Source organism: Scatophagus argus, chromosome 16 (assembly GCF_020382885.2).
Source record: "Scatophagus argus isolate fScaArg1 chromosome 16, fScaArg1.pri, whole genome shotgun sequence".
Lineage (NCBI taxonomy): Eukaryota > Metazoa > Chordata > Actinopteri > Scatophagidae > Scatophagus > Scatophagus argus.
This window is the reverse complement of record NC_058508.1, coordinates 16,894,617-17,038,491: the sequence shown is the minus strand read 5'-3', so window position 1 is coordinate 17,038,491 and position 143,875 is coordinate 16,894,617. Positions and strand designations below refer to the sequence as shown.

Below are 143,875 nucleotides of genomic sequence, written 5' to 3'. Positions count from 1 at the left end.
ATATACAGAGGTGTCAAATACGCAAATCAGCAACTCTAAAGGGCAGCAGCTGGTATTGCTACAATGATCCAATGAATAACCTGCTGTTGGAAAAGCTTGGTACATGAGAGTGAAATAATAACATATTTCCCCCACAAACTTCTTTTGAAAGTGACAGGTTTTTAATCATTGTTTCATGAGATAATTAAGACACATTAATTCATACTAAAATCATTGTTTAGTTGCAGAAAGTAGCCTGAGTAAATGAGGGAGTTTATATGAAACAGAGGAAGGGTTTTAATGCTTAATGAGTTTGGTCTCACACATGCAAACCCAAGAGCCCCAGAGACAGAAGCAGCATGTAGGAAGGACCGCTGAGAACAGCTCCTGCCTTGTTTTCGGCCAGTAGCTCTCATGTGTGAAGCATGCAGCATGTGGAGGCACTCAGCCGAAAAGCCCACCGGCTCCTTCAGCAAATGTGACATAAAGCCTTGATTTTCTCTGCATGTATGTAACGAAAGGTTACAATATCGTAACCCTGGGTTCTGTAAGTACAGGCAGAGTCCCCTAATGGACTCTATGGGTACTGCTCTCTCTCCTCATCCCGATCACGTATTAGTCCATTAGAATTTGCTTAAATGTAGCGGGCCAATCAGGGCAGCCTACCAGAATACTTGGGGACTATATAGGCTGTGAAACCATTGTCAGTAATTCTTCTTCCTCTTAAGTGAGTAGTGCAATAGTGGCAGGGCCTGGGGTGAAGAGCTTGACAGTGCAGCACTGTGTGTGGACCATGCGCACATCACAGAGGAAGGGTCCCTTCCCGCCCACCCACAGGCTTGAGCAATGCACTTGCACAGCCTGCCAAGCATGGACAGTGTCTGGACAGGCTGCTCTTTGTGTTAGATTGGGGCTGTGAGTTCAACATAGGGAAAGAAGATGCAACTTTTCCTCTCTGTCTCAGAGGGCAGAGGACAAGAAACACATCCCGCTGAATAACTCTGGAACCCCTGAACCCGTGGAATAACCCTGACCCCATGCAAGTACCACATCACTGGGTACTTGTATCAAACTTCTCACCTAAGTTACAGTGAGAAAGCAAATATGGGCATTTCAAAAAAATGATGAACCATTCCTTTAAGTTTCATCTAAGCAGTATGGACCTTTTTTTCCACAACTGGCATTCTGAACTTCTAGAAAACCCAATTTATGATGTTTTAGATCATTTTTACCCACATCATCTTTGACCTAAAAATGATGAAGTGAGATATTATCACAAAACTATCAAGATGAAACTACTTTTCAACTTATCATAAATTATAATTTATATTATAAATACATTATCAGGGGGAGACAAAAAGAAAACAATCTGAAATTACTTTATGAATGAAAGAGACTTTTCTGTCTCTCTGCAGACTACAGTTTTGTTTTGTGGGTTTGTTAAAATCTACAGGTGCTTCTTCAATCACGGACTTACGTGACCCTGCGATGCTACCACCCAGACGGATATCACTGGAGCAGGACAGATGCAATCACAGTAATCCTTCCCCATATATCTGACGCTCTGTACGATGAAACCATTGAAATGATTCAGGTGTCTCAGCTGCCCGCAGCAGGTCAAAGCAGAACAATGACCACTTTGGTGGTGACTCTGACCACTGAAGATGAAGATGTCTGCATTTTGCCCAGAGATAACACCTGTGTGTCTCCAGCTCAGTGTGTGTGTGTGTGTCTTTGTGTGTATCTGTAGGTATTGCTTTGGTTACTTTCAGTGACAGAGTCAAGACCAGTTAATTGGGAACAGCTGGTGCAACTGGGGACAAAAGTCATGTCTCCAATTGGAAAACAGACGATTTTTGGGTTAAGGTTAGGGTGATGTTTTTGCAAGAGGAGGCTAGAGTTAGGATAAGTCTCCAGGATTTTCACTTAAGCAGAGATGACAGATATTTTTCTGTCATTTCTGTGACCTATGTGTATGTGTGTGTGTGTGTGTGTGTGTGTGATTCTCTACTGAATATTTCATTCAGGTCAAGGGCAAAAAACTCTTGTTCGCCAACACAGTGAATAACAGACATGCTAATGGAAGGCATATGGGCCGACAAAGCGTGTTTTTAATTGATAAATTAGATGAACGCTTTTTATTCAGCTATTCAATATTTAGGTACATTTTTTTATTGTTTCCGCTGTGAGGATATCATTTCAGTTGTCCCCTGAGCAGAGAAAAACAAGTGAGTACACAAATAAGCCCATCTCATTTCTAAATAAATGGTGGCTGATGGGTAATGTTAGCCATTTGTGCTCTTTCCCATTAACGATTGTTGCTCCCACATATTTCACAGCTGCATCACTTAATGACACTCCAGGGGAACAGATGTGTTCAAATGAATTTACAGAGATCTCTGGATGAGAGAAATGGGTTTTTTTCCCCCATTATTTTCCTGTCATTTTGTTCAGTGAAAGTCATCAGCTGTACAGTGAGCGGTTCAAAGCCCAGGAACAAGCCATTTCAAAGTCTTAACATAGTTAAACAGCAAGCACTGGACTGCACAATAACTGCAGAGTATTCCTTATTATGCAAATTAGCTTGGTCTCTTTAGGGGCTCCATGATTTCATTTTCAATTATACAGTTTTCTCTGTCACCATACAGGTTTTCTTTCCTCTTTCATTGTTTTTTTTGAACATCAAATCCAAAACAGCCTGGGTATTAAATTAAAGTCCAAATGGAAGTTTCGGAAAATGCCTTCGAGTATTTGGTTATGCAGTGTCACACCAAATGAGAAAAAAAAAAAAACTCATTAAAGGATTTATAAAACCTGAGTGCAAATGAGCATCCTGTCAGTTGCTTCACATGGGTGTCCATCCTTTGGATTTTATTTGCAATGTAAAATATTCCTTCACTTACAGGCGTGATTTGAGCCTGCTCAGTTTGCTTAATGACAAACTTTTTGCACTAATACCCTTTGTTTTGCAATGATAAAAAAAAAAATTGTAATTTTGTTCGTCACAAAATTTGGGTAAAATTCTGAGGAAAAGCATCCAATAAAGAAACAAACTTAATTATTTCCTTTGCAGCAATTTATTGGTCCCATGTCTTCAATAAGGGAGCAATTTGCTGTCATGAAAACCAAGCCTGACTGTCACTAACATTGACATCTGTGAATACGGCCTGATGCAAGGCAAACACCACTCTTTAGTTAGCTGACTGTACAAAAAGTGCCAGTGCAATTATTCCAAACAGATTGTTGGCTAAGACTCTTGGCAAATGTGTTTGCAGCTTGCATTGTTATTTATTGCATAACTGTGCATCGAACTACTGAGGCATGTGGGATGGCTTAACTTTAACAAAAGAAAGGAAAAACAAAAGTTAGTATTTTTGCTGTTGCTTGTAGAATTCGCCCATAGACTTGCAATGTTGAGACAAACTGTATCAAAAGTAACAGAAACATCTGAAAACTTAATGCCGAATTAATTAAACATGATGATTTTTTCACAATAAATATTGTCACCATATGGAAAAAAGGTCATAATAATAATAATAATTAAGTAATAAATGTCCAATTCAGCATTTGATACAGCCATCATTCAATTATTTGTGTTTAAAAGAATCAATTATGACTGCTCTCCTTCTCTACGGTTCAGTGTAGTGATTTTGGAGTTCTACAGCACAGTTCAGAAAGCTTTGGATGACCCAGCTAGGAGACACAGTGCAGGTCTTCACAAGGTTGCCTACATAACACAGCATGTGTTATTTCGCATCAACCAGTCATCAAGTGGATTTTGAAATTAAGTTCATGGTCTGTATCTCATAGGTTTTAAATGGCGGGTCAGGAGTAAGAACTGTAGTGACAGCTTGCTCATTTGTGTAATGGACTGATCTCTTCAGTCTTGAGGATGTGTGAAATCATCTTCAATCAATTTGGCACTTTGACAAATAAGTTTGAGAAAATTGTGGATAGTGCATTGCAAATGTTATGCAATTATGAAGGAATAATGAATTATCTCAGCAGTGAAAGACCAATGTTAATGAATGAATCACAGTTAATGAATGAATCACAGTCTTGTCCTACTGAAAATAACAGAAAAAAAACTCTTTTGTTTCATTGAGGGCTAACCTACACAGAAGGAAAGTCTTGTTCCAAGAGAATCTTCAAGGCAACATGCATGTGAGTGAGATCGTGCAATGAGGGAGTAACAGTACTGTACTGACAGTAATGCTGTAAGGATACTGTTGCTCATAAATAACAGAAGGAAGAGCTGTTTGTGACTTTAGCCTACTTTATCATATTAAAAGTTTAAAGTCCACAACACTTTCTGAGATTGTCAGGAAGCCCTATAGCTACAACATTGTTTATAATATACTCCTACATATAATCAGTAGTAGTACGTAAGGAGCAATAATTACATGTGCCAGTCGGACAAACAATTATGATTAATTAAGCAAGTGTTGTGCACAAGCATGTCCATCACATAATCAGCTCCATTAACCTATTGAGTTACTGACAATCAACAAACAGTAGTTGGAAAATAGAGTTTAATTGTACAAGAGACAGTGATTTGACATTCACAGGACAAATAAAAATGTCTGTGATTCTCATGTTAACATGCACAGTGCATGACTCTCTTTAGAAACTAAAGGGAGGCAAAAGAGGGCAAAAGATGGATCAACATGTGTTGTGACAATTAATCATATTCCAGGCTGTGAACCTTCTGTGTTGGGTCTCTCAGCATACATCATCAAATGCAAACTGTGCAGTCACTGTGCATTTTTTCTCGTGCTATGGAAGATAATTACCCATGAGTGCTCGTAATGGAGTCTGGAAATTTCACATGAAACCTCAGTAGGAGTGACAGTAAGGTTTACATGCCAGCGCTCTACCCCACTAGCATCTGAAGTGTTTTACATATGTTTTTCATATGTGTGAGTGTGTCTTTGCTAGTGTTGTGTGTGTATTGTTCACTTTATAAATTCAGACCAGAATTTATGCCAAACCCACTACATTCCCATCAGTCTCAGCTCTTCTTTGTGTTTAATGCCACTTAGCAATTGTTAACATGCTAACATCAGTATGTTAGCATATTGACTTTAGCATTTAGCTCAAACCACCCAATGTGTCTATTTACAGTCACACGAGTCGCTAGTATGGCTGCACTCTCCTGTTGTTGGTTGTTTCTCTTATAGATGGAATAATTTTCCTTTTGAAGATGCATGTGTTTGTGGAGTTCTTGACATTTCTTAAGTAAAATTCTAAACTATATAACTAATTCTAATCTTACCTCCTGTGAACACTAATCAGATATTGATCTGCATCTCTTTTCAGTGTTTATGCATTAAAATCAAGCACAGGTGCAATTAGAACCTGAATATCTTTACTTTTAAATACAGTGTGAGTTGATGCAATCTCATTAAATCAGCCATCAGCAATTCATTAATGCTATTGAGTGGCTATCATTCAATCTCAAAAGTATAATTCCAGAAGGGTCCTTTATTTAATACCCAGCAGGAACTGCAATTTGATCACTTGCGTCTGCCTTCCTTTAGACCGAGACAATAAAATACCTATTAACCTTTTATATTGCTCAGTGCATATGTAAGAGTTGAAGTCCCAGAAATCATTAATAAGTCGTACTCAGGTGGCAGATCTAAGACCCTGCGGTTATGCATGTGCACAAAAACTGAGTTGATCAGGCTTCCTCATCTGCATACAATCAGACTGTGCAGTGAGCCATTAAGGAGGATGGAGACAAGGTAGAAGACTTATGAAGGGGGTCTATATTGCCTTGACAAACAAAGGCAGGAAATTAATCAGTCAGTCTTGAGCAGTCAGTGAGATGCCTGTTGGTGGGAAAGCTTCCCCCTCTCTCTTTTCTTGCTGCTGGCAACATTAGGCAGGTTCAGACTGGATCTCTATCTGGAAACCTCAGGCTGTAGTGAGGACACACTGCTTCAACAGAAAGACAGGAAAACTGAAGCTGAGCTTTCAGCGTCTAAAGAAGATAGATAATATTCTCATAAAGGAAAAACACTCATTATTTTGATGAGAAACAGCTGGTGTTCTGCCAATTAGGTGCTGAATTTACATTATTAGTGAAATTTGCTGCTGGCAGTAATTTTTTCTTTTATTTTTTTTTTCTGTCCATGAATTCAGAAAGAAAGCTGGCTTTCAACAACAACTTCCTTGTCCACTCTGCATCAAAGAAAGCTATTACTTTGGCTAAAGTTCAGAACTGCAGAACAACAAGCATGCAGAAAAACAAAACAAGTCAGCGTACATTATAAAAACTGGCAAATCAATATGACAGATGGAGTCAGAAATGTGAGATGCGACTGCGCTCTTCAAAGGCTCAGGTCTGCATTTTATCCAGTTTTTCAAATCAATAAATCATGAAAGTTATGTTGGACAGATGGTATTTCATTCCATTCAAATTAGATCATAGATTTCAGTGAACACACCCCACGGTTTAAAGTCATCAAATGCATGTCAAGGTTTCTGGACCGAACTCCTACTAAACCTTAAAAGTTAGTTTGCTAATAATAACATGGTGGTCGGTGACAGTCTCAAAGGCTAAATGAAAAATGAGACCTTGTGACCTTTCCGCAGTAAGGATCTTCATATTGCTGATTTAAAATTCAGAGGACATTTTCACTCTTTGGGGGAGGTCATGAAGGTGAGAATGGGACTGAACAGAAAGGCATTTGAAATGATAATTTTATCTGCCAAAAAACATTGTTGTCATTTAAATTCATCATTGTGATAAACTTTGCTAAATTTACATTCACCCTGTGCGACTGAGCGATAAGCATATTTTTCAACAAGTTTCTCTGGGTCAAAATGAGCTTTTCATTGTATATATTTCTAATCAGATGATCAGTTTGAAACAAACATGCGGTGGAATCCTTTTATCAGTCCTCCACCTCAATGGGAACTGTGACCATTTTGAAGCTGAGTTTAGATACAGAGGACAAAAAGTTAAAGATAAAATGTATCAGCTCTACTTTTGTGAACACCAATTTTATGTATTTATGACAGTAAAAAAGAAAACCACCTCTGGTATTGTGTGTGTGTTGTAATTTATTTTTTGATTCATATGTTATTGTGTATCCAGTTTTCAGTGTGTTTTAGTTATGGTCACAGTGGCAGCTGCTTCAACCTGGTGTCCAGAAGATGCATTTCGTGATTTCGTGAAATCTTTACATGGGAGAAACTGAGAGCCATAACACTTCAGTGTGTTCACACCAAGTTTGGCTCATTTGTTGGGGAACAAGGGAAAGAACTGACATAATGGTGCATTTCATTTCTGATCCGATTCCTTGTCACACTGACTTTTTCCAAACGAACCAAGAGCAGTAAAAATGAAGTTACACTGACAGGTAACTCGTCAGTTGGACATGTTCTGCCGACTGTCATCCTGTGTCATTAGAGCATCGTTAGGATATGGGGAAATCAAACTCCTGTGACTGACAAGTTTATGCAGTAAGTTGATGTGTATATTTATGTTGCTTGGTGTCACTAAGAGCTCAGGAAGAAATAACTGATATAAGCTTCACTAGTGTTATTAGCCCGCAAACTGACCGCATGTTATGAATAATGATTAACAGGCAGAGGACGGAAGTAAACAATTATAGTACTAATTTGGTGCTTATTACTGTGCAATCCTGTCACACACTTTTTAATGGACTTAATGAACTGACAAAGCACACAGAGAGGATACAAGCACAGCAGTATTAACAGCTTTTGACCTATTCACCTGCACAGAAAATACCTGTGCTGATGTGCACGCATGTTTCGATGATTACTAAATTAACTGCATAAATCTACACATGACTTACACAAATGAAGATCATTTCCTGAACAGATTTTACAAACAGTGGATGGATTTATTAGTACTGTAGTTTCTGAAATCATGGTAATATCTGCTATCACAAAATCCTGTGGTTGGTTTGTTTGCTTTCACACCATAAATGAACCACTCCAGACTCCATCTGGCTTGACTGCCAGCTAAGATGCTTCTGCTCTATCCAGAATTGTGTTCCCCCCCTCAATTCTATTGGCTTTTAAACTTTATTTAAAAAAGATTACTCTATTGCTCCCATTGCTGTCCAAATATTTGTTTGTCTAAAATATTGCACAATAGCGACGGAAAGATACCACAAGCTTTGTAACTGTTGAACGACGGGGGAAAAAAAGCCTAGATACCGAATTAATTGATGTGAAACTGAAATACTTCTGCATTTAAAGGTAATGGTCTCTAATGGCCAGCTGTTATATGTGACTCACCTCTGCGCTGCCCTTACTAATGTTTCCTCCAGTAAAAGTAAGGGAAGATGATGATGTAGTGCAGTGAGGAACCACAACCTAATTTGTATTCTGCATAAAAAACCAAATCTGGATATGAGGTGAGACTTTTGGCATTTGTTAGATGTGCCAGAATTCCTCTTTTTTGCTTCACACATTCGAATCTCACACTTAAAAGAACACCACCCTCCTTATCTCTTTACAAAATATGTCCATAAATACAGTGAACCTTTAGATTTTTTGTGAATTATGGGCACATGATCCTGTGCCTTCTCTTGCTCAGACCCAATGCATGATTTTATAACATCCAGGCTTCTAATACATAAATACCACTATGCTGTTCTTTTCTCAGGTTCACATCTTTAATACTCTGACCCAGTGAACACCTTGCCCACACTGTACAGCACTGACACTGGCTCTGAATACAATATGGCACATAGAACATGATTTTCCAGGTCATCTTTAAATCCCACCCATGGTCTTGGACTTCCCTGATTCACCGACCTCATTCAGCTGAACACACATCATTCCTCCCACACTCTCCTTCATCCTGTCCTCCCTGATAAACTCTTCTCTGGCTTGGTCGCAGGGCTTTTAAGGCTACAGACTCCAGACTGTTTTTGAATCCTGCTCTCCAACCTGCAGAGACACAACCTTACTTACCTTACTTCAAACTTCCTATTCAACCTATTTGTTGATGCTTTTAAACTTGTTTTGGTGTTCACTTGATGTTCTTTGTTTGCTGATTTGAGCATAAGGAGAAGGGGCATGCATTGTTCTGTCCACCGGGGCTGTGTTACATATTTGAGTGTTTCGTTATGGCTACTAATACAGTTTTTGAGAGAGGGCATGTTCTCTCAAGTCTCAAGACTTGTTTTACAGGAAAACTTCATCCCAAACTGAAAATTATCATTACCTTTAGAGGACATTGTCTTCTCATCCCCATGTGGATGAAAAGCCAGCTGGACTTTTCCAGTCCATAAAACATTTCTGGAGCTTCAGAGGTAAAACAGCAGGTCAAATTCCCACAGTCTCTAGTAAGTGTCTTAGATGACAAATGTAGTGACAAATGTAAGTCAAGTCTCAAATTTTGCATCTCAGTTTTGCCTCCAGTATTATTTATGTGTACGGATGGGCCTTAAGTTTGTAGTACTTGGGGTAAAGTGGACACTTTATTGGGATTTCTCCCACATCTATGTTTGTATTGCAACTAAGAAATTATGCTGAAAGGTTTCTGTTACACAAAATGTTGAATGTTGCATAAAGTCCTCTGCATAGTCTTCGCCAAATTAAATAAACTAAATTCCAAATTAGGGGTTTGCTAAACTAAATATTTAACTCTTCTTAAATGTGGAAATTACCACATTTTATACTACATGACAGGTTTCAGGTAACTCTGCTGTAGACACATGACTTTTTGCTGTCGGAGAAAAGTACATCAGGTTGTAATAAAAAGGTGAATATTGATGAAATGAAGCAGGCCTGAATAAAGGAATCAGACAGCAGTTACTGTGACATAAAAAGCTCCACCAGTTCCTCCTCTCAACCCTACAGACATCAGACAACTCAACACGACACTTCTCCTTACATCTGAGAGAAAAACCAAGGTCTTTGATTCTGATAGGAACCTTTGCAGAGCATTTAATTTTGACCTGAAAATAATATATCCCTATCCTCAGCAACATGCTGCTTTGAGATTATAGGCTGCCTCTGGGGTTTCTAAGCAAGAGACCTTAATTAAAAAACACTTATGTGCAGTTTTTCACCAGATGATTATATTCTGTGGCAGTTAAAAGGACTAAGCTGCCTTTGTAAGCACACTAGACCACATTAGAAATTTTACAAATAAAAACAGCACATGCAGAAATATCTCTTGCATGCTCAAACACAGAGGGGCAAAGATGTTTAAGGTGAAGGTGTACAGGAACACATATTAGATAATGTTTATTTTGTCAAAATTTTGGTTTTATATTGATTCAGTTTTTGGAGTGTTCATCTGTGATTAGTGATAATTTGAAAAATGACAGTATATGCTAGTCTATACACAAGAGTGACCCTTAAATTTCTGCTCTAACTCTCTGCATTATGTAAATTGCCCTTTTAAAATTTCTAGTGTTTGACGGAGCGTGTCATTGTGTCGTCGAGGCTGAAAATACAATAGTATAATTATACCACAAGTAGGTGTGGCATAAAAGCTTTTGTTTTGTGAAATGGTAATGCTGTTTCTAAAGTAGCAGCACAGATGGTGCCACAGAGCTTGAATATTTATGCTCAGTCAGTGTCCATCAACTCAGGCCAGAATTTCATAGAGCAGACCGGGTCAGGCTGGTCTTTCGCGACAAAGAACGAAGACAATACTAATGTGGCACTTCAGTGTATTGCTTATCACTTTGAACTGAATCCAAAAAATGAGTCTATATGTAACAGTGGACCTGAAGGAAAGAGAGAAAGAGTGAAGACCAGCTCAGTGAATCTGACGGTATCACCTTCTGTAACAATAACAGAATTTTCAACACAGCACGGCGGTCAGGTAAAGTGACTCTTGTATCAAAATGAGTGAAGGCCACCTTTTTTTCTGTTATCTGGATTTCTGTATGCTGTAGCTGTCACCTGGCAGGAAATGAGAAACCTTTTATAGAGGAAGACAGCAACCCAAACTTTCTCCAACAGACCTTCAAGAGAATATATTACAGATTTTCTTAATATTTCTTTTGGAATTTTTGATGTAAAGGTATAAATTTAATTAGACATGAAGCACAGTTGTTTATAAAAATACAGAAATGGACAGAATCAGAATATTTTTACACTTATAAGAGATCTAGAAATTACAGTAATTACCCTTCCGTGTAAAAATATTGTGTCTACATTACTGACAAAGCAATATAACAGTACTTCCCAATACCTGCAACTGCACTTTCTTTTTAAATGTATTCTGGGATGATTAATACGTATAAAATGTAATACTTCATTTGTATATTCTTTGGAATTTGGATGCAAAGGTTTCACAACTGCAGAGATTCTACACAGCAAATTTTATAGTGTTAAATAAACTCTGAGAGCGTCAGTTCTAACACTGTGCCAGTGTTTATGTTGTCCTAATATTTGCAGAATTAATTTAACACTTCCTAAAGTGTTAATAATACAACTCAGATTCAGTGTTAAAAGTGAACTCTGCGTAATATTAGAGATAGAAATCTTCGAGGATGCATTAGGAGAGGTGTGGTTTCATAACTCTGTCAGAGTTGAGTCACAAACATCGCCCAAAGATTTAAGATTCAAAGATTCAAAGCGTTTATTGTCATATGCACAGTAAGGAAACAGGTTTCCCTGTACAATGAAATTCTTACTTTGCTGTCCACCCTGAATACCATTAAAAGTGAAGGAATACTAAAAGAATAGAATAATTTAACAAAATAGACAATTTGAGAGGAAAAGTAAACATAAAATTTATGTAAACATAAAAATATAAACTATTAATAAGTAAGGACACCGACAGTGTCATGACAGTGTCATTTCAACTCTATATTCACACTCATAACGCTTTTGCTCAGCAATGGAAAATTAACTCGGACAATTTTACTGTGTAGCAGTACAGTTATGCCAGTCTTCTCTGAGCTCTTTTAATGATCCACAGCAACCAGAGGGTCATGGGTCCTCTGGAAGGGTCTGATCCAACTGTAGCTTTAAATAAGTAACTGTACACCAGCTGCCAAAAACTCCATAAAACTGATATCAGACGTGTCTCTTCACGTGATTTGTGCCTTCTCTGCCAGCAACTGTAACCTAACTTAGAAGAAGAGAACACATTTCATGAAAAATATGGACATATATGGTATTGGATGCTTTAATACTTATAGCTATGGCTGTAATTTTGGCAGTGCCAACTAATCCATTTGTATTTGAAACTCAAGCAAGTCTGTTTCAGATTTTGAAGTAATCTTACATGGACAGAGAAGAAATACCCTGAAGATGTTGCTTACCATCGAGGTTCATTGAATTGTACATCTCTAATATGTGAGGTCAAGTCATTTACAGTACAGTGAAAGACTGCACTTCTGAAAAAACCTAAGTGAAATATGATATTTAGTATATTTGTTTTCCGCTTCTTTTTCCAATGATGGATTGCCCCTTCTTGTGTGCTGTGTTTTTATTAGTTTTTGTTGCACAGTGGGAGAGACTGGGGACTGCAAACACAGACAGAGACTCTGTTTACATGAAAGTCATTGGTTTGTTTTCTGCTACTGTGAATCACTTCTGACATCAAGTCTAAAATAAAATTTTACAGTTTCTGTCCTGACCCTACTTTAAAAGTGATTTTGATGTCAACTCTCTCAAAGTAGCATTACTGAATAGAATCAATAGAATAGACAAAAGAGCATACAGCATGAAATCAGCCAGCAAACCACAAACAATTTAAATGATTTTATTTCTTACATTTACTGACATTATACTGACTGCATGTTGTTATGACCAACATGTACATTCCAAAAAATATTTATGGATGTAGATTATTCCAAGATTCTATTCCAAGACAGGTCATCAAGATGTAGTTTTGCTCTAGAAAGTAATTATGAATGAAAGACATTTAATTGCATGAAGTGAATTATTTATTTAAGGATTTCTGCCAAAGTAAACATCACTTAATAAACAATTGGAGCATAAAATGCACCCATATGTCAAAAGATCTTCACATGCGCTCATACTTATGTTTCAGTCATGTTTATTTTTTTATTCTATGTGATATTATAAAGATGATGGCAGTGATGCTTAGGAGTCACACTAATGTGGATGTAAGTGTAGTAACTCAAATGAATAACACATTCCTCTCTAAACAAATAATTTTTTGTACTTTGAGTACAAATGTACTCAAATCAAATGACAAGGCTGGCGTTATTTCCTGATGAATTTCAGTACATCAGCCCACACGGTGCAGAGTTCACTGTTCAGAAACACACAGTATGTGTCCTACCTTAGAAGAATGTTTCAACAGTGACAGCAATTTTGTTGCCCTGTTTTAACTGAAGAGGGTTAATTTTGGATATGCATACAGGAAATTAACAAAACTCACATGTGTGGGATGCATTTCTCTCTAGCAGGACAATGTTTCTTTAGGCTTTCGTTGATCGAATGGATATCTTGACAACTTAATGTGCCTCCAGTAATTCTCTTAAATTGTCTTTTTGGAATAAAGCCCAAAACTGAAGCCCAGTAATGTCTGATCTACATTAAAACTGGGCTTTAACCCTTTGGCGCTGTTTCAGGTTATGCAATAGCTAATCATTCTGAGTGCTTAAGAGTTTATTCGGATGCTTCCATACTGAAAATAACATGACAGAGCCACACTGATTTGCACGGCTGAAATACCAGCAATTTTCCTCCTATTAATCTTTGGTGCCTCTGTGCATGTACGCTCTTAACATGAAGTTTGTTAAATAACACATTCATCATGTCAGAACATGTACATACAGCAGCTAAATAGCTCTTCTTCTGAATTAAATTCTTCTTACATCTTGGTGATACGAAGGCAATAATAAAATAAAGCTATCTCACATTCATCGAAGGCTACATTAAGTCAGACGATGTCGAGCGATTTGAGCACTGACATTTCATACTGAAAAGGTGTATGAGTAAAGGAATGACTTCAGCAGACTTAAAAGTCAAGTACTAGAGTTTATAGAGAGGTGAAAATCACTTTTAATTAAGACCAAGTCAAGATCCCATCAGACTTTTAGCGACATCAGCAGCATGTATGGAGAGCGACTGTATGAGGAACAAGTGAGATAACTTCTGTAGGCAACAGCAAATGAACTAAAGAGAGATAATCTGCATTGTTGTGGCACACTGTACCTATTATGCAATGCACTCTTGCAATTTCACACATTTCTTTGCATACACTCACAGGTTGGATTTCACATTTGCCATGTGAGCAGCAGTGAAGTAATTGGCTTTCTTTCCTCTGCTCCAGACCAGTATGACAGCTGTACCCATAAGTACAGAATTCTTACTCTATACAATATGATAATATACTATGTACATACATGAGAATCTAATAGGCACGGTACAATGAATGACATTTAATAATTAGTGTGAGATAAGATAAAATATTCTAATTTATTTAGTCAAATAGAAAATCATTAAAATATTTACATCACTTTACAGTAAATCACTTTTCAGTTTTCATACATTCATTTTACAACTCACATATCGCATCTGCATCAAGCAAACTGTTGATCCAATTCGTTCGGAAGAGTTCCCACCAGATATCTGCTGGGCACATTGTCAGGTATTGGCTGTTAAAGATATTTTTCTGCAAGCACACAGAGTTTGAAGGCAGAGAGGGCGAACACCGTGAACTGAGTTGGTTCACATTTTGCTTTGATGGAACTTTTTTGTACACATGGTGTATATCAACCAGTATATTCAACCCAATCGGGTCGCCTTTCTGAAGAAAACAAGTGAAGCTGAGCTGTGTGCGAATATTTGTGCTGTTGGTAAACTATGTTGGTTGTGCTTTACTCACTTCAGATGTCTTACAAAGTAATATAACAACATATTTATTCCTTAGAAGATTTTATTTTTTGGTAGATGAATTGGCAGCTCTTAGTTTACTCACAATAAACAAAATTGGAACTGACTGACCTGCTGTCTTTCTGTTCTACAATAAAACTGATTTAAAATTTAATGAAAGGAACTTATTGTTTATATGAAGGATTGTTTGAAAAGGAGTTGTAACAGTATGTAAAAGAAACAATTTAAACTCAAACACAAATTTGAAATTCATACAGAATACTGAGCAGTGAGCAAATATGTGCACTTTCACTGCAGTTTGAGCTCAGTTTGTGTGTTCATCAGCTTCAAATGGGTGAATATGAAATCATTAAGGTTAAACTGGATGACATAGTTATTATATGTTGTTGTACGAACATTTAATGAGTGCCAATACATCTTTGTGAAGCAGGTTAAAGGGTCATATTGATGTTACCTTGTGGCTCATTCTGCACAACCAATTTCCTTTTTGTGTTTTTCTGTTAGTAAAGCCCTCAGAGCTCCTCTCTTTGCATCGTTTCCATTGTTACTAAAAATATATAAAAAATAAATAATTTGTTACCTTACCTTTTTCTATAGAAAAGAAACACTGATTTAGATCCATTTTCACATTTCCCTACTGCACCCACTGCTCTGATTTCTCCTGAGACATTATATTTGAGATCAAATACTGCACAGAGAAATGCGACTTGAGCTTGGAGGTCGGATGGATGACAACTGCAGCAACTTTGCCCACGCAAGTCTGATATCTTGAAACATAAAGAGCACTTTCAAGTCCAACACCATAGCAACACGTCTGCTTGTGCTTGTGCTTACCTGTTCTACCCACACTTGACTCAGTCCCTCTAATCCAATCCCATCCACAACAGTAATCCCATCTGTGATGTTAATATGAAAACATTCGATGATGTTATGAAATTTTCAAAGAGCTTCTAATGTGAAAAACAAAATGAATAAAAACAAGAAATGTGCAATTCCTAGTCGTGGTTGTTCGAGGCCAATTAATGTTTCACTTATATGACAATGATTTAGCATGCTAGAATCCTGGACTCAAGTCCTTTTGTGTTAATGAATGAACCTTTGGATCAGGAAATACGTGAAAACAGAAAAAATGGATTTGGCTAAATTCACATGAAATATATCTTTTAATGTGAACACAGGATAATCATTCACCAATTAAGACGATCAAGAGACAAATACTGGAAATGGATTAAAAAAAAAGAAGAAATGTCATCTTGTCTCATTAACACAAGAAACTGTTGGTTAAACTGTTTATGCACAGCTTGAACCTTAAAATCAGCCCAGCGCAAACAAATTTTATCACAAGATAGATAGCAAAGGTTAATAGGTGCTGGTTGCAAAGTAAATAAATGAAAAAGAATGATAATAATTACAATAAGCCTGCTTGTTGATCTCCCTCAAGGCTATGCTAACTCCTGTGGTTTGAGACATGGATTATTCATGTTTTCCATCATTAGAAATCTCTAATTAATTACTGAAGAGCTGTGGGGCCTGAACTCACTTTCAGCTGTAGCAAAGTTAACATTTTTCCACAGTTTCCCTAGGATGAAAAAAATGTAAAAAATGAAATTGTTGCCATTTGTGATTCTTAAGTCATTTTGTTTGAGGTATTCAGGAGAGGCTAAGGATAGGTAATGTTACCAGCAGAGTGTAGTGTACTTATGGTACTGTGATGCTGATGCTGGCTTTATTGTGATAGGAGTTGTCAGTTATAGTTGTTGTCAGTTGTCAATTATATATTTAATGGCAACACACGCACACACACACACACACATATACACATATGTATATATATATATATATATATATATATATATATATATATATATTTGAAGGTAACTTAAAAATTATATGGGGCAGCATACCAACTACTGCTAACTTTATCCTTTGCTGTAGTTATTTCTGGCTGTAGCTAGCATTAGCTTAACTAGCAGTGGAACTGCAGCTGACTGAAGTTTGCCTGGACAGTGACCTGGAAAAACACTCATTGTGGGCAGTGAGGGGCTCACTAATAATAAGAACAATCTTTTTTTATTTATAAACCTTTTTCTTAGCAAGGTTACTAAGTGCTTTTCAGACAAACATTAAGGTTCAAACCAAAATAATGAAATGAAAACAACAATACAACAACAATGCAAAACAATGTTAAAACTGTAGTGTCAGGCAACCCAAATATTTTTGTTGAACAAAACATAATGCAAGATAAATCTGGGGGAACAAAAAGCTAACGTTATATGTCCTTTACACTGTCACTATATTGAGAATTCTGTTGTGTTAGTACAAATACTGACCTCATGCAGGTTTTAAAGATTGTTTTCCAAAGTTCAGCCTGAATTTCAGTCAGTTATACAATGCAGCCATGATAACTTTCTTGTCTGACCAGTACCTTAGAAAAAGCACCACCAACAAAGTCATTTAGGTTTGAATGTCTGTTTCCTTTATTTATTTACTTTTGAGTTGCTGGCTGATTTGTATTTGTGGGATGGTCTCTGGGTTCAAAGTTTTAATTCATCAGTTGTGAAATGTATTTCAGGTTTCCTTCATGGTTTGAAGGCTGCTGGGTCAGATTACTGCCTAAAGTGGAATCTCAACCCGTTCTCTTTAAGTTTATTTCATATACTGTGGCAGTCTTCATTTGAATAATTTAATAACAAAAATGCCTTTCAGTGGAAAGTAAATTAGACTGTGAGAAGGATACTACCAAGAGGCAGATAAGAACATCCGCAGTCAAACACAATGTTCCTGTTCAGTGAGCACATTAAACTGGCAGATTTTTGCTCCTTGTGCCTCACTAGCCCTGGACACTGGCTACACTCGAAGAAACACAGCCATGAACATTTGAGGCTTTGCTGGGAGTCTTTTTCAAATAGATTGTAAACCAAAGCAAACACCACAGAGACCCGCAGAGGAACACACCTCCCTAACCTCATCAGCCGCTACCCTCTCACTCTTCACACCTCCAACCGCTCACACATACAGCGCACATGCACACACACACACAGACACAGTCTGGTGGATGTGTGTGGCAACCATTGATGCTCTGGTGCCTTTGTGAATGATGACAGGCAGGGTACTCCCACTTTGAATTGCTCCTGCCATGTTGTTAATTTAGTGGAGCGCAAAAGGAGAATTAAAAAATCTGGCTGGTGGGGAAGCTTGATTTGCTGAGTAACACAAAATTACGGTATCCTAAAGGAAATCCTGAATGCAGGATGGTGCTTATTCAAAAAGTTCATAAATAGAAATAATGGAAACCTTTGAAATGCTCTTCTCAGATGGAGAACAGAAAATGACTTACTTATTGCACCTATTAACAATTTATTTATATTTATAATAACCCCGTCTAGAGGGTCAGAAATGTCAAGGACGTCAGAATTGATCCAGACTTATTTTGAACGATTCTGATTAGGCTGGATGATATGCACGAAACATCATAAAATTATAACCGAGACGGGCATTTTTTTTTTTTAAAGAGGCGGCATATCACTTAGACTGTATGCTGATGCACGGAGCAGGCTGCGATAGGATATCCTCATATGGAACAACAAAACAATCTGATGTCTGCTCACTTGCTCGTTTGCATCACTTGCAGTTAGAAAGCAGTACGAATGAGTCTATTACAGACACGTCGGTGTTGGCGGCTGACATGTCTGTAATAACAACAGGACGTCAAAGGCTGAATGTTGTGGACGTGTTTGGACAGCAGAGATTACAGCTGGAAAAAATGACTTTAGAAGAGAGAGAGTATAAGTGAAAATAACTGATAATGACAAAACCAAGTAAGAGTAACTTACAGTGAAGTCGTTTTGTTGTCATGTATGCAACAATTACAGTGAAGCACTGCAACTGTGCTCATGTGACACCAGGAACAGTAAAATTAACTGTGGTGGAAATTTTGCATGCTTTGTAGTAACAATGACATAATGTTATACTTTTACTTTATACTTGATGTAATTAGTCTGTAGCCTTAGTTGTGTACTGCTATAGTGACCATACAATGACCTGGTGATCCTACTGCTATAGAACCATCATAAATAACCTCCTGGGTAAAGCAGAGGGCAGGATGACACCTTGATCCTACAGGAGATTATACCCAGTCCAAATGCCTGAAATGTGTCATTGCCTTTTTATTGTACCCGACTGTTTCCGTCAGCCTGTAGAGGAATGTTTGGGAAGCTCCAAACAAAGGACCGGAGACACATCAGAAAGTATAAAAATGGGATGAAGTCTTCAGTCATTGGGGCACACCTCTGAACTGCTTACTGTGGTTCTGTGTGTTGCCTCTTCTCTATATAGAGATTAAACATTTTTGGTGCCTGCTACCCTTCCAGTCGGTGTTTTCTTCCTTTTTTTTAGCACACTACAGGCAGACAAGAAATTGCCGTAACATAACTAATACAAACATGCAATAGGTTCTGATTCTTTGCTTAAGTCTGAAAAATATAAATGTCAGAATATTTGATCAATAAAATAATTTGTGACACTGTAGCCTTCAGCGAACCTTATGTCTGTTACAGTCAGTGTGCCATGAAGAAATGCAGTCTTCATTCACAGGCCTCAGGAATACAGGAGGCGAGATATTCATCTTTGCAACTGGATGTGAATCATTTATAACACTTTTTTCCCCATTATGGGATTATTATTATAACTTATTATTACCTTGCAAAAAAATCAATTCCAGACACAATTACTTATCTGTAGAGCACAAAACAGCTTTAAGGTTTCTTTACATGCATTCAAAAATGTCACTTTGATCTATATAAAGTGACAATAAAGTTGAACCTTGAAGTGTCAACAACACCAAAACTTGTAATAAATCATTTCATCACCCTTCTATTATTCAAAGAATGTGTTGACAACAGGAAAACACCCAGAGCAGATGAATGTAACTCCATCAAAGTTCTCGTCCTCAGTCAGGGTCCATTTTCCATGTTGGCCCTCCAGTGTGTCAGACTGGGTAACATATTATGGTAACCAAGACCAGTAATGGGATGGAGAAGCAATTTGCTGCTGTTCTCCATTTTTCTCTGTGACCTTTTCTCAGGTGTGTGCAATGCATTTGCGTGCCTCCTGCTGTTCTAAATAATGCCAAGGCAGAATCTCAGACCTGCCACCGCACCTGCACTCGGTCTTTACAAAATGCCACCCAGTCATCTAACACAGGACTCAGATTGATGAATGAATTGAGAGTGGTCTGCTTACAAAGACATTGCCGTGTCATTGTAAAATATTGTGCCCATTATGTCTCATGAAAAACAATACCCAAATGGGCTCATGTATTCATCAACAAACTGAACACCAGCCAAATGTGTGATACTGTTACTGAAATGTACAATGATGGGCAAAATGCAAAAGGCTTAATGAAGGCTGGTGTTTCAAAATGAGGATCTTCATTTCCAATTAGCATAACTGTCATATATTGAAGATGTAAGCCTGTTTCACTTCGTTTTTCCTCTGCATTTTTTCACTCAAGTTCTGACACCATTCTCAGTGCGTGTGAGCAGTCATCATGCTGGTGATAAATCATGCAAAATGACACACAACAGCAGTGCTGAAACACCAACCACAACCACAAAAATGGAAAGCAGCTCACAAAATAATGAAGAATTCTTATGGAGACTGCTTGTAGATTACAGATTTAATTTCCCTTGCTCAGCCCAAAATCTATTCACAATATTTTTAAGAATATTAGATGAGGACCTGGAGCAACCCGGACATTACGAACCTGCTGCTATATGGTTCTCTTTTGAGACCACATCTGTGATTAAAAGGTTTCTTTGTCTGCTTTGAAAATCTTCCTCAGTTGCTCTCCCATAGTACACAAAGAGAGGCAACAGACGAGCTCCCTGTGACAAGCCTCGTCCCAGGCAGCATCACTGACAGACAACTGAAAAACTGAGTGCTGTGCAGAGGCTGATCTAGGCAGGAAAATTAAAGTCACCCATTCTCACAGAAGCCACATGTGTTGTTTTATTCATTCATTGTTTTGAGGTTCAGCTCATGCTGGCTGAAGCTTCAGGGCCAAATGTACAGCGGACTCACAAATGGGATCACTTCATCGCATAAAGTATTCAGATGTGAATCGCATCTCAACAGTTATGCATGGGTGAGAACTCGCAAATCTCTAAAATATGCATATCATGTATGTTTTGATCCAACATGAAATACCACCTCCTCCCCCGCCTGGATGTGTGAGATCTTACGAGCTGCATTACAATGTACTTCACTAACCTGCAAAATTTGGATTTTTGTTTGTTTGCGGGGTGTTAAGTGAGTTAATCACAGCAAATTAACCTTTCTGGTGTCAGAGCAGAAAGCAGAGAGCCTCACCCTGTTTCACATTTTAAAGCTCCTCATTTCTCTCTTTTGGGGTTTGTGTCAGCATTTAACATGAAGTCACCTTCGCACTGCTCCATACTGAGCTGCTTTGGATTCGCCTGGTGTTTCAGTATTCAAATCAAAGCCTTGAGATTTTATTTATTTATTTATATGGCCAAAACAAGTATATTCACCTTAGTGTATGTGAGCCTGTGCTTAGAACATGCAGACCACTTGGACATAACTGTCACAGCCAAATTAACAACTAAAGTAAAATAAAATGTCGTTGTTAATGTGGATTAAAGTGATGTAAAGATGGATTTCAGTCTTTATTTCTGCAGCCATTCAAACATGGTAATTCAATTCAATTCAGTTTATTTATATAGCGCCAATTCACAACACAAAGTTATCTCATGACACTTTCCAATGAGAGCAGGTCTAGACCAAACTCTTTAATTAAATTGTTATACAGAGAGCCCAACATTCCCCCTTGAGCAAGCACTTGGCAACAGTGGCGAGGAAAAACTGCCTTTTAGAAGGCAGAAACCTCGCAGCAGACCCCGGCTCAAGATGGGCGGCCGTCTGCCTTGACCAGTTGGGTTGGTTGGTAGCAGAAAAAGGTCCAACACATCCTGAAATGTGCAAATCACATCCATCAGAGGAGACAAAATCCAACATGTGGCTGTTGAGTTGCAACATCGATAATGATGTTGGAACATATAGAGCACACTGTAATATTAAAGGACCTTATTGGGTGGTTTTTTTATTACATTGAAAAATTACTTTACAAAAGTTTACTATTTTTACTGTAAATATTGTGGAGATAAAATCACCCTAAAAAGTTTTAGAAACAAATGACTTTCATGTCCAAACACATATTAGTGTAAAGTCATCAGTGTGAGTGTGAGTTTATGTGTTTATGTTGACTGCTTGTGGTGTGGTTTGTTTATATCTTCTATGTATTATATATGTAATATGTGCATTATTTATACTATCGCCTTTGTGTGTATTTTTGGTTTGCTTTTATTGTCCTATAAACACAAAGTGCACATAAAATAGAGTGAACTGCTCCCAGTGGGACACCCTGTATAAATAAGGATGAATGAAAACATATTTACTGGCATGACTCTTGAAACGTCAGCGGTATTCATCACATTTTGATGATTCTTGGCACCAGGGAGGATAGTTGTGGAAATTTGTAAAGGAAAGTTGTAGGAAAATCCATTAAAGAAGAATCTGAATTTTTTTTAAACTAGAAGAAGCTTTAGCTTGTACCCACACAAAATTATATTTTAACCAACTGTCATTTGCATTTGACTTGCTTCAGTCTTTGCAAACTAGTGTACTGACCAGCTGTATTTACATGAACATACACCCACTTAAAGCAATCACTTTTTTTTTCTCGTGCTGGAAATCATCCTGGAAGAATGAGGAAACCGTGGCCACTGTAGTTAGAAGAGGGAATTTGAGTGGATAATCAGAATATAACCTTTGGAATCCATAACCACGACAGACTGAAAATACCAAAGTGTGAAAAAGTATTAGTGGGTTTGATTTCCTGTCACATATGCAATTCATTTGTCATTCCACTTAGAATACTAATGGAGTGAACACCTAATGAGTGAAACAACCTTGTTACATAATTATTGCTCATGTTATACACTTAGAGCTGCCGCCTCCCAACAATCCTATGAATAAATAATTAAAATCAAACATCTAACTGTTATGTCCTCAAAACAAAATTTCTAGTGGATGTTCAAGTTGTGGGTAGTTTGCAGCATTTTGACACATTCTCACAAGCACCATTTGGGTTTTTTTTTAAATTGCAGACGTGATGTGAAAAATGTACTCCGTTGTGTGCCTTTGCTTGCAGCAGACCACGAGTGTCCTGGTATCAATGGAGTTTGAAGGTGTAGAGTGAATTCTCCATGGGACTACTCAGTGACAGTGTAGAAAACTAATGGATGCCATTTGAGTCCAGTTCCTGAGGCGTCAAGAAAAAAAAAATATTATTCCCCATCACCATCTGTGAAAATACATGGGATGTACTTTATATAGTTTCTCCTTTGCAGTTTTTCTGTTGTCCTCCAGAATAAGTAAAGTGTACTTCATTATGATGTGATATGATTGGAGTAAGACTACACCGTGAATTTTTCCTTCATGGTTCACCATTTTCATTCAAGACAGGAGCCAAAGTTTCAAACATGTTTCAATGTACATTTAACAATGTAATGAGGAATTACATTGAGGCACATCACACTGCTGAATATCAATATTAATTGTTCAGAATAATTAATTCCTCAGCTAGACTGCTATGAATGCCTTCTGGCCGTCCTGATCTAATGAGGTGCTGCATCACAGACCGGGCAGATAATCAGTGGCACAAATTAACAAAGTTATTTGAATTAATCAGGTGATACATTTGTGTGAAAATTTAAACAACACTAAAGGGCACTCTGCTTATGTTTCAATTCGGTCATGCCCGTGTCAAGAAGCAGTTGAAACTTATTACCGTTAATGGCTCCATCAACCAAATGTGCTCCACTACTTAGACTGTGTCGGGGAAACCATCAATATCTCCTGACTTTGATGACATTAATTCCATCTTGTGTTAACTATAACATTCTACACAGCAAACATGCATGGACTTAGATAAACCAAGTTAAGACATAATGAAGGTCGTTAGGAATGATTGATGATCGCAAATACAAGACTGAGCACCAAATGCTTAATGTGTTAGAACAAAGAAAATGTGAAGCACTGACTGTCTTAAGTACCCCTAAGATGAGAGCAATTTGTTTAAAGCAAGTCTTCTTCAAGTCTGCTAATTATTCAAATATTCCTGCTCAAAAGGTAAAGGTCTTTCCACTCCACAAATATATGAAAGCACTAGAGAAACATTGCAGTATAGACTAACAAGGATGTCTCTATGTGTATTTTAAAAACAAGGACAAGCAAAGTACACATTCCCTGCTGACCTGAATACTGAGGAATCTGAAGGTGCTGAAGGGTTACGAGTTATATAACACCTTGCAACTTGCAAAAGGACGTGGTTTCACTTTCAACATGATGGAATATTAATAGTGCCGAGCTCCCACCTCCGCTCAGGTCTACGGTTATGTTCTACCCTTCCTTTTGCTTTAGACATTTCATAAATTGATTCACACACTAACAGGCACGTGTTAACTGCAGTGACATGGAGAGCTTTAGTTAAATAAAGAATGTTTACTCTGTTATGATGTGGCCACAATTATAAGTCAGTATTTTTGCCCAACAGGGTCCTTTTTTACTGTATATATAAAAGACACATTTTACCAAAAACTAAATGACTTTGAATTTCATCTTTTTCCAGCCCATCTTACGCTGTATACAGCGTAAGATGTATACAGAGTAAGATAAACATAGCAGCAGCTTCATCTCAACTTCACAAAGTACTTTAGACAGCTAACATTGTCGTATGATATTGTGTAAATGACATTAATATTACGCAGGGCACATTCTCAGTACAAAGGTACAATATTTAAGAGATATAGTCACCCGTGTGTTGTGTGACATTTCATTTTACATTTCAAAAGCTGTTAGGTAACTGTTCGTTCATATGATGGAAGGATGATGTACTAGTGGAATAAAAGCAGATAAACGCACAAAAAAGTTAAATACATTTCTGGACCTCTTTTTTCCCCATTAAAATATAAGCATTTTTTTAACCTTTAAAACCATACACAACGATATATTATAATTTTCTGGTTATCTGTTTTTCATATCAATCAGTTTATACTTATCATGTGTATATATGGAGTCTGCTGCAGAAATGGAGGCCATAATGGGCCTAGAAAGACATCTGTTCATATGAAATGTGTAAATTACTGATCATTATCTATCAATAAATCATCGAAATATATGATCTGATAAAATTCAAACACACTCACAATCTTTCTCACGTGTTTGGAAGCCAATATCACTTCTGACTTAGAAACTTTCAGCTGACAGTCATGTTATTTGACAGATAGCCTAATCGGATCATAGTTGGATTAAAAGATTACCTCAACATGCTACGTTTGTTTCTTCCAAAGTATTAACTTCATTACACCTTGTAGTATTAATGGCTGCCTCTGCATCAGCTTTGGGGGAAGCTTTAACAAGCTGACTGCTGGTTCTTATACATGTAAGTGTAGGTCCACTCATTAAAAAGCAGAGCAAAAGATCTTCATGTACAATATAGACACGGAACAAAAGAAAGAAGTAGCATTTGACTTTAACGTTGTTAACTCCAAACTTGTGTGCTTGATCAACACTGCAAAGAAACTGAAATCAGACGTAATAAATGTTTCTTATGTCATGTCTGCTTTTGCGTTTTATGATTGAAGGAGCATTCAATCATTATGCCAAAAACTGACTAGAAGATGTTCCAGTCACGATGTAATGTGTGCATTTCTGGAACACTGTGAAGAGCTGAGATGAGACAGGGTGGGAGGTGTCTTTTCTGCCTCTCTGATTTCTGTTTCCCTCTCCAAATACTTGGATCTGTCCGTGACTGGATCTGTCAGTCACAGCTCATTCAAGCCAACAGAAAAACTATAGAAACATGGTGCCTTTCACTGTGTGTTTTTGAAATTGGGAATTTCTTCTTTGGCGCAATATAATGGAATAAAATAGCTTTGTCATTGTTGAGAAATTGGAAATAACCTGTTTCCATATACAAAGCATACAATTGTCTCTTTGATTAATCTTATACAAACTGATTTGTATTTTTTTTTTTTGTAAAAAATAAACCCTGACTTCATATAACAAACAGGAAGAAACCATAAAATCTTACTAAAACCAAAATCATAGTAATTGCGTGGTCTGCAGGCAGAGCAGGTAAATCACAGTCTGTCCGGGCTTTCTAACAAATGCCCTAAACATGTTCGTTTTCCCCGTTGGTTTGTCTTTGCCTGTATTTTAAAAACACTTAATGGAAACTAGCACCAGTGGCTAATCCCTCATGGCGTGAGTGCAACTTTCAAATGTCATGGTAAAGTCGCCTTTGAGCTCTATCTGTAATACAGCACAGCACTCTAGTGGCCACAAGGGTAATAATTGTCTATGTGTGCGTGTGTGTGTGTGTGTGTGTGTGTGTGTGTGTGTGTGTGTGTGACTGTGAGAATTTGTGACTATGGAACATACTGAGGCATGAAGGTGCCTTTGTTTGTGCCATCCACCTCCTTGAGCTTCTCAGACTTTACAAAGCAGGTTTGACAGAAATGTTTCCACTTTGGCTGATATATTGAGATCGTGGTGATGACCTCACACTGAGGTAGTTATTATTCAAAAAGTGTAAAGACAGAAAAATGAGCCCTCATGATATGCATCCAGTCTGGACCAAAGAGAATTGATGAAACACAAGCACAGCAATGCAGCAGCTTTGAATGTTAAGATGAAATGCACGCTAGTGATGGGCCTGCTTCATCCAGCAAATAAGATATTTTCATCTGGGATGACATTTTGACACAGAGAGTGTGTGTGCGATACAGACAAACACAGCCAGAGAAAAATGCTTCACTAGTCATATTGTCAGAGATGAGATGTGTTTGTAAAATTGAGAACCCTTAAGCGGCATCAACTCTTTTGGAAATGTGTGACAGTCAAACTTTCTTCTTCTCTGTGTGACGCCAACGCCTCAGCTTTTGGGATACAGCTGGCGTTTGTAACATTTTTTATCACCCAAAGTAAGATCATGAAACAACCCATTTCAAGGAAGTCTTCCAAGACAGTTCAAAGTGAATCTGGTTCTTAAATTTGACAAGTCAAAGTATCATCAAAAGTGCATGTTAATGAGTACATATCCATTTACACAACCAAAGAATATGCTTGCAAAGCATCTGGTTTGAGAAAGAATCATAAAACAATTGTAAACCAGTATTTTCACATGCATCACATTATAATGAATTAAACTTCCCCCCATTTTTCCTGGAAACAGCTCAAGGACCACTGAACCTCTGAAACAGTGACTATAACCATTAATGTTAAGTCTACTGTAATTCATTATGCAAAGCAAGGCCTTAGTAATTCACCAGGAAATATGACATGGAATAAGTAATAGGAAGGCAGAGTGTCCCAGTGGTATTTTTTATTATAAAATCCTATTCATGGCCCACTGGATAAACCTGGTATGTGCTATTTTTCTTCTCCTGAACTAAGGCAGACATTTGTGGATCTGACGTTATTCAACTAAAAGCAGTCGTAAGGAAATTGAAGGCAGGAACACAGTATACAACATGTTACAAACAGCTTCACAGCACACGTCTGTGTTTTAATTCCAAAGCTGATGATAACTAAAATTAAAAGGGCTATGACAACATTTGATTAAACCGATATGAACTAAATCTTCATATTCTGCTATGAAAAAAAAAGCCCAAAAGGACATGTTGTTATTGGTTAATTTGTATGCGCAAATTTCTACTCTTACGCTAATGTTCTTGGTATAAGAGTGATCCACATTCACTGTAAGGCATTTTATAATGTCGTAATTAACTAAACATTTTCTTTACCTTGCTGTTTCCTTATTTAAATAAAGAAAAATGTTCATTACTACATGACATTAACATGTTTTCTGCCTTAGTCTTGTCATTTTCAGATATCCAAAACGCCACCTTTGAAACACAAGCATATGAAGTGTGACCTTTAATGAAAGAGTAGAGCATGGGAGAATTTCTCAGAGCGTTCCAGGAGACGCGCTGACTTACTGCGTAAAGGATGACAGGCCTAAACAAAAACACTTTGGAAATGGGAAAATAAAACCCCTGTTGGCCATGAACTTAATCAGAGAAATTCTCAAGACATCACAAAAATGGAACACGGTGATGGATTAATCTGAGGCCGCTTTGTATAATCGGCCTGAAGTTGTACACCCTCAATGTTGATTTTTATGTTAATTTGGGAATGTTAGTTCTGAATATTTTTATTTTTTACTTTTGAAGATTTCTCACCTGTCCTCTTTTGCTCTGGCTGCACTGTTACCACACACTCTGTGATGGCATGTGCATTTCACTGCATTATGAGCAATGTGGAAACATCGTATATTGATATTTGCATTACGGCTTTGTTTAGATCAGAATGATCAGTCAAGGACACAGATGGTCAGCCAGGGAGTATGGGGAGCGGTCCAACCAATTTCATACCTACAGCTGCCTACTCAGAGCGCATAACAATTCCGCTGAGCAGGCTCTATTTGACATTGTGGATGTGTCATGTTCATAGGGAGGGCTCCTTTTGGATCAGCTTGATGCAGCACTCGCAGACTTCAGTGGAGCCTCACATCCACATGAAAAAAAAAATGTCTTGCTAGCACTTCTGCTAACAGCTAAAAATCCTCATCTGCTCACCTCTCTTATACTGGCAAAAGGAGATGGGACATCTGTAGCTGGCCAATGTGAGAACAAAAAATTGTTAAATTGTTCTTGCATAGCCTATATTTGAATGCAGTTCCAACATCAGATGGGCCTTGAAAATAGTAGGTTTTTAGTACACATGCAAAATATTAAACAATTTGCAGGCATTTGAATAAATCATAAAGGTTTTCACATTGCCACATATAAAAAGTCAAGAAAAATGTGTCCTGCCCCTCCACCTATTGTTTTTTCCTTCATGTCATAGTGCCACACATCTCCCTGTACGCGAAAGAGTTTATGCACCTACCTGGGGTGTAAAGTGACTCTTTCAAAAAAAAAATATCAACTAAAAGTAAAAAAGAAGAAGAACTGAAATAAGTCATTATCTTCCAGTGAAATTAAAGCTCCACTTACAGTTAATTAAAAAACTTCTTGCCTCTGTGCTTTCTTGCTTTGGAAGAGTTGTTTCTGTTACTTAATATTGATTGAAATGTACCAGGGCAGAGGATCGGCTTATTTTCAAACTTTATGAAGTCATTCTTGGTAACACTTCAAAGTTCTGTTTAATCATTCTCACTTCGTTTCAGTCATTTTCACAGGAATGACAATGCAGATCACCATAACTATGCACTGTGAACAAAGCTCAAATCATGAATATTATTTATGAGAAAAGCAAAGAGAGACGCAAAGATTTCAATCTGTTTATATTCAAGTCTCTGGAAAACTTCAGACAAAAAAGGTTTTATTTATTTTATTTTTTTAACAAGTTTAGTTTAATACTGTATGGAGAGCCAGTAAGGAAGTATTATTATGAAAAAATATTTTAAAAAATTATATTCAAGGACTATTTTCCCACTCTGCTGCAAAGATTTGAAAGATGAAAGATTTTACTCTTGTTCAGGTAAATACATTAGCATTAAAACATTAATGGTAACAGTTGTTCCTATAGCTATCAAGAGAGCAAAATCCTCTAATTCAGCATTTTCAAACTGTCATTCCACAAACTCCATTTTCCATTCAGTTTAATCAACTAAGACATTACATAAAATGTTACAAAAAGAGCCCCTATTCAAACAAGTCAGATTTAGTTCGAAGTGATTTTATTAAACAACATGTAGTTTTAATTAACCACCTTAAATGTTCATAGGAGCTATGGTTAAATAGCAGTGATGAAAGCTAACGCGGAAGCCAGCCTACGTCATCGCGCACACAAAACCCGACGCTGACGCGCAACGGAACGAGGCACGTTTGTTTTTGGGGAAGCGTGGATGACGGAGCGTTACTGAAGTTCGTGAAAGTGAAGCGTCTCACTGCAGAAGAGACTTTACATTGTACCCGCATAAAGGAACAGGGTGAGGATTTTTTATTTTACACAGACGCTGAAAATCTGTTCGTTGTAACATCAGCTGTAAACATTACAGTGAACTGCAGCTAACGCTAGCTGGTTAGCTAACTTCAGCTGCTACAGGTCAGTACTTCCCGTTAGCCGATCATCACCTCTCTGGGGCTTTTCTTTTGTTACCCAGCTGCAAAATAACAAAACAAGCGATCTTAAAATCACTCCGGGGTTTTAGTAAGGACACAACCTAAATACGTCTTGCGTTTGCTTTTGTCACTTAGCCGCTAACAGTATGCTGTTTCAGTACAACGTAAAATAACTTGTCCTATTTCACCTGTAAAGATGATCCCCACGTTTGTCGTTTTACAGTCAAAAAATACAAGCATCTGTTTTTCATTTCCTCATACTGCACGATAGTAATGTGATATGATCGTATGTTTTGGGGTTTTGTTTGTTGAAATTATATATTTTTTTCACTTTTCAGTAAGAAATGAAAATGTTTGACAGCTGCAGCCCCACAGGTAATCTTTATGTGCCATTTAATGTTTTCTTTTTTCCCCCCCAGGATCAACAAAATGTCTTCTGCTGAGCCCATCATCAGATCGAGGCAAACAGAGAAAGAAGTCAATGGAATTCCAACACAGGTCGTCTGCACAGAGTTTAGCAATTACATATTCATAGTTGTCACGCAATACGGAAAAATGGGAACACTTATAACTGTCACGCCCGAGTCCAGATCAGATGATATCAGCACCCCAACGTTCTCCACCAAAGTACTGCTGGGCAAAGACGAGGTATGCTGGATTAAATTGTTCAGAGAAATATTGTATCTGTGTTATATAGACTTGTTGACAGGACATCAGACTGACTTGTTTTAACGCAGGGCAGCTCGCTTCACCGATTCAGACTGCTGTGGCAGTAGCATAATATTTTCATACTGGCATTTGCATATAGTGCTTGACGTGGCTGATCAATAGAGAAATGGATTATATTTATGTTTGTTTGTGGAATCGCTGAGAATTACAGCTTTTTCAGCTTGTTTGTTTTTTGTTTTAAAATGGCAGTATTTCTTGAACATCCTTTCTTCCACAATATGTGGTTTGAGAGTCAAGGACTGACTGTATTCACTGACCGCAACTGAATACTGTTACATAATGTAATTAGACATTATGTCAACAGCTGAGTCTTCATCTCTGTTATTGCCAAGTTTACTGGATTACACTGCAGCCACACATGTGCTGCAACCACATTAGGGGTTTCATCAAAATAGAATCAAGTCATATTGTAAGATGTGCAAGCGCTGCTTACTTTGGGCGAACTTCACAAAAATGAATTACTTTTCTCGTGATCTGTGTGGAATATGGCCCAGTCAATAATGCTGCATGGCAGTAAAGGCCATTTATAACATTTTACCACATCTTGGATGGCAACAGCACAGTGTGTGATTGGAAAAGCATTTTCTTCTTGCTGGCTTTTTTACAGCGTGAAATAACTTGGAAAGTGAGCTAACAGTGTGTGGAACAATGGAAAAAATGATTTGGTATACACTTAAGAAAAATGGTTATAAACAGTACAAGTAATTTGTATGTGAAATAGATTGCATGTACAGGCATTTCAGAGGGGTTTTGGAAGTCATTCGTTTTTATTCATTAATTTTGTCCTGACATAAACATGTTACAATGCAGTATTTCTGTATGAAATAACCTGACACCTGATTTGTGTTCCTGTTTTCAGCCATTTACACATGTCTGTGCCAAAAACCTGGCAACTTTTGTGTCTCAAGAAGCCAGCAGCAGGCCTGTCCTACTGGGACTCGCACTCAAGGATTCCTCCATAGAAGCAGTAAAACAAATGAAAGAAATCATCAAAAGTTGTCAAGTTTGGTAGGAAGACAACAAAATGGACATGAAGTGTGGAAAATTGAGGAAATCAAGACTGTTTGGATGCCCCCAATGTCACCGTTTTCTTCTCAGTCTTCTGTGTTTACTACACGGCAAACTGTAATTTAAACAAACCCTGATGCTCATGCTTCAAGACAGAAATGGATAAATCCAATTTCATTTACTCTGATCCTTTTGATTTGTCGAGACTGTAAGAAATGTCTGCTGGAAAACTTTAATTAGACTTTATCTGGTTGTCACAAATAATTTTCTGCAAGCCAGAGTGCTCTGGAAAGCTGAAGAATGTGCTTTGGATCAGTTAGAGCTTGTGAAATGATTTCCAGTAGATCCAATTTCATCCCTGTACAAAATCCATATTGACCTACTGTTTTTGTTTAGCAATTTGTAAACCTTTATACCGCCTGTTTTTGTATTTTAGAATATTAAACATTATAAACTGTTTTATTTAGCAATAAAACAGATTCGGTCTAAGACTTGTCTTTTTCTTCTGTTTTATTTATTTATTTATTTATTTATTTATTTTGGCTCTTTGAAAAAAATAGAACTGCATCATCTGAGCTCCAGTGAAAAGTATATTGGCTTAGCACTGGCTAAATGTTTTAAGCTTCACAAATATTCCAATCAAACTGGAAAATTGTGCTCGACCTTCTCTAATCTTTCTAATCTGCCTTTTGTAAAATCAGATATGGCTGTGTTACACTAGCAAGCAGTTAAGCATCTATTAGAGTCATTTTCAACAGAAGCAATGCATTCTGTTATGCAAATCACAACAAAAAGCAGCAGTACAGAATGTCATCAGCAGTCGATAATTTTGTAGGAGCTGCACAGTTGTGAATAATGCTTAATGTTTTAGCACCCTCAAAGTTTTTAAATTTTGTAAAAAGTAATGCTCAAAAAACACCTGTGTGTAAAGCCGCATTCTTTGATTCATCTTCATGCAGAAGTAGAAACATTCAGATATTTCAAAGGAAGCAAGTCTTTTACAAATAAAAGTCTTGAATTCAGAAGTTGTCTGGAGTAAGAGTACTTATGTATTATCATCAAAATATACTTGAAGAACCTAAAATAAAAGTATTTATTGTGCACATACATATTGTATTATTGGATTAAAATGACTGATACATTCGTGTGCGGTAAATGCAGCCCACCTGAAGTAAATGTAACTGTCGTAAATGTACTTATGTTCTGGAAATGTTCCTTTCCAGCTTTTTATCCTGTTTTTCTTCTCTAAGTTTGTGGGTGGTTGTACTGTAATGCAGTAGCTCAGCTCATAGCCTAAATGTAAATAAATGAGAACATTAACGACTGTTCAAATACTTGAAGTGCGATATTGTAGCGTTCCTCGCTCTGTCCCTTTGGCTCTAACTTTATGGCAACGTGATGACGATTTACGTGCAGTGCGCACGTGACCGTTCACCTGAGCCCAACCTGTTTATCTCCGCTGCTGCTCTGACGCGTTGCTCAAGGATAAATTCAAATCCCCACAGTTTACACTGAAAGCTCGACTTTTCGCTGGTGTCGCAGAGTAAACGCTTCAGGCTACCAAAGTATTTGTATGTTTTCTATTATTATTACAGATTTTGTTTGGGGTTTTTTCGCCGACTGTGTGGACTTCGGCCTCTATCAGGCACCTGTCTCAAACAAGGAAGTCCAGTCTGTTGAACTCTTCGTTGATAAAGTCGACAGACCGTTCGTAAATGGCAGTAAATGAGCTCGGTTGGATGTTCTGACAGGCGGTTTTGTTTCACATGTTGATCCCATAGCGTTGGCTTGTGGACAGGGACGTCTCAACGGGACAAAGCTGCTTCCACCTTCCCGGCATTAAGGTGAGTTGTTTGTTAACGGAAGGTGCATATCAAGGTACTGATCATACAAACAGTAAGTCAGCCTGTCACTGTCCTGTACAACAGTGGGCCTATTGTTTAGAATCTGTTTATTTTTAGTAAGCAATAACAGTAATAATAATAATTATGATGATAAAACCACAATTTAGTTTGCCTCATAGGCAGCATCAAACGCACAAGGTGAGGTGTTCTACCTGCAGTAACCTCTTGGGTTTTGTGTCTGTTTCAGATGAACATTTCCTTCGATGACATGGATCCATCGGCCGAAAATAATTCTGTTCTCCACCTGGATGCACCAATTCTCCCGGACAAGTCAGACATCTCCAACATGACGATTATTCGAACGAGCAATGGGTCTCTCGTGGAGGACCAGATGTTTTTAAATACTGTCGCTGCTAGGGCCCTGTCAGGGATCTTTGTCTGGTCTGCCTTGCTCATAACGTGCCACCAGGTGAGTTTGTGTTATCTCACAAAAAGTCCTACACAGGAATTTGTCTAAATGCCCGTGTCTGAAGAAACTTAAATCACTGCGCCACATAGCAGAGGTGAGTAATACAGCTTCAAAGCATTGCACACTCAGTGGTTTGGTTGGAGAATGACAGATTGTACCTCCCTTGCCAGAGGATGGAAACAAGCTCTCATATCCATAAAGTATTATTACCTCACCTACCGTAGTCATACTGACACTTTATCTTGTCTAGTCATAAAGTATTTCTTTTCTTCCGAGCAGTTATTATTCATTTCTTCCTGTGCTTGCGATGCCACCCACTGCATTGTGGGAAAAATGTTTCTTATAATTGATAGTGACTATCAGATTAAAATGGCTGAAATTTTTTTAGCTGATTAAAGGACGAAAGATACACATTGAGCTCTGTGTGTGTATGTTTGGGGGGGGGGTCAGGAAGAGTAAATGGCTTAACATGGTCCACCTTTATCCAAAATCCATTTCAGTGCTGCTGTAAATGAGTGTTGCCTCTTGTGTGGGTGCGTTACCCACTGTGCACAGATTATAGTTCATCATTATGGGTTTTATCATTTGCAGACAATGCAGTAGGGTGCAGTGTATTATCAGCAGGGAAATCAATTGATATTGAGATAGCATTTACAGCGCCATAAACGATGAGGGTGTTGTGTTCTTGTTTGGTCTTGTGTTAATGTTGTGGAGCTGTTCCCAGATTCAGTTAACTGAATATGCATCCATCCTCAGTCTTTTAAGTTTTACACCTGCACCATATTAATGTTAACATGCAAATGCCCATGTGGTGATAGCTGTGATCTATTATGTGCTGTAATTAACTCAAGAGTTGTTATTTGGGTAGTTTTCTGAGCACTTTTAACTTCCACAGAACATCAGTATGTTGCTTCCTGAGATCCAAAAACAGTCCTCTTGTTTAGGGATTTGTGACTCAATATCCAGCAAATTGGTTTCTGTCTTTTTAATATGGTACTTGTTTGGCCAAACACTTTCCAGCAAGACATTTTAATTGAACAAATAAATAGCAAGTGTGCCACAGGGAGAATGGAGCAGGTTTGCAACTGGCGTTCCTTATGTCACACAGGGAGAGTAAAGTGGTCTGCAGGACCAGTGTTGCAATGCTGGTGGCGTTTCATCTGACTTGGCTCTAGAGGATTGCTATAGACTGTTAAACTCACATTCTGAATACTAAACACAGATGGGCAATGACCTCAGATCCTCTTTGTTGGCAGTGTTTTTCCAACTGGTAGCCGCTGGACTGTGGCTCATTTTTCTTGGTGGGTTTATTGGTCCCTTTGCAACTTGAAGCATTTGGGATTAAGGGCAGCAGACTACACTTATCATGCGCTCCATGTCTGCGCCATGTTTTGGCACATGTCCCTCTCTTTCTCTTTAAACATCTACAATCACTTCTGTTTTTGGTTATATATTTATTCAAAATTGTGGCCTGAAAGAAGCCATTTTACTCTGGCTTGAAGCATTGTTCAGCAAACAACTATGGATTACTTTTGGGTCAGAGTTATGGAGCCAGGAAGGACGTTGGTTTTTCTGGCTTCTCAGGCAAATGGGGGACATCAGTCCACAGTCTGCCTCCCTTCACATGTAGAGATGGTCAAATGAATCACACCCCCACCCCTCACAGTAATCAGGCTTTAATGTGCAGCATTTAATCAAGCTGAATGCGTCAAGCAGAGTGAGACTCTGGGTGTTGTTTAGTTTGCTCCTACAGATGAAGGTTTTAGAAATAGAAACTGTTCAGACTCACTGATAGTACACTTTTGAGTTGGAATAGTACAAGATGAGGAGCTGCAATGATTAGTTGATTAATCGAATGACAGAAGATTGATCATTTCAAGCAAGTTGTCATTTGCACAACCTTATAGCTAATGTTATGACGAGAAAGTCCTGAGCATTGGCTAGCCGTAGTTGTCCTGCTCAAAGTTGAACTTTAGGCTGCAATGAACTGTAAATTCCAGTACAGATTAATATGCTGATTCTTTTCTTAAGTGATATTGATAAAATGCAAGAAAATCATGCAAAATGCCTGTCAAAGATACATAAAGTCAAACTGATGTCTTCCTGTTTCTCACAGCCAACCTAAAGATATTCAAATTTTTTTAATTTACAATCACATAAAACTAAGAAAAGCAGGAAATCATTTCATTTGTGAAACAAATGTTGTGAGAGTGTTGGTGATATGGTCAGTCTGTCGTCATCATAGTTCATTTTCTGTAAATACACCAGTCAGTTAATTGACAAAATTTTCAACAAATTGATTGTGTGATGAGGTAACACATGAATATCATAATGAGGTTATGTTTGTTTTCTTCCTCTTTGGAGGTCTTAGTGGCTTGAGCCTTGGTGTCTTACTTTGATTGTTGCTTCGTGCTCAATTAGTTGACTAATGGGTCATAAGCATCTTGGTCATCTCATTTTTTAAGTGGTCTCTTTATGAAGGATGAGTCATCGGTCATTGCTAGAACACGACTGTCACGTCTGCGGCACCTCAGTAATATTTCCTAACACGCTTCTGTCTTTAGCAAGCGTTACATTTTAAGAGCTCTTTGCACATGACTACTGTCATCTGCAGAGGGTCAAGAACACTGGAGCTTTATGTCTGTCTTTGATTTGTTAATGTTGGTAAGACTGGCCAACCTGCAGTCGTCACCTGCAAGCATTAGCTGAGATTTAACTGTGCTGTACTTACACAGTTGAAGCGTATCTCCGTCTGTTGACACACACATCATACTGTGCTGTGTTTGCTTGAGATCAGATGGATAAGCCACTCCCTACCTCAGCCTCACCACAGTGGCAAATCGTACATGACATGTTGGGACTCAAAGGCTTTATTTCATCATTTGGATGTGGCTCACAGGAGTGAAAACTGTTACATCAGGTATTGTCTTAAAACTAAAGGTCACTGAAAAGCATGAGAATCAGATTGTGTGTCTTCCATTAAATGTTGGAGGCCATGAGTGAGAGTTGTTTGTTTTAAAAGCTAAAAGGCAAGACCTTTATCTGTTTGGTGAAAAATATTTCTTTAATGGCTTCATTCTAATCTTATTGTTTTCTTTTGTATGTGAAGTGAAAGCTGTGTAATATAAAATTCAAAGTTTTGGAAGGTCCTTAAAATGAGAGTCGGCTTATCTCTCTTTATTCCAGTCCATTTCACAGTGGCAGATCTTTACACAGACGGAGCAGCTGGTGCAAGATAAAATGTAGCTATAAATAATATCATATATTTGATTGTGGGTTGGGGTTGTTGACAGCCCACATTGATCACACCTGCTTCAATGTCAATACCACGGGAAACTTGCTGTTACTGTTTTTTGGGGGTTTTTTTTACATGTTGGCTACAGCATAGAGTGTATTTATATTTTCATCTTGTCTTTATTTAATTCATGAGTCTGTTCCCTGCATCCGCAGCAGCACTCACCACAATAAGTGAATAAGTGAATTTGTATTTTGTTGTTAACTTATGTCTTTCTTGTGCTTTGTTGTATTTTCCATGTAGATCTATACGCACCTTCGATCCTACACCGTCCCCAATGAGCAGCGCTACATCATCCGCATCCTGTTTATCGTGCCAGTTTATGCCTTCGATTCTTGGCTCAGCCTGCTCTTCATCAGCAACGACCAGTACTACGTATACTTTGATTCTGTTCGAGACTGCTATGAAGGTAAGTGCCACGAGTCGTCCCCCCTCCTGTCAAATCACCCACAGCTGTTGCCTTGGCCTGATATTTTAGATGGTTGCCAGTAGGAAAAAGACAAAGAACTGCCCAAACAAGTTTTGCACACCAGTCGTTGTCATGGAGGCAGGCCTCATTATCTGAGGTGTTGCATTTCTAGAAGGAGTAGTTTTATAGCGTCCTTTTGTTGTGCACTGGTTAATAGTGTTTGCAAATGAAAGTTAAGATAGATTTTTCTTAAACTTAAAATAACTGTATGTGTAATTCCGCATTTGTTTTCAATAATTAAATATTATGTAACCCCCCTCCCCCATAGGTTGTAATTTAGCTGCTGTTGTACGTTGTAACTGTAATTATGTATTGAAGGTTTAAGACCAAAGCACTTAACCAATGGGAAAGGTGAATCATATGCGAAATGGATTACAAGTAATTTGGGAAAGGAAAAAGTAGCAAATACATTATTCAAGAGATTAGTTTCCAGTTTGCAGGCCAATTTTGTGGCTGATTGATAGTGCAGCTCATCAGAAAGCAGGAAGACTGGAATACCACCGGCGGCTATGGCTAAAACATAATGAACCTTCTCTTGACTGGACACCATCTGCATTAGCTTCATTTAATCCCTCCTTAAATAGCAACAAAGGATTAGGAAGGGATTTCCAAGACACAGAACCCTTGGAAGCTTCTTAATGTTAGGACTCAAACATTTATTGTTCCAAAATGTAGGACTAATTATTTTTATCATGTGGATGTTTTCTCCTCTAAAATGATTTGACCTTTTTTTCTTTTGAGAAATGATTCTTTAGTTAAAATCATGCCCTGGAAACATGCATGGTTACAGGGTTTAAAGAAGTAACTCTTCTCTTTTTTTGTTCCAGCATTTGTCATTTACAATTTCCTGAGCCTGTCCTTTGAGTATCTGGGAGGAGAGAGTGCAATCATGTCAGAGATTCGAGGGAAGCCCATACAGTGAGTGCGCATCAGTTCTCAATTCGCTTGTGGCATTTTTAAGCGAAGAATACTTTTCAAATAACACATTAACAAAAGCAGTAAATACATCAGAGATGTGTACAATTGCTAAAGGTGCAAGGTGCATCTTCATGCCCTTGAATTGGCATTTAGTTTTAACAACACAGCAAAAGAGGAGGCAATAAACAATGTTGTTAATCTGTGACAGTTATCCTTTATCTCAGCTTTTGACCAGCCTTGGATAGGCTGTGTTTTATGGCTGACTCAGCCACGGGGCAGCAGCTCTTGCCAACTTCTTAAGACAGTGGAGACACTAATGTTGAGCCCTGATAAATGATGGCATTGCTTAACACTGGCCATTGGAAACAAGACATAAATCCTACGTCTTGTTTTTGAAAAATCACTGCTTTGCCTTGATTTTACATGTTTACACATTTCCATGAACATCCAGTATTTTCTTTCTTAAATCAGCGACAACTCCAGTTTCCAGCATGTAATGTTAAAATAATTATCATGTCTATATAGTACATGTAAGCCACAATCTACATGTAAGCATGTCAGAAACACAGTCACAGCGTTTTAGTAGCACATTAATCATTTTCCTATTCTAATTAATCATGCACATTGATGTTAAATTATGTGTAATATGTCCTCTTTCCATTAACAAGCCAGAAGTGTGAACTACTTAAATAATATACCTCACATGTACACAGGTTCTGTGGGAGTCAACACAAAGGGTTAGACTGTTTTCACTCTGCAGGCAAATCTCGCTTTGCTTCTCAAATTCAGTTTGACCGAATATCCGTTCCCTGCTCTTCTTTGCAAGTGATGGGGATGCATTTGTATGTCTGGGCATCAGTAACCTATCTGTATTTCAAAGAAGAAAACTGGCAAATTAAAGCAATTGTCCAAAAATGAGATAATAACTGTGTACAGTCTGACCAGCACTTCAGGTTTTTGAGGCTGAAGGTGCATCAGACTTACTGTGAGTTGTTATTTAGGATGAGGCAGAGTTCAGTCCTCACTGCTGCCTTCAGTCTCAGTCTGATAGCAAAGTCAGTCTTTCTCACCAGTTCCTTTAATCTATCTGACCCCAGTCTGACTTGAATGAATGAATGATAATAAAATAAACAAAGATTAGATGATTAGATAACAAATGTAATCAACACAGGCTGAAACCAGATCCTCTTTGAGAAAAGAGTTTAATCCTCCCTCTTTTGTCGTGTTTCCCAGCCCCTACTTTGTTTTGATGCTGTTTTAGCCCAAAGCTATTGTAGCCACACCCACTGTCTCACATGACACCTTGACCTACTGTACATTTTACATGTACTGTTCTACAGACATATTAAATAACAGCAATTCTTGTGTATCCCTGATTACAAATGAGTCAAAATTAAGTTCATGTTATGTGCATTCAGTAACTACACACACACGCTCTAAACAAATCCAGAGTGGGATTTACTCCTGTAGGCAGCGTTTTTGTCAATTATCAGAGCCAGAGAGTTTTTAACCCTATATGTTTTAGAATTTTTTTTGTGTTTTTCATCTTTTTGCTCCTGCATATGATGAGTCAAATGCAGCAGTACAGTAGAGCTGAGTCAACATACACAAACTAAAGCAGCAACATCAGTTAATGTTTTGCCTTTAAAATGTTATAAAATAAGAAAAGAAATGCCCTTAAAGTGTGTAAAACCACAAAATATTCAGTTTGCAACTATGAAAGAGGTGAAAAAAACAGCAAATTGTCACTGACAATGGAAAAACTGGAAGAATGTTTGGCACTTTTGCTTGAAAATGTACATTTCCTGTTGTCTTCATAGGTCAAGTTGCCTGTATGGTACCTGCTGCCTCGTGGGAATGAGCTACTCCATCGGATTTTTAAGATTCTGCAAACAGGTGAGCTTCAGATTTCCCCTGATCTCCACTCTAGTGATGCTCTTTTTGACCCATGAAATAAATGTACTCACACTGAAAATTAGAATACAGAAAACTGTCTTAAAAAAAAGAAAAAGCAAAACAATACTGTGTGATAAATTACCATTCTGTCCAGTTCTGCAGACTGCTTACAAATGACAGCTGTTATAATTGGATGTGTGCTTTTCAGAGGATAACATCCACTGCTTAAACAAAAAAAAAAAGGGGAAGACAAAAACAATTGAGGCCGGGTGAAAGCAGCTTGATAATAAACACAGAGAGATGATATGAGCTGTCAGCACAGAGCCCCTTCCCATCCTCTCGGGATGCTGCTCCAGCTCCCATACTAACGCTGATGGAAAGTGGAGCTGAGAGTTACGTCTTCAAAACACAATACATGGCGATATGAGCATTTTTTTTTTTAATAAAAGGCAAGTGATAAACAGTCAATGATAAACACTCCATGGGAATTTTTACGTGAAGTCTTTGAAAGGGGAGCACTCTTCTTGGTTAAAGGATATTCCTTTGTGAGAGAACAACTGGAGATCTGCATTGTTCATTGTAGCACTGTGCTTCAACTCACATCAGTTTTGCTGTAGTTTGCTGGGTTGAAAGTATCGGCCTAAAGCGAGGACTTAGCGTTCTGCTTTTTAAAGGGCGCATCCTCATTAACATTCAACGAAAAATTTCAAAAGTCAATACACAGAACACTTTAGAAATTATTAAATGTTGTTTTGCCGGTCAGCTCCCACAGAGCGAGTGACTAACTGGATTCAAAATAATGATGAACTGCTGTTGCACATATTAATGTATTCCCACTGGGCTGCTAAAGGACTTGATTACATTGATCACGTAATGTTGTCACTTGAAGAAAACCACGCAGTGTTAGTCCTTCAGGTGAGGCATCTCATTCTGGACTGTGAAGCTCATCACAGCCAAATACTAAAACTAGCAGACAGGACCCTGGCAGAACATAAGATCTGCAAGGCCTTGATCCCCCCCCCACATTCTCTTTTTGAAATTAAAATTCTTGCACAGTTTGAGGAAGCTTTGGGTGTGTGATTAGAAGAGATGTTAGCAAATGAATCTCTGATACAGAAAAGCAGCCTAGAGTTATGGTGGTTCTTGGAGATAAGGTTAGAGGATAAGCAGCTCTTGCATCCTCAACTGTTTTTTGACATTTTAGTTTTAAGTCCTTTATCATATTGTAAGGCATTTTAGGGTTTTGTTTTCCTGCAACTGGGCAACAGTGCGATCCTATAGACTCAAGGGGCACAGGATCCAATAAACACTAAATGAAGTGCAAGTCCATGTGAGTTTGAGCAACTTATTCTTGCTATTTTGGTGACACTACAGCTGAGACTACATCATTAGTATACGTAAAGTATCATATTGCTTTGCATACAAGGTGTTATTAGTAGGTGGTGAACAGAATCAGCAGCTTGAGTCGAGTTTAAACGATGCCCAATCACACGATCAGGTGGGGAGAGGAAACGTTCACAAAAAAGGACTCCTCTGTGAATTAACACTTATCATCATAAGTCCCGAAACATGAACATATGCACATTTATGAGGCCACTTCTTCTGTAACTTACATGTTACATTTTTCCGATGTTTTACCTTGTTTAGTTATTAACAGAACTTAAAGAAAGGACTGCTGTCTGCTATTCATTATCCTCCTGTAATCATTTAGTAGCCAACACCATGTCCACACTCCTGATTGTATATAACACGTAGACGGACAAAAAAGGAGAAACAGTTTGACAATGCAGCCCCATTACCCAGGGTGGAAGCACAAAAATCAAAGGAAAATTACCAAATCAACAAAATCTGAGTAAGTCAACAAAACTGGGCAATCAAAATGCTGTGCTTCTCAAACACCTGTTGTACCCGGTGGAGTCAAGAGTTTCCTCAAATTATTAAAGATGCAGGAGTAGACGGCAGCACAGAGGCTGAGGGCGCAGTGTAATACATAGATTTCATAATTAAACCGTTATGGATTTTTAGAAAGATCAGATTTGAGGGTCTGCATTATAATACACAAAGTGTTGAGGGCTCGCTATTAATTGGGACTCAGGAGAAATTTAAAAATCTGTTCTGTTGTTAGGTGCCACAAGTGCACTATTGCAGTGAACTCTGGGGTGGTAGAAATTATAACAGATCAGAAAAAATGGTGGGAAAAATCAGATGTGAATGTAACAGATGTGAATGTTATTCTAGATTTACACAACCCTTTGGTGCACCTGTTTGCAATAGTTAATCAAGCCTCAAGTGTGTAGAATTAATATATCCTCTTATATTTGTATTGTGTTGTGCACACTGACACTCACATTAACTCAGTATTTAAGTTTATTATTAGGACCGTGTAGAGTCAGCATTCATTTAGGCCAATAATACCTAAATTAATCTGAAGCAGAAGCCACAGTTTACTTTTCATCCACCAACATCATAAGCGTGCATTGTGTTTTGAATTTTAAGCATATCAGGGAGTGTCATGCAAAATTCCTCTCGTTGAAAGTATTGAGAGTGACGAGCTGGCACTGGCACAGGCACAGGGCAAGCAAAGGCTGTCAGAACTAAAAGCTTCAAAGTACATCAGTAGTATAAATGATTATTGATGTCGTTTTGTCAAACCCACCACCGACTTCAGCCATTCAAAAAAAAAAAAAAAAAAAAAAAAGCCTCCCTCCAGCTAATCTAGTTGAACACTCCTGATCTGTTGCTTTTAAGTGCCACAGCAGTGGTGGGATTTTAGATTTTAGAGCCGCTTCTGCTTGAACAAAGGATGCTTTCTATGTGTTTTTGCGACACAAAAAAAGTTTCCCAAAATGTCAAACTTTTCCTTAAAATTGTAGTTCTTTTTACAGATTAGGACACAAAATTTGTGATGGTACTGAATAGTTTGCCTGCGTGTATAGTTTAAAAAAAGAAAAAGAAAGAAAGAAAAACGTAGCTGTCGTGGTTAAGGTGAGACATAGCCACTGGTTAGGAAGAAGTGATTCATGGACATGGACGTCTGCTTGTTATCAGTGAGCGGTTACAGATCTTTTCCATCTAATTAGGTGTACAAGCAAATTCTGATGTCCTTCCTCATCCCACATCCTCCTCCTCCGTGGTGTCCTTGCTTGTTTGCGTGTCTCATTCTGAATTGTAATATGTTCTCCAGGCGACTCTGCAGTTCTGCGTTGTCAAACCCATCATGGCAGCCATCACCATCATCCTGCAGGCCTATGGCAAATATCATGATGGAGATTTTAAGTGAGCAGCACACTCTTTCCATTTCATTCTTTATGTATCTTACGCATCCATGTCATTGCCAGCAGGCTTGTTTTGCTGTTTACGTGCGCATGGAAACAGTTTGCAAGTGGCGATAATTATATCACCTCTTCACAGCTGGCGTGATACAAATGTTTAGAATTAAGAGGTTTAATTTCAAGCAGAAAGTACAGGGCTGAAACTTTCTTGCGTGTGTGTGTGTGTGTGTGTGTGTGTGTGTGTGTGTGTACGGGCAGACTCTCTACTGCGTGTTGTCCCACCCATATTAACAGCCTCTGAGGTTCTGTTGGTATTGCAAAGTATAATTGACCACCTTTTGAAATATGTACTTAAGAAATTAGATCTCTTTATATTAAGACCATTAAATCTTATTGTATGTTAGACTCAGTGAAGCACAGAGTTATAAGGGGAGATGCATTGTTTCATTTCGTGCTTTTATTTTAGTTGTCAAGTGATCCAAAGACGGGAATGAATTGCAGACTGACAAATTTAATTTTAGTGTTTTTTTTCAGTCATACCAGATAAGCCAAGTGGATCTCAACAGAATATAGAGAGGCTATTACATTCAATAAATTTCTTTTGTGTGGAATCAAAAGCCATAAAATCTGCAGCCTATAAACTCTGTCTGACTTATTTTCAGGTGCTCCTCTTTCGCCTCTCGGTTCAGCATTTCTTTCTGAAGATTCAGCTGTGACAGCACTTGTTTCTAAACTACTCAAAAGAAGCTCAGAGTTCAACAAGGACTTGAGACAGAAGTTTCATATTTCGTTCAGCTTCATATCATCACCCTCTTGCTCTTCAGTTAAAATACAGACATGATTAAATTCTTGTTGCTTATTTCTTAATATATCTCAAGAGCAAAAATTAGCAGGCAGAAATGACTGTCATGACTGTTTTCATGTCTCACATATTGTTTACTTATATGCTTTCAGCTAACCGTGCACTCTATACTGCATGGGAGTAATTAGCGTAGTCACAGCTGGGTCCTCAGGGAGGCTCTCGAGAATGCAAAACGGGTAGAAAGGCTGCATGACAATGAAATATAACAGATGTGTCTGTTTATCAGATGCATCCTGAAGTAAGAAGGCCATATGCAAAAAGGCTTTATTAAACTGCTCAAAATGAGAGGACAAAAGGTCTGTATGTCTGGCTGTTCTTGCATTATGTCTGAAAATGTCCTCAAATGTAAGCTGCCAGCCTTTTTTCACTGAAAACATTCAAAAAATTAACAAAAAAAAACCAACTTTGTTCACAGACTTCCTTTGCAAAGGAGCAAAGATATTCAAATCTTCATATAATGTCATTATGAATTTATAGAAGTTATTAGGATTATATAACATATGGTTGTGCCTAGCTGAAGTTTCTGAGTTTGGTCATGAGTAAGAATGTAATTAGTTGCTTGGTATGTGTCTATTTTTGTTTCCATAGCCACGCCTTAGTTAGATTGACTGCTTTCTGTATGGAGTTTGAGCAGCTAACTGCACATGTAGGCAGACCCAGAGGATTACTGGTGAAGTGAATGTGATTTGTGATGTGGAGTCATCCTAAGTGGCCATGTTTTGTCCATATTGAACTTGATGACCGTCTAATACTACTGTGTTGTATGATGTGTGACATTTGTTACATCAAGCCAAATGCCCTGTCTCACAGTGTAAAGAGAGATGATCTGAATTTGGGTCATTTCATGGTTTTTTTTCCTCGACCGATCCTCCACGATTCTGCCAAGTTTATTGAAAATCAGGACGATAGTTTTTTCAGTAATCCTGTTGACAAACAGAAAACCAAACCAAACCATGAACAAAGTGTCCTATGGTTGTACATTTTTTTCAAATTTGTAACCATGGGGCTTTTCCTGCTCTGTCTCTGTGTAGCATCAATGGAGGATATCTATACATCACAATCATCTACAACTTCTCAGTCAGCCTGGCTCTCTACGCTCTCTTCCTCTTCTTCTTCGCAACAAGTGACCTGCTCAGGCCATACGAACCAGTGCTCAAATTCCTCACAATCAAATCTGTCATCTTCTTATCCTTCTGGCAAGGTGAGTTTGCTCCTCTGTTTTTTTTGTATCAGCACCAGTACATAAAAGTATACATTCCTGATGCCAATGTTGCTGCTTCGTAGGAATGGTCCTCGCCATCCTGGAGCGCTGTGGCGTCATACCCAACGCACTCTTCATCGATGGAGAAGAGGTTGGCGCTGGCACGGTGGCAGCAGGCTGGCAGAACTTTATCATCTGCATCGAAATGTTCTTTGCAGCTATTGCCCTCCGATACGCCTTCACCTGCACCGTCTACCAGGAGAAAAAAAATGAAGTGCCAGGTGAGAGTCCGCACAGGGAGCAGGCGAAAGCTGCTGGACTGAGTGTTACATCTCGCCTCAGGACTTGAAAATGTGTTGACATGTTCCCAGGCTAATTGCCCTTCTCCCCTGCAGAATACGTTCGGACTCAGCCATGAATGGGTTTGCAGTAGCAGTAATTGCGTTGCTCCTTGCCTTTTGTAGCCGTTTAGCCCAGTTACACTGACTTTGAAAGTTAGATTTCATATTCAGTCCGTATTTTATTATTTATTTTGACTGAAACGCAAGCTATTTACGAATTTGGACTTATTTTAAATGAATTGGACTTATTTCTTTTTATTATCATCAGTGGGTCAGTCAGGCTGGACTTCTAAACACACACTTTATTACTCATGGACAGTTGCTAGCAAAGCTATGTAGTGGACGATGAGGAGGAATTCAAAGCAACAGTACAGTGACTAGCAATTAACGAGTGGCTCTCCTTTGACGTCTGAGCCGCTTGCAAGTAAATTACAAATGGAAGTCATGGGGAAAAGCCCTCCGCAGTGATATCAATCATTTTGCCTTTGTTTTTCTCTGCTGTAGGAAGCCCCTCTGTCCCTGTGAGCTGCTCAACATGCAGAAATACTTTAAATGATGATGAAAACTCAAATACTTCTCCATCAATTTGATGTGACCATTTATTTTTTTCAGTCAAGAATTAAATCAAAGAAGATAATGGGATGAAATTACTAGTTTTCATACTCCTCCATTCTTCCTGTCCGTATGGAAAGAAATCCATTATTCATCTTGCTGCCCAGTAAAAGAGTAATAACACTGTTGCTCCCATGTTTGGCAGCTGATAATTCCATTTTTTTGTGTGTGTGTCTTTTTCTTTTATTCCTTCAGCACTTCTGTAGCTGAACCTTTTGGCACTAACACTAACAGTGTCGCTGTGCTGCTGCGCACCCCCTCAGGCGATTGTAGAGGTTGCCACATTGTAGAGGTTTACCATGCCACTGCTTCAGCCCTGTGGAGCAGGCAGGCAGACTGTAAGAGCAAAGTCAGTAGACCGTGTCTAACTGTCCTGTACCCCCCACCACCACCACCAGCAGCAGCAGCAGCAGCAGCAGCACCACCACCACCAAGCCCCCCTACACCACCTTGCCCTTCTCTTTGCCACCTTCAAAAGTCCATGCAGACAGCCCTGTCAGTGACCCTGAAACAGAAGGCTGTGGATGTCTCCCGGCTTTCTTTTTTTGACTTGGACATCCTTTTAGTTCTGGGGTAAATTCAACCTGCCTCACAGCTGGGTGCTAAGGGACAATCAGTGGAGACTGTGGCTGTGACTGAAATCTGTTTCGGTCCATTATCGACTGCAGCCTGAAAAAAATACCCACGTCGAAGGAAATAAATCGTGCCGATTTGGTGCCTTTACGTCTCACATTGTAAAGTTTTGGCCTTCAGCACAAAAAACAGCACTGATTTTTTTTTTTAGATATATACAGATGCTCAGATTTAAAGGAATAGTTGGAATATATGCTAATTCACTTTCTTGTAGAAGGTTAAATTTGAAGATAAACAGGCTACCAACTTCCATGCTCTAGTTAGCTTAGCATAAAGAGTGGGCTGAATAAAGACAACAGAATTCCCCTATTAGCACCTCTAAAAGTCACAGATTAACAAATGTGTTGTATCTCACTTCTCTTATTTGTTTCCAGGAATTTACTGTATTCCTATAAATCTGTAACATTGCAGTGGCGTGTATGATTAAACTTTGATCTCCCATTGTCCTCGTTCCTATGCTGTTCTTACAGAGAACATCCCTCCCATGCAGAGCATCTCCAGCGGTCTGAAGGAGACCATAAACCCAGGAGACATGGTACAGGATGCCATCCACAACTTCTCCCCGGCCTACCAGCAGTACACCCAGCAGTCCACACAGGAGGTCGTCCAGCCCAGCATGAATGGAAAAGTGGCCATGGGCAACAAGAGCTCCCGCAAGTCTGATAAAATCATGCTGATTACTTCTGATGATGAGTTCTAGGCATTTTTCCAGCAAGATCCACGTGTTTGTGTCCTTGCCACCCCAATCTCTGACCCCCTGTGGAAACAGCTGTATCGCTTATCGCACAGGGCTGGATCAAATCCAGGCGTTTCACTCTTATGATGCCAGTATTGAGGTTGGACTGCTTGCTTGTGTCTTGTTTTAATGAATGATTTAAGCACCGAGGGCAGGATGAAGTTCATAATAGTTTTTAGAACTGATAGCACGATGACAAGAGAACTGATCTGACTCCATCTCGGCAGTGACAATCACGAAAACAGACCACTCGCACTGTGTCGCAGAAGTCTGCAGCTATGCATTTTCTGTAAATCAAGCTGCCTGTTCTTCAGCAGTGTCCCTGATCCTGAATCTGTTTCTGTCATTATGTCAGCACTTGGTTTCTGAAGTGTGTTCCCTCTAATTTATGCGAGTTTCAAAGAGGAGATGATTAATATGTGACTTCAGGTGGGTAGCAGGGAAGTCAGCGATGACTGCGAATGACACTGCATGGACCATCTCTCGCATCTGCTTGTTTGAAGTATTTGCTGAGCATTCCTCTGCGTGGTTTCCTGACAAATGGAAAGACTCGTTCAAAGACGCATTCGTTTTGGAGCAGGCACTTCAAACTGCAGACTATAGCACTTCGCAGTCCTTTGTATCTACTGTAGTATGGACAAATTGGATAAACCTGTCTCCTGCAAAGTGGGAGTTGTGTCATTCTCATTAATTTTCACAGCACGCTAAAGAGCACAATTCAGTGCAACTAGACAGCCATTCGGCACACGCTAACAATTAGTCTTTTGCAGCTCCTGCACCATTGTGAATGCTTTTGACAGAATCTTTTCATGTTTGGTGTGTTCACTTTACCTTTTCATGTTATAATTCCATGTTCCAGGGATTATTGAAATATGTACATAATTTGATTGGTATAAATCGTGGTGGTTTAATATGTTCCATGTTTAATGTTTGGATTAGAAATTGGGAAGATCTTAATTTATAGTTTTTGATGTGTGTAGTTCAGGCGACGTCAGACCAAACAAATATCTGTGTGGCAAAAATTAGTTCCTTCTCCCACTCCCACTGTTGACATTAGAAATATCATCATCTGTGTTTATGTCGCATGGGAGACCTATAACCTTCTAAATTCATTAGTTATTGGGGACCAATTTTGTATATCAAGTCATATAGGATTATTTAATTTTGATACACTCTTGTGCCAATGGTAGCTGTCTTTCTGGGAAAGCAGAAATTAATTTACAAAGTAACATTTGAAAATATACCAGATAGTTGGCAGGTGCGTTTTAGTCCTGTGTGGCTGTTTGCTTGTGTTAACTCAGTAAAGCTGCACTTCTTAATGAGGAAAAAGCTTTATTTGAAAGTACAAAAACAGACACAGCAGACCTATTTATAAGAATAATTTACCATACTTTAAATCAGAGCAGAAACAAATACGGATTTCATTTGTACATGAGGGTAGTTCATTGAGAAAACATGTAAATAAACGAATGTAAAATAAAAATAATTTAGGTGTTTTTTTTATATATAATTACACAATTCAATGAAATAAATATAAAATATATATGAGCAGAATAATGGCAAGTTGTGAAGGGTACATAATCGGTTTATGCTGCCTTATTACTGTCCTTGTTTACAGTCACCATTGACAGTCACTCAATAAGCTTTGACGTGTTACCACAACACTAGAACAAAGAAATCCATTTCGCTCTAAAGTACAAAGTTAACATAGAAACCTCTGCTGTTAAACTAACATCTAATGTGTTTCACCCACAATCATATCATCCATACACGTGCTCAGTTCTCTCTATTTATGGAGCTTCTTTCTGAATTTATACTCCAAACCTCTTCAATCTACAATACTAAAACTGACTTTTCACATAGCTAAAATTCAATTCTGTAGCTTGTAGGGCTGGCAAATGTTGTGTCTAAAAGCTTATTCAATCAAAGACATGTTTTCAGGAAGAAATTTTCAATTACTAACCACGAATGCCTTGTCATAATATACGAGCAACCTCATTTCTATACATACATTTGCATTGTTACTGTTAATATAAACAATTGAAATAACCACTGATATCTTAAAGAGTTCCATTACAGCTCCTTGGTTTAACAAGCTTCAGTCACATCAGCTGTGAGAAGAAAGAAGATTGTGGAGACTAAGTTAGTAAACATCAACGGCAGGTAATTTTTATGGCTCTTTTTTTCTTTTTAGTGTATAAGGCTTCCTAAACCATTTGAAAGGTCTTCTTTATTTTAGCCAGACTACATCTGGCACATATTTACTTGCCGTGAGCTAACCTTTGAGACCGTTAACGAACCTCTGCTTGGTCACACTACATGTAGGATTAACAACAAAGTAGCCTTCTTGATTCACCTGGAGAGAGGTTTGTCTTTTATTATGGCACTGTACAGAAACACAAACTTTAACATGTTTTGAAAGTTTTCAGAGTATTATTTTTAAGGTGTGCCGTCGCAAAGCGTCCACCTCATACCCAAATACAGTAAGTAAGTGCTAAAACTAATTTTTTAAAAATGCCTCATTATAGCATGTGTTCTGAAACTTGACCACAAGGGGCCACTGTGATGTTTGTTAGAAAACGCTTCAAATATAGTCTTGTAAGATAATGTGCTGAAAAATGGCTGATGTAAACATTTAATAGGTGTCTTGTTAGTCCTCTGGCTTAATCTTGAGTCAGGCTTAAAACAGACCATAAACATAAGAGGTGGAATTATTTTCCAGTAAGGTTTCTTAGCGATTACACAAGCAACACCATCATCATCATTCAAAAATGCTGACTGATCAGCTGGGATCTTTAGAAAAATCTTATCAGGTCAATCTTTATGTCCAGAACAACTGACAAAGTTCACATGTAGGTTAATACTCCAAAGTGAGAGCAAATTGTCTCTTTTCTAAATGAAATACTCCCATTTATTCCTAAACTAACGGAGCCCAAAAGGCCTAAGTGAGAGCTGAACATTTGGTCAGTATTAAACTGTTTAAAATCAGACCAGTGTGGCGTTGACACTGAATTATGTACAGATGATTTCAATATTTAACATCATTGATTTCTGTGCTAAAGTAAATATTTGGCACAAATTCCCAGCCAAATGATGTTCCAGACATTAAGTGGGATTTGACAACGTTTGAATTCCTTTTGCATAGATAGTCTGACTTCCAACCTGCATCCTAATCGCATTTCAATTCGTAGTGCTTGTTGTAACGCTCAAATGGTATAACAGACTTACATGACAGATGTGCTCTCTGCTGACAGTGTGAACCTGTAGTCTGAATGTCATTTCCCTGTTTTTTTTTTAACAGTTAATTCTTGACTGTTACTGATAATTAGCTGCAGCCTGTATGTAACCCTAGTCACAGTCTGTCCAATTTGTGAATTAGACAAATAGTACATGTGCTGAGAAGAACTATTCACTGGGTATAAATACTCACAAAGAAGACTTAAGTTATGAGAATAGTTTTCTCATTGTAAATGTGAATACAACTTTTTTCAGAAAAGGGTCAGCATCAACATAATTAAACTTCAAAGAATGATTACGTAATCACACCACTCCCAGGATAGTAAAAGACATAAATATAGAAAAATATGTAATATATATATATATATATATATATATATATATATTTATACTGTATATGCATATAAAACTAGGTATCAGAAAGAGAACATAGGATGTATCAACATAGAAACCAAGTGAAAATACAAAATGAAAGTAAGAACACAGCAAATGCCCCTGCTTAAAAATCACAGCAGGTTGTACAGCAGCAAAGTTTCCCCATACTGTTCTTTGCAGCTATGGAACAGGGGAAGAACTGTCATGTCCTCTTAGCCAAGAGAAAAACCTGACGTGAACAATCTCTATTGACTTCACTCCGAATTAGGAATGGATCCTCTGTAAGAACGGCTTAATTTCAAGTGAATTTCAGATTTAAATATCTCAAAACGTACAACAGTGGGGAGGTGTTTACTGCACTTAGTTGACATGACACCGCTGTTTCTAGAGATGGGTGTCAGGAGTTCTCTTGCAGAAGAGTGTGTCAAAAGCAAGGTGAATAGCTACTGTTTCAGAGTTAACCAACACCAGCAGCAGCACTTCTCGTGACCCAGCAGTAGGAATGATTTCTGTTTGGACGGAGTTCTCAATGTAAAGTGACAACGGAGGCAGTGGGCGCTTTGTCATTTCGGCATATCTGTAATATACAGGCATTAAGTTGAATTGCATCTCATTTTTTTTAGGACCTCTTTCATTATCACTATATCCAATATGGATTACCTACCAAAGGGTGACATATATAAGAAAGAGGCACAGCATCACCCAATCAGTGCTGCAGCGTACATATCAGAGAGCAGACCATCATTCGTCACATGAGGCTTCACCTTGCAGCAGGTGGTCACACCACACTTAATTATCATCAGTTAAGCCCAAGTAACTTCAGAAATGCAAGACCAGTTTCTGTCATCTTCTCAAATTCTAGGAATCGGTTGCTTTGTGAATTATTTTCTTTTTATACTGTATTTAACCAGTTTCCTTGTAAGTGCTATATATATAAGGATAGGGACTGGGTAATGTCCCTTCCTCTGAATCCAAACAAATCTGGCCTTAAATGCTCCTTAATGACTTTCCAATTTTACATTTAAATCTACCCAAATCCACCTGTTTAAGCACGTAACATTTCCAGTATAGTATAAAACAACTATTCGCCTTTTTTTAGAGGCAAAATTGAAAAGATTAGAAGCAGAAATTAATTCATTTCAAATTTGAAATTGAGTAATTAATTCAGTACTTCTTCTAGTGAAAAGGCCACAAAAATACATAAAGAATCATTTGCCTGCCTAACACTCTCCAAGGTCTTTAAGAACAACCAACAACCCTACACAACATTTTTTCACTCCAACTCTGACCAAAAATCAATATTTTGTCAACCACAATACTAGCACATGTCAAGACTTCCATGGATGAGTTGCCAAATTGAGAGAAAAAATGGCACACATTGCCATCTTTAATAATATTTTAGAAAGGGAGTCGATGTAGTCCAGGAAAGGCTCACATACAAATTCTGGCCCTAATGGTTCAAGTTTTAAACTTTTCAAACACAAAAGAAAAATTTTCTTTAAAACTGCCCAACTAGACCAGCATTAGCATGTCATAAGCCTTTACCAGACTGCACTGACTGCTGTTCTCTATTATTACTTCCTGACTACTGAATAAGCTATTTGGCATGATTGACTGCTGAGTAAAACTCTGCAAACCAAGACAGAACTACAGACACAGAAACATGAACAGTCGTGCATCATAAGCAGAACCCTTCAGCTAAACATTGGTCAGATATCAAACTGCATAATGCAGTACTCTCCATATGGGCCATAGACAGCCGTGTGTAGGCAGGTTTTCACTTCAACCAAACACTACGACAGGTGATTTTACTGCTTAGCCCCGCCCAAAAGAGAAGAGGAGCTAATCAGTGAAAACTTCTCTTGCTGTGTTTGGCGAGCACTTAGAGGGAACTGTTTGGAGACCACTGGTAACCTCATAGCTGCAACAATAAATCCTCTTTGCCCTAAAACTACATGCAAATATTGGATTATAATCTACATAGATCACTCACTGATCACTTTAAGGCAGCGGCTTCAAAGGCTCAATTTACATTGAGACACTTCTGTGTGGATAAAATGTGATTTGGCATAGGCTTTACAAATAGCTTTACTGTCACATATGTACTACTTCAATCTCTCATGTTTTATGCTTAATAACATGAAGCGTAAGAGCTGTCCGCGGCCAGTGCTGCCACAGTAAGGCATGTCAGAATAGTTTTTCACACTGGAGTGAAAGCAAATCTGTGCTATCAGCCACGGAAGAAGGGTCACAGAGGTCCAATACCCTGCCGGTGCTGGGGGGGAGGGGGTCGGGGAGGGGGGGTTCGCACAGTGCACAGACAACATGGATTGTGTAAGAGAGACAGAAAGAGGGAGACAGAGTCGTGAATGCAGCATAACATCACATAGAGCTTGCCACACCATTCCATCCCTCAGTCTTAACTACTGAGCATCCTCTCAGTGGAGGATGAGTGGGTTCAGGCTGGGTCAGAACCGGGAAGGACCAGGCAGGAGAAGGAGAGCCCAGTCCTGTCAACACTAGGAGGGAGCTGAAAATGGGGTGGGACTGGCGTTGTTGTGGTTGGCTGACTTGACGATGGTGATGACGCTGGTGGTGGCCACCTTTCCCGGCGAGAGGGGCCCGCGGGTCACAGTCCGGGCAAAACACTGCAGGGCCTCATACTTGGCTCGCAGGGCATCCAACTCCAGCCTCATGCTTGCATTCTCGCGGGCCAGCTTGTCCACCTCCTGCTGCAGCTCTATCTTCTGTCTCTCCAGCTCCTCCTTCTGGGTGACGCGTTTGATGCGGCAGCTGGCAGCGTAGCCCCGGTTTTTCAGGGTCCGTCGCCGCTGCTTCAACCGCACGACGTCCTCCTTGGTCAGACCACGCAGGTGCTGGTTGAGCTCGCGCACGGACATGGCCACCAGCTCGTCATCGCTGAGCGCCGGGGCATTCTCGCCCACCTCCCTCTTGACCTGCGGGACATGAGCAGTGGGTGAAGAACAGCACCATGTCGAGGTCTCAGCTCATCAGCAAACTTCTCAAACATCTCACACTTACCTTTAAAGCTTTGCTCGTCTTAAAATGAGTCGTCATTCCCTGCATGCAGACAACTGGCCAGGATCTCACAGAAGACACACTGAAAAGTGAAAATTAAACACAAGTAGATTAGCCTGACTTAAATTAAGTGAATCAACACAGCAGTGGATCAAGTACCCTACTTAAATACAATTTACAGACTCTTGCACTTTATACTTTTTAAAACTTCAACTCCACTACATTTAAGGGGGAAATATTGCAGTTTTCAAGAAATAACATTTATTCCACAGCTGCAAATTTTATATACAAAACACAAGATAATTTTTTAAAATGATACTACTGCTTGCCATGTAGCTAGCTGTAGCAAGGAAAAAAAATTCTATAAGTAATTTTGAATAACAGAGATGAGTTTTGATGCTCACTTTTCACTTGAATGCCAGCTCTGAACACTGCTGCAACTAATGCACATTTCTGTATGTTGAAGACCCTGAGTAATATTGGCAGTCCTCTCCACACATCATAACAACATTCCAGGGTTACATCATGTCCAGTGTCAATATTTTTGTCTGCATGTTAGAGCCACACTTTCCAGCAGAGGGCAGCATCACACCATGAACTCACACCGGAGCAGACTTAACATTTCCTTCTAGAAGGAGGGCTTAGACAATGTAGTTCACTAGACCAAGCCAGATTAGAAACAGCCAACCACTCTCACTCTCTTTTCACAGAACGTTACATATAAGCTTTCTGCTCTTTTTTAGCGACAAAAAGAAAGACTCCCTGTACTCATTAAGGTGAGGCTCATGCTTTCCAGACTGCTGCCATGGCCAAAAAAAAGTGAGAGTGCTGAGCTGTGATCCTGTGAGAGGCACACATCCCCCCAAGGCTCCATTTCAGGTCCTGCAGACCAGCCTAACTACGAGCGCACTGTTCCATGCTCAACTGCTACCATGGAAACGCCCTGCGAATGGGCGTGGGAGTGTGAGTCACATGGTCACCAAAAGGGTAAACAAGCCTCATTCATAACCGCAACACAGCCTATACATAGCACGAAACAGAAGCCGATAACTTCAAGGCACACTGCGTTCAAAGGTTGTCAATTTATCAATGAGCTTTGTCTTTATCCTGTTATTTATCCTGTGATTCTTCCAGCCTTCTCAGACTGTTGTCTAATCTGATATCTCTGGCTCCACAGGGACACAGTCAGTGCACTCTGCCTCCACATCAGACATTAAAACAGACCATCGCATCAGCATAACATTTACAGTTATGCTGAACTTTACGGGGCAGTAGATGCGCATGTGGAAAATTCCTGGAGATAGAGTGTCACAGAGAAATAGTTTCCTTTATAGTCACTGATGTATTTTTGCTGTGAGACAATGTAGTCTGTCAGTTTAGAGCTGTGTCTCGCTGGCTGGATCCTCTTACACTGGGCTTTCCTGAGCTGCTCTATGCCCTTATTTAACTCTGGTGGGATATTTTTAGCTCACAGCGCTGACACAAATTTCTGCCAACTAAACAATTTAAGTGAGCATGCGATAAGTGATACCTCAGTAAGAGGGCAAATATCCTCTGCAGTCCTGTTAGCTGCAGCTTCCATGGAGGAAAAAGCCTGGGTGTGGCTGTTCTTTTTGGGATGTTTATCACATTTTCACATGCTATGGTTATATTGCTAATACAGGACTTTGCAGTCAACATGAAAAACAACAACTGTTACTCTTTGATGGGACCTGAACGTTAGTCATTGTTCTCATAATAGCAGCATCTCCGTCTACAGAATGTGCTTTCATGTTTTCGTAAGAAGCAGATGAACCTCAAAGAATCCTCACTCGGAAAATAAAGAGATGAAAAATACATGCACCGACCAAACAGCTAAACCCAGAGCCGCAACTCTATTTAGAGATTTAAAGAACAGCTGCTGCTCTGTCTGAGGTGCTTCGTTTGTTTTGCAAAACGCATAGCAAAGAATTTCATAACAGAACGTTTCAGAAGCGTCGAATTAAAGATGAAAAACTAGAAGACGACATTCCTCGACAGCAAGTTGGCCTAAGTAGCTTCATTTAAGTGGCAGAAGGGGGTCCCTGGGTATATTCCTTGCAATGATCATGGAAAAGTGGTGTGGGGGCCTCTCCTCATACAAGAGACCTCCAGCTTGAACCAAGAGGCCAGGTTGTTTCCCTGAAATTCTTTAGGCATGTGCTTATGTTTTTTGCAGCTCGCACAGACAGAGAGAGAGAGAGAGAGAGAGACAGGGTTTTCTTGATCGACGCTGCAAAGTTTGCTCAGAGGAAAAACAGCCGCTATATCACGCAGCTAAATCCACGCTTTATGATTTCTGCCACACTGACGAGATGGGTCTGTTTCACAACAAATCGCGGCTTCTTGTCATAGTTGAGCAAACAACTCATATAGGATTTTCGTAACAGTGAGAAAAGGACTGGGAAAATACCTCCAAAGAAAAGCCACAGATGGCGGGTAAAGAACAAAACCACATTCCTGAGTGAACACACATGTGCAAAGCCTCACATGCACAGCGCAGGCAGATCTTTAGTGGACAGGGAACATTTCAGTCTGAAAATGTCCTGCAATGCACTCAGCTATGGGGGGGGGGGGGAGTTCAGACGGTCCCACTTGTAAAACAGCGGCTCCAAAATTCACAAAATGTCTGGAATTCAAAAGTGTCTCGCATCTTTCACTTGCCCAAACAAATCAAAGGCGGCCTGTGAACACACGTGTGGAAGTCAGGAGTCCACCGGCTACCTTTGTGCTAGACACATTAACACCTTTCCCACACAATGGATAACATGTAAGAGCCCGCTCATTCCTCAGGATGATCCTCTGATGACTGATAACCGTAAATGTACTATTAACTCAGCAACAATGCCATTGTTCAGTTCTGAGTCACAAAAATGCAGATTAGAGCTGAGGGATGACATGAGAACATCTCCTCAGCTAAGTGTCCATTATAAAAGCTATACACGCATCTCATGGCTGCAGCTGTTTGCAAAGCCCATGTCTTATTTAATGTGGAAAGCAGAATGTTTTCTGGTAAAGCTGCTACTTTGTTCTTTGGGTGTACATGTTGCTTTGAAGATGAACTGACCCTTTCAAGACTATTTTTTGAGAATGCGGTAAATACACAGAACCAGGCCAAAGACTCATTTCTACATGGGCAAAATCAGCCTGAGTTAAATAGCTCTAATGCAGTAGCACTACACTGAGTCTATAGGCAAGACAAATGAAACGAGTTATATAAAACTTTGTGCCATTTGTCAGCTGATGCCAAATGTTTTTAAAGTCAGGCATCTGGTCGGGTTCTGGGCTGCACTTGTGTTACAGCAGGTAAGTGTGGAGCCCAGCCTTCCCCTAAAATAAACAGCATATCAAAGACTTATGCACTCATGCTGCAGTGATAAATGCAGAGCTGGCTTGTCTGGACTTTTTGTTTTCCTTCTGTTTTTGTCTCAGTTCGGGGGTAGGTAAAGCAGACTTGTTGCTGCCTTTGACAGCCTGACAAAGTGCTCACTTGAGCACCCAGAAGTGCTCGCTTTTCTTGCATTTTTTTTTTTTCTTTTTTCAAATCAGGGAGGTGGAGAGATTTCTCTACAGACGGGTGCGCGCAGCACTCTGCTCTTTCTCCAGCGCAGCACATTTGGTGGGATATTATGTGAAGGAAATGGAGAGCATAGCTGAGCGATGAGTCATGCTGTTTACTGGTAAAAGCGACGACCAGCGGTAGGGAATCACACCCTCCTGACCTGACGTTTCCTGGAAAATCCCGTTGTTTCACAGGGAGGAAGGAAAAGTACAGAGAACTTTGGAAATGGTTGGCATGACCACCGGAACTTTAGTGCGGAAAAGGAGGAGAACTTGCCGAATATCTGAGCAGAGATATTCTCCCAACCAGGGACGTTGGGACTCTGAGATATGTCAAGAATGCAAAATTAAAAAAAGGGACATAATATTCTGTTTCCCACAAAAGCATTAATTACATCACATCTCTCATTTGTAAAACATGACACACAAAGACAAAGTAAGGCTCTCTAGATGAAAATACTGTTTGAAATAATTCAGTATTGTTTAGATTTCAGTGCTTCTCCTTCAAAACATCCGACGGAGGCAATGTGACAAGCAAAGCATACATTTTGAAGGCTGTGGTGCTATGAAGTGTTTGTTTGTGCTGCTGCGAACACGGTGGAGTCAGGAAGCTGCCAAGGAAAAAGATCAGCACTGGAATCAGCAAGTCAGCCCCACTGAGAAGCAACAAGGAATTCCCAATAACAGAATCCCGCAAAATAAATAAATAAACGAGTCAACTTTCCGCAGCTCTGACCGTAATGAGGTGAAAGCAGCTGGATGAGATTCAGTCATTATGACAGAAGAACAAAGCAGCAAAGGGCAGGATGCAAATCTCTGTGGGTGGCACAGTGTGCAGTGTCAAACACCACATAACTGTCAGGGAGTCACTTTGGACGGCTGCACCGCAGGCCCGTTAACACGTTAGCCCGTACACACTCCGTTTGGCATGTTCAGCTGTGGATAAAATCACTGACTCCCAAAGTCAATAATCAAAACTCAACATCTTTTTTCCAGTAAGGGGAGCAAAACACATCACAGCCAGCGTGAGTCATCGGATCACTAACCACAGCTATTTTACTTTCACAATACCTCACCACAAAAGCGTTTTGCTCACTCTTGTGTCGCTTTCATCCTTCTCCACTGACCAGCAAAATGAGAAATAGCACAAATCTGGTGACAAGTGAACCTGATCCTGTGCTTTCTGGGGAATTTCTCCCGACGTGCCTTGTCACTGTCACAGGCTACGGTGGTGATAGAGTGAGTCAGCCGCTGATATTTCTCCATCCACAGAAGACATCATCGCTTTGGTGACTGAACCACATGTTAACCTCATGACAGAGGAGTGCACCCGCTCGCTCTGCCTCTCTGAAAGCAAGCAGGCGCTCTGCACCCACCAGAAACAACAGTGATTCAGACAGACCATCTCAGAGAAACAAGATAAATATTTTCCAGATATAAATCACAAAGGCCTTGAAAGGTCACGAGTTACTCAGTAAAAGGCAAAGGACAAACTAAAATGTGGACAGTCAAAGAGTTTTGTTATTATTGGGTAATCAGAAAAAAAATGCACTCTCAGGACACAGTTTCCTTATCTTTGTCCAAGTCATAAATAAGGAGACCAGACAGGTTAGTAATCATGAAGATCAAATAAATCCTCTTCTTCTTCCTCCAGTGATTTATGGTTTGTGGAAATATGCGCTCCTCCTGCTCTTTAGTGACTGTTCGTTCCTCCCGTGTAGGCCAGATCAGCCCTGGTGGTCTGACTTCACGTCGTGCCCTTTGTCCCACATGTCTAAAATGCAGACCACGTGTTGTTTCCAATGTCAAAAGAAGGCTGGTATTTTGCACCTTTATAGCCGCCTGTAAGAAATACCGCGTCGAAACGAACAGGACTAAAAGAATGAAAGGGGATGTGAAATGTTTTTAATGTGAACCACCAACCAGTCACTAAGTTTATTTCACTTCCATTTTCCTCCCCAGAAAACGCTCGCTTGAGTGACAGAAAGTAGGCCTGGGCTATAAATAAACAAGCTCCGACAAATAAACACAAGTATTTGTACCTTAGAGTAATTCACAACGACGACGCTGTTGTGTTGCATTAAGGTTCACTTTAACCACACCGAGCGGCATCACAACTGCATCATTCACTCATTCACCCGGACTGTGCTCAGGCACAACGGCGTGTGTGTTCTGTACGTGCTGTTTCTCCGTTAAAGCCGTTTAATACGCATGTGTTCACGTTTTGAGCGCTCCGTATAAACTGTGCCAAACGTATTAACACCAGAGACAGGCTGGGCTGAATCCACACCAGTCATTTTTTAAATGAATACCAAACTACAAGTCGGCCAAAAAAGGGGGAATAAAGCGAGCAGAAACAAAAATAAACAAATTACTTTTTTAAAAAAACTATTTTAGTCTGTGCCCCCTTCTCCCCGACTTCATACAGACGATCATAGTACAGCTCTGAGCCACTTTTCGGCATTGTGTTATGTTACTCCAACACAACACGTGTCCACGCTACCGAAACGCACATCTACAAAGTCAACATCAACTTTCATGGCCGGGATCAAATCTTATCCTACATGATGATGATGATGGTGATGATGGTGATGATGATGGGACTTGCGTAGCCAACAAATAAACAAATAATCCTGCCCGGGCGCGCCAATATGTTGTCAGCGTGACAACTCGAGCAACTTAAAAAAAGGGAATGTCATAACATCTTTCCAAAAAAAAAGGAAAAAAAAAACAAAACAAAACATCAACCTCACCTCTGTGGACGCGGATATCTGTGGACCGGAATGCGTAAAATCTTGCGGAGTAGGTTTCCTACACAGGAACGACGAAGAAACTTGACACAGTTGGTGTAAAGCGTCCAGCAGACGGGCAGCGGTGTATCCTCGTACTAAATTAACTACAAAACAACAACAATGTACCAACATTCCACGCTCTGCTTCCGCAAGCACTCACGTCACCGATTCCTCGTGACCGCCCCCTCCATTCATGAAAATAACTTTCTGCTGACGTCAGTCTGGGAAGGGGGGTGGGGGGTGTGTGGGGGGGGGGGAGGCCATAAATAGAAGGTAGATACTGCTGGCGGCTGCTCATGCTTACTTTACAAAACTAATCTGTACTAAGTCAGCTCATGTCAGCTCAATATTAGCCAAGAATACTCACGGAAAAGTCTCAAAATGAAGGCCTGAACCTGTTGCTGGTTGCTCCCTCAGTCCACTGATACCCCCCCACACGTACACACACACACACACACCCTCACCATCCTTCCAGCAGTCTCCTTTTCAGTCGAGTCCACGCTACAAGGTTTTCAAAAAATGTGCATTAGCTGTTAGAAAACAGCGACCTCCTCCCTCCGTCTGACTTGGGAGCAGCACTTGCATTCCATTCCTGAGGAAAGTATGTGGTGTAGTAGCCCAGCAGTCACAGGATTTCTCTTATTCTAGCTGCTCTGCTGCCAGTAACATCACAGGTTATTCTGGGTAATTAAGCACTGGATGCAAATATGTGAAGTCAGTGGCCTTTTAAGGGCTGCGCTCTGATGGGTTTCCCTGTTCACTTATCAGAGGAGAACGTTTTGAGGCTGGTTCAGATGAAGGTACCTGTTAAAAACAGCGTGTTTACACTATAAACACTGCGGGCTATGCAGTTCAAACAAGGGTAAAAGGAGCAGGGCGATACATTCTCCCTTTTATTTCTGCTGACTGGACCCAACATGGCTTATAGAGCAACTAAATCTGTTCTGCGGGTGAACGCAAACCACTTTATATTATGGCTTAGATGAGTAATAATATTGCATGTGGAATTTGAAGAAACGTAAAACGTCATCAGAACACACGCGTGGGAAATGTAAACACTTGGGTCTGGACCCTATGTGGCAGAAATGATGAAATTACACGTGGAATCCGGTCAGTTTTACACAGAGCCATATCCATTGTCAAGTTTAGCAACTGGTGGTGGCTAAACAGTTCATTTACAGATGAACATCATAAAAAATTCAGCTGTCACACACCTTCTTTTAAAAGTACAAACAGACAGGAAGAATCCCATCATAATAAAGTGCAACCGTTTGCCGGACATTTTGTGTAAAGACAAACAACGACATGAAATCAGTCATTTAAGAGTTTTTAAATTTCCCATTTCGGGTCAAAATTAGCCTCATTATTGAGTCATTCTTGTTCCGTGATGGTTTCTGTTTCGTGGTGCTATGTTTAGCAGGGAAATACGAAAACAAAGGCGCTCACATTATCTCGGATGCATGACGCAATTTTGACCTTTAGATAAAGTGTGACTAGTAGATGACTAGCAAATAAATATTGACTGTTGGGATACATTTTGCTTACTGTACAAAGAGCTCTCTATTTTCTGAAGGCTTTCCACTGGCTGTTTTTTCCAAAGCATTGACACTTAAAAAAAAAAAAAAAAAGCAAAAACTTTTGAGTACAAGACCCACTTCCAGCAAAACTGACTAAACCCCTGAGAATTCATCTCTTTTACATAGGCTTTGTGCCAGAAAACCTGTCTGGCGGAGCTCTAGGATGATAGTCATAGTTTAGGGCGAGTGACTCAACAGTATAAGCTCTTCCTCTGAATCACATGTGGAATCAATTTCTCACTAGAGAAGGTGGGCTTGATTCTTTCATGTGCACCCGAGCCTGTTTTGAATTTAAAAAAAAAAGCAAATAAAAGCAAATAAACTTCATCAGATGAGAAACCAGCTTTGTGTTCTGGTTGGCTTGTGTCACCTTCGCGTTGACTGCAAGCCACAACGCATCATTTCCTTTGTGTAGCCTTCCTGTAATGAGTTAAACACAGGCATTGTTTGGTGAGCCAGTTCTCATCTGCTTCTGTATTTTCTAAATAAAATGAAAACATGACTGCAGGGATGGGATGTGGAATGCATTACATTAGGTTTACTGGAGGAACGTAACTAAATATATTTACCCAATATTGTACTAAAGTACGGTTCTGAAGTGATTGCTCACTTGGGTATTTTAATTTTATGCCGCTTTACATACTCAACATGTAGTTAAAACAAAATATATAGTATGGCATCTTGTACAATTCGTTCCGCCTTTACCAGCTGCAGTTTAAGTGAAGCTTGCATTAATGCATCACTAATTATAATTCGGTAAAATAATATAATTTTTCTGAAAAGTGGTACTTTGCATAATGAGTACATGTTGTAAGTATATTCTAATGATAACATTTATCTAATCTGACTTTAAACACAGTTTAAATGCAGAATGCAGGCCTTTTGCTTGTAACAGAGAGTTTCTACTGTCTGAAAACTTCTCTCACCGCTGATTAGATTAGATTAGATTAGATTAGATTAGATTAGATTAGATTAGATTAGATTAGATGAGAGATGAGATGAGATGAGATGAGATGAGATGAGATGTAACAAGACAGGATTACATTACTTTAGAACAGATTTAAAATGAGATTGGTTCAAATAATCGTAGATTACAGGTGGGATGAGATGAGATGGGATTACATTGCATTTATGGAGAAGAGAGATTAGATGGGATGTGATGAAATTGACTGAGATCAAACTGTTATATTTGATGAGAATAGAGATGAGATGGGGTTGCTTGAGAGAATTAAATAATTATGAGATTAAAGTAGAAATGAAATAAGATCGAATGAGATGAAAGATGTGTGTCTAGATAAAATGGAATTTCATTGGATGAGAATGAGATCAGGTTACATTAAATTAAATATCACATGAGATGAGTTTGCACTACAATAGATTAGAAGAGAGATGAAATTGTATGAGATTAATTTAGATAAAAATGGGATTATGTTAGATATTAATGAAAAGAAACAGGATGAGGTTAGACTGGATTAGAGATAAAATGAGATGGTATGAGAATAAATGAGATGAAACCAGATTGCATCACATTACAGATGAGATTACATTAGAGTAGATGAGAATGAGATGAGACGGGATTCAGTGCAGAAAATACAAAATAGACACGATGAAACAGAAACCAGTCAGTGGTGGTAAATTTTGTGTGTGTGTTGTCTGTTTCCTGTCAAATCTGCCGGCTGTGTTGGTGAGACAAAGTCTTTGCAGGACCACCGCTGATAAAGTCAGACCTCCAGCTGCTCGGTCAGTGCCACACCACCCAATTACTGTCCATCTGGTAACAGTGTCCACAGATGACCTGAAATACACCCAGTGTGCCTAACAAAACAAAAACAGCAGAACATGTGCAGCAGACTCGTCAGGGTTTTCGTTAGACCACCATGCTGTGGGGTCTGGGTTTTCATAAGCAATCTTGGGTTACAGGAAGTAACACTAAGTCACTAATCTTGCTTCTTTCTGACTCAGATTGTTGAACTCAGAAATCTGATCTGGCACAAAGAGGCCCTCAGTTGTAAGGGCATCACTTTCTTCTTCCAAATGCTCCAAATTGTAAGTGAGTAAAAATGGCTGAAGTTGACCACGCAGAGGCTTTTAAACTGAAGTAATGAGTCAAGTAAATCACAGCGGAGGGAAAATAAAAAAAACATTGTCCTTCTCCAAGCGTTTTCACGTCGTTCCAGAAAATCTAACTGTGGACGCCTGACACATTAGACAGCTGCCCGCCCCTGGCACAGTTTGGATCGTACGTAATTTCAGAAGAATAAGAATTGTTTTTGCAGATTTGTAGACTTCCCATATGACACAAGGTTTAATTTGGAACATTGACTGGGCATTCCACTGACTTCACCAAAATGTGTTTCATATGAAAACACTTTACGTAACCGGCTGGCTGGTTAAAGTGCATGAATGCGAACATGGTGAAGTTACTGGAGTGGTGGTGACTGCACTTGTTGACAGCCTAATAGTCACTGGAGTTCTGTTAGATTCTCTTACAGCATCACAACACTGAAATCTGTTGGGTGACCAAAATAAAAGTTTGGGTATTTCAGCTCAGCCAGCAAGGATAGTACAGCTTGTAAACATAGAAGGTGAGAGTCACTATTTATAGGCTTGATAGGCTTGTCAGTGCTAAGCATTGTTCAAGGAATGAACAAATCAGTGCTGCTGACCATTAGCAGGACTAAATATGGACAAAAGGGAAAAGTAAAACTTTGTTTCCCTGAGGTACGAGCATTTTTAAAGAGTGAAAACAGTCATCAGGATGAAAAATTGCACACCATGAAAACATTGCATCTACAGTGGTTTTAAGTATGACTCACTGCCATGAAGGTTCTGGATGACTTTAGGCTGAAAAGAATCTGCATTTATTTCCTTCTGGATTGGATCTGATCATGTACTTTGAGGCTGATGATTTGTCTGTTTTTGTCATCCACATTCTGTCGTATTGAAATATAGAGTTACATTAAAGTTCTTTTATAGGTATGTGGTCCTTGACAAAACAATCACAAAATGCTCATTTTTTAAACAGAGTATTGGTTTATTAGGTTTTCAGTAATGTTCACGGATTTATTCAAATGATAAAATTTTGTTCTGGTGATGTAGAAACGTCCCATCCTGTACATTCAATAAATTGTGCTATTTATTGCCATAGAATAGAACAGAGACTGCTGCCACCTTGTGTTAATCTTGGGGCATTTAAAGGAACGACACAACATTTTCTGCTTTTCTGCTTTGCTTTTCTCTGCAGGAAAGCAAATACTAATATGAAAAAGAAGACAAGTAAAAATATTTTAAATTGACATGTATTCATCACAACTTGCCTTCCTTTGTAACCACTTTTCTCTTCTTTATGTACTTTTATTTTATCAAGTTGGAAAGCAGCTAATGATTCATCCTTTAGTCAAACCATATATGGAAACTATGCTCTAAACAAGATACTGTACTCTTTTTTAGAGGTAACGAGTCATTCTGTTCTGTTCTGATTGTCAAAGTACTGGATAAAAAACAAAGATAAAGTTATCTTGCTTCTCAACTAATCAAAAAGCTCCCAAAAACGTAGGTGTAAATTCAATAAATGCTTGTGTTTTTCTTGTCTTTTTGATGCTATTTCACAAAAAGTAGCTAAAATTTTTCTTGCAGTGGGGCTATACCTAAAATGCACTCGATAAAATAGATTATTTGTGCATGAATTGAACCTCTTGGATTTTTGATTATGATTTTGAGATGGCATCATATCTACTGCCACTGAACCGAGTGATGTGGGCGTAAAAAGGCCTTTAAAAGCACTGACTGAACCACATGAGAGAAACAGTGCTTAAAGTGAGTCATTGGTTTGACTCATTGGTTTGATGTAGCGATTGAGACCTAATGGAGAAACTGTGAGTCAAAATATAAGTGAACTCGCAGCTGACACCTGTCATGTTGTATTTAGTAAACATCAAAGTCATTTTGCTTTTGAATACTCTCCGAATATACCCCTTGTACAAAGCTAAATTCCACAAAAAGCCCTGTAAAAGTAAAAAAAAAAAAAAAAAACAACCCAAGACTCTTAAATTCTCCCAAGTGGTCAAGTTACAGAACTACAATACTGCCGTGTTAAAAGATTACTTTGAAAGTCTTGACCGGAAGCTTGACTATGCTATTGCGTCAAATTCGATATTCCAATTGTAGTTATCCACTGTGACCACAAGAGGGCAGACATACACATATACACGTCAACTAGACATGGCGAGATCCCTAACTTACGCCACAATCACATCTCTATCGTTAAATAGAGGTGTTAAATACAAATCTTGTAATTTTTTTTAATAGACCGCTCTATAAATGACGAAGCTATTGTATCTGTCTCCATGCTTCAGCTGCTAATATGTGTTTCCCTGTATGATTTCGAGTACAGCTGTACTTCTCTAGCATCTAGTTAGACACAACATAGTTATGATTCCTGTGAACAATTTCAATGTAAAAAGGTTTATCAGGAGTAACGTTACATGACACTTTCTGGCGCTAGGTGGCGGTATGCACTGTAGTTTTTTTCTATTAGCAATGAACCGTAATTCCGAGAAGAAGAAGCCGTCATGGCTCAGAAAGTCTGGTAGCCTTTCAGTCGGGAAATGTAATTCTTTTGCTTAAAGTGCATCGTTCAGGAAAACCACTGTCAGTTTCATGAGGCCGAATAAATAAGTGAGTCCCTTTTAATTCGAGATTGTTAATTTACTTGCAAATTAACGTTATCGTTGATACGGTTAGCTAACGAAAGCTGCTAACAGCTACATTTGTGCTTTTAGCCGAGTATGTTATTGTTAGCTTGGCAGTTTTTGTCCGGTATGTAGTGCAGACATAATTAAGAGCCTGTGGCTTATTGACTGAGACTGAACACAGCGTTTTTTGTTACTTCGGCTCTGTAACGTTAGTGTTATTTTCCTTGCCAAGTTATTAATTATTGGGATTTGGGCTCTTAAATAGCCAGCGGATGTTAGCAGTAACCGTTTAGGTATCGCAGTCAACACATGCGTGTATTTTACGTTTCTTCATCTTGTGTTTCTTTGTTTTCCCTCATACACAGATCACTTTCAGCTAGGAAATGTCACCCGCTTAAGCTGCTGTGAATTTGACTTGTGCCTGTTGACCACGATGAATCGTCCCAAGCCCACAACTCTCAGGCGTCCCAGTGCTGCAAAACCCTCAGGTATAAAGCCAGCTTCAGTGTCATCTTACTGTTGTTTTCATCAGTGGCAAAGCAGAAGAACAATATAACTTAATCTGATCTGTGCTTTGCCCAGGGCATCCTCCACCGGGAGATTTCATTGCTCTCGGATCGAAGAGCCAGGGTGGAGAGCCTAAAGCCCCCGCTGTCCTCTTGAAGCCAGCATCTACAGGTTTACCTGCTGACCGTAAGAGAGAGACTTCCTCCACTCTACCCTCCTCATCGGGTCTGTCCAGCCTCGCCAAGCGGCCCAAATTATCCACCACCCCTCCCAGTGCTCTGGGACGACTTGCTGATGTTGCAGCTGTGGACAAGAGGGCAATTTCACCCTCAATAAAGGAGCCATCAGTGGTTCCTATCGAAGGTAAATCAGTGGCTAGTTTGTGCTTTTTTGTTTTTGTTTGAAAAACTTGATAAAAGTAGTTGAAAAGGCTACAAATTCATAATTTATATTTGAGTTAAAACTCCTCCTTTTCATTGTAGTGTCACCAGCAGTGCTGCTGGATGAGATTGAGGCTGCGGAGTCTGAAGGAAATGATGATCGCATCGAGGGGCTGCTGTGTGGAGCGGTGAAACAACTCAAGATGAACCGAGCAAAGCCTGACATAACACTGTACCTCAGTCTCATGTTCCTGGCCAAAATTAAGCCCAATGTTTTTGCTACAGAAGGAATTATTGAGGTAAGAGGGACCTGAGGCTTGTCTCAGGACCAGTCATAATGTTGATATGCTATTTTATCTGCAGAATAGTAAAGCAGGAGGTATTTGATGTACATAATCACTCACCAACTAACAAAGAGTTGGTTATTAAAACACATGGTATTGAATTGGTACAAGTGCAAAAGACGTGCCACAAAGTGAACTTCACAGATGGAAATTGACTGGAGTTTTATTACTTTCCAGGCGTTGTGCAGCCTCCTGCGTCGGGACGCTTCGATCAACTTTAAAGCCAAGGGGAACAGCCTGGTGTCTGTTCTTGCTTGCAATCTGCTGATGGCAGCCTACGAGGAGGACGAGAACTGGCCAGAGATCTTTGTTAAAGTGAGAATCTCCTAAACACTCAAAACTGTTTTCTAAATTACATTTTTTATGTTGGAACTCTTTGTCAATCTAAAATAAAATTTCAGGTGTACATCGAGGACTCTTTGGGGGAAAGGATCTGGGTGGATAGTTCTCACTGCAAGAATTTCGTTGACAACATTCAGACTGCTTTTGGGACAAAGATGCCCCCGAAGAGTATGCTGCTGCAGACTGACACTGGTCGCTCTGGAGGAGATCTCAGTGCAGGTATGGTTACATTAAATAAACTCACAGGCCTATTGAATCTTAGAATTCCTGCTGCAGAAAACAAATTCTGATGCCGATGCCGTGTTTGGACTTTTGCGTTTGGTTTTCAGGCAGCAGCCCGCATCCTTCAACCCCCGATGAGGACGATAGCCAGACTGAATTGCTGATAGCTGAGGAGAAACTCAGCCCTGAGGATGAAGGGCAGGTCATGCCAAGGTACGAACGCCAGCCATGCAGATGTGAGGGATGCTATACGTGTCCAGTCCAACAGAAAATACTTTTAGGTACAACACAGTTTTAAATTTCATAAATTTAACACATTTAACTTAATGGCTTTCTATACCATTTGGTCTTGTCTCACCCTCAGGTATGATGAACTGGCAGAGAGCGTGGAGGACTACGTGCTTGACGTCCTCAGGGATCAGTTGAATCGCAGGCAGCCGATGGACAACGTGTCTCGTAATTTGCTACGACTGCTCACGGCCACATGTGGATACAAAGAGGCTCGGCTCATGGCTGTGCAGAGGCTGGAGATGTGGCTCCAGAACCCAAAGGTCAGAAACAGGTGTCCTGGAATAAAGATGGCAGTCTTGCAACAGATAATTTGCCACAATATTTTTGTATGTAAAACATAACTGAAAATGACTAAACTAAGCTTATTATGAATGCATAATTAATAGCTTCTTTGTTTTGTGTGTGTGCGCAGTTGACTCGACCAGCTCAAGACCTCCTCATGTCTCTGTGTATGAACTGCAACTCCCACGGAGCAGATGACATGGAAGTGATCTCCAACTTGATCAAAATCCGACTCAAACCCAAAGTCCTCCTCAACCACTACATGCTGTGTGTCAGGTCTGTGAAGGTCTCCTGTTGTTTTACTTCTAACTTAAAAGCAAGCAGTGATTTCTTACACTAACAGGTGCTTTACTGCTGATTCTCCAGGGAGCTGCTCAGTGCACACAGAGACAACCTGGGCACCATGGTGAAGCTCGTGATCTTCAATGAGCTGTCCAATGCAAGGAACCCTAACAACATGCAAGTCCTCCACACAGTGCTGCAGCACAGCCCAGAGCAGGCTCCAAAGGTAAAGCTTTGAGTCGTTAGGGTCGTTGATTCGAAATAGTGTTACAGTTTTAATCAGCTGCTTTCTTTTTTTTTTTTTTTAACCTCTGAATTTTAATTTTTTAATTTTCTTCCTCCCTGTATTTCATTGTGTCTGCAGTTCTTGGCGATGGTTTTCCAGGACCTGCTAACCAACAAGGACGATTATCTCCGTGCCTCCCGAGCTCTGCTGAGAGAAATCATCAAGCAGACCAAGCATGAGATTAATTTTCAGTCCTTCTGCTTTGGCTTAATGCAGGAGAGAAAGGAGGCCAGCTATGTCGACATGGAGTTCAAGGTAAGTATATTTAAAAAGCCCCCAGTCACTTCAGCTTTAATCCTCTTGTGTTTACAGTTGACTTTGAGCTGTTTGTCCTCGTCTCTCCCATAGGAGCGTTTTGTTATCCAGGTGACAGATTTACTGACGGTCTCTATGATGCTGGGCATCACTGCTCAGGTCAAAGAAGCTGGTATTGCATGGGACAAAGGGGAGAAGAAGAGTGAGTATTGTGCATTTATTCTAATGGTCTAGTAACCATAATGTGCATTATTAACTTTCTAAAATGTCTCTGGCTTGTTTCAGATCTCGAGGTCCTGAGGTCGTTTCAGAATCAGATCGCAGCCATCCAGAGAGACGCTGTGTGGTGGCTTCACACTGTGGTTCCCACCATCAGCAAAGTTGGTGCAAAGGACTATGTTCACTGGTCGGTAACTGCAAGAATCTGATGTCGTTAACTGTTAAAACTAACTTAAAGCTAATCCTGTTTTCAGTTACTGATCTCTTTTCATGCCCACAGCCTTCACAAAGTCCTTTTCACAGAACAACCGGAGACGTATTACAAGTGGGACAACTGGCCTCCAGAGAGTGACAGAAAGTGAGTTTCCTCCTTTCATCCTAATCCAAAATGAATCATGTTTCCTTCTGCCTGTATCGAGCACTGTCAGCTTGCTGAGCTGTTTTTTGTTTTTTTTTAAATTCATTCCTCAGTTTCTTCCTTCGCCTCTGCTCCGAGGTGCCTCTGTTGGAGGACACACTGATGCGCATTCTGGTCATTGGGCTGTCACGTGATTTGCCGCTGGGTCCAGCTGATGCTATGGAGCTCGCTGATCATCTTGTTAAGAGGGCTGCTGGAGTTCAGTCTGATGGTGTGTGAAGATCCCCGCAGGCTGTAGCTGTTTCTGATCACAGCTAAACTGCTGTGTTTTACTTCCTGGCAGAATATTTTGAGATTTGGTAAACACACGTGCCTGAGTGTAATGAGCAGCTTCAGTCTTTGAAGGGGAAGTTGCTTAGTCACGAATTTGCTTTTATTCTGCTAAAGTGTGAACACAACAAGCATGGTTTTCATTGTAGGAGCTTGATAATATCAGTTTGAATGTGTAGATTCTGACCTTTTGTTTCTTTTAAACAGATCTGGAGGTCCTTAAAGTTGAAAGGATCCAACTCATTGATGCGGTGCTCAATCTGTGTACATACCACCACCCAGAGAACATTCAGCTGCCTGCAGGGTACAGTCTTTACTGGCTTTTGAAAGCATTTTCAGGTCATACAATTCATAGTCTGGAATAACAAATGACTCTCGATGTTTAAGGTACCAACCGCCAAATTTGGCAATATCCACTCTGTATTGGAAGGCGTGGCTGTTGCTGCTCGTGGTGGCTGCTTTTAATCCACAGAAAATAGGTACACTGCTCTGCTTTCTGTGTGGCATACATAAGTATATTCTAAGCTCTAAGCCATTAAATTATTATTATTGTCTGACCTTTTTTTTCCCTTTAGGTTTGGCTGCATGGGATGGCTATCCTACACTGAAAATGCTAATGGAGATGGTCATGACAAAGTAAGCAAAGCTTATCATTTAAAATAAAACAGTTTCAAGCTTGACAACTAAGACACGTCTCTCTGTGCTTCCACAGTAACTATACCTACCCTCCCTGCACCGTTGCGGATGAGGACACGAAGACGGAGATGATCAACAGGGAGCTGCAGATCTCCCAGAGAGAGAAACAAGAGATCCTGGCCTTTGAGAGCCACCTGGCAGCAGCCTCCACCAAACAGACCATCACAGAGAACAACAGCTTGCTGTTGTCTCAGCTTACTAGTCTGGATCCGCAGTAAGAGACCAAGAGAAATTACCTCAAGCACAGTGTAACTGTTGGAAGGGAAATTCCAATTGGATCTTGAAACATAGGAATCATATCCTTCACTTTATTTAGACTGGAGGGAGGGACTTCTCCATAATAGAATAATAATACACGCAGTGTGACTGGAAGATTGACTCACAGTTTTTGTTGTGTTCAGGGGTCCTCCCCGTCGACCTCCTCCTCAGGTCCAGGAGCAGGTAAAAAGCCTCAACCAGTCTCTGCGTCTTGGGCACCTCCTGTGCCGCAGCCGCAACCCAGACTTCCTCCTCAACATCATCCAGAGACAGGTACTGTGTCCACGCTCTAACACACCACTCAACTGCCTAAAAAATAAGAAAGCATCTTTGTACTTCTCGTAGTGTTGTACGTAATGGTGAAATTTGACTGGCAACAGGTGTTGGATGACAATATTAGCCTAAAAATAGGGATTGCGTCGCAACAAGCACATAATGAGTGAGAACTCTTAGCATGGTGATTTAAATCTGAACTTCAAATGGAGAAAGATTGTTTGAGATTGATTGAATGAGTGATTTATTGGCAGCAGATACATTAGTCAAGAATGTCATTTGAGTCTGACTTGAAGAGGTGGAAGAAGTAACACTTTAGTCTTTGGGGTTTTGTCTTCGGTGTGCATCCTGTAACTGTGGTGCGTTTTTGAACCTGCACAGGCTTCCTCTCAGTCCATGCCGTGGTTGGCGGATTTGGTCCAGTCGAGTGAGGGGTCCTTGGATGTGCTGCCGGTGCAGTGCCTGTGTGAATTCCTTCTGCATGATGCCGCGGACGACAGCCTGCCAATCGAGGATGACGAAGAGGGAGAGAGCAAAGAGCAGAAAGCCAAGAAAAGACAAGTATGTTGATTATAACACCATACTTTACTGTTACTCTCAGCAGTTACTGGCTTTGTCCTGTTTTGACATGATTGATTGATTTAGAGTGTTTTAAAAATTTTCTCGATGACACGTCTTTATTTGCCCTTGGTTTCAAATTAACATGCTAAATTTATCCTTGTGCTTATTTACACTGAACTGACTTTTGTCCAATCATAAATTGTTATCATTCTACCTGTTAGAGGCAACAGAAGCAAAGGCAGCTGCTTGGGCGGCTGCAGGATCTTTTGTTAGGTCCTAAGGCTGACGAGCAGACGACATGTGAAGTGCTGGACTACTTTCTGCGTCGTCTCAGTTCTTCTCAGGTGGCATCGAGAGTGCTAGCCATGAAGGTACCCAAACTGGAAGCAGAGTGTCACCTCTGGTAGAGATGTGTTGCTGTTTAGGAAAAAAAAAAAGGATTCATTTTATGGTGTACATTTGTGTGTAGGGTTTGTCGTTGGTGTTGAGTGAAGGAGGCTTGAAAGATGGAGAGGAGCGTGACCAGCCCATGGAAGAGGACTCTGTGGATGCTGAGCTATTACCAGGTTACCAGTGGCTGCTGCAAGACCTCCCAAAACTCCCCTTGTTTGACAGCGTGAGAGGCATGACGTCAACTGCTCTGCAGCAGGTCCGTGTCAGACTCGCAGTAAATGTAAACCTTCCAGGAAAATTAATGAGCAGGGGTTTGAAGGGTGTGTCTTGTATCTTTGCTCCTTTCAAGGCTATTCACATGGAGACAGATCCACATACGATCAGCGCATATCTCATCTACCTGTCCCAGCATGCACCAGTGGAGGAGCAGGCTTCTCATAATGACCTGGCCCTGGTGAGCACAGCAAATTGCTCTTCCTGAATCAGTGTGTGTCGCCCTCCCATCATAGAGCAGTGCTGACATAAACCTTATCCTCACCCCGCCCTCTACAGGACATTGCCCGGCTAATCGTCGAGCGTTCCACTATCATGAACAACCTGTTCTCCAAGCATTCCTGCAGACCTGAGTCTGATGCCGTGCTCAGTGCTTTCCTCACAATCTTCTCAGCGTACATCAGAAGGATGAGGAAGACCAAAGAGGGAGAGGATCTTTACAGCTGGGTAAGCACAATCTTCTGGTAATATACTCAGAACTGTAATTTCAGATTAATTCATAAATGTTTTCTGTTTGATGATTAGGGTAAAAACTGGATGTACAACGTTTGTTTTTTTGTGTTTCTTTTTAGTCAGAATCTCAGGACCAGGTGTTTCTGCGCTGGACCACAGGAGAAACTGCTACCATGCACATCCTTGTAGTCCACGCCATGGTCATCCTGTTGACTCTGGGGCCACCCAAAGGTAGTCCTGTACACCTGGTGGCGTTTACAATATTAAAGAGACTGTAAGATCATGATAACCATTATACATTTCTACAGGAGAAAGTGATTTCTACACTCTCTTGGATATTTGGTTTCCCGACAAGAAACCTCTACCCACCGCCTTCCTGGTAGACACCTCAGAGGAGGCCCTTCTGCTGCCTGATTGGTTGAAACTGAGGATGATCCGATCAGAAGTTTCTCGATTGGTTGATGCAGGTGCCATTTGTCACTAGTACACAAAAACAAATGTGCATTGCTCATCGTGTAAATCTGTTTTTGCTTTCTAACAGAGCAATACACCTCCCCATCTCCCCAGCTTTGCAAGACCTGGAGCCTCAGCAGCTGCTGCTGTTCGTACAGTCCTTTGGCATTCCAGTGTCCAGCATGAGTAAACTGCTGCAGTACTTGGACCAGGCCGTATCCCACGATCCACAAACACTCGAACAGAACATCATGGACAAGCGTAAGAGTTCTGCACATCCCCTATTTTTGAAATGGTTTAAAATGTTCAGGTTTTTAGTCTTAAAATATTTTAGATCTATCTGATTTTATATTTATCCCACAACAGACTACATGGCCCACCTGGTGGAAGTGCAGCATGAGCGAGGTGCCACTGGGGGGCACACTTTTCATGCGTTACTGAGCTCTTCTCTTCCACCAGACCGAGGTTGGTGACTTGTATTAGTGTAATTTCATTTCAAATTGTTTGACACTTGACATTTAAATAAGTGCCTTGATTAAATGTTTCCATTTGTCACATTAAATTTTTTTTAAATTTTCATCATTTTTTTTAAAACTTTCAACATAATCTTAGATGGCAAGGAATTTAAAATTAAATATCTGACAAAAATCTCCTGGAAAATATATAAAAATAACCTGAATTGTCCGTGTCCTGACTGCATCCCTCCTGACAGATTCTGCTGAAAAAAGTAAGGCCAAAGTTACAGTGGAAATGCCCCACAGCTCTGTGAAGGTTAGAGCAGCCAGTCAACTTCCTGCAGTCGGGCCAGATGATGATCTCACTGGCATGTTGCTCCAGGTAGGATTTACTAACTAGCACCACACTTTTTTTTGGGGGGGGGGCGGGCGGTTGTTCCCGTACATACTTGACCAGTCATGTCAGACTGTTTGTCAGACTGACTTGTTTCTGTTTCCTTGTTTCCCCAGATATTCCCCTTGAAGGTGGACCCTCGCTGGCATGGCCCCCCTCCCAGTCAGCTCTCTCTGGCCTTGCAGCAGGCCCTGGCGAAGGAGCTGATGCGGGCCAAGCAGGGCCAAATTCAGCAGGGCGGGTTGGCATTTCGGCTTCTACAGGCCATTGCAGCCCTGCTCACCTCTGCTCACGCTGGACCTATCGTCATGTCAATGCACCGCAGCCATACCCTCTCCTGTCCTCTCATGCGCCAACTTCATCTCTATCAGGTGAGTCTCGCTGACAGTCTGTGCATCATTCCACATTAATTCATTAAACATTGCAGTCTTTGTTTCTTATTTCTCCCTCCGCTTCTGTTCCTTCCAGCGCCTCGTATCCCAGGACATGACTTTCTCCTCGCTATTCCTTAAGGTTGTTGTTGAAATGCTAATCTGGTTAGACAACCCAACTGTGGAGAGTGGACCACTTAAGACTCTGCTCAAGTCCTTCGCTGGTCAGAACTCGCACAGGCACAGTGATGGTGAGCACCTCAGCTCTTTTTAAATGCTGTCTATTTCATTTTATATCAACATCGAGTGACAAGGTTCTCCGCTCTGCAGTGCGTACAGGTTTCCTCCACCTGGCTGAGGCTTTGGCATATCACAGAGATACTGAAGTGCCACTGAGAGCCGTCATTGCAATGCTTAAAGCTGGAGACAGATGTAATGCAGAAGCAGAGCTTATTGGAAAAGGTATTATGGTGTCATTGTGTGGATGTGAACGTGCATGATTGTGTTTGAACGGAGCTCAGATTTAGTATTACACTTTAGAGAAATAATTGGTTGATTGTCAGAGTTAATTTGAAACCTGATATATTGTATCGTTAGGTTTTTCATTTATCAATTGCACAGTTTTTCAGTTGCTGGTCATTGACTGGAAACGGCCTCTGAACAACATCTGTTGTTGTTTACTGTGTTGGGAGGTCGGTTTGTTTTCCATACAAAAACAGTGGATTTCTCACAGCAGCATATACAAGCATAACGCAGACAAAAAGTGCTTTGCAATAAAAAGAACAAAGCGGGTAACAAATACAGTAGCTTGAAATGAGAAAACAACCCTGCAGTGTGGTGGGTTTTGATAGACCACGTGAAGAAAACAAAAGCCTCGTACTGCGAGATTCATGTGACACAATGTACAGTTACGCTCATTGTTTTAGGAGGGTGGACAAAAACTGTGTACCATGTGTAACAATGCACAATAAAGCATGCTGTTTTTATTGTATCCCAGTGTTGCAAGGGCTGATGGAGGTGAGGTCGCCATATTTGGAGGAGCTCCTGTCTCTGTTGATGACCGTTGGGACACAGAATGGCACAGCCGGCCCTGTTGCCACAGTGATTTCTTTGCTGCTTCAGGAAAGTGAGGAGCGAGCTGTGAAAAAGGAAGTGGATTCTAACAAGTGAGCAGCACAATTCTATTTCCTTCTCAAGTCATGCAGGAAACATTTATATTTGACGGGACTAACTGACAAACACGGCTGCCTGTGACAAAAATAGCAAAGTGGCGCTTGCTGTCTGTGACCTTGTCCTCGGAAACTGCTGTGGGATTTGGTTCAGAGAGGTTTAATTGGTTTTGAAGCTTCACGTTGGCTTAACAGATTCACTTGCTGTGAACACTTTTTTCTGAATTCGGTTTTTGAAGCCACACTGCCAGTGAGGCAGGTACATGCTGAAAGGTATGATGCAGGTCTTGTTGGGGGTCGAAGAGTGCGAGTGTGTGGACCGATTGCACATATTTGTGTTGAATACTGGCATAAACATTTTCTATTTTTAGCATTTTCACCAAAGCGAGTTCCAAATGACTCAATGTCAATAATAAAATTTTAGATTTGTTGGTTAGAAAGAGCATGGGGCATAAGATCTTAAGCTCAGTTGCAATGTGGATCTGGACTGTCCTTCAGGTTATGTTTAAGGCTGTAGGAAGTGAGCAGATGTTCTGTCACACCTCCACAGATGTAACCTGTCAGTTTCTCCTTTGCCAGCAGCTCTGAGGTGACAAAGTCTGGACTGAGCTCTGGGCTGCTGGTTGATTGGCTCGAGCATCTCGACCCTGAGGTCACTTCAGTGTGTCCAGACCTTCAGCAGAAACTGCTGTTCACTCTCAACAAGGTGAGATAAGCATTGCCTGCAGATAATGTACTCCTCTCGTCTTATCACACTGGGATGAGTATTTGCTCTGCGTTACTGATGCTGCCTCTTTCACCATTTCTCTTGTTTTCAGGCACGCGGAACCCCTGCCTACAGACCTTATCTTTTGGCCTTGCTTACACATCAGTCAAACTGGTCCACCCTCCTGCAGTGTATCAGTGCTCTTCTCAGCAAGCGCAGAGACTACAAGTACATTTGTTTGTTTTTTTCCATAACAGTTGATGAGCCACTCTTTTGTGTGCCTTTGTTACATTAATGTACACAAATTACCCCGAAATAGCTTTTTTTTTTTTTTTTGTTCTAATGAGATTTTATTGAGCATGAAATTTCTTGCATTTTTCAGACTTGACCCGTCATCAGCCCTGGATTTCCTGTGGGCATGCAGCCACATCCCGCGGATCTGGCAAGGACGCGACCAGAAGATTCGTCAAGTAAGATCAAAAAGCCCACATACAAAATCTCTCATCAGAGTTGCCCCTTTTTTTTCCCTACGTTTTTGATGAGAGCGAAGTCAGAGAAAGTTCATTGTATTTAAGCCGATGACTCATGTACTGCTCTTTTTGTCTGTGCAGAAGAAGACAGAGAAGTTTGTGCTGCGACTCAGTTCGGAGGAGCTCATCAGCCTGGTCGATCTGATCTTGTCGGAGTCAGAGCTCAACAGCCGTGACTCGCTCCGCGATGACAAAAGCAGCTTGGACCAAGCTTCCTGTTCCCTCATCCAGTCCAGACTGCCCCTCCTCCACTCCTACTGCAGTGGAGATCTAGAAAACATCAAGAAAGTCTCGGAGTACCTCATCAACTGCACAAAGAAATGGGAGGACAGGTACTGTGTATATTAGCTTGTTGTGTAGTGTATTTATTGTTTCAACGCTTAACCTCTGCTCTCTCATCCCTCTAAATTTAGACACCTATGCTTCACATATTATCGAAAAGGTTCACCAGTGTGCTCATCTCATCCGTTTCTACAAACCATTGTGTTGTTCTTTCTAATTAGCCCAAATACGGAAAGTCATTTTTTTTCCTGTTATGGCGTGCTGATAAACTTGGAGTAAATCACACTAGATTTTCCTTCTCATTGCAGATGAACTTTATAGACTTCCTCTGTCAGCCACAATGCCGTGGACCAGGGAAAACTCGATAATTAGGTCTATTGGTGTGAAATTAAAACCAGCAGAAGTCGTCTGTACTGTGATCTCTTTAAAAGCTCAGTGTATTATAATGAAGCCAAGAGGATTAAGGCTGAAGCTCTAAACTTGCCTGTGTTGTGAATTCCTGCTCTGACTTAGCTGTCAGAGATCAGGGTGCAACTCTTTGTGGAGGCAAACCCTCCTTTCATGAATATGTCTCTGGTTATTAAACCACTTTAATGAGGAAACTTTGGCCAAGGTCAAACGAAATTAGCTTCCGAATTACAGTATTTTAAGTACAGCTAAGCTGTCTGGTAAAATGGTTGCTAGTGGATATATGGCTGGATAAAAACATGTTGAAAGTAAAGGGCTTTGGCCTTGTGTTGCATAAACACTTGATTGTATGTCGAGCATTCTTCTCGTGAAACCTTGCTGTCAGATAAGCTGGTGTTTATTCCAATTACACACCAACTATTGAACAACGTGCGGACTTTTTCCTCTTGGTCAAGGTCGCTCTGATTTGCTTAAATTCATAGCTGTAACTAGTAAAGAGTGCATAATTTGAGCCTTACGAGAGCCTTAGAGGATTTTATGAAACCACACTGACTTGAAGGCAGATGTGTCAGAGTTACATTATCCTCTTCCTGTGCCTAGTTTGTGTTTATGTGCATTAATTATCATCACTTGCAGACAGACACAATAGAGAAGTGCTCTCGTACTCTCTAATCTGTGATCTCATATCAGCTCTGTTGATAATCCGTTGAAAGAGATGGAGAAAGTGAATTTGACAAAACCCAAGGTAATTTTTCTGTGAAATTGGAAACATTTTATGATGTTAGTGCCGCTATAGAGTTGAAAAGCTCTAACAAAACTTTCTATGGTTGCTCAGAATCGTTCTGCCGGTCACTGCCAATTAAATTGCTTCAAGCAACACCACTCGCTAACATCAGGGATTATAGTCTTGATTATTTTGTTACTAAGCTTCTAGCTTTGCCGTGGACAGCTGGACTATCCTAAGCCAATAATAAAGATACATTTTCCTGAAAGTGAATGACATTTTCCTGTAGCAGGTGCCTCTAAACCATGCAGGGTACATCCCATTTTTGTCTTCCAGCGCGATGAGTAAGCGGTGCCAGAACTTGCTGCTACAGATCTATCTGAACTTCCCTGAGGTCATCCAGCACGTTGCCCTGCCTGAAGGCACCTTCAGCAGTGGTGGGGCTGCATACAGCAGCAGTTGTAAGGTAAAGATGTCTTTTCCTGATTCACGGAGCACATAGTTCTTACTATCTAAATATAAATGTTTTATGACATTTCATTTTCTATGTCCTGCTCCCACGATATAGTGTGTGTTTATTCTTTGTGTGATTATAATAGAGATGCCACACTGTACCTAAACTAGAGGCAAAAAGTAAAAATGTGTCACATTTCATGACTGGCCTCTTACTTATTTTATGGGGTTTTTTTTTTCCTCAGCTTGATGTTCTGGTGCATCGCCTGGTCACACTGCTTGCTGATATTGGAGACTCAAAGTCTGCAGAGAGTCGTATGGCTGATGCCAACCTTGCATGTCGGAAGCTGGCTGTGTCCCACCCTGTCCTTTTGCTCAGGTGAAAAAAATGCAGTATCATTCTGGGATTTATTCTGTTAACTCTAGATGGTTCAACCTGCTGGCTCTTTACAATGACTCACTGACTGGTTTTTTTTTCTTCAGACACCTGCCTATGATTGCAGGTCTCTTGCATGGTCGCATTCACCTAAACATGCAGGAGTTTCGGCAGCAAAACCACATGACGTTCTTCAGCAATGTCCTTGCCATCCTGGAGCTGCTGCAGCCTCTTGTTTTTCACAGCGACCACCAGGTGGCGCTTCAAGACTGCCTTCTGTCCTTTATGAAGGTCCTTCAGGTTGGCGGCTCACACACTTGTCAAATCTTCACCGCAGGATTTAGGATTGAGATCAAACAAAACGACTTTTTTTGTTTCATTGTTCATAGGCGTTTGTGCATTTTTGTCCTTGCAGAACTTTCAGAGGAGTCGTTCTCCATTGGTCTTCATCAATAAGTTTCTGCAGTTTACACAGAAGTACATTACCCATGATGCCGCAGCCGCCATTCCATATTTACAGAAGCACTCTGACATCTTGCAGTGAGTATATGGCAAAAACATCCTCCTTTCAAGTTATAACTTGAATTATAGTTCAACTGAATTATAAGTTTTCCGTATTTAGACCAGCAATGGTTTTATTAGAGATTCTGTTTTGCTGTTTCATCTACCAGGGTTCTGTGTGCAGAAAACCCAGACCTGGTTCAACTGAAATCTCTACTGGCAGGACTCACACTGCCAGTGAAAAGTTCTTCTGCAGAGGCTGTGCCTGAAGAGAGAGATGGTAAGCACAGAGGCATCTTCAGAGTTCCCGTCCTTGAGACAGAAATAAACACAAGATTGAACATAATAATGACACATATATAAGCTCGATAATTTATATATGTCTTGATTATTGCTAGCTATTTATGCGTTAAAGGCAATTAAGATGAAAAAGGCCTTTTTAACCCTTTTAGATCACATCCCGGGTTGCTGTGTAACAATACACATCAAAAACAGGCTAAAAAGTCCATTTATATTTAAATCAAAATCCATTCATGTCTTCTTCTTGTAAAACAGAATATGAGCTGAGTGTATGTATGGTTTCAACCAATAATATCATGATGTCCACCCATCAATTAATTTTCAACTTTCAGCGACAGAGAGCTAAGATTAGTTAACTAGCTGTTTGGCCCAGCCTTCAATGATCAAATCAAATTTTTCCCAACGTTATTTCCTGTCTGACCGTCCTGTGTCACTCAGAAATATGTCACAATGCAGAAGCTAAACACACTATTGTCATTTTATCTGGACTCAAAGTCTAATGAGTCTATGTTGCGACTCTTCTTGCAAATATTTATTTTGTTAAATAGTTGTTTTTGCTTTTCATCAGATGACTTGGCCAGTGGTTCCCTGCCCCTTGTCAACATATCTGCTTCAGTTTCACTGAGTGCGGCCGACATGACAACATACCTGAAAAAGATGTCAAGAGGAGAGGCAGTCGAGGGTAACTAACATCCTGCAGCAGCAATTTCATATGTATAAACCTTGTATCATAATGAGTAATATGGTGGGGTTTTTTTTCCCCTATTCGCAATAGATGTGTTGGAAGTGCTGACTGAAGTGGATGAGAAGTCAAGGAGGAGCCCCGAGATAATTCAATACTTCATTGTGAGTCAAACAACAGAAACTTAGCAAAATGTCAAGCGCAGCACCTGTTAGTGTGTAACTCGTCAATCACCATCTCGTGTGACTGTGCGTAGAATGATCTGCAGAGACTCATGGCTTCCTCAGAAGAGCTGTGTCGAAACATGGCCTTCAGTCTGGCCCTGCGCTGCATCCAGAATAATCCTGGGTAAGTGTGCAGCACTCGAGGTCACACCGACTGCAAAAAGCATGCTGGAATTGAGAGGGAACCTTTGGGGATAAAGAAAAAAAGCCTGTCTTTCAAAATAATGTTGACACCTGTCTGTCTATCAGCCTTCAGTCCGGCTGTCTGCATACTTTTGTCTCAGTTTCACCACGTAATTGTGTATGTTTTCTCTGCTGCAGCCTGGCAACAGACTTCCTGCCAACGTTCATGTACTGTATGGGCAGCAGCAACTTCGACGTGGTACAAACTGCTCTCAGGAATCTTCCAGAATATGTGCTTCTCTGTCAAGGTAAGACGACGCTCATTTTTGACAGCAACCGGGTAAGAAGCAGTAACTCCGGTGTCTTTTGTTCTTATAGTCACATGACCGCGCAGTCGTTTTTTTGGGGGGGGGTTGGGGGGTGGCGTGATTTAACAAAGCATGCAACCAGAGTGTAAGTCAGTCACACATGTGTACTGACATGTAGTAATGTGCCTCTATCCCCTCACAGAACACGCAGACATCTTGCTCCACAAGGCGTTTTTAGTGGGTATCTACGGCCAAATTGACACCAGTTCAATGATCGCAGAGTCTATGAAGGTCCTTCACATGGAAGCAACATAACAACAATACAAACAACCCCCGCATCTGATTGAAAACAGTGTCATTCATTTTCTGCATTCCAGAGCTAGATTATTTTCTCATTGACTTTACTTCAGACGTTGTTATAATTTGAACAGATTAACAAACTCAGTGGCTCTTCAGTAGCAGGGAGCTGGTAGCTACCAGTGATTTATTGAGTACTGGATGATTTTGTGACTTCAAAGAACGCATTAAAATTCCCTCTCAATGTGTTGAATATGTAAGAATTAAAACTGTAAAAGTGCTCTTATTGTAATTATGCCACAATTAGTGCACTTATTATTTCTTAAAGGACATAAGTTATTTTTACCAGATGATGTAATTATACATTAACCAGAAATTTAAAAAAAAACAAAAGAAGAAGAGTATCATTAGGTACTGCTTTTATTATATATTTTGTTAAAGGCAACACAGACAAAATTGCAGTCAACCGTACTTATTAAATGAATATTTAGTATAATAATACATATCATAATTTTTAAAAAATTGTTAAACAGTTTTTATTGCATTTTCAGACATTGTAGAGGGAGCTTAATATCAACATCATTATTTCATGCTAGCTGCGTGCCTCGTCGGTTGTTGTTTGTGACGAACATAAAAAAGTAGATTTCTCTCGTCATGACCCCCCATTCGGTCGTGAGTGTCTAAAATCTAAAAGTTGGTAGAGTCTGTCCAGTTACCAGATACTTTTGGAATTCCTCACTCTATTTACTTAGAGAAACTTTACTTACAAGGAGCCAAAATGACAAATACGCTGTTCCTGAGTACTGCGATAATTGTGCATTGTTTAATCGGCCGAAAAACAACAGTCCAGTAATTTCCTTTGAAGTCACTATGATTTTCTGTTACCTGAACACCACCTGTGAGCCGCCTTGATGTGAACCGAATAAAATTACTTTTGGAATATGTGTGTTTTTGTTTTGTTTTGTTTTGTCCCCCCCCAACAGAGAAACTGCCATAGATCAGGAATTCAATGGAGACATTTCACTACTATTTAACTGGAAAGCAGTTAAATATTGAAATTGCAAAAACACAAATTTCACAAGAACCAATTATTACCTTTCAGAATAATACTTTAGAAGATGGAAAGGGAGAAAAAAAATAAATGGTGCAAGGTTTGTGGCTTTTCATTTCATTCCAATAACTCTGGGATCCTGATAAAACTGGAAACACCCGTCATAGGTGCGCTTGCTCTTCACTGGCGTGTAACAGACAAATTAAAGGCGTGATGCACATGCTGTGATGGAAACCATTTTGCCATGAAAGTGTGAGTTGTTTTGCCCTGTGCCACTGACTTCATCTGAAAACCTCTTGATGGAGTCAAAGGGATAAGTTAAACAACATGTAGGCATGCTGGTAAACTAAGAAAGTGGAAGTCCCCATTGATAGTAAATTAACCATGGCGGTAATTGTTCAATCACACAGATCAAAAGGGTGCTTTTGAAGACTCGATGTGGGTAGGCCATTTTTACAGCATGGGCTGCTGCTGGTGTTTTGTTACATAGGAGGACATGAAGATGAAGCTACAGAATGGTTAAGGATCTTTAGTGAGGGTGAGACATGCCCACACTGGTGGGTCAGTGGAATCTGTCATTCATAAATAACAGGCGTACAATAAGATACACGGGCTGCATGGCTAAAAGCAGGTTGCCTCAGGCTGCATCAATGCAGCTTTTGTAACAAGGACTAGAGGTCAGTGAACACAACTCAGCTGGCACTTTTAATGTGCAAAACAAAGAAATAATGAAAATTGTGTTTCTTTTACCTGTTTGGGCAATGGAAGATTTGTGACAGCAGTCAGATACAGAATTGAAACCCAAGACATTGTGAATTCATTATACATGTGCCTTTGTCTTCTGAACCCTCATGATGCCCCAAAAATCCCTTTTAATGAATATGTATTCACACATCCACTCCTATAATTAACATGTTCATATGCAAACTCAAACGTGTCCTACCCATCATGCCTCATACCTGCTGATCCGTCTCTGCTGGCCCTGTCTGATGTGTTAATTGCACCTGTATGGTGTCCTATAACTAGCCGAAAGCTCTGTTTATGGTTATCAATCAACTTACTGCACAAGTCTTAGCAGCCTGGGCTCTTGGTCAGGCGCCAGCATCCTATTGGCTGGGCAGCAGTGAGGCGGAACAGAGATGAATGACAGCTAACGAGGAAGTGGTTGGAGGGAGGGTGGGGTGGGGAGCGGCAGAACTGGCCTGTTGCTGAAAAGTCTGGCGGACCACTCTTGCCTTTGTTCATCAGAACAGGCTGGATGCCCTCAAATGCAGCTGCTAAGAGCTAAGGAAATGCTCATTTGTCTGTGCTGAACGTGTTGCTTAACGCTAATAAAATATCTTTGTAGCACATATTTATTGAAGTTACCAGTAAGAAGCAGTAAGTGGGTTACGAGTATACTAAATTTGAGAGGGGGAATATTGTTTTACTCCACTACATTTATTTAACATCTTTAGTTACTTTTCAGATTTTATGTTTTAAGAAAAAAAGCAAAAAAAAGCAGATTATAGTGCATTGTTAAATACTGAAACTGGTTTCCAGTCACTTTTTGATCTAGTTTGGGAACCTGGTCATATTTCAGAGCTTTAAGTAGCTCCATTGAAGATTTCTCCTCGTAAGATGAATACATTTAATAATTTGAGAACCAAAAACATTTACAGTTCCTTCCTTGGGACCCTTTGGAGTGGGCCTGATCCCTGATGGGAACCACTTTACTACACAACCCAAATGTATTAAAAGTATTTGTTAAAACTAGCTCCACTTGAACCAGATAAAACATTCAAGCATCGCGAGCACTTTAGCACTAGATACTCTTAAGTGCATTTCCCCCACTTTTATGTACAATTTTGAACGCAGGACTTTTACTTGTAATGGGTTATATTTTAACATTGTTAAATCGTTTGTGCTTTAACTTGACTAAGCAGTCTGAATCCATCCAGCACTGATGAGGGGAAAGTTCGATTGTGAACTGTTGTTGGAAAGTGCAGAAACATAGTTGTCAGTGGGTCTTCTTGCTCACATTAAAGTGGACAGTGACTGAGCAGCGAGCAGGAATGTGACCAGCGGAGGCTTCTCGGTGTCTCTCTCAGCTACAGGAGGGGCCCCGATGTGCCGCTACCTGCCCGCTCACATCTGTCTGCTCTCCGTCTTTCTCTCAATGGCACCCTCGCCTTAGATCATCTCCTCTTCCTCCACGCTTGAGTTGCACTTGGCTTGCGTGGAAAAAATGTGGACCGTCTCTCGCCTCTCTTCTCCCTGGCACTTTGATGTCTCAAGTGTGATTGCTCTTGGATTGTGGCCGCTTTCCCTTGAAGGTTTTGACATGAAAAGCAGGCTGGGCTCTCAGGTTTATCCCATGGCCAGTGATCCAGGACTAAAACAATCAGCCTGCTCGCTGTAGGATACTATTACCAAGAAGAGTGAGGCACCAAGCATAGGGGCTTCCTCAGCCATGAAATACACTTTTCTTCCAAGTTACAAACACATTTTAGGTGTGTTGATTGAATTATACCAATCCACACACCCATTAATAGATTTTAGTTTGAATTTCGTGCAGGCAGTTGACACTAAAATACATATGCAAGCAGCCAGAGAGTGTATTCCTGGTGTGTTTGCCCAAAAAGTGAACGACTGGAATGATTCAACATTTGTAATGAATTAAAAAGAAATGAAGCCAGTAATTGCAGTTAAGATTGACCCAATCTGATAAGTATGATAATGTGACATGTCATTAACAGCAGAGGCATAAGTGACAACCCTTAAGCTTCACTTACACTTTCATTAAATATTGATCTTATCTGTGCTCATTGCTGTTCCAGCCTGCAAATTACACCAGACAGATATATTCCCATGACAGTGGAGATGACGATAATCATCCGTCTTCGCATGACATTTGGCAGAACTCTTGTTTTATGGGCTAAAGTGCCATAGTAGTGGATGAGAAAGAATAATAATGTGCAATGTTCGCGATCTCCATTATATTTAATCATATCTTATCACACTGAGGGCAGAGTACGATAGTTAATCCACTTCAGCCATGTCTATCAAGGAAAAAAGGGGGCAAATAGCCCACATTATTTAATTCAAATTTCAGCTCGCTGAAAGTGTTTTTCTGTAACAAATTCCATGAGATAGAAGGATTTCGACATCGGTGTGTTCTCCTCAGTAGCAGTTTGACTTTAACTTAATTTTTTAAGTGGATAGCTTATGTAAAATTGAGGTTAGATCTTTTATGTAGGCATATTCTTCTTTTCTGCTGCCCTCAAGTTGCCAAAAAAAAATCAATTATTGCAGGTTTAAAGATCACCACTACATCATCCTGAACAAAGGTCAAAAGAGCAAAGTAACAAGAAGCACAGTACATTTTGTTTAATTGGAAAGTTTTCAAATTTGAGAGGGGGATTTCAGATGTCCCTTTCCTTCTACATTGCAATGAATGAATGCAAGCTCAAACAAGTCCATTTCAAAGCCATTTGAAGGGGATCCCATTGGTGGCTTGCTAAACCCATGGATAAGGCACATTCTGTCCTTGCTGTTGAAGACCTTCTATTGATATGACGATTGCCATTTTAGCTGTGGATCTTCAGTGTTTCCTTGTCACTCAGGGAGCTAGAAATAACTGAGAGACCAATAAGGCCTGGCATTAGCCATTACTATTGTTGTCTTAATGCCTCCTTCAATTATCCACAAGCAGCTCTTTTGAGCAACTACTGTCAGAACCTCCCCCACCGGTTTTCCACCAATTTTGTCCCTGATTATCTGGATCAATGGGTATTAAAGGACCCAGGCAAAGACAAACACAGTAGTTTTAGGGGGTGGGAGAAAGGGGTCTGCTTTCAAACAGACCAGAAATCCCTGTAACTACCTGTGTGCCAGGGACAAACGGAGATGGCTATTCAGTCGTCAGTCCCACCACACACAGTGTTTATTTAGCAGCAGCTCAGACAAGACATTTTTAATCTATTTTGCTTTCCCCCACAGAACTAGCAAACCCAAGAAATGATTTCTTTTAATCTCTGTCTGTCCGTTCCTTCCATCACAACAGATTGAAGTGCTAAAAGTTGTTTTTTACTCGGTTTGTTGTCATTCACCGTTGATGGTGGTCCTTCCTGACTACGCCTAATGTAGAGCCTGAATTGTTTGTATTATTAATTGAACATACCTTTTCATTAATGTGTATTTTGAGGTCATTAAAGGGACAGGGTATCGAAAAAAAATAATGCTAAGTTTTAGTGGGTCATGATTGAGGTGATATATTGTTTTTTTTTTATTATATCCTTGAATCTTTGCAATTCTTAGATATAAAGATTAGATTAGATTAATTAATTTACATATAAAATATGTAAATTAAACTAAATATCGTCATTCAGTCTTGATGCAAGATTTATAGAAAAGCACATCGGCCAAGCCCTAACACTGACCTCTTTACTGCTTCCTCTAAAGCATTAATTTAGTGTTTGAACAGGTGCAGATGAAAGGGCCACAGGTGAGGAGTCGGAGCAGTTCTCTCTGCTTGCAGAGGAATGACCATCCTATGAGTCACCTCAGCTCTGACCAGCTGCCTCCATACAGAGGTCCTGGGCTGATCAAAGCCCGTCGGTTCACTGGTGACAACACTGACAGCTGAATGTGTTCACCGCCGTCTGAGCCGATGAGCAGTTAGCGAGATGTGTTGTTAGGTGATATGTATCCACGGATTAATTGACACACCTGTGTTTAATTCTCATAGACAGTGCTGGCGATCATCTCATCAGAGATCCATCAACACTAAGCTACAGCTGCCTGGCTCAAAGAAAAAAAAACGTGTTAATAATCTTCCTGTCTTGGCTGTTAATGTGTTGATGTGTATGCTTTGATCTGAAACGGAAAAATCCTGTAACCATTCAGCATAGACTATATGGTCTGTGGTTAACTCACAAGACGTAAGATGAATAATAACATGTAACGGTGGATGTTTTTATCTAAATTGTTTGGGGAAGCTATTCCGCTGATACTCCATCTGGCCACTTCTTGCTGGTTAGCAAGTTTCAAAAAAGGTACCAAAAATGTGCCACAAATCACAAACTCAACAAGTCCTAACTGACTTGACATTTTCCTCAGTCCTTTGCTGAAATATGCACTTTGACATTCCCATTTTTTGCTTCTCATCTGCTACCACTACATATGAATCACAACAGGTGTTAAGAACTAAGAACCAGTTTCTCTGAAAGATAACCAAGTCATTTAACAACATAGCTGATCAGAATTACTTTATTTATAATATAATATTATATTCATAACACCCATGGCACTGAAAAAAATAAGTGTTTTGTCTTGTTCAGTGACTTTCTTCTCTTTATATTTTAGAAAAACTGAAGCACAGCTCTATGACTTGAATCTGACACTGATAATAATACATGAAGAGCACTTGCCCTTTTAATGTAACATTAACAGTTACAGATTTTAGGATATAAAGTATTTTGCATTTGAAACAGATGCTCTTTCATATTTTTGTTGATGTATGTTAGGTCTGTGCTTTCTACACAGTATGACGCACTTGAATCAGTATCCTGATTTTCATTATGCCTGGTTTACCTCATTAAACATTTCATTAGTGGGTTCAGCTGCAATTGAAAAAATTTGCCTGTTTATGCTGGTGCTACTTGTTAAGTCAATTGCTATGAACGTTGGCAGACATGATATTTTTTGCACAGCCTACCTTGGTGATGTGGAAAATAAAACATCACAACTTTAGAAAAAAAACAATAAGATAAAATCGGCAATAGAGTAAACACGGGGTTGCTAGGAGGGATTAAAAACATTAAGCAAATGAGGTTTCAGGTTTGTCACTTTGTTGACAGGAAGACTCCGTTTTCCTGGAGCCGGCTGTTCAGGGTCTGCTGCTTTTGTGCCTGTTGTAATCCCACGGGACTTAACGAATTGTGTTTTCATTATGTCTCCTTTGCAGTAATTTGTTCTTATTACGTTTGACAACTGTTAAACCAGTCACATCAGACTTATGCAAGTCTAAATGAACGCACACGTCAGAATGAACTTCAGAGTCAATGAGCTCCTGCCCATCTACGCTGATCGAAACTTGGGAAGCCAAAGGTGTTGCAACTTGTCCCAGGCAGTGAGAGGAAAAAAAGTGTAAGAAATAGCTTGTTGAACGTGTGTGTTTGGGAAAGTAATGATTAATACAGCAAATACTGATGGAGTAATACTGATAATCCACTGAGGGGTGACTCACAGGTTGGATTTTCACCTCTGTGCCAACCAAGCCCTGCCGTCTGTATGGAGGTCATGTGACTGGGAAAAGGAGGGGGTAAAGAGAAAGCTGAGGTGAGACCACCTCCACCGCTGAAGTCTTACCTTTACTCTTCAGGGAACACCTAATACCTGCACTGAGCACCTCAGCCACAGCAGCTCTTACAACCAACTGGATACATCTGCTGGACAATCAGAACTGTTTTCATTTTTGTTCTTTTTCACTCTGGAGGGTGGGGTGCATTTCACCAATCCACCAGCATCCTTGTAGGAGTCAACCTGGACCTTTTCAGCGGACTGACACTTAATATTGGACTCTTAATAGCTTGGACATGTTTGGCCCAAGGCAGCTGGTATCTACGCTCCTGCCTGCGGTTTTCCACTCACCAGCAGCTCACTTTTTCCCTGCATTCCCAACCAGACTGGGCGCTCAACCTCAGATCTTGATCCCGGGGCCATTTATCAGCTATGAATCCTTGAGGAATTATCTGCAGCCAGAGCCATGCAAGGAAGCTTTGCTCCTGGCCACACAGGCAGTTGGGATGGGTCCACTCACAGAGGGCATAGGTGAGTTAAAAGTGCAGCCACTCTGGCCAAAAAGGGATTAATTGTATAACACAGGGCTTGTGCAGATTGTTCATCACCGAACTGGCATATGACCACAGTCTCTAAGACAGTCAGTAAGCACCATCTGATTGCAGTGTAAATGTTTACAAAAGATTAGCTAACAGCTCGTAACTAACAATCAATTATCAAGCAGCGTTAAAGTGGGCCTAATGATTGCTGCACTAATTATCCAATCTAGAACCATTAGTTCATTGTCACCCGTTGGCGATTGTGTAATTGGTGCTTGTGCTGCACTTTCCAGATGAACAGAGGCCAGTGAAGCAGCGTCGGGCACGAGCCAACTACAGCAGCTGGCAGCTGGAGGAGCTGGAGAAGGCCTTCGAGACCACCCACTACCCAGACATCTTCATGAGGGAAGCCCTGGCCGTCAGACTGGACCTCATTGAGGCCAGAGTCCAGGTAATTGGCATGCTGAACTCCCCGTGGAAATTTTCACTTCATACTCATTCAGCTAATATTAATTTTGGTGTACAGTGTGCAAATTAATCTCTTCAGCCCTACAGACTTTTTTGAAAGTCTGTCGCTACCAGCCTGTGTTGATAAACATTATTTAAATCAACAGGCCTATTTCTTAATTAAAAAGCTAAGTGTTAACAGTATCAAAAATGTCATGATACATTGTGTTTAATAGCAAAATAAATGCAATTTAATTCGGGTTCACATTTTTTCAAGCTTGTTTGAAAACAATACTCTTTTTCCCCTGTGTGCACTGAAACAATCACTGGTTGCTGTACTTGTTCCTCCTGTCCATACTGACCATGATAGATAGATAGACAGGTGGACAGGCAGACAACAGCCACAAGTGAACTGAACTGTATTTTTTTTTTTTTTATTTATGATTTCAGATTTATTTATACATTTGTTCATAGTTGGAATTCCTTCATTTGTTTCCAGGTTTGGTTCCAGAACCGCCGAGCCAAGATGAGGCGACAGCTGAAGCTCCAGGGCCAGCTTGCAGGGCCTTATGTAAACAGAGACAGTGACGAAACATCTGAGCGAGCGAGCGGGAGTCTGAGACAGCAGACAGAAAGTTCTGATGGCGAGCGCTACGAGAGGCGACAGGCAGGAGAAGAAAACTCTCCATGGACAAAAGGTGCGGGTGCTGCTGTGGGCGTTCATAGGCAGCCTGTGACTCAGAGGTCGGGGAAGTGGGAGAGGCCGGAGGGGCCGAGCTCAGAGGAGCTCCGATCCTGCAGCATCGCCAAGCTGAGGGCCAAAGCCAGAGAGCATGAGGCCGAGATCCACAGCACTATAAACATGTCAGGAGGCGACACGCAGTCACGAACACAGGAAGCTGATGCCATGCACAGTGAATGATCACCTTCCTTCTTCCTGTTTGTACAGATAACCATAAAAAAGCAGTGTATATTACAACTGTGCTGGAACAGCCTTTTTGAACCTTTCAGGGATGAGGAACTTTATTATTTAGCCGTCATTAATTAAATATTTCTTGCAGTGTAAAATTTTCATAATTTTCTATAAAATTACAAAAAAGTCTTTAATTTCTTGCTGTTTTATCTTCATAGTACATTCCATCTAGCATCTTTGACATTTTCTGGACATTTGCTGTTTAGAGTTCTTTTGACGTTTGGATGGTTAGTATGTATCACTCTTTTTCTGTTTTGATAAAATTCAGACGTACAAAATATTTCTGTACACTACATTAATAGAACCATTAGTTGACGTCACCCACATGTGGTGCTCTTGTCTCTTCAAATTCCAGAAGTGTTTAGGTTATCAACAGTGGACAGCATGGACGGCTTGTCGGGTCTTTAACAGACGACAGCGACAAATGACCAAAGCTGTCACGTTATCTTATCAGTCTCTCAGGGCACAGCCGAAACGGGATACGGTAAAATAATTTCTACATGATTTCACTAATGACAAGCTCATCCCTGACCTCTCGAGTTACCTCCACAGACAGGCAGGATGTCTGCATGCAGCCACATGTCCTCGCAGGAAACAATGGAAATAGCTGAAAAATGAAATCATGAAGAGTGAGTCCATATAGATCATACATCTCGTCTTAAACTGTATGCATCAAAGTAATAGCAAAAGGATTTTTTTACTTTACTTTCACTGATAGGGATACGGGTTCCAGACACGGCTGTGAAAAGAATCTCAGGTCGAGTTAAAGGATGAAGTAAACGAACAAAAAACACAACATAATAATATCAGGCTGAAATAATACTTCAACAGTGACATAATGTCGAACCAATTCCGGAAGTACGTGTTCATGTTCAACTACTACACACATTATTTTACATTGTACTTTACTCAGTAAAAACAAAATTCAGCAGGATAAGAGGACACAGTTTGACCGTGAGTGGAGTGGGGAGATGCTCCTCTGACAGTGCAGTGTGACACAGCTGCCCCCTTCTGGGCGTGAAGATGTCCTCAGACAGGACAGCTGAGAACACACACCATGTGTTTTCAGAACCCAGCTAATGCATACCTTTTTTTTTTTAACTTACTGCTGCATCTCCTTCATGTGTGGGGGCATATAAAGCTGTGTTAATCTGCTTAATTTTACTGGAGAGCCTGTTGTGGCGACAAATAAACAATTTATGTCTTACAGTGAATGAGGTCAGTGTGGGTCGCTCGCATTTCAAAGACTCTGGTCTCACACTAATTACATTTCCCATGTCAGAGGTTTGAACGCTCACTGATGAGGCGTCTGGGTGAGACGTCTTTTCAGAATGGGTCAGAGAAGCTTAGTTATTTTGTTTTCTGTTTGGGTGGGATTACTCTTCGAACTCACAAATTTCTTTTCCATGTGGAAGTTGCTGAAGAATCAAGTTACAAGTTTTCCACAAATTTTTGTGGGACAATGTAGCATGGGCTAATTAGGTCAGAGTGCTTGTATGACAATAGCTGGCCTCAATTAGTCCCCAATTAGGCCCCACACAGATATCAAGCATCAACTCCACACTGACCCCAATATGCTGGCTAAGTCTGCTGTTTAACTACCTCTGAAATCCTACAGCATATACCCCAAAAAGATGAATTTCAGCAGGCATTAAGTGAAAACATCACTGAGAATGTCCATATAACCTCTATGCAAAAGAGAGAGACATTTGGTCCTTTTCAGTTTGATTTTAACTTTGCAACTTAAGTGATTCTCCCAAAAATCCAGACATTTTAAACTGCAATTAAAAATGAGAAACTGGAACATTTTAGGTGGCACTAATTGTGTTTTCAAAATAAAGGGCTCTTCATGAAGAGTCACTTAATTGAATAATACGACCAGGCTTTCTCACAGGATTAACCACAAAGGTTGAACTGGAGTTTTACCTTCCCTTCTGAGGGCTGATGCAGAATGACACCAACTAGCCCAGTTTGGAAACTACAGATATTTTAATGGAGATCTTTGTTAGGATTCTGCTCTAATGGAGCTTACAGAATTTACTCTCTTGAACTGAACTTAACTCGACACACCAGAGAAATCCGAGTTTTACTCTACTGCCGTGAACGACGAATCAGCAGTGGGTGTCAATTAGAGCAATGAGCTGAGAAACGCGCACCGAGCAGCTCGTCCCGGAGAACCGGCGGTCATTCAGGTGGAAGAAGGAAACAGGACGCAGCTGCAGCGCCGGCACTTGACGGTCAAATCCTGGGCTCAGACTTTGTTATTAGTTCTCTTTCCTCCCCCGACTCCTCCGCACTCAAACGCTGTGCCTGTTGCACACTTTGTCCGGGCTGAGTGCACGACGTCGAGCTGGGATTATGGCTGCCATCAAGGCTTTGGAGCAGTGGTGTAAAATGCACTGCGAGGGCTACCGAGATGTGGCCATCACCAACATGACGACTTCATTCAGGAGCGGGTTGGCTTTTTGTGCGCTTATACACAAGTACAGACCGGACCTGATGTGAGTATTTAACTCTGAAAAAATTGTGGCAGTGTGGGGGAAAATCTGCCCGAGTGGATTAACTATTAACTTTGACAAAAGTGTGATGTTGTGGAGTAGCCCGTCCTTTGCTGAATTTAAATTGTTTTGTAGTTTTCTTCAAGAGTTTGTATACGTGTTTTGGCACACAGTATTGACCTAAGGATTTTTTGTATCAATGGTGGTGCTAATTCTGCTGTCATAAATGTGATTTCATATACAATATGTGCAAGGAAGGCAATGCCTTCATAAATTTAACTACTTATTCTTAGCCAAATTGAGCTCCTCAGAATGCTAGAGTCAAAGTTACATGAGGTTTTTCCTCCCAAAAAAATGTCTAACTTCCATCTGTCTGTTTGTTGTATTTCTGTTTTCCCAGAGACTATGAGTCACTCAGAAAGGAGGATGTGTTTGAGAACAACAGGCTGGTGAGATGTCAAGTTGAACCTTTGTCACACTGAGTGGAAGTGCCTTCATACTGGAGCTCCACAATGTGATGGAGCATAAAACGTCATTAACCTCGGAGACACGCAGACGCATTCAGCAATTTGTTCTTGCCTTGGCGTTTATGGTTCAATATTTAACAGATCCAACATTTTTCATAGCACAGCAGTTCAAACTTCAAAAAAAAGGAAAAATATCCAGAATATTTTCCCTGCCTCTTGTCCACTTGACCTCATTTATTTTGTTAACCCTTACATGACCCGAGCAGCACAGTCGGGACCTCTCCATTATTTAGTCTCAGCTTCCTCTGAGGATTACAGGCCCTGCAGAGTGCTACAGTATGCGCTCTCTACTACTTCCTTTTACTGTCTTGGATGATCCTGGCAGTGTCAGCAACAAACCTGAGCTCAGGGGGGGAGGCTTTTCTGGCAATTCATTTTGAATGAGGCTTGCTGTCATCTGCCGCTCGACACGCATGGTGACGGTTGACAGTAAGGCGCTGTTGTTGTATATTTACACAAGAGGAAGAATTGTAAGCCTGAGGTGTGGTCAGACAGTAGTGTGTTTGATCAGTTTTTTTATTTTGACCGGCTGTTGAAGAAGCTCCCCTGTGCCGAAACACGAGATTGTGACTAGCGGTAATTCACACCCTTCTATATTTCATGAATAGTGTCACGTTTCCTACGTGTGGTTATTTCTTAAATAAGAAATAATCTCTGGGTTAGTAGAAAAAAATAACTTCAACTTTCAGTGCTTTTCTTTTTCTTTGACCAGACTTATTTGGTGAGGCTTTGCTGTAAATTTAATGAGCATGTCCAGGCTGATCCTAAACAATAACCCAATATCTTTCTCCCTCCATCCTTTTTCTTATCCCTGCGAGCTCACAGGAAGTTGCCATTCATTATCCAGCCCGCTTCAGACCTCTCCGGGCCGAGCCACAGGCCGCTGCCCGTCTATTTAAAGGCGGATTGTATTGTCTGACATTTTTACACATGCTGCAATTGTGGAAGCTGACATTACTGCACCCAGCGCATACCCTGTTTTTTTACATGGCAGAAATGCTTTGGATTTGTTTGCTTGGTCTATCATACACTACCATTAAACTGTTGAACTGGCAGGAGCTGATGGTTGTTGGTTAAACTGTGGTTTGTTTGTTGTTGTTTTTTTTTTTCTCTGTGAAGGCTTTTCAGGTCGCAGAGGAGAAACTGGGGATCCCAGCTTTGTTGGATGCTGAAGACATGGTGGCTTTGAGGATCCCAGACAGACTGAGCATTCTTACCTACGTCTCCCAGTACTACAACTACTTCAATGGACGGCCTCCCAGTGAGAACATGGCTCGTTTAAATATCCTTAGTAAATGTGTAGCCAAGATTAAGTTGTCCTAGTGCTCCTAACTAATAAAATTTTCGAATATATTTCTTTATTTAGTTTAGGTTGAGGTATGTGTGATGTTTGACACTCTGTAACAGTGCTTTACTTTTCCACAGTAGGAGGTGTAAAAAGACCAGCAGAGGGCTCCAAGGAGGAACCATCGGAGAAGAAAAATCTCCCAGTGGTTGCCAAAGCCTTCGTGCCTAAAACCACCACTGGGAATCATTTACCCTCAGCTCTCACTGCTCAGTCTTCAGCCAAGTGGGCGAGGCCTGCTGTTCAGGTCAGTATTTTACAATATATTTTTGTTGTCTTATTTCTCCTTTTAATTACTATGTTTAAATAGGAAGTTACTTTTTCAGTTTAAATGTTCATGAAGTACATGTAATACAGTTTTTTATAGCGTGTTCCTTCAGTTTTAATTCTCTTTCACAGAAGGCAGTTCTGGCAGAAAACACCAACAAAAATGGGACTCTCAACAGCAAATGTGTTGCATGCAAGAGTCATGTTCATCTGGTCCAGAGGCACTTTGTGGAAGGCAAGCTCTATCACAGAAGCTGTTTCAAGTAAGAATTTAATCTGTACACTTTCCTGTTACACACTGTGTTTATAGCATTCATAATTTCATGTTAACAAACTTCCACCAGATGCAGTGAATGCTCCAACGTCCTTCTCGCTGGTGGCTACAAACCTGGGAAGAATCCAGACACTTTCATCTGCAACAGCCACCAGAACAGCAGCAAACTTCCCCCCTTCGAGCCTGAGATCAAAAATGGACCCCCCAGTTCAGCTGTGCGGTTAAATAGTGCCAGCCAGACGCAACCAGCAGCACGCCACTCTTCTGTGCTGTCAGCCCCGCTCAGTGTTGTTGTGAAGCCCGTCAGTCCTACTCCACCTTCCCAGTCCTGGACGGCTTCAGCACAGAAGACGCAATCGGCCCGGCAGAGGTTTTTCCAGGCCACGCTGCCAGTCACGGAGGCCACAGAGCTCTCAGCTGTTTCAGGAAGGCCAAAGGTCCCACTGAGTCCTGAAGATGAGAAGAGCAGAGCCAGGACAATAATTGGGAAGAAATTGGCCGAAGAAAACTGCAATAACAACAACAAACGGCCGTTCACCATCCGATCAGCAGAGAGACGGTGAGCGCTCCACTCCACTGCATGCTCTCTGTGGCCATGAATAGTTTCTCCTTTGCAGTATTTGGATTTTTCTAATCTTTCACATGGTATGGTTTTGTAATGACTTCTGTTATTAAGGCTGATGGTGGGGGCTTTCTCTCACTGCAGGTTTGGAGGTGAGCCAAGTTCAGCTGACATCCCCGGTTTGAAAAAGGACAAATGCAGCCAAGACCCAGCAGGAAACGGGGCAGGACGGCCCTCCGCCAGCCAGACAAACAATAAGGAATCGCCATGTCTGAAGGCCGTCAAAGACGACACAAGGCCAACAACTGTACACACAACCGCCAAAGGCAAACACTAATACATTTATTTCAGTTGTTGATCCATTTTTCTGACTCCTAGCCAACATCCAATCCTCACCTCCTCCTCATTGTCTCTGTCTGTCTCAGAACGCATTCATAGGAAACAAAGCCCTTTGTCATTTTTGCCCCATTTACACAGCCGGTGCATTTAGCTCAATGTTGGATGCTGACATTTTAATTTCTGTCTCGCACTTGTAATCAACTTGCGTAGTTGAACTGTCATTCTCTTTGAATGGATGTGCACGCATGGGTGCAGCGTCCTGACGGTCAGCAGCTTTTCAGACAGGAACACAATTACTGTTGGTTTTTAATATGAACGGTCATCAAATTATCATCTTTGATAGAAGCCCCCCAGTCATGGAAAGTAATTATGTCGCCTGCTAATACGAAGCACACACTGACCGTGGACATCACTCCAAATTGTCTTGGAAATCGAGATCAACTCATGTCAAATTTTACAGAGAGTTCATGCATTTATTTATTTTAAATACTGATGTGAGTTAGTTAGTGTGCTGTTATGAAAGACTAGATAATGAAACCAGTGAACGCACTCATCATCAGCTGTTCAGGTGAGTGTGACACGAGGAAAAGTCAAAGGAGTCTTTGGTTTATTGAGCGTTAAAGCAGACGTTAAATCAAAGTCATTATGATAATGTGTCTCTGGTTTGGAAGGTAAGGAGAATGAATTTAACAGTTGTGACAGATGAAGTACTGATAAGCTTTCCTTTGCCATCATTTTTTGTTTTGTTTTGTCATTCATTCACTCAGCTTTTCCTCCTGCAGATCCGATCTACGAGTGGCAATCAAAGCTCGTACCTCAGAAAACTGAGCTGGGTCTAAAGTAAGTATTCTTAGTCATCTTGATAATCGCTGTTGTAACGTAACTCACTCACAGGTGGACAATAAAAGCTTGGTAGATGTGTATTTTAACACCCCTGACCCTTCAGCTTATTTACTCTCCAGAATGCCGAATCCTCGAGCTTCATCGTCTCTGTTAATGTTGACCGGCTCAGTGTGCAGCCACTAGCTCTGTCCCCCAGTCCTAACAAGCTGCAAGGAGTGCCAGGCCTGAACTTTTCCTGCTCTAACGCTAGATTCTCTCATTTCTAATCCCTGCTGATGATTCCCCTCTCATTTTCACCAACTTCTGACTATGCAAAATACAAAGGTGAGGCCTTTTTCTTTTTCTTCTTTATGTTCGTCCTTTAGGTCTGTAGCACCCACATAAATGATCTGCTTTTACACCATTTATTAATGCTGACACGTTTAAAGAAATATTTCATTGGGTCTTCCTTACAGAAATGCTGAAGCCTTTACTGAGCAACACAAGCCTGGAATCACATCCACGACTTCCTCTAAGGTCTCCTTCAGTGAAACAAGGCTTCCCTCGTCTCCAGCACCTGCAGTCCCTCCAGTCAGTTCCAGTCTGTTTGACCCTGGACGCTTTAAGGAAGTCTCTCCTCAGAAACCTCAGCTTGGCTCTGGAAACCTGGGTGAGTTGCTATATTTATAATGAGAGACCTTAGTCTGCTAATAGAGTCCGCATTTGTTTTTCGATCAAAAGGTTCCATGTTCAGAATTTACAATCTTGGTCTTTAGTGATGTTTTATATTATCAATGAGCTGTGCCACAGAATATAGTAATTATACCAATTTTTTGAGCTTCTCTATCAGTTCCCATAACAAAAATGAAGTTATTTTCATATGTTAAACAGACTATTTGTAAAGTTAGGTCCCCTATTTGCATCGTCTACACACACTGATTCCCAGAAATGTTCCCCTGAATTCTGAGATTCTTGTAAATGGCTTCAGTTTGAGGAGAAAACAGAAAAATCCTTTGGCTGATTGAACTTTTTGCAGATCCACAGCATGTAAACCTTCCTGTTCTTGTTTTAGGTTCCAAACACGGGAGTCACTCCTCTGTGAAATCCCCACCCAGACGGTCAGCTGTGGAATCTATTAGCACTTCAGCGACTGCGGCAGCCAATCACGGAAATCCGTCAGGTTGATTAAAAATATCATCATCAATGGCCACACATACACGGCCTCAGTTGTTGATTTCATATGAACAGTCATTTTTTTTTTTTTTTACTGAAAATAAATCAGGTGGAGTCATATGTGACAATGCTTTTCTGAAAAGCTGCCATTAAAGAACTATCTAATCCTATTTTATCTACCTCTTAGGCGCTAAAAAGGGAAAGTATTTGTCACCCACCAACGCCTCCAGTACTGAAATGAGGTCACCCTCTGTAAGTTCCCTCCATTAAGTCTCTTAAGAGATTAATTAACAGCTCTACAAATATGCTTTCATTACATTCCCAGTAAAAAAAAAAGGAAGACTCTTTTTACGTTTAAGTGGCCAAAATCAGAATTTTTGAATTAAAGTTATCTCTAGTTGGCTGTGACTCTAAAGTTCTTTTGTTTTATATCAGGTGAAGTCTTATCATATTCCAGTGGAGCAGATTGAGGCGGAGCTGAATGATATTGAGACAAACTTGGCTCTGTTGGAGAAGGAGGGTGTGGAGCTGGAAAAGAAACTCCGCAGCTGTGAGGAAGGTACTTGTTTTCCTGCAGATGATTTTTCCTGCACCTCCTTCCTTTTTCCTTGTTTATACGGGCAAATAAAATTGAATGTTGACCCATCAGAAACAGTCTGTGTTATCTGGAAAGTAAACAGGCCCTCAGACAACGTACTCTGAGGCGGAGGACGTCGATGTAACGGTCAATTTGTTGTCCTGCAGTGAACAATCTTGACATAAACTTTGATATTTTCTATTGGTACAAAATGCTGAATCTCACTGCTGCTGCTTCATGAATGTGTGTGTTCAGGGGATTTACCTGCCATTTGTGTTACTGTTTCTGCAGCCAAATGAGGTGAGAGGCACGGACAGCCCACAGGGATTGTTGCTTCTCTTTGAGGTAGTGGGAGTAGGGGGCCTGATTGCTTTGTTCAAGGTCAACATAACTTGGGTAGGGTAATATACATTCTGGTCGATGGCGTATTTTCCTTCGTGCCACCCAGGTAGCCTGAGCGTGCAATCGCCAGAGTTTGACATCAACTGCACACCACCTAGGAGATCATCAACTTCTATATACTGTTTGTCCTTGTGAAAGCTAAAGCCTGGCAACCCAGTCAACCCAGAGTAAACTCAGGTTTGTTCTGGTGATGGTAGGATTTCAGTACCTGTTCTGATCACTTCACATATTCACTCTCAAAATGTGTTGATCTACCTGCTCAGGTAATAATGTCTGACTTGTTGAAGCAGAAAATGCAGGCTATGTTGCAGTGCGTATCATAATACTGGGATGGATGAAAGGGATCCCTAAACCAGTATTTTGTAAGGACTTTCTGTGGGATCCTTTCCCTTAAGAGTCCAAAACATATTGGAAAAATAAATAAATGAATCTCTTTTGGATTTTTGCTTAATCATTACGCAAAAGTGATGAAGGCAGATCTGCACTTCATCATGTTTGCTCTCTGTGTCATTCTGCGTATTAAAACTTGCATATTCAGGCAATGTGTCCGGTAACATTTAGACAAGGAGTTACAAATGGCATTCCTGGTGCCTGTGTACTTGCTTGGGGGTGCATCTAATGATTATTTTATCTGTACATCAGACGAATGTAAATGATATTAAAATGTTAGAAAATCATCAGATATACTCAAGAAATCAGAAATTTCCTAAGGTGGCAGTTAAAAAACTTCACCACTGAGAAACTGAACCAGCAAAGATTTTACATTTTTGCTTGCAAGCTGATTGCAAGCAATTAATTATTCAAGTTGTTCCTCTTATTTGCTAATCTTTTCTATCTCTAATTTAATGTTTTACAAAATAGTCAACCCAGTGAGATAAGGGAATGCCGCAAATATTTTTTTGGAAGTATGTGCAGCTCAGGGATGATTCATGATGTCAATTGTACGATAAATGAAACTTTATTCCTTTAAGTGTTGAACATTTCTTTGTTCTGCAGCATATGGGCAGTAGTGTTTACGTATTTAAAGTGTCAAATGTGTTGTGTGAAGTGTTGACATGGTCCCAGGAGGTGAGTCAACAAACCTGCACCCCGCTGCTGCATACCAGCCAAATTATCCCCAAACCTAATTTGTTATTGCACCTAATTGTATTATTGTGTAACTAATGCAGTCATATGAAAACAAAGAGTCGATCTGGTGAAAATAAAATGAGGCACGATTCTGGATGAGGAAGACGCTTCTGGATTGTTACATTAAATAAGATGACGTAAGATGTCTTTTCTTGTTTGTATGTTTTTTAAATAACCAAAATGTGTAATGTGAAACCTGAATTATACCATGGCTCTTTTAATGTCAGTATTAATTGGCACCATAAGAGCACGGAGCTGTATGAACACTTCCTTTGAGCTTAATTTATACTTGGAGGATTTTATTTTTATTCGCACTCAGAAATAGTTAACCTTTAGTTTTAAACTGTACAAGTTTGCCACAGCAGATAATAAAGGCAAAGAAATCACTCTAATTCTTGCTGTTGAATACTCTAAAGCAACAGCTCACTGTTGATTCACAAACCTTTACCCAGTATATACACATCAGCGTTAATACATCACATTGAGAGCATTATTGAGGACGTTTGTGGTTTGTCTTGTATATAAATAACTCTTATGTTACAAACACGGTGTTGTGAATTTCAGAGGGAGACGGGGACATACTGATGGACCCGCTGATGGTTGACTGGTTCAACCTCATTCGTAAAAAGCAGATGTACATTCGAAAGGAGTCTGAGCTTGTGTACACGTGAGTACTACTTGTTTTAAAGCTTTAAAGGTAGATGAACAGTGAGGTTGTTAAATGAGCTATCATCCAATATTGTAACTGAATTAATTTGTTTTGAACCAATTTTGGTTTTTGGTTTTAACTTCTTAACTTAGAAAGACCTTTACATCGGTCTGTCTTTTACTTTGTGCTATAATTATATTTTTAATTATATTATCAACTCCATATCTTTGAAATATGTTCCAGGTGTATTCCTCTATCAGAATGAAGCCTGTTATCTGTGATTCCTATTTAACACTAGAAAAATCCAGCTGAATAGCTTGATATATTTGTTTTAGATTGCTTACTGTCATGCAAAAGAGGTGATGTTCACAATAAATCAGAATAAGCCTTTTCTCATGCTATTAATGATCGCACATCTCAGAGCCAGGACTCAGGAGCTGGAGCAGCAGCAGCCAGGTGTGGAGGGGGAACTTCGCAGGCTGCTGGAGAAGCCAGGTAAGAGATCACACGCTCAGCTCTGTTACTTTATTTTACCAACACCAAAGTCTGTCAACTTGGTATCACAGATCATTTAAAGTCCAGAGAGGAACAGCAGCGGGAGAAGAAGTTGATGCAGAGACTGATGGAGATTGTGGACGGCAGAAATGCGATTGTGGAGGGTCTGGATGAAGACAGGCTTAGGTGACACAGTGCATCTTATAGTTGATGTTTACATCACTAACGCAGAGGGATATGACTGGTTGTTGTACGAGCAAAAAATGCTTGACTACAGTTTTATTTTTCTTTAATGTCAGGGAGGTGGAGGAGGATCAGCAGTTGAATGAAATGATGAAAAATCTTGGTAAGTATCGTATGAAACGCTTTCCTTTTAGATGAGTTTTTCCGATTTGAATACATCACTCTAATACGCACTCTAATATGTCTTTTTTGGTGAATAGGAGTAAAGAAAGCCAAAAATAAAAGGAAATCCTCCATCTCAAAACTGTTCAGGAAGAGAAGTAAAAGACGAGTGGAGTGATCTTCAAGGCAATTTTTACGACAGTTTTAATGCAGAACTGAAAATCATTCTTTTACCATCATTATTATTATTATAATACGTTTTTTTCCACACGTTTTAGGTAAGTACTGCAGTACATAGAGTAGTAAGTAGAAGGTGAATGAAGACCTGTCAAATTAGGAGGCATAATGTATTAAGTCGCGTGTTGTGTTTTTAGTTTTCAGAATTTCAGAATATTTCAAAATAAAGGTTCAGTTAAAATGTCATTTTAGTTCAACATTCACCTTAAGTTCTCGGTTTGCTTTTACTTAAGCTGTTTAGAAATAGCTTCACTTTGCTTCAGTTTTTGTTTTTTCTCCCATGGGGGTCATGCTTTTTCACAATGGTTTTTCACTATTTTAAGATGGTGGTGCTTAATTATGTGTCAAATGCAGCAGTGAAGATTTCCCTTATGCTGATCAAACCAAAAGTAGACGAGTGTCGCGAGAAGATGACACTTTTTATCGATATGCTTATTATGCAAACAAAACAAAACAATATGTTAATTGAATTATGAATCCAAGTCATAGCAAATCAGCTTGCACTGGGTCAAAAGAATGGATGTCGGGAGTTAAAAACAAACCATCCCGATTTACAAGTGACAGAAGGAACACTGGCTGTTCACCACACAAATAGAAATGAGCACAAAGCGGAATAAATGTGCAATCCTTCAAAAGTCTTGGCCCAAAATGAAATTATTTCAGTGTTTACTTAATAATGGATTCAAACTAATTTTCTGTTAGGATATTAACAGGAGAAAAAGCCTTGACAATTAAGTTCTGAATGGCTGTGGAGTGTAAAATAGAGAGCCACACATGTTGAAGTGCCTTGTTGCAGTGTGCAGTTCCTCTCTCACACTGTACTGTAGGTGGCAGCCTGGGTATGCTGTATCACAAGGCAGGAACTTGGAAATCCAATTTGCCACAGCATGGACAGTTAATTTCTTTGCTAATTTTATAAATGCTGCAAAAATGTTCAGCTGTGCTGATGCAATAATGTTATGTGAAAGAGGATTAGGTAGAGCAGTAGCTTATGGCCGGGGAAGGCTTATAAACTATAGGTTGTATTGAGCTCTTTATCTTCAAACTGGGTTTAATTAAACATTACTCTTTACTAATATCTGCATCAGAAATGCGCCGTACCTGAGCTATTAAAATGTTCAAACGACGTGTGGAGTCTCTCATGTGTGAAAATGGGAGTCACAGTATTTATAAGGAATGTACTGTACTGTTGAATTTTAAGTGTTATTGAATGTTATGTACTTATAGTATTTTTAAACTTGCGATCTGTTGTCCAATAAATCGTTTGAAGATTAGCGCAGATGACAGGATGAATTATTTACTTCATAACAACTTTGTTTTGCGCACCTCTCTCCTTTTAAGCACATCTCTGAACTTTTTATCACCCCACTTCACAGTGTTACAAGCTTCACCAGTGACTGTTGATTCAATGACTGCCAAGATCTGACGTTGCTTTCAGTAAGAAACCAACAATGCTGCGACTCTTTGGCATTAAAGCTGTAGAGCACAACTGCATCAGTATATGTGCTTAATAAATTTTTTTAAGGGTGGCATCGAGATAATTCACTCTCATCAATGTATTGCAGCTACTTATAAACTATATGTCCTTCATTTTGAGATGCATGAAATTGTGATCATGAACTTGGAACACAATCTTTCTAGCTGAGCAGAGTTGGGGATGATATTGGTACAAAATGCCATGCATGATGTGGGTGACAGTCGAGACTGAATGTGTGATATTAGAGTTAATTAAAGCTTTGCGCCCCATCTACTGCAAATGCTTGCACTTCTGCAATTAAGAATCAAAGGCGAGGGCTTAGTGTCAGGGGGGTGTCTAATACATGGTTTTAACAGGAATGGGACCTGATTTGCCAAGCTCCTAGCGACAAGCATTAACAACAGCCTCAAATTAGAGGGACATTAATATTCATAAGTAAAACAATTCATCCTGTGAATGTGTGATGAAATGGAATCCTCTGAGGTGAGCTCTTGTGTCCAGGCTGCCATCGTTCATTAAAATATGCCATTACCCATGAAGTGCTTAATCTTTATGAAAGGGTGGTAAAATCTGTTTGAACTGCTCTGACAGAAAGGTGGAAATTGTAATATTGTGCAGCACCTTACATTATGTTAATCTTGTACATTTTTGAAATGTGACGAAGTCAAACCGTATACGTTTCTATATGTCTCATTAGCCAAATTGTTTTGGCTTACTGAATGAACTTGTACGATGTATAATCTTTGCTCGTGCACATTGATATTAGTCTGTTATTCTATTAATAAGACGTGAGTGCTTTGTGTTATTTTAGGTTAGCTGTTGTACGCTGCCACTTGCAACACAATCTAAATTCTGTGTGTGCGTGTGTGTGTGTGTGTGTCGTCTTATTCCAGTCTCTGCCAGAGTCTCTGCCACTAGCCTGTAATTATGATCCTCGAGGTAATTTTATCAGGCTCATTAGCTCTGATGAGTAAACGAGAAGCGTGCCTCTAATTTATTGGCCATCCAGGCTGGAGACTTAATTCTCATCAGAGAGATCATAATATTTGTATAGAGAGACAGATATACACAGTACATATACTCAGTTACAAAGCTCCTAGACCAACACTGAGGCCAAGACTTGAAATTAGTAATTACACTCAAAACGTATATTCTCTAATTGGGCATGTGCTGCAATTAATTTAATAGATGTCATCCTGATGAGCAAAACATCAGCGTTTTTGTTGTAGGGTTTTTTTGTCTTGTTTTTCAGGCATGATTTAAAATGAAAGCTTATTGTTTGTATTCTACAGAGTCCTGTGACTCTGTCTTCCTGCCCGAAATTAGATACTCAAACCTCTGCAAACAAAATTGCATTGTTTTGTTCCCTGTTCAATAGAGATGATCCATTTTCTGTGTCAGAGAATGTGTTAAGGGAGCGGGGTAAATATGCTCACAATTTTCAGTGTGTAGAAATTTGCATTGAGGGGAAATTATGCATGCTGGCTAGTGGAAATGAAATGTATAAAGTGCATGACTGGTAGACTTGACAAGTGCAGCTTTCATCCATCTCAAATGAATAATTTTCACTTCCCTTAAACATCCTTAATCCAACCATGTTATCAGCGGGCATGCAGGATTCTGCCAGACTTTCTCCTTAACGGCACAGCAACTTTCAACTTGCCTGAGATTCTGCACTGCAGTTGCTTACCACATGGTCTTAGGGACTCACTCTTATCCTTTCCTGCTGGTTTTGTGGATCAGTAAAATTCCTTCAAAACACAATATATACATAACGCAAGTCTTAATAGATAGCAGAATGTCTCACTCTACCCTCCTCTGTGCTGCCTCAGAGGTTGACTTAATGCACTGTATTTTACCTCTGATTCGCGTTGGCAGAGAACTCAGAGGATGGTGTCTAAAAAACCTATTTGCTCGGTGGCCCTTTGTCCTCTATTTCAAATTTCAGTGACGGACCCTTCCATGCTGGTATAACGTAGCTTGGAAATTCATATGGCCGTAAAGGGATAGAGAGGGATATTCATGGTAAATTACTCATTTACAGCCCAGCATTCAGCAGCCTGACTTGTTATTTTGGGACCGTTTTCTTGTCTTCCCCACTGAAATACCCACTTATGATGATATTATATTGTGGCAAATGCTCCCCCCTCTCTATATATCCCAATCCTTTTAATTTATGTACTGACTGTAGCATATTTTCTAAATGCTACTGACAATAAACAATTGAATATGTAATTTGTGTTTATGCTGCTAATCCCTGTGATAGCCTCTAATATGAAGGGTTACCTGGCTATTTTCAATATCCACTTTCACAGAAGCCTCAGTTAGCGATAAGAATATTAACCTCATCAATTTCAGGTAACTTTCAACGCTTTAACATCTTGTCTTAAAGACCTACGTGTTAGCAGGAGTCTCAGGCTTGGCATTTAGTGACATTTTAAGCCTTTTAACAGAATCCAGACAGGGATTTGCAGTTTCCACCAAAGGAAAATAATTTATATCCTCCTTTCTGAGAAACTGTGGGTAGAGGGATTAAATGCACCAGAGAGATTTGTATGTGGTGCAAGTAAAACAATATTGTGACTCAGTTAATACATTTCCTACCATCTACTTTGATGCTTTGAGGAAGTCAGAAGTTGTTACTCATTGAGCTGAAGTTGGCTTTGATGCTTTTCTTGTTTAATTTTCTCATTTTCTGGGCTTTAAGTGTACAGGTCAGAGTGATGACAGCGCTGTGTACCTGAACTCTTCTTACAACATCGCTATGAGACACCTTAAATGAGTGTCTGCAGAGTCTGAGGCAATGAGGAGTCTCACCCAGACCAATTATTTTACATTCCTCCCCAGTCAGAGTCTCTTAAAACCTCTGGAACAATCAAATGCTTTCACCCCACTTAGAATTATATTTAAAACGTGGTAATGTCTAGTGCACAAAAAAAAAAATTAAATAATAAAAAAAGAAAAAAGAAATCTGAATGACAGTTTGGAACACAAAAGGTCTTTTCTGCATGTTGGATGGTTTGTGGACTGTGTGTGTGGTGGCTGCTGTGTAGTGGAGACATGCAGGGCTCTGTTCTCTCTGTGGGCAGGCAGCTTTGATGCACTGCTTCTCTTATCTCATGCCTGGCAAGGTTAATGAAGTGGTGGCACTTTTGGAGGAAGTAGAAATGGGATGAGTAGCAAAGACCAGAGGAAGCTTGGAGATGAAACGTCGTGCTCTTAGCGGCTGTAAGTGGCAATTTTGGTGAATTACATAGACAATAAGAAAGGCGGTTGTCATCCTCTTAAACACAACAGTCGTCTGAATCAGGAATGGTTGATTGCATCTCTTTCAGCCTGGTTCATATGAAATTACATTAGCATTTAGGCATCACTTGTAACTTGATCTGTCAAACATCTCCTTATGAGGCTAAGTTAGCGTTTCTGTGCAGCATTTAAGTCTGGTTTTGTGCCCGATAATTTTATGAATTGTACTCTGAGATGACTTATGAAATGCTAAACAGTCCAAGTTGTTTTGCGTCTTTCGTTCCTTGTTTGAATCAGGAGAGCTCATGTAGTTTTCAGCAGGGTGTAGTCTGTTCTGGCCCTTTGAAGGACCGCTGAAAACCCACCGTGCCTTTGTCGGTGGCAACAAGTCTCACTTAAGTGACAGTTGGCTTATTTTATTTGTAATAAGTGTCTTGGAAGAAGGCTCTTGGTTACAGCTTAAACAAAGGGCAGAAATGCCATTGTAATATAAATATAATAACAGGTGATGTAGTGCTAATGCTCTCTATTCCTTAGCTTTTTGGTTTTAATATTCCAATTCCCTTCGCATCTATAAGAGCTAATAGGTAAACAGTCCTGAATGGAAGAAATGAAGCAGGTCTACATGCCAATGAATTAGCATATAGATGAGTTCATCTCATACAAATAGTGCTCTTTTGCCCAGAACTCCCCGTGCTGAGCAAAGATCATGTATGTAAAGTATGCATGCAGAAAATGTAAATTAATCCATTTCAATCATCATTCAATCTAATAAGATTTTTTTTCCTCCCTTCTCTGGTTTGTCCCTTGTTGCTCAAATGTCCAGAAATGTTGAGAGGGCGGTCAAACTCTTCCTTGAAACTGCTTAATTGTTTAACTTAAAAAAAAAAAAAAACAATGGGCAGGAAAAAAAAACAAAACATACCCACAAAAACAAAGAATGATAGCAGATGTAAAACTGACATCAGTTACAAATAAACACCAGGATCATTTGCATATTGATCAGACAAAGACAGAATTGAGTTTGTGTGTATAAAAGCACCTCAGTGTTGCTGAAATCAAATAATGCTTTGATTTTTCCAAAGCAGAGATTCCATAAAAGGAGTGCCATTGACCGAATGTTTTGTATTTGATCCTCATTATTGTAATTCCATAAACAAACACCACCTCTGTGAAACACAACTGTTTGTTACATGGCTCTTGTTAATATGCTAAAAGAAGCTTATAGAATTGGGTCAGCTAATTAAGCAATTAGCTTATTTCAGCTCTGTGGTCAGGCTGTTACTAATCTATGGCATTATGAGCCCAGATCTGCCAAAACCAAGAGGCTTGTGTGCCTGTGTCTCCCATCCCGTCTGACAAAGGATCATGTTTGAAGTCATCCTTTTGCTCGGCAGAAAGGCAGAAGACTTGTCTCTGTTCACTAATGCACACGTTTCTCATGCAAATCCCTGGAATTGAATAGGTTGTTTATTGTCTAGCTAATATATTGAGACATTTATGTAGTGCTGTTGGAGTGTTTGCTTTCTGCATTTGTAGCTGTGTTAACACACATGAAATCCCAGACAGATTAGAGTTTGATAGCATTAAAGCCATGATGAATGTTGGTGGCTTCAAGCAGAGCCCACCACGCGTCAGACGGGGAAAGAGCTAGGCAGCGCGACTGTGGAACGTTTAATACATCAGTGGTGTAATTTGAAACTTTCTTTTTTTGTTACCCTGTGATAAACTGCCGTTGATGTAGGCCGTCACTTCAGGGTATGTTTGCTGACTGTGTATCTTAAACTTAAAGGATCCTCAGGGTGATATTTCCCAATTATCCAAACTGAAAAGACAATGAACTGATTAATTTATCTCTGAAAAGTATGCTAAGCGGTTAGCTTAGCTTTGCTATAGGAACTCTGTGGGTTCAGTAGCAGCTCTGCTCAAAGGGAGGCAGAACACACATGGGTCATTGCTGAGGGTTTCGCAGTTTGTACCACATAATCTTGTTTTACCGATTTTTATAACACTTGTAGCTACATGTGAAATCCTAATCCTACCATCTGGAACTTTTTTTGCTGCTTTGGGCTGATGCTAGAAGTGTGCAGAAGTAGATATGATATTTCTTTTAAAATGGTTTGATTAAATACATGAGCAGTGTGTAGTTCAGCCAAAACATTCGTCCATCTTCAAAGTTTAAATGCACAGTGTGTAGTTTCTGCCGCTAAGGGTCTCCCAATAAAAACAAAAGTAGCATGGTATCGTGGGAGTTGTTGTCTATTAAGCAACCATGTGTGCTGATGAAAATATGTCTGATGTAACTCAGGTGGAAATGTTTACCAATGAGATAATACCATTGGTATTGAATAAAATTACTTGGAATGTGGAACTGACAGCAAAGTGTGCCTTTTCAGTTAATATGGAGTTGTGTTTGTATCCTGGTGGATTGATATTTATTCTCCTTTATCTCTGTTTTTTGTCTCCACCAACATCTGAAATATCAGGAATATCAAACCGTTTAGCTTCTCAGTGCTTTACTTTGGGCAGGTTGTGTACACAGGAGCTTGTCCCGCCTGCCGCGACCGACGGCGACACTGTTAGTACACTAAACTACTGAGCTTAGAAACTGAAGCAATGGGCTGAAGCATGCTGGAAAACTCTGGTGTGCTGAGGGATACTGAGTTGATAATCCTCTGTGAGGCCATCACTACGAGCAGCCACTTTCACATTGCACATAGCCGTAGAAAAGCATGTTGATCATAGCCGCTTTGAAGTTTGATATATTAGAGTTTCTGTTTCAGGTTATATTATAGGCAGGAACACTTGAGCGCAACGTAGTAACTGGCAAGGAAGGCAACGCTCTGCTCTTCCTGATTGTCATTTGTGCTGTTGAATGAATAATAATTTTGTCACTTACAATAGTTAAAAGGTTGTGATGCTAGTGTAGTGTAGTATATTTTGATACTATAGTATGCTAATAGCATTTTGATGAGCAAAATCTGAGTGAGAAGTGTACCTAATTGAAGGAAAAGGCTTGAAATCCATTGTTAACGGGTCAGAGAGACACCACTTATGGCCCTGATGATGATATGCAAGGTGTGGAAATGCATTTCCAATCTTCCTGGCTTGAGCCCATCAGTTTCCATTCAGAAGTGTGTGCACTTGTTCATTAAGCTTATGCGTATCATCAACTGGTGCACTCATTCTATCAGGCAGATATGGCAGGGATAAAACGATGTGAAGGATGGAAATTCAAACAACCATTCTCATTTGCAAAGGTCATTAAAGCCTGGCATACATTAGAAAATCTGCTAATTATGAAATGGCTTAACTCCACATTCAGTGGGATTATGTCTACTCATTTAGAATATGTTGATCCCCTCCCTTACTCGTCACAAAACAGCTGATGTATGGGACTTGTGGCACAGAACTAATGTTCCCAGTGCTTGTCGGTCATCTTAACTGACTGTAAGAAGTCCATAAAAGTGGCCGTCTTGTGCTCGGCGAATATCTGCATCAACGCTAAGACAGACACAAGTTTCAGAGCCGCTGGAAAAATCTGTCGTACTGATGATACGTGGTTCAGCCGTTTCATCTTTACTTTACATTGGAGTGATTGAGAATGTAAAATATAGATCAACAAATGATAAGCACACTTAAACTGATGATTAAAATCTTTAAGCTGCCTCTTGGATCAAGTTTTTACCTGCGACATAAGCAGTGTACAGAACTTGTCTTGCTTTTCTGAATACAGAATAACAGTGTTTTACTTTGACATGACATTTTTCACATGCACTTACAATGTGCTCAGCAAAACTTGTTCTGCAGGGCATATAACAAATAATAAAACATGCATATATTTATGACTTCTGAAATTAATGCGTCAAATTATAAGACTTATACCTTTACTGATTTGAATTGTTTTGTGTGCCGCAAATACTACAGAACATACTATTTGTTTGTATTTAAAAATGTAAAAAATATATATATATATATATAAATGCAGGTTCTGAACAATTTGATTTCAGAGTTTAACATAACTATGACATTTAAGTAAAACAAAATTACAATCCATCCCCAAAATAATTTAGCAAACAGAACTGCAGAAACAAAAACTGAACACATGTAATTTATATGAAATTCTCAGTATGATCAGGGACAATTCATGACGTTTTTCTCCGCAAAACATCTCTGCTAAAACCACACTGAAAAGAAGATGACACATTGAGCATAAACATTTTAATTCTTTATGTTATTAAACTGTATAAAATGTTATTCTTTACTCCACTAGTCACTGTAATTGATCTTAAATGGGTTGACTGACTAACAGTCAATAAGTGAGGAATTACTTGTTACTCTGCCACTGCAAAGATCAACAGTTTTCATCATTTATCTGTCTTCTTTTCTCATGACACTGATTTTTGCTCGAACTGTATTTCCTAGGAACTGATCCAAGCTCTGTACTATTGACATTGTAATTCACAGTTAACCTAATGACTTACCTCCAGTAACGCTTGTTGCAATCCTATAATTGACTGAGAATCTTCCCGGAGAATTTACTTTAGAAGATTGAACCTCTTACATGAATCGGATGCACACATTGTCACAGACCGGACCTTTCAAAATAGCCTCCACATTGTAGACCTTGTTGGATCAAATCACTCTGAATTTGGTCTATTTAATAATCCAATTGCCAATTAAGACAGGCGGCAGTGCTTAGATCTATAAAAGGTTAATAAGCCTCAGCTGCAGTGTGTTTCTCTTGGGTAAATGTCACTTAGACGTAGGCCACCGTGGGTCAAGATCTCCCTCCTGATCTAAATTTAATCACATAGCATCGCCTGGCCCCGTCCTAACCCTCATTAGTCCTTGGCTTGTGCAGGAGTATGATCTGCCCTGTTTTTTAGCCCTGGCACTCTCATTCCAGCCCCTGACTCTGACCCAGACTTGCCATCAGCCAGCAGCATCCACACATTCACAAAATTGAAGCCTAGACCAAGTCCAACAGTAGTCTGTGGATCTACAGTAAATTTGCATGACATGTGAATGTGCAGGAGTGTCTTGCACCAGGGGATGCCATGAAATTTGCCCATGCCATCATATGGTGCGATCTGTTGGCTGAGCTGTCACCTGATGCGGGCCCGTGCCACCTGTCGGCCTGCCCCACATAATGACAGAATGACCGGAGTGATTCAAGCAGCCGTCTCATCTTAATTATCTCCTCAGAGTTTAATTAACTAGCTCATCTATTGGCCAAAAGAACAGGGGAGGGAAAAAAAAAAAGCAGCACTGAATCACTTCAAATCACAGCCACCGAGACAGAACGGATCATCGTAAGATTATTGTTTTGTTTAAAGCTGTTCGAAACGCACGAGGTGCATCGTAACGAATAAACCCTGAGAGGCTGTGGGTGATTAGAACGGATACATTTCCATATTGTTTGTGGGAGTACCGGAGGGGAAAGCACTGTCATGCACTCCGTATGTGTTTTTGAGTGTCACTTATTTTACTGCTGCATGCTGAAAAGATGTCATGGTGTAAAGAGTCCATATGGAACAGAATGCAAAATCATTTAGCTCCGAATGTTAATACGAATTATGTACAAAATGGGTAATAATTCTTCTGCCCTACAGAAATGATTAACATAATTCTGATAAATAGGCAGATGGCAGAATGTGTGAATTGAGGTAGATTTATCTTAATTAATATCTTGAACCTACTTGGAGAAAGGTAAATGGCTCCACCGGGGCCAGAGATGTTCCTCTGTCTTGTGTGTGTATCTTTCTCATGGCCTGACATGTAGTAGTGGCCTGAGGATATTAAGTTGCTCTCCAGGTATGCATCAAACCCAGGCAGCCTGCTGATAATGAACATATACCCAGGCAAGCGAGCGAGCAAAAGCGTGTGCGCACACACACACACACACATGCAGATGGATACACACCCCAGCACATCCCCCACTTTTACAACACATACACACAGAGAGAGAAAAAAAACATTTAAACAGTTTTTCCTTCTCTCAGCTGCAATGAACTGTACGAGGCTAACATTCATCATCATTTTCCTGTGAACACGTTCCTATGAGCTCAAATCTCCCTGCTTTATGGCTGGTGTCGAATAAAGTGTGAATTTCTTTTACTCATCACAAATTAAGGCAATTAAAATGTTAATTATTACAAGTAGAAAAGGGACAAAGGAATTCAAATAAATTGATGTATTGACGTTTTTTTAATTAATTCATTCGGGTTCCTACTGTGTTGGATAATTATGCTTAAGTGTTTAATTACATATTTTGATGGGATCCTCAATTACTCTGGCTTAATAAAATATCATTAGCCCGTCTCCCAGGTTCTAAGCTGTGGAGACATGCGGTATTAGTCAATGTATTTAAATAAAATATTGGATTACAATCTGGTTGGCGATATGTGGCAGGTCTCCAGCCCTCAATCTCCACTAAATCTCTGTTAACCTGGAAGCAACTCCTCACATCAAAGTTTGACACAGCAGCAAACAAACAATGTTAAATTTACATATTAATTAGTGGCAGGCTATCAGCACGGCTGATGAATTCAAATGTGTGGCCCTTTTGCTGCGGCTTCGCAGTGATCCACTTCCACAGTGCCGCCTTGCGGAAGGCACAGCACTCAACCCAGCAGAACAATGAGAAATTACCTAAGACCTAAAGGCCAACCAAACCCTCCCCATCACCGACAGGTTTTATTACATGGCGAGTGTAAATATTCAATATCTTTTCACTGACTGTGTGTCTTACAAATCAATTTGCAATGTCATGACATCAGCTGCAAAATATGCAAAGCACAGATAAGTACCTAGTTGTCACCCATCCAGTGTTGCTCAGTTAACCTCCTCTGTCAAAATGCACATAAGAAACGATAGCTGCCAGCTGGTTGCTGTATGAATTTATCTCGTTTAAATCCTCTAAAGGTTATTGTCGTTATGCAAGTGATCCTTCAGTTTTTCGGCTCTGTATTAGAGAGCAATGGAAGCGCGGAACATGTTTCCACTGTGTATTCTTTAGGCTTTACCACTTCAACATGTATTTCTTTATGTGTTTTACATCTTCTTGCTGGGAACAAGGATCCTTAGCAATGGCTCTGAGGCAAAATCCTATAATTAGAACACAGTTCAGTTGGTTAGCAGGTAATTTACCTTTAGGGAGAGAAGTCTAATTATTGTCTTTGAAAAGCTAATTTAGCGTCAAACACTTCAGGTGTCTTTTCTCCTCTCTCCAGCAAAGGGAAAGGTATCCTGAAGCACTTTGGAGCAGGAGCCATCTCATGCGCCTGGTGCTGTTACCTTTTTTTCATGCTTATATGGCTGATTCCTAAAGAAGAAATTGGGAGCTAGAAAAGCAGTACAAAGCGCCGTATTCCTTTGTTTTGTTCAGCAGGTGTGTGGGTAGTAAAGCACCACGCCTTGTCCCGCCGATAAATGCTCTAAGCAGGCGGACCTGTTTTCTGGCAGATGGTGTTTGTGAGTGACACTGGTTCCCAGCAGAAGCAGGCCCAGGGATATGATCACAGTGGAGTCTCTATAGAGCAAACTAGCCTGGTTACCTGACGGCATATGCTCTGCTGTGGCCTACACCTGCTGAAAGATGGCGTTTACACCACAGTCCCTGGACTCCACCTCCGAGAAGACTGTTAATCACAGCTCACCGCTCATTCAGGCACTTTTAAAAGCAGAAAATAACCGAGTAGCCAGGGGGGTTACTCACTTGAACTTGCATTGCGCTTTTTTGTTAGTCAGAAAAGAGACTGTTGGTATCATTACCACAATATTTGACAGAAGTTGCTCACCAGTGGACTAAAAACATGCAGCAACTTGGACACCACCTATATGTGTCTGCATTTGTTAGTCCCTCTGATAGCACCCTAGGAAAACGACAGTCCCAAGGCTGATGAAACATGAGCTGTGCCCCAGTTGCAGACTGCATACAAATAGTTATCGGGCTTTGTAGTATGTTCCCACTGACAAAGTGACAAGATAAAAAATGTCAAGTCAAGTAAATGTGCAGAATAAAAACATTTGATTTTTAAATGTGCTTTTGATGGAGAATATTCTCCCGTGATATGATGCGCAAAGACATTGGAGGCGTCAGTCACAGCAGCAAAATCGCAAAAGAAATTAGGACAAGTGGGAAGACAGTAAAATATATGACAACAAAAAAAGCAGTCATCTTTAGATAAATATTAGGACATGGATTTCAGCACTTCATATTAATGTAAACGTTCATGCACTTCTGGCATACTAACTGCAAAAATAGTATACATTGTGAAAAAAAAGGATTGTACAAGTTATCAGGATGCAATCTTGTTTAAATGAAACCTCCTGCTCTCAAGAAGTTGGGAGGGTGGATAAATAAATAGATAGATAGATACTTTATTGATCCCGAGGGAAAATCAAGATAAGCCGTTCAAACTACCTCAGCTATAGGCTCCTCTCATTAAATCATCCCGTATTGTACTAAATGACTCACAGAGTTCTAAATAGACAACGCTTTGTGTTGGTTATATGTTTACATTTTTATTGCGTGATAAATTAATCAAATTTATGGATAGCTGAACTAAATGTAACTATGAAGCTACGGCCGCAGCTTCCTCTGGCTCTGACATTGTTTATCCCTCACTGCTGGTAGATTCCAGCCACACCAGCAGGGACTGAAGGACAACAGTGTCCACAGCCACAGGGATCAGTAACAGGTCCACTGCTGAAATATGTGCAAAGTGTCAATAGTGTGGAGCTCCTCTGTCCAACTGGAAGCCACTGAGCTGCTAAAACAGAACTGGTGATTAGGACACAGTCACCCCAGTCAGTGCCAATTCAGATGTCTTAGCTACCCTGGGCACGGCAGTTTGATCTGCCTTGCTGTCATTGATTCACAAGGCTTCCAGCTGGAGCAAAGATCCCCATTGAAGCGTGAGATAGAAACCTCTCCATCTTGGCACATCTTGGCTGGCTCAATCCCCTGCAGGCCATTAGGGATAGAATATGTTGTTTTCTATTTTTTTCCTCTGGAAGAAAAATACAGTCTGTCTTCATGCTATAACAGCCATTACTTAATTGTGCCGGATTTTCCGAGCAGAGTGTTGCTTTAATTAAGCAGCTAATTGCAATGTAGCTCTTGATTAGCTTTGGGGGATGGGAATGTTCAGACAGGCTGATACGTTGTGCACACTTCAGAATCATTTACAGAAATTGAAGCTAATTTCGCTCTCTGTCTATTGCTGCATTAATTTAATTTGGGTTGCTTTTAGCTCATTAACACTTCTAATTAATACGTTGACATCACTATTAAGATGTCTCTTTGAAATTGGTGTCTCCTGATAATCAGGATGGAAGAGGCTGACGGATGGGGTGAGAAGCTGACTGAGGAAAAATGTAGAAAACACCTTCAGACTGAAGGGGAGAAGACACCGTCCTCATTTATACACCTCTAATATTGTATCATAGTGGACACTAATAGGAGGCTGTGGCAGGTGACTAAATTGGAAATGAAAGGAATGCTGATTGTTTTAAAATTTGATTGGGGTTACTCTGTGTGTGTGTGTGTGTGTGTAAGTCTCATGGGAGTTGGGGGTGGAGGTGCGTCAGGGCCAGATGCCATACACAGCTGAAGATCACGCCTGAGTAACTGTGTGTTTGGGTTTGTCATTTTAATGAGCAGAATTTAGTGACTACGGGCTGGTAACGCTGCGTGAGAAGCCCCATTACATTACCATCACTTTAACCAACCTCCATTCACTGGTACGTATTATGTTGTAGGATATTTTTGTTGTGTAATTATAGATAGAAAGACGCATTTTTTTCGAATTAAATCCTGTGTGAATTTTGGTATCTGCTAATTCTCTGTAATTCTTTTTCTGGGTGGCAAAATGTACTCCCTGTATTGTGAATTTCTAGTCTTTACGTTGCTATGAAAATAAAAGCAGAAATTCAAAAAATAATCTTAACAAATTAACCTTTTTTAAAATCCAAAACAGTGTACAGCCCCAAAATTTATACTATACGATATTCATCCATTAAACGGTAGTCTGTCATTGAAATTACAGCTGAATTATTCGGACCATTACCACAATGAGTTTAAAAATGGCAACCAACAACTCGGTCATGTGCCCTAAGCAATATAATGCCTCTCCGATTGACTTTCACTCTCGTTGTCTTCTATTAGGTTCCATAACTTGAGAAATAAGCATTGATTGAGAAAGGATTCAGTTATTTGGCATGCCGATCAATAGAGGACCTTGTTTTCCTGTGAAGTGCTTTCTTTGCTGAGTATTCCTGAGGACAGGCCACACTGTAGGAAAGCCTTCTGTTTAGCACTTCATTAAAACTGCCTCTAATAGGAGCCACCGGGGAGATGCTCCCTGCATCGTGTGTAAAAGCGATCAACATCTGCATCAATTAACCCCTTCGTCCCCACGGGGCCCATTAGGAAGAGGAACACCCTTTAAAGCTGCATATGGTTTTAACTCACAATGGAGAGTGAACAAATATAATTGCTTGTTTGCTTTAACTTTTTTTTTCTTCTTAGTTGTTTGTGTATTTCAAGAATATGTTCATCTAATATTTTTCTAAATTGGACAAACATATGGAACTGGAGCAGCTGCAGCTCACTGTTTCTCCAGTCGTGAACTAAATACAGAACAACTGAAACAAGTTGAGTAAATGTGACACTTAAAGTAAAGTTAGTTATTGTTGCAGACTGATCTCTCAAACTTTTATACAAACTTATTATTGTTTATTGTAATAAGTCGAGCATTATTTCCCAGAGTAACGGCTGTACTATAAGTGACATCCAGTGTTCACTTCAGTTCAGTGTTTTCTCGATCAACAGACAGATCCAATTAGAGAGCAGCAGCGATGTGGACACCTGAAGTCACTATTGGCAGAGGATGTAAGAGTAGTATTTATTAGTAAGAGTTTTACCAACAAAATATTTGTGGAGCTGCTGTTTTTTTTAAAAAAAAAACAAAAAAAACCCCAAAAAAAACAGCTATATAATCACACCAAGACGATTAAAAAAGATTACGTTATGCCAAATTATGGCATTTTGTAGAGAAAGACTGAAAAGTTTATCTGTATATATAACAATTAAAGTCTATTTTTTATTTAATATACTGAATACTGAATTACTGAATTATATATGTAGATTGTAACACATTCACAGTTCACAGATATTAATAGAGCATAATTTACAGGAAGGCATCATTATGTTGTAGCAGCGCACCATTTCAACTTCAGATGGTTTGGGAAAATTTCAGTGAGAACATTTGCCTAATTAGACACAACTTGTTTAATTTGGAGCTCAATGCAATATTATGTTTAAACTGGGAGTGATTCTTTGCAAAATAAGTGACATTAAACTGGAGTCAGCTTTTCAGCACCCCTGTGTGATTAAACTGAATGAAATTTATATATATATATATATATATATATATATATATATGTATAGAGAGAGAGAAGGTTAATTGCACCCTGTGCCAAAAAAGCAAAAAGTTTATCCCATTCCCATTGGAAAATAAGAAAGGGATGCTTCTCTCATCACCTGTCTACAAGTGTTTATCCCTCAGTAAACAACGACAGCTGTGCCCTGATACGTTTAACAAACCCCAAACCAAATCAAGAGTAATAAAATCACTCATTTTGGTTAATGAGCATATTAACAGCAGAGGTAGTGTTTAAGCACAAACAAGAACAACAACATTAATAATTGCAACTCTCTAGTGCCTGGCTGATGTAAGCTTTAATAATTAACAAGTCTTTGTCTTATCCCCTTGAGGCTGTATTCCTATTATCAAACTAAGTTACAAACGAGTAATTACGCTGTCACTGAATGGTCACAACTGTTTACCCGGAGAATGTCCCCTGGTCCACTTTTAATACCTGCTTTCAATCTGCACATATCCATCGTACCTGACAGATGCCCCAGTTAAAGGCGAGACGTGGCATTTCAACTTATTTATTTCACTTTTTCTCTTCTTATTAGAGGATTACTCCTCTTACCTCCTGTGTTTACATATTAGTGCTAATCCAATTGAGTCAACAAGGGCACTTAGTGCAGGCTATGAACTGAGTCTGAGGGACTTAAAATGGGAGGGGAGGGGATATTAATTTGCTTCTTCAGATTTTAGGCTTCCAGGGAAAATAGTTTTGAACATCTGCTATGACAAATGAAGCATTGCGAGGGAGCATGTTGTCAGTAAGGGCTGCCTGCTGCTGGAGTTAACAGTTGGCCTGTAGAGGGAGCTCCCGTTTGTGAGTCTGTCTATGAACTGCACTGGCACTAATGTAAACTGCATTGTGTAAATTTGTGGATTTTTTTTTTTTTTTTTTAAATAGCCTTTGGGGAAACATACAGTACAGCTATGGAATCTGATCTCTTTCTACTGCCATCCGTTTCTGCTGAAACACACACCAAGGGACGAGCAGCTCGCCTCAAACCGCCCAAAGTTCAGATCTTTTAAAAGTGAAATACAAGTGATTAGAATAGGAAATGTGTTGGGTTTTAAGTTTAGTCTGGGATTTGATGTAGGCACAACAATTTCTAGTTAATGAGGATTCAGATCCCTGGGCTCTCCCTCTCTTCTCCCTCTCTCCACCATCATCTCCATAACATCAGTCATGATCTTTGACCTGAGGGCCATACCCCGTGTCAGCTGAAACTAATTAGCCTTTGATCGCTGGTGACTGCACACAACGCAAGTCACACATCGGAGAGGTGGTTTTTTAACATGGGAACTGGCTGCTACACTGGCGTAACTGCACAAAATACCATGATGTGGAGATAAGACATATTTTTAACTGTAAGTTATAAATATATTTATTAACTGATTTTATGTTCCAGTTCTGGCTTCATGTATCTGAATGGTAACATCAATCCCATTAGCTCTTGTTGAACACCATGCAAGGTCTAATGTAGAAGAATAGCCTCATGTTATGCAGAACTCAATTAATATGTCTTGCACTGTATCGGCTCATTATAGAGCCTGTATTTGTTTAGTTGAACCATTTATCTTCCCCTAATTAGTTATAGATCAATAAAGCAATTGATTTTGCAGTATGCTCAGAGATTCAGTGGAGGAGTTAAAGCATGAAAAATGCAATACAGCCAGACCGTTACATACAGACAGAAACATGACTCTTCAGATTTCCCTGTAGACTTTGCACAGTCAGCCATTATGTGTGTCAAAAATACCTCATGAATTACTGATTGTGGGGAAACGGCGTCATTTACAAACGCAAACAGTGTCCTACAATCCCATCTGCGTTTGGAAAAGTAGAAGAAGAAAAAAAAGTCTGAGCTTAATAAGGTTTGTGAGTGTAAATGATCTTCTGTGGCTTCAAGGAGGGTAAATCACAGCAGTAATTCGCATCTGTGGAGGACACAGAATGACATGTTGTGTTCTGTTGTCAAAGGTAGTTTTTTTGTTTTTTTTCTGGGCATTTTTATCATTAATCATTAGCCTGTCCCTCTTTCTCTGGGGCTCAGACATGATGGCAGCTAATTAAGTAGTGGCTGGTGTCAAGTACACTAAGACACCATGTTAGGCAGAGAGCTGCTCCCTCAAACCACTGACTTAAAAAGCATTTATTGTCTGAGTCTTTTCCCCCCCATAAACTCCTCTCTCTTTTTTTAAACCTATTTCTTTGAAATGTAGCAATCTACATTTCCTCTTTCCAAATTCTCCCGCTGCAAAATAAAGAGCGTTAAATTATACAGCATGGAGGGTTCAAACGCGCAGGCATGCAAAATGGTTTGGCTTTGTTCACAGTAAGCTGGTGGAAGACAAAATTTGGCACTATGAGTCGAGGCATTTTGAGTGCGGAGGGAAAAGGAGTCAGAACATAGTGTCATGACAAAATGAATAAGCAATTTTTTATTTTTCTTGAGAAGTTGAGCTGCTAATATTTGTATTTTATTTTGGTGTTTCTGGAATAACTCAAATTGTAATTGCTTTTTTTTTTTTGATAAAAGGTGCAGGAGGAACAATGAGTGAAAGGGCTTTGTGTGTGTAAAGTAACACCCATTAAAACGTAATTTGCACCTTTAGGCAGTTCATTAATATAGTGAATGGTAGAATCACACCAATATAGTCTGTCCTCACCTTAGGGCACCATCTCTATTCATCAAAACACACACACACACATTTCTCATTTTCACTAACATTAGTCACCATTGCTGAGCTAAGGAGCTGCACTTGTGAGACAATAGACACATGTGTGTGTGTGTGTGTGTGTGTGTGTGTGATGTCCTGCAGTTGCTGTCAGCCACCCTGAAAGGCCCGTCCAAAGTCATTAGTTATAATTTGGATGCTAAATAAGGTTTGATGTGATTTGTGTCTGTATATTAAAGAGTGCGGTCTAGACCCGCTCGATTCGGAAAGTGTCACGAGATAACTTTGTGATTCAGCGCGATATAAATAAAACTGACTCAACTTGACTTAAACAGTGTTCATGTTCAACACTTTCTGACATGAATTCCTGCCAGAGTACACTCTGCCTGCCAAGAGATGACATAAAGAAAATAGAAATATTTATCATGTATTCCCACCATTATTGTCATTTTATCAACATGCTGCAGGCATATCATAATTTCTTGAATGGTTCACATTATCATTTTGACTTAAATATCTATTTCAGGGAGGTTTTCACTTGAGTAATTGCCAGAGGCTGCAGTGATCCAATCAATCGGCGTGACTGAATTTCATACTCTTCACTGTTCTTAACTCTCAATTGCAGGCTTTCTCCTCAGTCAAGGCCACACATAAACAAATGTGACTTGTACACACGCACACCCTGAGGCCAGACCACAATGGCTGCAATTCTGCTCTCCGCCAGCAGATGACCAATTCTGTGTCTTGTCCCCAGTGGACCGTTCTGTCTGGGTTGTCCATGAATTTCGCTTTTCTTTTCATCACTCTCTGATGTCCAGCTGCTCCTGTCAACACCTTCTTACAGCAAGCAATTCATTGCAACATACTGGCAGCTGAGACCCCTGTGATGAACTTCAATCTGCCGTTTGCAGAGGGGGCTTCACCCTGAGTCGGGCTAATCAAGGGAAACACCCCCTTCCAAGAGGGAGGGCGTCTACAGACAGATTGAGCCCAAGTTACCCCGTAATTACCCTGCCACTGCCCCTCTGCTGCAAGCTGCTGCATCTGAACCCAGTCAGCAGAGGAACAGACACTTTGGTGATTACTTTCCAATCTGTTTAACAGTGAACAACAACAACCTATGTTCTTCCATTACGCTCATAAACCACAACTTTTTTCCCCCCCGAAAACATTTTTTAAGGGTTCAGAGCACCAGGCATTTTGTTATGCTTCATACGGTAACACAGTGCAAATGTCTCTTGCCGCGGGTTTCGATTATTTCCAACTTGGCGTAGTCCCTGGGGGGAAGTTCTCGGGGCTTTCTGAATTTTATTAAAGCCTCTACAGCTGATTACTTGGAGTGAGGTGCACAGGTTGGTGCATTTTAGGAGTGGAGTGGAGGCCTGACAGGGTCATGTTTAACATGTCCACAGGCAATCAATTCACCTTAACCCCTCCTGGTACTCCAGCCCTCTCCACCTAAGCTGTCCTTAATAACCAGGCAATGGCGAATTACTGATAAGGCACCGGGGTCTCTGACCTATATATCCCTCCCTGTATGTATTGGGAAAAATCCACCCTGAAAGGAATGTACATTTATAATGCATAGAAATAGTGAAATGAAACAATTACATTGCACCCATGTGAAATTCCCTTCGTTCTTCAGTTTGCTGCACATGGAGGATTTGTTCCATGTTTGCTGGGTGAAGCACTGGGCTAAATTGTCTAGACTGGAAATACATCAAGCACATGCAGTACATGAATGGTCGAGTGAAAATCAGTAAAATCCTGCACAAACACAAAAGGAAACACAATATTATGAAAGCAACAAAAGCAACCAGATTCTGTAAGGCTGCTTTTTCTACATTTACTATATGTGACATGTCTTGGAAATAATCTACAATTCCTCATTATGACGCTACATGTAATCATGTCATGGAGATAGTGATATACATATATATATACAATTTAATTTGTTGTACTGTGTAAATTCTGAGGGCTTCTGTGTTTTGGCAAACAACATTAAATGTTGCATCAGATATGTGATCAACATCAGTCAAAGCACTAAAAGTCCACTGCATTTTGCCACTTTACATGTTGTTAATAAGACTAAGTTAGATTATACTTCAAACCACACAGACACAGATTTATTGTAATGAGTTTTGTCTGGCTTATTTTACTCTGGAAATCTTCTATAGCTCAGTGGTTACACTGTATTTCTCTTACATGTCAGTGACCTCTGTGTAAGTTTTTACTTAACAAGCATGCAAAGGGTTCTACATTTGCCCTCATATGACAGTGACTAATTGCCCTGAGGATGCGAGCTGCTTGTTAGGCAAAAGGAAGATTCTCTTGCTCTTCACCCAGCTAAATTAATTATTTCTTCCTTTTCAATTCGCTCTTACCTCATCTTATAAAGGTTAGAAACCAGATATGAAGATTTTCTCTCTCTAATTGTATGTTGCTAATTTTCCATGTGGACTTGTTCTCCAGCTGTGTTTTTCAGCACAGATTCCGTGATTGTTCAAGACAATTTAATGTAGAGCAGAAATTTGACAAAGCATTCATTTGTCCGTAACAGTTGGAAAGTACTAAAATCATTGTAGTTTTATTCCGTAGTTTTAAGTTGCATTATTTTGTCAGTATTTTGATGTTAGACATGAAGTCATTTTTGTGGAAGAAAAAAAAAATCATGTGTGGCAATACCAGTGGCCTTTGCCGTGTTATCAGTTTCACTGTGCTGGCGTAGCCTGTGTGCAATTAAACGACTGGACGTTGTTTACATGTAAACTTCCTTACAGTGCATACATATCGTGCTTCTGAGATTTAGACTGACGCAATTCCTCAGTGAGAACTATAAAATCTCTGACTTCGTCTTAGTGTTTTATATCTTTGACATATTTTTGCTATAAAAAAAAAAGAGAGAGATTGAGAGCGTATTTGTGTGACGTAAAGGCGTGTGGGTAAAGACTCACTTCAGCTGCTTCTTCTTGATGTTTTGCTGTCTTGCTCCTTCCCAACTCTCCAGTCAGATGCTTGTCTTTTTGTTCCATCAGTACCTGTGCAGCTGTCAGGGTCGCGGCTGTTTAGACAATTAAGAATGTTAGACGGAGGGGGTTAGTGAATCACTAAGAACATCAATCTGGCTGGACATTGTGCTCTCACATTACCACCCTGCTGTTTTGGTATTTATGCCCACTGTTTACACAGAGCACACAGAGGGGGTCCTCCAATCAATGCCATTATCTTTGCTAATACCACTCGTGCATGTCCACCAGACTCTCATCCCTTAATGATCAAAATGAAGGTGTGCTGCTTCACAGGAACACCATTAATCTACTGCGCCTTCTTCCTTTGTGTTGTGTTATATAACAGTCGGTTTTCTGCATTTATCTTTCTTTTACAGGATCTGCTCTACTCCGTGCACATACAGTGTCTCAACCACCTTCCCTTGTGTTCAGCACCATTTCACCCCACCTTCCCCCAACCTTTACCGCCCCGTGCCTGTCCCTGGACAGGTTTCAGCATATAAATTTGAAAATGATTTGTCCTGCCCTCTTAATAATAGATGAGAGAGCAGAGTCAGGGTCCCTTCAATAAACTCCAACCATCGCTTTAATTAGTGAACAAAAAAACGGTAGGCCTGCTGAGGACTCTGGCTTTGGCTCTGTGTTAGTAATTAAAACTGAAACCACCAAAAGGAGAGGAGAGGAGAAGGCTCTATTTTTAACGGGCAGGCTGTTTGGTGCCGAGTGCCCGTATAAGGTTCTGCAATAAAGAGTGATAATGAAGGTGTGAGACCTCTGGGGGCTGACTGGGCGCTCGCTACAATGGCTGCTCTCACACCAGACTGAAATACAGGGAGCAATTAGAGGAGGCAGTGCATAGACTGGCCACTAGAGATTAGTTAACACCTCAGGAGCTCCGCTTCAGGACAGGCACATGCTTGTTTTCTTTCTCTCTCTTTTGCTTTCAAGATAACGCACTAAGGTCTTAATGATGAGATTTATTTTATTCAATTGTCATCTCAGACAGATTATGTTTCCACTGGTCTTGTTGCAAGTTGCATCGTTATAGAAAGTGTCATTGATCTTCTAGAGATTTGTAGTTTTCATTTTAAATAATTCACACACGTATAAAATCTCTTAGTGTCACAAGTTTTTTCGTCCATATATGGGCTTAAACACTATGACGCGTGCTGCCTGAGTTGGAGGAGACCTTAAGCCCAAGAACCAATCAAGAGGACATTGTTAATGGAGGCCACATATAAGCCGTTAAGCCAGTATATGCATAATGTTATTTAATTGGAGTCATAAAAAGCCAATTAACCCCCTTCCCCCCCTCTCTTTTCCACCCTCTCATTCTCTATCTCTTTCTCTCTATCAAATCACTGTGAATGTGTGTGACAGAAATTTGAGTATTGTACAAATTTACTTTGTTACACTAACAAATGCACTACTATTTTATAGCCATTTCTGAAAGCAAATTCTTGAGGTCTGAAATCAGTCCTGCAACATTCAGATGTGCGTTAGTTTCTATAAATAGGCAAATATAGAATGGAGTTTGGTCCTGCTGAAATATTTGTGAAAGGGGGAAACCATCAGCAGTGGAGGGCTCCATGTGATCTCTCTCTCTCTCTCTTTTTTTTGCCTTCTCATTCTCTGAATATACGGATTTTGACAATATATTTGCTCCCAGGAAAATAGCAACAGTGGGTCGCAATATTGGATCTGTCAGGCTCAGGCCATTTAAATTTCAATGGCAGTAAAGTGGGGGAAGCAGACACTGTTAAATATGATGCTTGAATGAAAATCTAAACCCTCCAATACCTCTAAGCAATGTAACTCAATGAGATGAATTAACTGTAAATGCCTCATTCTCTGTGTGAGTGTCTACCAATTTAAAATCTCATTATTCATATAAGATCCTGAACAAGGTGACTCTTAGGATAGATCGAATAAGTGAAGATAATCTTACCGGACAGTTTTATGCAAATAGGAAATGTATTGAATCAACTATGAGGAGAATGGGGAATCAAATAAGCTAATAAAGTAGAGTTAGGATGAAAAACACCATGAATAATGTTTCCTCACTATCTCGGCTCAGTGCTTATGCCACTGCCTGTGAAGTTACAAAGTGTATTAATTCAAAGGATGCTGTCATTTAATGTGCATTCTCTATAGTGTTTGGTGAAAAGTATTAACAGTTCGCTTCAATAAGCCTTTCATTGTCACTAAATCAGTGAACTGCTTAATCTCGGTCGCCGCGATCTTTAAATCATCACGGTTACAATATCTTAATATTTATTCTTAAATTGCTGGCAATGAATTCTCTGTGAATACTGTAATTTATATCTCGAGTGCAGGTAATAATAGCTCATATTATTGCCCTGTACCAGTTAGTTAGGTCTTTCCCAGGAAGACTCGAGACAGAGTAACCACTAATAACTGTTTGTTGGAGAGGTCCATCAGACAAGGATTGATTACAAGGCATCCCATTCAGGGCTTTGCAGGTCTGCACAAGTTCATCCATAATTCATAGTATAAATAATGTAACATTCATTACACAGAAAATATGAACTTTTGTTATGGTTTGTGTTGCAGACATTCTGCTTATAAAGCTAACATACTCAGTACTTTAATTTGTTCCTCACCCCAAGGGTGAATGCAAATGACAAATGCAATGATATAATTATATAATAGCCTCACAGACAAAGCCTGTAGATAAAGGAACTCTGACAAGGCCATGCGTACTATTTAGAAAGGGGGATGCATTGTATTTATTAACCTGCAGGATTAACCTTGTCCAGTAACCATACGTTAGAAGCCAGACTTGTTTACTTTTTTACATTTGATCACACGCACACACACATAATCTAAAAATAATTGCTCCGTTCTGAAAGAAATGCTTTGATTTCAGTGATTTGCTCAGCAGTAATGTACGCAGAACGATTCACACTTACTTTTAGAGAGCTGAAGCAATTTACCACTCAAAGAAGTCTCAAGAGAGAGAATTTTTTTTTTTTTTTTTTGGATTTGCAAGATTTATAGCAAAGACAGCTGTGTGTCAACGGCTCTGAGGCTACTGTAGGCCCACCCATCACTCCACATTAGAACTCCTTTGAACATAAGTATATTTCACTCCGAGTCGGTGACATGCCCGTGTGAATCTGTGGATGTGAAATCGCACACACTTGAGCACAACAGTGGTTAGAAGAAGATAAGCATGCAGGATGAAGCTGGGAATTATACAAGAGATCACAAAAAATTATGTGCAGTGTATTTTATGGGTTTGAACTAATTTCCCAGACAAAAATGCACATGCTTTTCCTTGGCTTCTACAGCTAATATGACCAAGTTAAGTTCTTTCCAATTGCAATACACGTTTGTGAACATGTGACGTTATTCTATGGCCCACAGTGCTTTCACTGCGGTCTCTCAGAAAGAAAATCATCATTCATCAAACCACAAAAGTAAATAATTTCACTCGTGCTAAGAGGAATGTAACATAGAAGGGAGACGGGGGTGTGAAAGTGAAGTGAGGTGAATCACAGTGTGCAGGGCAGTACAAGCTGTAGGTGCAAAAAAACCAACAAAAATAAAACATAACAGATTGAGCGAGGCTGTAAGTATGTCAAAATGAAGGGAAACCTGTGGTGAGAACAAGAAACCTCTCCTTCCTCTTCCCCATCAGTCTCCACTGCACTGACCAGGTCCATCTGGATCAAAACAGCTCATGCAGGTTCGTCATCTGCAAATCCCTCCACACACATTAGCCCAGCATCAGGCAGGCTTCTCTGGCATAAATCCTTCACAATGCTTGGCATGATATACTAAAATTAATTCACAATAACTTCTGGGCTTCATCAGCAGGAGTCCAATAGTCACACAATATGCTGTGAACAACTAAAAATGTTTGCACTTTGAACGGAGCATATTTTCTCTGCGCAGAAGCACTTCCTGGCTCGGCCATCCTGTTTGATTTGATGGATTATTAAACACTTCTGTCAATGAAAAGCGTGGTGAATGCTAATTTCTGAACCCTCCATCGATAAATGACCATGAAACCAGTGCAAATTAACCTCCAAATGTCATGGGAAAAGCCAGTGCCACAGCTATTACTGTATATGTTCTATGCAGGAAGAGCTTGGTGGCAGACAACACTGGATGTACTGGATATAAACACATATATGGCAACTTTGAAGGTCTTTTATATACATGGCACATTAAGCATTATTAAAGCAAGGACTGGATGGACTGATGGGCCTCACAGACTTTTCTGATGGTTCAGGCATCACTTCTCAGTCTCTCATTGTTGGTCGAGTGCACTTTGTGGATGCCTTATGTGGACCGTTGAAGGCAAAAAGTGATACTGAATGTATTGGATGTGAACCAGAAGAAAAGTTCTCCACTTTTCACTCACAAATTAGGTGCAATCGCTTGAATTTGTTGTGAATGTTTATTTACGGACTGTACCTTTTGTATGTTTCACATGTGATCCTGATGCTTGCAGGATTACTTTTGTGACTCGACAGTGTCACATGTTTGCGAGGACATAAACTAGATATTTTTTTTACAGGGTTTGTATCATCTATTCCGCCACACAGGAGCGTATGAAAAAAATGTTCTTAATTGTGCATTTTTCATGTGCACAAAATTATTAATTCATAGTCTCTTAAGCTGTGCTTTTAATATTGCTTTGTATTCATGAAAAATAGATTTGCTTTCACACAGAATTATGGATGCTTTCAGCGAATATTCAGTAAAATAAAATCCATTATGGCAAAAAAAAAAAAAAGTGAGGGAGATGCAAAAACTGTGGTTTTAATGCAACAAATCATTTGCCATTAACCTCACCTGTTATTTTATGGTAAGTAGGGTCTGTGTTATTCTAATAATAACTTCCAACAGAAACCAATCAGGTTAGGATCAGGCTGCAACACAGAAAACAGCGACACTGTGACCCTCTATCCATTACACGTAGTAGTTTTTGACACGCTGCTCTACGATGGGGCTTTTACATTTTGCATTTGTGATGTTTCAGCTGTTCCTGGTGTCAGGCCTGACCACACAACTGTGATGACAGAGAGAAAACAGCCCTGATATGTGATCCTGGACTGTCACGACGGGTCAGTACCACAGCTCTTTCAACTGCCGATGATACGCTAAGTCCTACAACACGGGCCAACAAAGAGGAAAATACATCTATGTAAGTCCTGTAAGCGTTGTAAGACTCTGCCGCTGCTGTCCTTTTCACTGCCAATATCAACAAAAATGTCAACAGTGAGTGTCTGTCAGCACCTCATGTCAGATAATCACAAGGAAGTGGGGTTTGTTGAGTTCGTAATGCTCACCTAAATCCTTCACTGGGCATCAAGCAGGGCAGCAATATTCTCTGATAAGCAGATACACTGTCTTCTCATAATATGATTATCAGTCATAACTTATTCCAAAACAAACATGACTTGAAGAATGATCATCAAAGGCTCACATGCATAGTGAAGCCCATGCTTCAGAGACACTATGTACTGCTGAGCCTGCTCACACACACACAAATTATTCAGTTGTTTATTATACCCTGACATTTAAAAGAACAACCAAGTGTATCTTTTTTGAATGTTAACGTCCGTGATTTAGGAATATGAATTGGCCAAATGTGGATTCTCTAAGATGTGCTCTTTAGAGTCATATCTGAGTGCAGAAGTAAGCATTTATTTACACAGTGGATGAGAGTCAGAGACAATATTAAATTTCTTTGCATAAAGTGCTCATAGGAATTTATTCAATAGATCCAGTGTTGTTTTCATTCTTTTTCTTATGGACTCTGAGTAGATGCAGCACAGCCTGAGATCCTTCAGAATGGGGAAGTTATTAATTTGGTCATATTGACGTTGATATCACTATAACGACTGATTTAAGTCTAAGAGAAAATCAATCCAAAGTGCATGCTGTGCTGGATGCTAATGCTTGAGTGTGTGTATGTGATATGTAGGTTCCTTATACGTTTGATAAAAGTGTCAAAAAAAAGTGTGAGATTGTTCTACAATACATGCAGATATTTCTCTGTGCAATATTATGCTGACATTCTGTCTGAAATGAAAAGGTTATTCCTCAGCAGTCATCTGAGATGCCATGTTTTAATAGTCTCTCTAGTAATCTTTGTGCTTCGCCTTCAGTGTTGTCACTCAGTTCTTCAAATCCTTCAGCTTGTTGACACTTCGGAGATCAGACACATGTGTGCAGATTATGTATGTGCATTGCTGTTACAGGATCTGTGATGCATCGCGGCGTATGACTGCATGTTCCGTTAAACCGTCCGAAGAGATGCCGTCCTGTGTCACGCAAACGCAAAGCTCAGGTATGTTCATTCTGTAAAACGGACGAAATTAAGTGACCTAAGAGTAACCAGCACGTGTAATACTGCTCCACAATGCAAGGCAGCTGTCTGGTTGGGTTTCGACTGGAAAATAACAACATGCACAGTTTTTGCTTAACAATGCCAAATGGAGAAGCTATGCAAAGCTAAATAGAAGATTTAAAAAAAAAAAATTTAAAAAAAAAATGAAAAAATAGGGGTGTGAGATCCTTGTAACCAAAAGACAAAATAATCCTTGCAAAAATGTCTTTTAACTAAGTTTTCCAATTTTTAAAAATAGATCTGATTTGTGTTAGTGCACTAACATACAAATTAATTACATTTTATATACAAACTGATGAAATAAAGCTTTGTCAATAGTAGGATGATTGGAGTGCTTTGTAGTACTGTGGCTTTGGATTATATCACAGGTTATAGAGCTCAGAATTAAAAGCGCCACAGTGCTCTCGTGCCACATACTACCAGGCTCAGTAAATAAGAGGAAGTTTACCACGATTATTGTCTGACACAATCAGAAAGAGTCCTCTGCACACACAGCCAGAGACAGGCTGATACTGCACAAATCAGCTTGCTAAAACACCCTTGTTAACATTTTAAACATACAGATTCATAAAAGGTGATGCCAGGGAATTTTGGACTTCCATTCCCCCCCCCTAAATCACACACTCTAGATTTGCAATTCCAAATCTAGAACATAAATAGAGCTTCACGGCAACAGCGTGAATCCAACTAAAAAAACCTTGAATAGATTTTGAATTTTAAAAGCGAGATCAAATGAAAATCACACAAAGGCACCAGCAAGTGGAATTGAAAGTGTGATACAGATGAGGGGGGTGTTGGAGGGGGGTACGGATGAAAACAGGATTAGGACTCCACAGGCCTGGTTCCCACAGATTGCCTGAAATGGGGAACAGATTTAAAGCAGGTACTGCGTGTTGACAGGTTTGGTGTTTTTCTTTTTTTCTTGCACAGGCATTTCCCTTTGCTTTTTTTTTTTTTCCAGCATGTCTTACACATTTAACCAGACCCATGTCAAAACCTGTTTACATGTCATGAAAAGAAGCGGAACATGTTCAAATCGGGTAAGCCATTGAAGAAGAAACTTGGATGATTTGACAGTTTGAGTCTCTTTAATATTGCCCACTTCAAGCAGGCTGAAACAAATGATATGCGCGTCTTTGGTTTAGCTGCTAGTCTGCTATTAAACGATGCTGTAATTGACGCTGATTAAAATAATGCTATTTCTGTGTTGAGGCAAGTGTAAATTCTGCTCTTGTCTACATATGTTACGCGCACACAGAAGCGCACAGTAGTTCAGAGGCCATGTTGTTGTGCCTTGATTTTCTTCTACAAATCAAATACAGGCTGCATGCTTAAGCGTTTCCTCATATGTCAGCAAGTTTTACAGATTAAACTGTTTCATGTTTAATGGGATAAGGAGGAACATGAGCTTCTATCCAATCCTGGCCCAATTGAGTGTTTTTAATGCAATTTGTCAACTCCCTCTGCTAGTGGGATTTGTTCCATACTGTTAGATGTGGAGTCAATTACATAGTATCTCTGAAGAGTATTTTGCTTGAGAGATTGCTCATCTGGCAATATTAAAGCTACTTAGTATATGTTTGGCTGGAATGAAGGAAATACAGTTAACAGGTTTTTAAATTCCACATCCACTTTTTTTTTTTTTTTTTTTTTTTTGAGATATAATTTACTGGATGCAATTGCAAAATGTTTGGTTTGCCTCTTGTTGTATCTGTACGCATTAACATTAGAATTATATGTGACAGTAATAATATGGATCGCCCCTCTCGAAGCAGCGGGGCAAATAAAACATTCACTTAACTCTATATATGATTCAGAAATGTCCAATATGATTAATTATAGACTCAAAGCATTACAAATGACTCACCATTTAATGTTAACAAATATTCTCCCTTAAGGGCCTCTATTAATAATTTCATATTCTCTCCAAATATTATTCTATCCACCTGCTGCGTGTGATCCCATTTTTCCCCTTTTTTTCCCCCCCGTTTTGTGATCATACATAATTTAGTCCCTGGCCACATCTAATAAATGATGTTGACATATGCTCTTGCGGAGAGCACTGCCTGGAAGTGTTGGTTGATAAGCTTCTTTGCATTCTCACTGGATCCAATTTTGCCCTATCAGTACATGGCTCTGCTCACATGGTCCACTAGGCCTCGAGATGTCCCGAGGCTTCTGATTAGTGAAAACTGTTTGGGGGTGGGTGGGGTGTTGGGGTGGGGTGTTGGGGTGGGGTGTGGGTGGGGGGGCAAAATTCAAATCTGTCACCAATAGTACTTTTTCTTTTTTTTTTTTTTGGTAAGGGTCCCATGTTTGATTCTTGCCCCAGTTTACACAAGGTGGCATTTGTAAAGATCATATTCATATGTATATTTGTTTTTGTGCTGTCTCAAGTACAAGGCTCCCCACTCGCTTTATTTGTTGTTGCTTTTAAATTAGATTCGAAGGGCAGTTTTTGTGGCATTTCTATTAAAATGTTTACAGTACGCTATGGAGAATGATATAAAAGCTATTGTTTTGTTTTGTTGTCTTGGTGCGTGTGTGTGTGTGTGTGTAGAGGGTCTGGGAAGAGCTGGGTGTGGGGTCATGAGCCAGACTCACACCCGCAATACTGTGAGCATGTGGTGAATAAACTCGGCGTCTGTGGAGCCACCAGAACGTGAAGATGGATTAAAAATTGAAATTGCTTTAAGCGCTTATATCCAAATATTTGTCCATTCTCAGCCTGAAATGAATTCCTACAGTTCCAACTCAACACAGCCCCACCGCTCTCCTCACCTCCTCTTCCTCCTCCTCCTCCTGCTCCTCTTCTTCCTCCTCCTCTTCTTCTTCTACCCTACCCCAAGCATTACGAGAGAAAATCAATTCGATCAATTCCCCTCTACCAATTGTTTGTTTGTTTTTTTTTTCGTTTCTCTTTTTTTCTGCTGACCACACCTCAAGGATTAATATTTGATTAGCCTTTAGGAGAGGTGGAAAGTACTTATTAACCTTATTTGTCAATCTGTCAGTGCCACTGTGCGGATTGTGCCTTGAGGCAGGGAGTGCAGGGGGGGAGGGGAGGGGATCACTTCAGGGAATATCATGTCTTCCAATGACTACTCTCCTCTGGATGTTTCATCATAATTATCCATTTTAGACTGCTGCCACAAGCATGACATTCATTTCTGCATTTTGAATACATTTGTTAATTGATAATATGATATGTTGTCCAAGAATAATGTAATGGTATTGATGTGTAGCTGCTGTTTCCCACTACAATTTGGCCAATTATGCCAAATTCTTTTCAGAATGAATAACAAGATGGGTTTGTGGTTACTAATTTTATTCTTACTGATTGTTTGTAAACAAAAAACAGAACATGTTGCCATTTAGGTCATTGTCATTACAGTCCATGAAGACAAAGCATTTACTCATTTTGAAATTGATGAGTAAACTCCCACACTGTAAGCAGTCCTTTTTTTCATTAGTAATTTTAATTAAGTCTTCTGCGCAACACTGAAATTGACTTTATGTATAATTGTTCATTATACGTCTTGTTTTCTACAATGGGGAAATTAAAGGGCCTCAAATGGATGAATCCTAGACATGATTAGTCTTGTTCATCCCAAATGTATAATTTTTTTAATGCCTGGCGTGAGCTTTGCTGCAAAGTGAAATTGATACTCGGTATATGAAAACATTTAATGAATTGCCAATTCTGTTGTCAAAATCAAGCTAACAGATATTCTTTGGGGAAATTTAAGGGGATGATGCACATTTGAACATTCAGGCTTTGCAGTAACGCATATTGAATTTGTTTTATTGACCAAAAAAAAAAAAAATACAGCTTTTCCAGAATTTGAAAAATAAAAGCTGCTCAGATGTATTTAAGCCAAACACACATGCGCACAGTATCTAATAACCAGTGGCTTTATCTGTCTGTTGTTTACAGAGTGTAACTATTACATCAGAGCCAGTGTATAAAGGTCTGACTGTCTCTGTCTTTAAAGTGTTTGGGTCTGACAATGATAACACCTCTCCATGCTCATCGGAGGCCTCCCAGATCCGTCTCCTCAACCTCGGTGTTATCTGTGATCATACGCCCCCATGCTATTGAGCTCAGTCAAAGACCATCCCATGGTTTGCAGTGTTAATTACAGATCCTTTGATGTGATAGAACACAGCCCTGTAGAGATTGATTACTCTTTGAGCTAAGTTGTCTTCCAATTACTTAGACAATTAGCCAACTAATTAAAATACTTATCCTGTGCATTGAAAAAGGAAGAGGAGTGCTGCTGTGAGGATCTCCCTTGATATATGAGCTGCCAGGGATTCTCAGAGTGTCTCAGCTGAGGAGGAGAAGGCCTGGTGTGCTGACTGCAGCTCAGGAAAAAAGGCCCAAAATGAGTCAGTGCAGCTGCAGACTGTGATAATAATGTGGATCAAGCATTTGGAGACATTTATCATTTCCTCGTGATTAAGGATAAGGATGTTAGATCAGTGGCTGAACTGATGTTTGACAATCCATAATCTCACGAGTTTTCTTTGCTGTCTGACAAACACCTCCTTCTGAATGAAGCTCAAACTGAACATTTCTAAACCAGCGTCTTTTGTTCTGTTGGTCTCTTCACTTTTTATCTTTGCAGACTCAGGAAGGAAAGTTGTAAAGAACCAATGTTCAGCCTGGATTTTTCTCTACCAACAAATAATTGGACAGTTGACTTGTAGTTACTGGAGCATGTCCGAATATTTACATACAAATAAATTGTTATCCTGACAATAGTCCGTTTGGGGCTCTTTATTTTAAGGGTCCATGGAGGAATTCAGTCCTCTGATAAAAGAAAAGAAAAATAATTTCTGAGATTCTCAAGAGCCTTAAAATTATTAATTTATTAGCAAACAGTTACTGTTATCAAAATATTGAATGTGTTGTTCATTTTCTTGCAAACAGTGGCTGTGTTTGGCATATTTCTGTCCCTGTCGTGTAAAATGACTGCAGTTTGTGCGTGGATGTTGTGGATTCTTTCTTGCGCACCAAAGCAAACAGACTTCAGAACCGTTTGTGTGTCTTATGGCGAATGACAAATGACCCCGTACGACTCTTCTGTGGGAAAAGAGTTATTCCAAGGCCGTAACCATGGGTGTCAACACTGGGGGGGGGGGGCAAATCTGCAACAAAACCTTAGTTAAATCTATTTAACTGTTTAACCATCGGAAGAATCTGTGGAAAACTCAATTCCTAAAATAACTGATAGATGCATTCCTAATCTTAACCATCAGTGTCTGCTGCTTTTCTTACTAACCTCCACATCTCGCAGAGTGTTAGTTTAACAGGAGAGAGGAGAGGAGAGCTTTCAGACAAGGCAGATGTTAATTACTAAAACAAGTCTGAGTTATTATTTTTACATGAACCCTGCAGCAGTAATGTTAAAACTTTCATTGTCAGTGACCTCTGCTACGTTAGCCAAAGAAACTCGTGTCCTGTAACTACCGTGTGCCCACACATACATCTACTTGAACAAGGAAGGCAGAAACAAGCAAAGGGTAAAGAGGGTAAAGAGAAGGAAGCCAGACAGGAAGGAGAAAGTTTCATAATTTCAAAATAAAATTTCAAAATAAAGCTCTAACATAGATTTTTCTTAACATAAAAAAATGACAACATAACATAGATAGACCTCTGTAATACAACCAGTAACTACAGTATAGTAATGACAATTGTTATTTTTATTTTATTTTTATTTTTATAATGCTACTGCTGTAAAGTTTGTTTTGGTTCACGTTAGGTTGAGGCAATTATCAAAGACTGACAAATGTTCTCTCTTTTGGGTACTAAGATTATTTATATTGATGCTGAGTTCAAGTTCAACATGGCAGCTCATCTCTGAAGCCATGATGTCTGCGATTCATTTGACTCCACACGCCCACATCTGAATCGGGTGAAAAGTTCTTTTATTATTATTTTTTTTTTCCTTTTTTGTGCCCGGCATCTGACTGAGGCTTGTCACACTTATTGTCATGTCCCTTTAACCTCAGCTGGGCAACTCTATTATTCCCTTTCCATTGTAATGTTAATGCTGTGTTATCTGTGCAAGGGACAAATATGCAAGGGACAATGGGAATGTAGACATGCATTCAATTTATGCATCCATAATTGCTTTTGATGATGTAGATAATTGTGTTGAACTCCAGAGAGAGTTTTTGCACTGGGCAAATTATAGAAGAACCTTAAAACCTTTCTGTTTCCTGATCAGCTTTCCCATGCAGATACTATCTTACCGGTACTGTTGAGCTGAAAATGCTATTTCACTTTCATGTAACTCTATCAGGTTTTAAATCACTTAGCTGCTCACAAAGTGTGTATTCATCTCTGCGATTTTGTCAGTGTGTTACTGACATTTAGTGGATTGCCAGCAGAATAACTCCTTGAACAGTGATGGCAGCAGTCTCAAAAGCAAGTTGTATGTCTTATGTCACATTAGAGAGACAGATTTTTATATCAAGAAGGGGCTTAAAGAAGTAACTTTACTAAAATGTGTAAAAGGAAAAATGAAAATGCATTCAGATTTGTCCACATATCTGAGCTGTGTACCGTTCCCCTTTTTCCATCTCATTGTGAGGACTTCAGAAGGTTTGAGGGCACAATCATACATATCGTCGCTGTCCGACGAAAAAAACGTATCTCCACTTTTTTGTTCTCCACTTTGACATTTTTGTTAGAGTTAGAGTCTTATATTAGAGTTAGAGTCTTAGGTTAGAGTCTTTAATATGAGAGCACTTCAATGATGCCAGTAGTCTATTTAGACTTTAAATCAGTTAGCCAACAGCTAATGTACAGTAAGAAGCATATTGCGAATCTTTAGAACAAATACCTGTATCTGTAGTCCTATCTGTTCTGAAAATGTTGATCTCCTCGTTCCATTAGTGCTTCCTTTTCCCTGCTGCCAGTTTCAAACTCGCAGCAGTGTGTCTGATTGAAGTTGTTGGGGCAGGTTGGATCGAAAGACCCCCTGTGATTAGGAGGTCAACAAGTCTGAAAGATCAGACTCCCCTTCCTCATCCTCTAATCATGGACTGTATAAAACAATCTTAGCACCACTTAACCTGTGCAGGGGCCCTGATATGGCTCGGCATGCTCTGTCTCTATTAATCAATCAAGCTTCAGGCCTTCATGAGATGTGGGATGCAAATGTGTTGTAGCTGACGATCTCTTTTCTCTGGGTTTTTTGTAATGATTCACTGCTCAGGTGCTAAATTGCTTTAAGATGCATATATCCTAGTGGATAAATACCAATCACACTGTCAACCTCTATCTCTTAATTTACAAATTCACTATCACATACATCTGGAAAACACCAAACACAACCAATGAATGAGTGATGGTTTTCCAGGTGGCAAAGAATGAATTGATTTGTGGATACATACAACTGTGTGCTTGAGGATTTATAATCAAATAAGTGTTCCTCTGTTTCACTGTAGCACAACATCTTCCATGAAAATCATTCCGGTGTCTCACTCTGTCAAATCTGTTATTCCCCCAAACCCCCCACGCCGGTTTATTCTCTCTGAAGATGTGCAGTATGATGAACTGACAACACAATTTAGGGAGCAGAACAAGCTCAGCTCTTTTGTTTTCTGGTGACAGCTGTGCACACTCACTGACACAGACCTAACCAGTGAGGGAAATGATAAATATGAGAGGGCTGAAATTCAATATCATTCACCTGTGTCATTTGATCATAATAAAAAAGGCTTTAACAGTATCTTACATCTTATGTAATGTTTTAAAAATCTGGCAGCTTGATGATTAAACGTAAAAAGTGTCATCTATCTCTAATGTTGGAATGTAACACGCAATACACCTGTTCACGAGGAGGGCAACAACACTCTCTTACTTGTCCATTAAATAAAAGGCTACACATGAGCAGGTTAGCTTAGCTTAGCACCAACATCATATCTTATATATTTGTTTCATCTGTTTTAGCAGTTTTCAATGGTTTCCAGTTAAGCTATGCTAACCAGCTGCTATTGTTAGCTTCATATGTTCAACCTTCAACTCACCTCTTTCATCTAACTAAAAATGTTGTTTACTTAACATTACTTAACACTTTACTTACCATTTTCATTTCATACCACTTCATTTTAACTCCACTACATTTCAGAGGAAGACTGAACTAAGCAACGGTATATACACTTGTTTAAATTACACTCACCTCAGCAGCATCAATAGTATAATATATAAAACCTATAATAACTGTTTCTGGACACTTAGGAGCAGTGGATACAAGCTGTAAACTAACATTCACACACAGACGTATGTTCTTCTGAGAAGATTTGGTGTACATTAGCATTCATCGAGAGTCGTGTTTTTGCTGATGTGACCAGTGAGCCCAATAGTTGCTCTCTTTTACATGTTGGTGTTGGCCCCTCGTAACTCCAGAGGGAAATATGTATTTATAATGAAATTCTTTCACACACTGATAGCAAGCCAAAACACAGTGCCTGCCAATATGAACAAATTTGGGGTTGTCTTGTCAAAGGACACTTAGAAAGGGAGACCTTGGGATTGAAACACTATGACCTGCAGAAGACCCTCATTATCTACTGAGTCATAGCTGCCCTTCAGTTGCTAAATGCTCCACGATGTTTGCCAGTTAGCCACTAACTGTGTCTGTCTGCTGTTTGGTGCTGAGCATGTGCTGGCTTTTTAAATCTGCTGCAGAAACAGATAAGCAATGAACTGAAATTCACTATGAATCTTTGTACAGCGTTATAGTTTTATAAAGTGGAGATGCACAAGCGGCATCTTTCACCTTGTCACGTCACAGACCCTTGAAGTAACATTTACTTGTGCTGAGTATTTTTAAGGGGTAGAAGAATATAATTTGAATATACAATAATTTGTCTGCCACTTTCTATGTCATCTTTGGCAATAGATCAAAAATGAAAAACAACACTTGTGTTATGTTTGCCTTTTGACTTTAGCTGAAGTTTAATACTTAATGCTTTTTACGCCATTAAACTCAGCAGTTTTCTTGTTGCGATAGCTTGTTTTTAGTTCCCAGCTCCAAATGTGCATGTAATGATGCTACCGAGGGTCAGTTCCATTGTGAGAAACGGCACACGTTCCGCTATGCGCTTTGAATCTGCAGGCTGCTTCACTGAGGCCGACCATGTAATGTCCCTCCCTGCTGCTGTATACAGTCAGGGAGATGCATCGAATGGCTGCTCCATCTTCTGAGGCTGGCTGGGCTGCTTATGAGAGAAACATAAACTACCACGCAATATCCCATTGTCTCTGGCCACTTAGTTCCTCTCATTGTTAGAGGTTATTTTGCCCTTATGAGGGGCAGAAGGTTTTCAGTGTCAGTGGCAGGTGATTAATGACTTGCTGTGGCTCCCTCCTGCTGAAAAGTGCACACTCAGTCTAGACTGAGATTTCCCCAACCTACCACCTCCTTACCATCGAGACATGCAAAGACCATTCAAGGTTTTTTTTTTTTTAATCCCATAGAGACCTTTGTCCCCCTGAACTTATTTAACACATTTTCCCTCTGAATCAAAAAAAAAAAAATGTAATTGATTTTTAAGCTGAAAGTCACATTTTTGTCAACCCATTCCCTTCCCTCATTGTTAATCGAGTCTAATTAGATGGACACGTGGAGAATCAGAAGGCGCACTTGTTTTCTGGAGGTTTTTCTTGAAAGCACATATTTTTTGAAGCGGCATGACTGTAAAGACATGAAATAGCAGCACTAGTGAGGAGCAGCTCTTGGTGTCAGAAATGTTGCAGAGAATGAGACAGCCCTGGCTCCTGAATGGCACCTTCACCAATCCCTCAAATCTCTTTGTATTTTAAGCAAAGACCAAAGGAAACACTCCTGAATAATGAAAGCAGTATTCCTCTCATATAAGGCACATTATAAAACAGAAAGAAAATAATGAATACATTTGGTGGCTGGTTGGTTGTTTCACAGGGATGCCATGTCTTCCTACTATGGAAACCATGTAGGGGAGCCACCTATGTTTCCTGACCTTTACCATCAAACACTATTCTTGTTTCCAAATCCCTCCGAGTGCAAGAAACAACCAGACTCTGCTGGGGCCTATATGACTCAAATTATATCATTTGTCCAATTTGCTATTGTTTCATCCATGTCAGGATAATTTGCTTTGGGTTTCTCTGTAATGTCTTGGGCTTTGTCTACCCTCCCCGAGAGACCTGCTATACAGTGTGTGCCCTAGATAGACTGTTTATCAAGTGCCCCATGTTCTGTCAAGTTGACTTTCCAACCATGATGCACAGATAAAATGTACAGCTTCATTTCACTGGAAATCTCAGGAGGAATAAGCCTGTGACCACGACAAGAGTCTGTTTACCTGGGGTATTAATTGGGTCAGAGTTAAAAGCATGGCAGAGACGGTCTCGCCGAGGATAAAAGACAAGGCAGTCATCATTACTCAACACCTACTGTATAATGACAGCTTCATCTCTCCCTCAGTAGCCATCCCACTCCTAATTAATCTCATCATCTCTCCTAACAGTTGGACAGTCAGCAGCTAAACAGATTCAACATATGTTATCATCACTGCTTCCACTCTGAAACCATTTCTCCTGCAAAGTGAATACTTCATATGTCACTGTATTTTTTTTCCCCCAAGTCCACCTGTCAGGATCAGACTTTGATCTGTTCAAATCAGCCAGTTCTGCAAACTTCCTGATCTTTTTTTTTTTTTGCTTTTGAGGCAGCACATATTCCATTAAATGTGCAGTTACAATCAGCTTGTACGAGTCATAATTAATTTTCTGCACTAAATTGATTCATCAAAGGATATAGCATTTTATTTTTTTGTCCCATAAAGAAGCTCGGAGCCTCACAATCAGTGTCAGTTTTTGACAACTGGTGGCAGCACACTCATTAATCAACTTGTGAACTCGGTCATTTTCTGCCTCCTGGGTTCACTAGGCAGAGACAGCAGTTACAGACAGTGACCACCAAACGCAGTGGACTCCCTGACAGCTCCGTCTGGCTCCTCCAAATCATACAGACAGCCTTTCCTGTGATGACTGCGACCAATTCACAGGAACAGGGAGAAATCAGTAGTCTTTGCCATTAATAATGTTGAAGTGTTGAAACATCATCTTCTGCCTCATCTTTTGCAGGCAGGGTGTCATGCTTCTCCAATTAATTGCTTGCTTGCCAAATGTATCTTTGCACATTATCTTGTTCTATCTTTTGATTGCATGTGTTTAATCCTTATCATAATTGGAGTTGCACACTGCCACTGGGCCAGTCATGTCTCATACCAAATTAGGCTTAAAATTGTTTACTGAAGTTTAGATGCTGCTCACTTTAGCTATAAATTTA

General features: G+C 39.9%; 6 protein-coding genes and 1 long non-coding RNA gene across 13 annotated transcripts; 6 read left to right on the top strand and 1 right to left on the bottom strand.

Moving 5' to 3' along the window:
• Positions 1 to 29,724: 29,724 nt before the first annotated feature.
• On the top strand, positions 29,725 to 32,242 carry psmg3 (proteasome (prosome, macropain) assembly chaperone 3). Of its 2 annotated transcripts, none has more exons than XM_046416239.1 (3): positions 29,725 to 29,997; positions 30,434 to 30,662; positions 31,603 to 32,242. In XM_046416239.1, exons 2-3 carry the CDS (start codon positions 30,444 to 30,446, stop codon positions 31,753 to 31,755), a joined length of 372 nt encoding a protein of 123 aa, XP_046272195.1. In that variant the 5' UTR covers positions 29,725 to 29,997; positions 30,434 to 30,443; the 3' UTR covers positions 31,756 to 32,242. The 2 variants fall into 2 exon arrangements, with proteins under 2 accessions (XP_046272195.1, XP_046272193.1); XM_046416237.1 differs by having other exon boundaries at positions 29,726 to 29,881.
• A 905-nt stretch (positions 32,243 to 33,147) lies between these two features.
• On the top strand, positions 33,148 to 49,785 carry tmem184a (transmembrane protein 184a). The gene is made up of 10 exons (XM_046416233.1): positions 33,148 to 33,322; positions 33,533 to 33,595; positions 33,843 to 34,064; positions 37,603 to 37,768; positions 38,656 to 38,746; positions 40,567 to 40,642; positions 43,827 to 43,918; positions 45,808 to 45,977; positions 46,061 to 46,258; positions 48,034 to 49,785. Exons 3-10 carry the CDS (start codon positions 33,843 to 33,845, stop codon positions 48,261 to 48,263), a joined length of 1,245 nt encoding a protein of 414 aa, XP_046272189.1. The 5' UTR covers positions 33,148 to 33,322; positions 33,533 to 33,595; the 3' UTR covers positions 48,264 to 49,785.
• Positions 49,786 to 49,803: 18 nt separating this feature from the next.
• Positions 49,804 to 61,496, bottom strand: mafk (v-maf avian musculoaponeurotic fibrosarcoma oncogene homolog K). Of its 3 annotated transcripts, none has more exons than XM_046416235.1 (3): positions 61,283 to 61,496; positions 54,954 to 55,032; positions 49,804 to 54,868 (listed from the first exon to the last, which is right to left on the bottom strand). In XM_046416235.1, exons 2-3 carry the CDS (start codon positions 54,996 to 54,998, stop codon positions 54,431 to 54,433), a joined length of 483 nt encoding a protein of 160 aa, XP_046272191.1. In that variant the 5' UTR covers positions 54,999 to 55,032; positions 61,283 to 61,496; the 3' UTR covers positions 49,804 to 54,430. The 3 variants fall into 3 exon arrangements, with proteins under 3 accessions (XP_046272191.1, XP_046272192.1, XP_046272190.1); XM_046416236.1 differs by lacking the exon at positions 61,283 to 61,496 and adding an exon at positions 60,572 to 61,254; XM_046416234.1 differs by lacking the exon at positions 61,283 to 61,496 and adding an exon at positions 55,355 to 60,558.
• A 5,922-nt stretch (positions 61,497 to 67,418) lies between these two features.
• ints1 (integrator complex subunit 1) lies at positions 67,419 to 84,295 on the top strand. Of its 3 annotated transcripts, none has more exons than XM_046415503.1 (48): positions 67,419 to 67,575; positions 67,958 to 68,080; positions 68,175 to 68,462; positions 68,582 to 68,778; positions 69,001 to 69,138; positions 69,225 to 69,384; positions 69,495 to 69,600; positions 69,752 to 69,938; positions 70,091 to 70,236; positions 70,327 to 70,468; positions 70,607 to 70,783; positions 70,877 to 70,985; positions 71,069 to 71,189; positions 71,283 to 71,360; positions 71,474 to 71,631; positions 71,898 to 71,994; positions 72,078 to 72,169; positions 72,266 to 72,326; positions 72,403 to 72,600; positions 72,788 to 72,917; positions 73,299 to 73,478; positions 73,700 to 73,849; positions 73,948 to 74,127; positions 74,221 to 74,325; positions 74,424 to 74,591; positions 74,717 to 74,828; positions 74,906 to 75,064; positions 75,165 to 75,311; positions 75,417 to 75,515; positions 75,763 to 75,887; positions 76,016 to 76,270; positions 76,368 to 76,521; positions 76,601 to 76,732; positions 77,268 to 77,436; positions 78,022 to 78,145; positions 78,258 to 78,373; positions 78,528 to 78,615; positions 78,757 to 79,007; positions 80,426 to 80,555; positions 80,788 to 80,921; positions 81,026 to 81,218; positions 81,334 to 81,458; positions 81,590 to 81,699; positions 82,288 to 82,401; positions 82,495 to 82,565; positions 82,658 to 82,749; positions 82,947 to 83,056; positions 83,259 to 84,295. In XM_046415503.1, exons 2-48 carry the CDS (start codon positions 68,026 to 68,028, stop codon positions 83,369 to 83,371), a joined length of 6,546 nt encoding a protein of 2,181 aa, XP_046271459.1. In that variant the 5' UTR covers positions 67,419 to 67,575; positions 67,958 to 68,025; the 3' UTR covers positions 83,372 to 84,295. The 3 variants fall into 3 exon arrangements, with proteins under 3 accessions (XP_046271459.1, XP_046271457.1, XP_046271458.1); XM_046415501.1 differs by having other exon boundaries at positions 78,019 to 78,145; XM_046415502.1 differs by having other exon boundaries at positions 67,421 to 67,575; positions 67,969 to 68,080; positions 78,019 to 78,145.
• A 4,422-nt stretch (positions 84,296 to 88,717) lies between these two features.
• On the top strand, positions 88,718 to 93,694 carry si:dkey-43p13.5 (visual system homeobox 2). Its single transcript, XM_046416479.1, has 3 exons — positions 88,718 to 91,217; positions 91,519 to 91,676; positions 92,172 to 93,694. Exons 1-3 carry the CDS (start codon positions 90,983 to 90,985, stop codon positions 92,592 to 92,594), a joined length of 816 nt encoding a protein of 271 aa, XP_046272435.1. The 5' UTR covers positions 88,718 to 90,982; the 3' UTR covers positions 92,595 to 93,694.
• Positions 93,695 to 94,539: 845 nt separating this feature from the next.
• Positions 94,540 to 105,564, top strand: micall2a (mical-like 2a). 2 transcript variants are annotated; one of them, XM_046416085.1, is made up of 17 exons: positions 94,540 to 95,146; positions 95,544 to 95,592; positions 96,790 to 96,931; positions 97,096 to 97,262; positions 97,418 to 97,545; positions 97,627 to 98,115; positions 98,263 to 98,444; positions 99,240 to 99,297; positions 99,756 to 99,949; positions 100,352 to 100,459; positions 100,640 to 100,704; positions 100,888 to 101,011; positions 103,124 to 103,226; positions 103,630 to 103,703; positions 103,775 to 103,889; positions 104,003 to 104,049; positions 104,147 to 105,564. In XM_046416085.1, the coding sequence occupies exons 1-17, from the start codon at positions 95,004 to 95,006 to the stop codon at positions 104,224 to 104,226; spliced, it is 2,268 nt and encodes a 755-aa protein (XP_046272041.1). In that variant the 5' UTR covers positions 94,540 to 95,003; the 3' UTR covers positions 104,227 to 105,564. The 2 variants fall into 2 exon arrangements, with proteins under 2 accessions (XP_046272041.1, XP_046272040.1); XM_046416084.1 differs by having other exon boundaries at positions 97,415 to 97,545.
• A 16,058-nt stretch (positions 105,565 to 121,622) lies between these two features.
• LOC124073442 lies at positions 121,623 to 132,523 on the top strand. Its single transcript, XR_006845680.1, has 3 exons — positions 121,623 to 121,817; positions 131,151 to 131,315; positions 132,376 to 132,523. It is a non-coding gene; the product is annotated as an uncharacterized LOC124073442 (long non-coding RNA).
• Positions 132,524 to 143,875: the final 11,352 nt, after the last annotated feature.

Coding starts and splice junctions, on each gene's coding strand:
- si:dkey-43p13.5 (XM_046416479.1), top strand. CDS start 90,983: ATGTTTGGCCCAAGGCAGCTGGTATCTACGCTCCTGCCTGCGGTTTTC. Junction 91,218..91,518: donor TCCACTCACAGAGGGCATAG/GTGAGTTAAAAG, acceptor TGCACTTTCCAG/ATGAACAGAGGCCAGTGAAG. Junction 91,677..92,171: donor TCATTGAGGCCAGAGTCCAG/GTAATTGGCATG, acceptor ATTTGTTTCCAG/GTTTGGTTCCAGAACCGCCG.
- ints1 (XM_046415501.1), top strand. CDS start 68,026: ATGAATCGTCCCAAGCCCACAACTCTCAGGCGTCCCAGTGCTGCAAAA. Junction 68,463..68,581: donor ATCAGTGGTTCCTATCGAAG/GTAAATCAGTGG, acceptor TTTTCATTGTAG/TGTCACCAGCAGTGCTGCTG. Junction 80,922..81,025: donor CACCCTGTCCTTTTGCTCAG/GTGAAAAAAATG, acceptor TTTTTTCTTCAG/ACACCTGCCTATGATTGCAG.
- micall2a (XM_046416084.1), top strand. CDS start 95,004: ATGGCTGCCATCAAGGCTTTGGAGCAGTGGTGTAAAATGCACTGCGAG. Junction 95,593..96,789: donor TGTTTGAGAACAACAGGCTG/GTGAGATGTCAA, acceptor TTCTCTGTGAAG/GCTTTTCAGGTCGCAGAGGA. Junction 103,890..104,002: donor CTGGATGAAGACAGGCTTAG/GTGACACAGTGC, acceptor CTTTAATGTCAG/GGAGGTGGAGGAGGATCAGC.
- psmg3 (XM_046416239.1), top strand. CDS start 30,444: ATGTCTTCTGCTGAGCCCATCATCAGATCGAGGCAAACAGAGAAAGAA. Junction 30,663..31,602: donor TACTGCTGGGCAAAGACGAG/GTATGCTGGATT, acceptor TCCTGTTTTCAG/CCATTTACACATGTCTGTGC.
- mafk (XM_046416234.1), bottom strand. CDS start 55,401: ATGTGCATTAGTTGCAGCAGTGTTCAGAGCTGGCATTCAAGTGAAAA. Junction 55,033..55,354: donor AGCTGGCATTCAAGTGAAAA/GTGAGCATCAAA, acceptor TTCACTTTTCAG/TGTGTCTTCTGTGAGATCCT. Junction 54,869..54,953: donor AGACGAGCAAAGCTTTAAAG/GTAAGTGTGAGA, acceptor CATGTCCCGCAG/GTCAAGAGGGAGGTGGGCGA.
- tmem184a (XM_046416233.1), top strand. CDS start 33,843: ATGAACATTTCCTTCGATGACATGGATCCATCGGCCGAAAATAATTCT. Junction 45,978..46,060: donor CTTCTTATCCTTCTGGCAAG/GTGAGTTTGCTC, acceptor GCTGCTTCGTAG/GAATGGTCCTCGCCATCCTG. Junction 46,259..48,033: donor GAAAAAAAATGAAGTGCCAG/GTGAGAGTCCGC, acceptor CTGTTCTTACAG/AGAACATCCCTCCCATGCAG.